Below are 122,542 nucleotides of genomic sequence, written 5' to 3' on the forward strand. Positions count from 1 at the left end.
AAAGAAATAGAAGAAACACAAAAAATGGAAAAATATTTCATGTTCATGGATTGGGATAATCAATATTATCAAATGTCCATGCTACCAAAAGCAATTTACAGATTCAGTACTATACCAATCAAAATACCAAGGACATTCTTCTCAGCTACAGGAAAAATGATGCTGAAATTCATATGGAAACACAAGAGACCCCAAACAGTTAAAGCAATCTTATAAAACACAAATAAAGCCAGAGGCAGCACAATGCCAGATTTCAAGATATACTACAGGGAAGTTGTAATCAAAACAGCCTGGTATTGATACAAAAACAGATGGATACACCAATGAAAGAGAATAGAAACAGCAGAAATCTACTCATGCATCTACAACCACCTTATTTTTGAACAGGAGCTAAAACCAATCCCTGGAGCAAGGACAGTCTCTTCAACAATGGGTGCTGGGAAAACTGGATCTTCACATGCAGAAGTATGAAGCAAGACTTCTATCTTACACCTTACACAAAAACCCACTCTAAATGTGTTAAAGACATAAATCTATGGCCCAACACCATGAAATTATTAGAGAATATTGGGGAAACCCTGGAAGACATTGGCACAGGCAAAAAGTTCTTGGAAAAGATCCAGAGGCACAGGCAATCAAAGTCTAAATGACAAATGGGATTACACCAAATTGAGAAGCTTCTACACTGCAAAAGAAACAACCAACCAAGTGAAGAGATAACTGACAAATTTGGAGAAATTATTTGCGAACTATGCAACTGATAAAGAATAACCAGAATGTATAAAGAGATCAAGAAACTCAACAACAACAAAACAAACAACCCAGTTAAGAAATGGGCAAAGGGGGTGGCGCTGTGGCGTACTGGGTAAAGCTGCCACCTGCAGTGCCAGCATCCTATATGGGTGCCGGTTCGAGTCCTGGCTGCTCCAACTTCTGATCCAGCTCTCTGCTGTGGCCTGGGAAAGCAGCAGCAGATGACCCGTCCTTGGGCCCCTGCACCCACGTGGAAGACCTGGAAGAAGCTCCTGGCTCCTGGCTTCGGATCGGCTCAGCTCCAGCTGTTGCAGCCATTGGGGAGTGAACCATCGGATGGAAGACCTCTCTTTCTTTCTCTCTCTCTCTCTCTCTCTGCCTTTCAAATAAATAAATACATCTTTTTTAAAAAAGGAAATGGGCAAAGGACATAAACAGGCATTTTTCTAAAGAGGAAACCCAATAGCCAAGACACATGAAAAAAATGCTCAGGATCATTAGTTGTCAGGAAAATGTAAATTGAAACCACAATGAGCTTTCACCTCACCCCAGTTAGAATGGCTTTCAGACAGAAATCAACAAACAACAAATGCTGGCAAGGATGTGGAGAAAAGGTACCCTAATGTAAATTGGTATAGCCACTGTGGAAGACAGTATGAAGATGCCTCAGAAATCTGAATACAGACTTACCATATGACCCAGCCATCCCACTCCTGGAAATTTACCCAAGGGAAATGAATCAGCATATGAAAGAGTTATCTGTACCCCCATGTTTATTACAGCTCAATTCACAATAGTTAAATTGTAGAATCAACCCAAATGCCTGTCAACTGAAGACTAGATAAAGAAATTATAGGATATGTACAACATAAAATACCACACAGCAGTAAAAAAAAAAAAAAGAAATCCTGTCATTTGCAACAAAATGAATGAAACTGGAAAACATCATACTTAGCGAAATAAGCTAGACCCAAAAAGATAAATACCATATGTTCTCCCTGATCTGTGATAACTAATAGAGCACCTAAAATATAATCTATAGAAGTGAAATTAATACTTCAAGAAGCAATGAATTTGAACAGTCATTGTTTCAACTGTTGAGGAACAGGGTTTTTTTCATACAATTTGTTGAACTCTTCACTTAGTATAGAGTTAATCATGTGTATAAAGTTAAAATTGAAAATAGATCTTAGTAAAAAATAAGAATGGGAGTAGGAGAGGGAGGGGGGAAGGCACAGTGGGAAGAATCACTATATGAAATGCATGAAGTTTGTATTTCTTAAATAAAAGATTTCTGGGGGGGACATATTTTCTCAGGTGTGTGTGTTTTTTTAAGAGGGTACATGTTCTTTATGTTGTGTTTTTTCTTTAATCCATGTGGAAAGTATTCTTCAAGTGACCTTAAAATGCATGGACAATACATGAAGGGTTCAAGGATTTTCATGAAGTAGATTGATACTTGACTCGTCATACACACATACGGACAAATCTGGACTAGTAACAACTGTGACCACACAAAAAGTAAAACAACAAATCTACAATAGGTACAAATTATATACATTTATTAATAATTTTAAATAACACTCTTGTATAAATTCTTTCATATATTCAAATCATACACAAATTTAGAAATGCATCATGAAGCCTAGTACAGCATATGTATGAGACATGTTTTTAACGTTTGTGTTAGAATTTTAGTGACATAAATACATGTTTAATGTTTCAGAAACATTCTCTAATTGCTTGGGCTGAAATTTAACTTATTACAGAGTGCTTGTGCCTAGCATTACAACTCGACTTTAAATCATTTAGCGTTTGGACTAACTTAGATCTGAAGCCCTGGGCTCACATTCTGGGGCTGCCGCCGCAGTTATTGCATATGCATACAAAATAAATAAGAAAGATTCCCAATTGCCTTTGAAAACACCGCACTTATCCACCAACACTTCGTGATCCACAACCATTGGGCCACGGGACATCATCTGGCTTCTGCAGATGAGCCTGTGTTCTTCCTGCCTTCCGCTTGGCGTAGTAGTCACTGGCTCAGGATAAAGAGAAAAATGTGCTAACCTTCCACCCCGCCCTCCCCCCCAACAACTCATTTTAGCTCCCAAACTCTTCACTAGCAAGATTATTAACAGACTAGAGGTTCTCTGAGTGCCTTTCTCACTCTAACAGGTTGTGCTGTTACCCCTCAGTTTTTACTTCTCTGAACTTTTTATCAGAGAGATTTCTTTGAGATGTGGAAATTCAACTCTTCTCCACATACATCAAAATATAAGAGCCGGAGAATTACAAGTGGTGTTTTTCATAAGTGGTGTAATGTTCACCAAGAGTCCTACAAAAGCACAGAATCAAGGCAAATGATCAAATAACCCAGATCCAATTGAAGCTGTCAAGAGAAGCACTGTTGGCTTAGCTCTGTTTCTAAAACAGCACAAGGAGTGAATATCCTGAAGGCACTCAGCTGACCAAAAGGGACTAGAAGGTCAGTGAGTATTGCTCTAATGGTCACTTTGCCTGGGCATACTGGGGCTAGACAGCAGCCATATAAGTTGAGGCTTCAACAAATCCTGTTCCAAAAAAATCTCTATTCTCCAATCCCATACCTGCTCTGTTCTCCTCTTTTAAAATCCAAGCATCCCTGGAAAAGCAATACATACTAGGTCATTTTTTCCTTTCTGTAATTGGAGAGGTCCCATTAGTAAAAGTCCTATTAGCGCAGCGAGTACAGGGAGGCAAGTAGAGGACAAAGACACCACCCCAAGCATCTGTGGGAAATGCATAGGGGCTGACCAAATGAGTTAAATGAAGATAAAAGTATTACTTAATAGCAGTATTTGTTATTTCTTGGTGCGATGCACATCAGTCTTATCTTCTTTAAAAATAAACACATTTCTAATCCTTAGACAAAAATATTTCCAGCGTCAGGCTTTGTAAGGACAGCTGGGACCCACTGCAGGACCCCACAGTTCACAGGGGCTGTGGCTTTAGAGGAATGAAGGCCGTGCAGGGCACTCCACCCTGGTTGCCTTGTCTGATTTCAGCGGCAGATCATTGCAAGATGGAGTTACAATTTACAGCAAAATTATTTCCTCAAGCAAAAGCCTGGGTCAACTAAAGAATACTCAAAGCAAATTTTAAGACCTTTATTTTTCTTCCATTGGGAAAAAATAAGAAAAAATAAGAACATGACCAGGAAAGTGTTACCCGGCATTTGAGGGTAAATGTTCTTTGTGATTCAGGTTTTGCAATGCCCTTTTAGTCTGTTTCGAGGAATCTTCACATGGTCAGAATGCTATTCGCCTTTGGTTCTCAGACTTCACCACACTCTTTATTGGGTCAGCTCCTTTCAGCAAATGTTTACCTCTCCCCATCCTCCATCCTGGCTTTTGGCGGGGGCGGAGAACGAGTATCAGGGAGGAAGGCGAGTCTGCCATTTTGTGCAGTCTATGCACAAAGATGTGGCGACTCTGGGGAAAGTAAGTTCCTCTCCTGGCCCTGCTTGGAGGGAGTAGTTCTCTTTAATGAAGCATAAACTGGCAGGTTTTTTATCTTTATTCACTGATACAGGCTCCAGATAGCACTCCTCTGTGTCTTTTCACAAAGTTCTTCGAACAGCTGTATGGCCCGGAAGCTGGTATTTAATTAAAAACCTAGAAACATCCACAAATGAGACTCCTCCTCCTAGCCGCCCTGTGTCCACAGCTGGGCAATTTATGTGTTAGCATACAGTTGAAAGGACATGTGAATCGGGGTCAGGAGTCCTGATCACTAGCCTACTTAGGACACAAATTTGTATACAGCCTTGAACAAGACATGTAGCCCCTCTGTGACTCAGTCTTCTCATTTATAAAATGGGAATGATAATTCTTTCCTCAGGGGACTACAGAAAGGAACAAAGGACACACATGGAAAAGTGCTTTGCAAACTACAAACAGGGATAGAAATATTAAATAATTGTAATGTAATGTAATGCAATCTCTTGTGAACAATGGCCAAATAAGCAGGACACCTTCAGGTCACACATCCTCCAGAATCATCATCTCGAAACCCTGAGAACAACTTAGTGGCCTCCCACAGAGGAAAGTCCAAATTCTAGGTTTTTCTCTGAGGAAGTTAAGCAAAGGGGTCAACTTAGATTTTCTAATTCTAAGCTAACAAGAAATCTTCACTTTTTTCTAACCACTTCACAGTTTGCTGTTCCTCTTAATAAATATCTCTATTGGTCTTCTGGCCACCTTTCCTGGCTTGGTTCACCCACAACCTGTCAGTATCATAGTAGATGAGAGTAACAGTAGCTGATCTCTAGGGGAAAAATGCATTTAAAAGCAAGGACCAACTGCACATACTCAACTATGGAGCTACCCTAGAGGGACAAGAAGATGGGAGAACTATGGGACTGCAGAGAGATGGCACACACATCATGGCAAGTGAATGATAAGCTGTACTCAAATAATAGATGTTTTAGCTTTGAGGTGAGATACAAAAATTTCATAAGAATCAAAACTAGGGATCCCAAGTGATAGGATGGCTTTTTTTTTTTTTTTTTTTTTTTTTTGGAACCGAAATATTTCCATCCTTTGGAAGACTATCTTTTACATTCAGGTAAAAATATTTTAATGAGAATATGTTTTTTGTCAACTGTGTAAAATACATAGAGTGGCTAATGTTTAATTAGGTGGGTATTTTTGAGAATGCAGCCTATGTCCCAGCTTAACAATTTTTTTTTACTTAAAAATCTATTGCTTGAATCTATAGTAAGACAAGGAGCATATAACTCTACTTATAGGCTGAGAAAAGAAAGATTAGAAACATTCAACCTCTTGTAAATTTCAACAATGTCCAAAGAGGGACTAAACATGAGTGATACTCACCAGAGTCCCAGCTCTAGCAATATTGCCATCTATTTTACAGTATTTTAACCAATCCCCATTTTCTTTTTACAATGCTATTAACTGCTGTACAAATAAATTCTAGATGATAAAATATGACATGATTTTTTTTACAAATAGATACAAATACAATGTTGACCAGATATGCTACATTCACTATATACATGTAATTCTAGAAGCAGGAATATTTCTTGTTTTCAGACAATTTGCTATTCACACTGAGACCCTGAGGAGGTCCGTCAGCTTCCTGCTCCCCAGTGCTGCCTCTGTTCTCCACCCTTAGAAGCTTATCCTGTGCTTTAATCTCATCACATTGAACAAGAATCCTGGGAGGAGAAATCAAGCCCTTCTAAAGATCTCCTTGGGACTTCTCTGCCACATTCCAGAATAATCAAGATTATGTATAGTGATACAACCTAGACACCAACTTTTCTTCAATGATGTCATTTTGTACAGCAAAATGAATATAATCCCTGATCCTCCTTTTAAAAAAAAAGTTTGGGAAAGGAGATGAAGTCTTCCAGCACTCTTTCCCCCTTCACATCCATCATCTTGTTACTATTGGTTTGGTGAACGATTCTCCAAGAGTCCACTTGGAGGTCAAAGTGGATTAGGGCTGCACAATATGATTCAGCCTTTCCAAATTCCCATGTGATTTGGTATAAAAATATACTTTGCTTCAAGTCCTTCATGATGATGAATGCTTCAAATTTCATGGGAAAATGAAGAGTAATGGATAAGCTAAGTGCATTATAGATTTGTATTGGAGAATTTCAGATCTGCCTTTGCCTTCTCAGGGAACTACCCAGGCATTGTCTGTTCCAGAGGCTGATGCAGTCTTAGTAAGCACTGTGGTGTGGTAATTCAGGAGGAGAGCTCCAGTTCCTTAGGCTTTGTAGTTATGTATGGGTGTCGTCAGGGTCAGTTGTCCATTGGGAGCCACTTCATTGCCATCATCTTCCAACAATCCCGACACATCTGCATTGGGAATGCTGTCATGGTAGCTGCTGAAACTGATATTGTCTTCTTTCAGCTCGATGGTCCAGAAGGGGGCGTTGAGTTTCCGGTTTTGGTACTCACGGTACATATACACTGCCCCCACAAATCCCATTAGCAGCACCACCACGATGATGATGACTGTCAAAATGATGATGTTAAATTGGGTCCATGATACATCAGCTAAAGCTGAAGTGCTGTTTTCAGAAGAGCTTACTGAAAAGATAGTCTGCAGGGTTGTGGGGGTAAATGTACTATTTGTAACAGGGGTGGGCACTGAAGTGGTCAAAGAGGCATTGGAAACCAAAATGGTAGAACCTCCCGGTGTTGGAACAATAACTTCTGAAAATAAAAACAGAGAATGAAATGTAAAAGACAAAATTATCCAGTTTTGAGAAACAATAAAAGAAATACACATGGGAGTGGAAGTTGATGTGAGATGTTGACATGATACTCTGCTTTAAGGTATGCATGTTAAAAATAATTTTTAAAGAAAGATAGTGATAAAGCTAGTTTATTGCACCCATGGATATTCTCCAATATGTGTAACACTTATATTAAAATCTTTGGGGCCGGGGCCACGGCTCAATAGGCTAATCTTCCGCCTGCGGCGCTGGCACACCCGGTTCTAGTCCTGGTCGGGGCGCCAGATTCTGTCCCGGTTGCCCCTCTTCCAGGCCAGCTCTCTGCTGTGGCCCGGGAGTGCAGTGGAGGATGGCCCGAGTACTTGGGCCCTGCACCCCATGGGAGACCAGGAGAAGCACCTGGCTCCTGCCTTCGGATCAGCGCGGTGCGCAGGCCGCAGTGTGCCGGCCGCAACGGCCATTGGAGGGTGAACCAACGGCAAAAGGAAGACCTTTCTCTCTGTCTCTTTCTCTCTCTCACTGTCCACTCTGCCTGTCAAAAAAAAAAATCTTTGGGAAGGAGCTGACAAGCCAAGGAAGGGCCTTGGATCACCTTTATAAAAGGGTGTAGGTCAAGTCCCTTGTTCAGATGTCCAGACACAGTCCAGTGGAAGGAAGCCAGCTGCATCTTGTACATTGACTGACCGAGAAGGTCAGAGAGTTCAAATATCTTTTTTCTCTAGGGCTGTTGGCCTGTCTTCCTTTGTATTACTTCCCCAACAAATAATAACCAGATAGAAACTTGCAAAAAAAATCTTTAGGAAAATTAAGTTTTCCATCCTTCTTTACTCATGGATATAGTCACAAAAATTCCTAAAAAAGCAGTAAGTATGACATTCCTGAGCTCTAAATTACATAATTACAAATGACAGGGCTAGATGTCAATCATTTCAACAAAAATAAATATAACATGTCTGAGGGTAATTGATAAAGGTAAAAAGTTCCTCAGAGGAGGTATAGGAAAAGCTGTGTTTCTAGTTACATCTGAAAAACACAATTAAAATGTACAAAGTTGATGTCAGCCAAGAGAGAAAACAGCTTTCCTTGAATTCCACATGTAGAAATTCTTCCTTTTTATATATTACAGCTATTTTATAATTTAGGTTCCATGCTTTGTAATTCCATGACAGCATACAGCTCAGTGGAAGGACTAAAGGCTTTGGAATCACTTAGAACTGTGTTGCTATAGATAAATCAATCTTTTTACACCTTAGTTCCTCATCTGTAAAATGAGAATAATGTCTACCTTGCAGAGTTCTTGGGAAGGATTAAATGAGATAATGTGCTATAAGGCATTATCACACTTAACGCTTATAGTGCTTGGCACATAGTAGCCAGTCAATAAAATCACTAATATCAACATTATAATTAATCAACACAAATAGCCACATCAATTTATCATAAAAAAGGGGTAAAATTTATATTACCTATTAACTAACAAGAAAAAGTGTACAAGAGTCCTGTGATCTGAGTATGGACAATGTATGCCTCTCAAATGAGAAAGAATTGAGTGATAGGGTTGCTAGGTAGTGACAGAGTTTACTTTGAGTCTTTTAGCCTTGATCATTACAGTATATGACAGAAGGTTACGACTGCCACAAGAAAATGGCAGACAGATTCCATTTGCCACAGACCTGGAATTCAGCATCTGTTAGAATATCAAAGAACTGTTTGTAAAACATAGTTTAATCTCTTTATGACCTAATAAACTGGAATACCCCTAACTTAACCAGAATTTATAATCATTACTTTTTTCTAATCCTTTCTGAAATTCCCTGAGGGAAATATTTTGTCATATGAATAATGTTTTCTTTTTAAAAATCAAAAATAATATTATTACTATTTCCTCCGTCACACATGCGGATACTTGGGCTCCAGCTTAGGAAATTTGCTAGAATGAACTCCACTTTATAAGCTGGAAATTCTAACCAGATTATAGGTCCCTCGTTGAAAGGATCTTTGATGATCACTGGAAGTGATGAGAATAAAGGAAGCAAAAAGATAAAAGAAATGATAGAACTTTTAAAATTATTAACATAAAAATAAAAATAGATGAAGGGAAAAATGAGAACACTTTGTCTCACTGTCACAGTGACTTTGTCTTGGTCCTCACATTTCTGGAGTTGGCTTTGGTGTATCAGGAGAGCAGCAGGAAAAGGAGGAGACCTTTTTAGGCAAATATCTATCAAAATCTATTCCAGAAACTCCTCTGGTGACAGCGGCAGGTTTTAAAAGCTAAAGGCAGCTGTTCTGAAAATTTCACTGTTAGGTTTAGATATTAAATTTACAACCTTAGGTGAAGGTTTACCTTTCTTGATGCAATTTCCCTCGAGGTCTTGAGTATAACCTTCTAGGCAGTTCTCACACCAAAACCCAGTGGTGTTATGGAGGCAGTTGATGCACTCACCACTCTTGGAATTACACATCTTTGGAGTTTTACTTGGGTCCACATGGCCATTACACTGGCATTTCACACAGATGCTGTCAGAATTGTAATAGCCATTTTCACATTGATTGCAGTTCTGGCCTGTGTAACCTTCTTTACACTGGCTACATTTAGGTTCTGATTCACCCAATTCTAAAAAAGAGAGAACACCAAAATAATTTCATAAAATAATGACTCAAAATGCAAATAGCTACTAGTCCTCAGGAAGATTTATAAAGGTTCCCTACTATCTCTTCATATGGAGGGGCTGCTGTATGAGGCAGCAAATAAAACTACCACCTGTGACACTGGCATCCAATATGGGCTTCAGTTCATTTCCCTGCGACCCTACTTCCCTTCCAGCTTCCTGTCAATGGCCTAGGAAAAGCAGTGGAAGATGGCCAAATGAGAAAGGAAGAAAGAAACAGAAAAAGAGAGAGATCTTCCATTTGGTTTACTCCCCAGATGGCCACAATGGCCAGGGCTAGGCTAGGCCGAAGCCGGGAGCCAGGAGCTTCATCCAGGTTTCCCACATGGGTGCAGGGACCAAAGCACTTGGGCCATCTTCTATTGTTTTCCCAGGCACAAAAGCAGGAAGCTGGATTAGAAGTGGAGCAGCTGGGTCTGGAATAGGCACCCATATGGGATGCCAGCACTGCAGGTGGCGGATTTATCCGCTATGCTACAATGCCAGCCTATTTCTAATGCTCTTTATGAAAAATAAAGCCCTTTTTCCTACTTTACTATTTCTTTTTAAAACAGCTTTATTTGAGCTATAATCCATACACTATACAGTTCAACCATTTAAAGTGTACAATTCAATGGTTTTTAGCCTTTTCATAGAGTTGTACAATTAATAAAGAATTTTAACTCATGATAATCCTGATGGGCAGTATGAACTCAAGTAAGTTACTGAACTCTGGGCCTCAGTTTCTCATATTTCAAATAAGGGTATTAAGCCAGAAATATTTAAATTGCTTTTAACAATAATAGGTATTCATTTAAAAAGTTTCATGGGAATTCATAACTCATGCAAACAATAATATGTACAAAAAAACAACAGAAAGATACATACTTCCTGTTCCCAAGGAACTTATAGCATACAATAGTCTCATATTTTATAGCATTTTTGCACTCTAATAACTATAGCAACAAAAATTAACATGAGAAATTTGTGGTGAAATAGACTAAAGGACTGAAATCGAAGTGTGTGAAAATCCTTCAAGTCTGTCATGTTGAGACCCACTGGGCCTGAAGACATGACATTCCAAAGCCCTGCTCATGCTCATTCCTCTCCCTGTACTTGGTTTCTGCCATATCCAAGCAGCTGTTTGATCAAAGCAGCTGTTTTCTTTGTTCATATTGATCTCTTTTTTTTTTTTTTTTTTTTTTGACAGGCAGAGTGGACAGTGAGAGAGAGAGACAGAGAGAAAGGTCTTCCTTTTGCCGTTGGTTCACCCTCCAATGGCCGCCGCGCTGCGGCCGGCGCATCGCGCTGATCCGATGGCAGGAGCCAGGAGCCAGGTGCTTTTCCTGGTCTCCCATGGGGTGCAGGGCCCAAGCACCTGGGCCATCCTCCACTGCACTCCCTGGCCACAGCAGAGGGCTGGCCTGGAAGAGGGGCAACCGGGACAGAATCCGGCGCCCCGACCGGGACTAGAACCCGGTGTGCCGGCACCGCTAGGCGGAGGATTAGCCTAGTGAGCCACGGCGCCGGCTTCATATTGATCTCTTTATCTAAAATGTCCTTCCTTCTCCTGCTACCTGCTAAATGTGGATGCTCATCACAAGACTCAGTTTTTGTTTTTGCTTTCTAAATCTATTTGAGAGGCAGGGAGACAGGCAGGCAGAGATAGTGAGCTCCCAGGTGCTGGTTCCCTCCCAAGATGTTCCCAAGGTTGGCCAGGCAAAAGCCAGTGGCTGGGAACTCAGTCAAGGTTCCCCTGTGGGTGGCAGGGTCTCAGTGACATGGGCCATCATTGCTGCCTCCAAGAGTCTGCCTTAGCAGGAAGCTGGAGTCTAGAGCCAGAGCCAGGTGTTGAAACCAGGTATTCTCATGTGGGATGTGGTCATATTAACCACTAAGCCAAATGCCTGCCCACAAGACTCATTTTATTACCACCTCTGAAGTCACTGCTGATCCTCCCCAACTTCAGGTCAGTGCTCCTTCTCAGTGCATTCGCTATACACATATTCATGATACTGCATTGCACTTACTTATATGTTAGTCTCTCCATGAGAAATAGGCAACTCTGAAAGCATCAGACCCCTAGCCTGCTCAGTGTTTTGGAACACAGACATATGTGCCAAATTGGATTGGTCAAGCCCCTATTCAGTCTTTGGTTTTGATCTCCCTTTCACCTCTACAAGGTATATTTCTAGATGTCCAAATCCTCACTCTTCAAAGCTTAGTTCAAGTGTTACCTACTTCGTGAAGACTTTTTCTACCCCCCAGTAGGAAACTATCCTTCCTTCCTGAACTCTCATGGTTCTAGTTTTGTACATCTGACTACTCTCTCCCCTGAGTTACGCTTAACTCTCTTTCTACTCAGGATGCATTATTATTGGCATTAATAATGCTAATTAAGCTACAAATGGAGACAGAATGGCTAAAAATATAGACAGAGTCTCTGCCTTAGAGAACCTATAATCCCTGGAAAAGTCAGACAAAAACAGAAGATTCAAGCACATTGTTTTTGTTGGGAATCATTTTTCTATAGAGAAAACTTCTAAATTTTTTTTTTTTTTTTTTTTTTTTTGACAGGCAGAGTGGACAGTGAGAGAGAGAGACAGAGAGAGAAAGGTCTTCCTTTTGCCGTTGGATCACCCTCCAATGGCCGCCGCTGCAGCCGGCGCACCGCGCTGATCCGATGGCAGGAGCCAGGATCCAGGTGCTTCTCCTGGTCTCCCATGGGGTGCAGGGCCCAAGCACCTGGGTCATCCTCCACTGCACTCCCTGGCCATAGCAGAGAGCTGGCCTGGAAGAGGGGCAACCGGGACAGAATCCGGCGCCCCAACCGGGACTAGAACCCGGTGTGCCGGCGCCGCAAGGTGGAGGATTAGCCTATTGAGCCACGGCGCCGGCCCCTAAATTTTAAATTTATCATATGCAAGTGGAATCAGTCAATTTTTCAACTATCATTTGTAAAGGAACTATTATTATAAGCCAAGTTCTTGATTTACAAGGGAAGATAGTTTAGATGTGCATAGGACTAATATAATTTCTTTTTTACAATTCCTAAAAAGCTATGAAATCATAAATTCTTTAACAATATAATCAAGATACTTATAAAAATAAGAAATCCTTTATAGAATTCTGATATCATGGAAGCAGATTTAGATGTTAATACATAATCTTTTCACATTTCTGACTCTAGATAGTACTCCTCCTTTATTATTCCTAAATGTTTAATATGGATTCACATTTATAGCAATAATTAATAAGGTGTATACCTCCAGGTGTCACCTTTTTTATGACTTATGTCCCAACATTCATTCTCACATACAATAGAATTCCCTTCCTTTGTGTCCCACTATATCCTATAAAAGCATTTGCTATGGTTAACGCTTTGTTTATGTGTTTTCCTTTCTCTACTAAACTACAAACTCCTTTAGAACAAGGATCACATTTTATGATCTTTGTATTCCTTGCCTAGCACAAAAACAAACATGTACTAGGTGCCCAATAAGTTTCTGTGGAAAAATGAAAGAATCTATCAGACTTCCCTCTGGTAAGAGGGATATATCAGTTTGTATTACAAAGTATGGTGGCCAGTTTTCAAGATGGCCCCTCATGACCCCTGCTCTCCTGGAATTCCCACTCTTGTATAGTGCCCTCCCATGGTTAATTGGGTAGACATGTATAACCCACAAAGTGTTTCAAAAGTGGCATTCTATGATTCCAGATACCAGGCTGCAAATGCATTACAACCTCAATCCCTCTCTTGTATCACTTACTGCTAGGGTAACAGTTACAGGGTTGCATTTTTTTTAAGTGGGGGAAGGTGACGAAAATGTTCTAAACGTGACTGTGATGACGGTTAAACGACATTATATATGTGTGCATGTGTGTATTAAGAAAAATTAACTGTACATTTTAAATAAATACATGGGATATGAATTATTTCTCAATAAGGCTGTTATTTAAAGGGTAATGAGAGAGATTGGCACTGTGGCGCAGCAGGTTAACACCCTGGCCTGAAGTGCTGGCATCCCATATGGGCACCAGTTCTAGTTCCCACTGCACCTCTTTCTATCCAGTTCTCTGCTATGGCCTGGGAAAGCAATAGAATATGGCTCAAGTCCTTGGGCCCCTGCACCCGTGTGGAACCTGGAAGAAGCTCCTGGCTCCTGGCTCCTGGCTCCTGGCTCCTGGCTTTGGATTGGCACAGCTCCGGCCATTGCGGCCAACTGGGGAGTGAACTATCAAATGGAAGACCTCTCTCTCTCTCTCTGCCTCTCCTCTTTTTGTGTAATTCTGACATTCAAATAAAATAAATCTTTTTTTTTTTTTTGACAGGCAGAGTGGACAGTGAGAGACAGAGAGAAAGGTCTTCCTTTGCCGTTGGTTCACCGTCCAATGGCTGCCGCGGCCGGCGCACTGCGGCCGGCGCACCGCGCTGATCCGATGGCAGGAGCCAGGAGCCAGGTGCTTTTCCTGGTCTCCCATGGGGTGCAGGGCCCAAGCACCTGGGCCATCCTCCACTGCACTCCCTGGCCACAGCAGAGAGCTGGCCTGGAAGAAGGGCAACCGGGACAGAATCCGGCGCCCCAACCGGGACTAGAACCCGGTGTGCCGGCGCCGCTAGGCGGAGGATTAGCCTAGTGAGCCGCGGCGCCGGCTAAAATAAATAAATCTTAAAAAAAAAAAAAAAAAAAAGAGTAATGAGAAAAAGAGGGAGGGGGAGAAGAATCCAAACCAGAACTCCCTAGGGAAGCAGAAACCATATGAAATAATAAGTGCTTATTGTCTTAAGTCACTAAATTTTAAGATACAGGTTGAGCATCCCTAATTCAAAAACCTGAATTGCTTCCAAATCCGAAATTTCCTGAGCACTGACATAGCACCTTAAGTGAAAATTCTACATCTGACCTCATGAAACAAGTTGCAGTTAAACACAGATATATTGAAAACATTGTATAAAAGTACTTTCATTCAGTAGATGAAATGCATAAATGAATTGTGTTTAGATTTAGGTCCCATTCCTGATTATCTTATATTTATGTAAATACTACAAAATCTAAAACATTCCTTGGTCCCAAGTATTTCAGATATTAGATACTCAACCTATAATTGGTTACATAGCAGTAGATAATAAGTGAGAATAACTGTATTTGTAAGATATATTTGTAGGGGCCAGCATTGTGGCATGGCAGGTAAAGCTGCTGCCTGAGATGCTGACATCCCATATGGGCATAGGTTCTCGTCCTGCCTCTTCCACTTCCAATCCAGGTCCCTGTTAATGGCCTGGGAAATGCAGTGGAAGATGGTCCAAGTGTTTGAGTTCCTGCTACTCATGTGGAAGACTGGATGAAGTTCCTGGCTCCTGGCTTCAATCTAGCCCAGCACTAGCCATTGTGGCCATTTGGGGAATGATCCAGCAGATGGAAGATGGACCTCTCTCTCTCTCTCTCTGTAATTCTGTCTCTCAAAATCAATCAATCAATCTTTATATACATATATATAATCTTTATACACACACGCACGCACATATATATATATATATATATATCTGTAGACACCATTACTAAGTACCCTGGAAGAATAATTAGTAAATGTTACCTTGAAATAGGTTAGCAAATATTGCTTGATTTTGAAGCTCTTGTGTTAACTCATTATGTTGCTTTTTTTTTTTAACTCATATGTCCCTTTTTTAAAATTCCACATATATTTTGTATTGTGAATTGCTAGAAAGGAATCCTTGTTTTGATAACTCTCTTCCACCTACAGCACCCAGAACTTTATTTATCAACATAATTTATACCTGTTGATAGTAACTGATTCACTGGTTCCCTCTCCCCCTTTAAAATGAAAATTTAGAGAGAGGCCTTACTTATGGTGCAAATTCCTGTAGATGTCACTGCTGAACAAGGGCAGAGAAGACATTCTTCAGTGGCATTAGGATTCTGATAAAATCCTCCTTTGCATTCTTCACAATGATCCCCTTGACTGTTTCCCTGGCAGTTTAAACATACACCTAAAAGAAGGAAATTATTTTAAAAAGTTAAAGATTTACTCTGAAACCACAGCAACTTTCAGAAATCATGCCAGCAACAAAAAGGCCGTAAGAGTCAACCAGAAAATAAAAAGTAACAGGGACTCAGTTCCTATCCCACCTTATTCCTACATTGGCCATGTCTAGGAGTTCTGGATTCCCTTCCAGACTAGGAACTCTTCAGGGAAAGGCTGGCTTCATGATTAGAGCTGCAATAGGCCTTTGTCAGTTGACTGACTACATACCCAAAGCAGACAAATTATGTGTAAAAAATAAATACAAACAATATAAATAACTATTAAGAGAGATAGATAAATCATGGCATTTTCATAGTGGTGATACTATAAGCAATCTAGAGTTAATTGCATGAACATACATAAATCTTAACATCATTGGTTGAAAAAGCAAATTACAGAATGGTTAGACATTTACTTTGCAAAAATTTTAAAACTGGGGTATTATGGTACAGTATGTTAAGCCTCTGGCCTGTGATGCCAGCATCCCATATGAGGAATGGTTTGAGTCCTGGTTGATCCACTTCCATGCTAATGGGCCTGGGAAAGCAGCAGCAGATAGCCCAAGTGCTCGGGCCTTGCCACTCATGCTTGGGAGACCCAGGTGGCATTCCAGGCAGCCATTTGGGGATTGAGCCAGTGGATGGAAGGTCTCACTCTCTCTCTGTAACTGTGCATTTCAAATAAATAAGTAAATAAATAAATCTTAAAAAAATAAATTACAATAAGTAATACTAGGCAAATTGATATATAATACAGCAACTGGAGGGATGCATACATATATGAGGGCATTTCAAAAAAATTAGTAGAAATTTGTAATTTAGATAAGTTTATCTTAGTATAAAAAAATTGAAGCCCATACATATAAGAGATCTTCAAAACATTTGTGAAAATGGAGAATATGATAAAGCTATGCAAGAATCTTTATTTTCACCAAAATTAGCTTATCATTTAATGCTACTTTCCAAGAACTTTTTGAAAAACATTAAAATGTGGACTGATAGAGTATAGGGGAATTTTATACTCTGCTTAGTTCTCTGGCAGGAGAAAGGTGGGACCAGGGAGAAAAACAAAGAAGTCCTTTATTTTTATCTGAAATTTTCTATTTCAAAAATTTAACTATAGGGGTGGGCTTTTGGCATGGCAGTTAAGACACTGTTTGGGGCACCCACATGGCATTTTAGAAGGCCTGGTTCTGAGTCCTGGCTCCTCTACTTCTGGTCCAGGTTCCTGCTAATGTATAACCTGGTGATGAGTCAAGTACTTGGGGTTCCTCACCTATGTGGGAGACCTGAATTGAGTTCTGGGTTCCTGACTTCTGCCTGGTCCAGCCCTAGCTGTTGCAGGCATTTGGGGATGAACCAGTGGATGGAAAATTTCTCTCTGTCCTGTCTCTCAGCCTTTCAAATAAAATGGAAGTAAATAAATAGGAAAGATGTATATGTTAATACATATATGTTAACATATGTACATATGTTAATATATACACACATATAAATTTCAAACAAAATACCAATATGTTGCTACTTATTATTTTGAACGTGAGTACATGGGTATTTTCATACTGTTTTTCACAGACTTTTATCTTTTAAATCCAAAATAAAAATAATTAATTAACAAAAAAATACAAAGGAAAGAGGCAAGCAAAGTTACGTGCATAGTAATAACACTGCTTGGGAATTTTATAGGAAGGAGTTCCACAGACACTGAAGCAATGTGGCACCTGCAAACAGGGAATGCGAAAGGCCAGTGTAATTCACATTCTTTATGGGCCAAAGACATATAATAGGACACTTAGAACTACTATTACCAAAGGAAGTGAATAAAGCTACACATACATCCAGAAGATGTGGAAATTGTAAAAGGTAAGTTAAATATAGATCACTGTTAACAATGTTCATAAGTAGGCTTATTTGATTTCTTTTCCTTACTTGTAAAATATTTACAAAAAAGAGGAGGGAGAACGAGGCTGTGAAATAAAATGCCTAACAGTGGAGCAAAATTTGAAAAACCAAAAGGATGAAAATATTATGAGCATACAGGTTAAATCCCAATTCTAAGTGACTACACAGAACTCTTGCCAGCTTTATGAATTTACTGGGAAAGGAAGCTTCAAAAGTTTATCATATGAACACTGAATATTCACTCACACGGTAATAAGCACTTCAGTTACTGATTTCTTTCAAGATCTTCTTATATCTTGATCCCGCTTTAACTATGTATCTTTGTGACAATAAAGATAACTGAAAACTATGTACTAGATACTGAATTTTGTGGGGCTGGTGCTGTGGCGTAGCAGGTAAAGCCACAGCCTGCAGTTCCGGCATCCCATATGGGTGCTGGTTCAAGTCCTGGCTGCTCTGCTTCCAATCCAGCTCTCTGCTATGGCCTGGGAAAGCAGTAGAGGATGGCCCAAGTCCTTGGACCCCTGCACCCACGTGGGAAGACCCGGAGGAAGCTCCTGGCTCCTGGCTTTGAATTGGCTCAGCTCTGGCCATTGCAGAAAACTGGAGAGTGAACCAATGGATGGAAGACCTCTCTCTCTCTGCCTCTCCTTCTCTCTTTGTGTAAGTCTTTCAAATAAATAAATAAACCCTTTAAAAAAAAAACCTGAATTTTGGCCGTAAACACAAAACAATTTTAAACAACACAGTACTGTAAAAATTAGAAAAGTCAAAATCTTCATTATCAGCAAAATTTCCCTACCTGCTCTCCCCCATTGAAAATATTTAATGAAAAGAATTTCTAGGAGAAAAAGGTTTCATAAAGTACTAAACTTTAATATAAAAGTACCTCAAAACAGCTAATAATTCAGTAGCAGAATCTGGATGTTTGGGGTAAGATGATGTCCAATAATAAGTCTTTTGTGTATGATACGACCAGAAAAGGTCATGCTCAGAGGACAGACATGGAAAGAATTTTTGCAATTCAGGAACATTCTGGTAAACAGTGAAGAGCCTGTTTACCTGCAAAGAAGAACCTAAAATGTGAGCTTACAAGAGAAGTATTAGAAGTGGTTCCTTAATACCCTCTCTGCTTGATGCCACCTTTAACAGCTTAAAGGTTAAAACTAATAAAAAGCAAGCCAGTGACTTTTCAAAAGAAAAAGACAAGGTCATGCTCCTACCCTTATTTTAAAAATACATACTTTTAACACTCGGCTCCTCCAGTGCCTTTGGTATACAAGTTTTATTATTTTGGGGCTTTGTTTTTTACTATTCTAGATAAGACCTGAAGCTCTTTGTGGCTATCACAATATATTTCACTCTCTTAAAATCACTTATATTTGACTATTTTAAGAGCTTTTTTTTTTTCTGGCAGAAGAATTTCTTATTTCAATTTGTTTTATGCTATACCTTGCAATGAAAAGTCAATGAGAAAAAATAACCCTACACAATAAATATACTATCTCAGAAGTAAAAATGGTGGCACAGCGGGTAAAATCACTGCCTTCGATGCTAGCATCCCATATGGACGCCGGTTTGTGTCCTGGTTGTTACATTTTTGATCCAGCTGTCTGTTAATGGCCTGGGAAAAGCAGCAGAAGATGGCCCAAGTGTTTGGGCCCCTGCCATCCATGTAGGAGACCTGGTTGAAGCTCGTGGCTCCTGGCCTCAGCCTGGCCATTTTGGCCCTTTGGAAAATGAACTGGCAGATGGAAAATCTCTTTCTCTAAGTCTTTCTTCCTCCCTCTGTAACTCTGACTTTCAAATAAATAAATAAATCTTCACCAAAAAAAAAAAAAAAAGCAAAAAGGAATACAATACAACAATAAAACCTGTATGTTCTTAAATACTCATCACTTTTCATAATGCTTTAAAGATAGCATTTACCTGTAGCAGTTATACAGAGGGAAAGTTAATAAATAAATTAACAAGTCAAAGACAAGCTAGTAGTAGTTACTACTATTGTGCACCAGGATGTTAATGATAGTAATAAGGGCAACAACCCTTTCAGTGCCCCCATCTGTCTAATTTTCAGACTGTCTCTGATATGCATGCAGCACTTTTATTTTTTATTATCTTGATTTTTTTATCATTATAAAATTAATACATTATAAAATATTAAGAGTTCAAGTAATTTAAACACATTTCATGTAAAAAATGATTTTTATAAAAAAACAAAGATCAGAACCTTTTATAGTCTGCCTATGGTAGGAGCCAAATAGCTTACAACTCCTCTCTGAGAGGCAACACAGCACAAGAAAAACGGTATGGGATTCAATGTGAGGTCTGAATGCCACTCCCCACTGATTCTCTCACCAGCTGTGAGACCTTCAACAAATAGCTTCTCTGAGTTTTACTTTTCTAATCTGCCAAATGGGAAAATAATTCTTTGGCTAATGATTTAATGTAATGCAAATACTTCAAGGGGTGAAATACTATTCCATGAAATATAATGTTTGTTCTTTATGCCTCTCCTAATTTATAAATTAATAAAACTGAACTAGATGAGATCTAAGCTTCCTTTAAATCTAGAATCTGAGGAACTTCTTTTATGATAAATTATATGTTGAAGTTAGCTGAAGTCTAATGTTGTTCATTATGCTGTCCATGCAACTGTGCGAAATATAACAACACTTCCTTAAAGTCCACCTTCTCTTGCTAAAACAAAGGGTAGTTCACCAAAAGAAAACAAAATGGAGGGAAAAATTTTTTTTAAACATGGAGGAAGAAGGACAATGAGTTCTTGCCCGAGCACCTAAAAAATCTGGCAAGGGTAACCAAGAAAATAACTGATCAAAGAAAGGAATAAGTGGCTCTTTTTCCAAACAAATTCAAAACTAAACTTTGAAAACATCAATATCACCTATTAAAAGCCTTTTTCTTATTTCCTAATTTGTTTTGTCACTTCATAGTTTATATGAAAACTTGTCAGAAACATATCAATGCACTTTGTTTTCAGAAGAAATGTGTGGTAGGCAAACTCTAATCTGTCAAACTGAAGGAAGGCCAGTATGGAGACTAAGTGAATAAGGGAGAGAGCAACAGGAGATAAAGTTAGAGAGAAAGGCAGGTGCCAAAAACATATAAATTCAAGTAGGCATAGAAAAAAATTTAAGTTGTATTCCGAGAGGGGTGGAGAACCACTGGAGAGCTTAAACATGGGAGTGACATGATCTGGTTTTACATTTTACATGGTAGCTATGTGGAGCCTGAACTGTGGTGAGGTGAGGGCTGGGGAGACAGGAGAGAAGGCAGAGAGGCCAGAAGAAAGAGTGATAGTGGCTTCAATAAGGATGCTGCAACAAAGGCCATGAACAGTGGTCAGAGTCAGGCTGGATTCTGAAGACAGGACTGATAGGTGGGTAGGATATTTGTAATAAGTAAAAGAAAGACTCCAAAATGACTGGAAGGCTCTGTGACTGAGCAACTGGGTAAACGATGCCAGTTACCAAAATGAACACCAGAGTTTGAGCAGGCTCAGCTTTCAGGGTAATATAAACAGATTATTTTGGATGTGTTAGCTTTATAATGCCAATTAAAGCATTCAAGTGAAGTTTTCTGTTGGATATTTAAATGTAGAAATCAGGGAGAAATGTAAATCTGATAAGAAGCACGAATATAGATGGCATTTAAGTTAAATCCAGCGGACTGAATGAGAAAGTATAAATGGAGAAGAGAAACTTGCCAAGCTCTGAGGCACTCTGGTGCTTATGGCAGAGTTGAGGAAGATCCAGCACAGCTGACTGGGAAGGAAAAACCAGTTACATAGGAACAAAACCAGGAATATATAAGATCCTGAGGTGAAGCAAGTCCTTGAAGCCAACTCAGTCAAACTGAAGAGGTCAAGTTACTCACCAGGGCACACTGCAACTACATGAAGGTGACTTAAATTCTTTTTTTTTTTTAAGTTTTGTTTATTTATTTGAAAGTCAGAGTTACACAGAGAAGGAAAAGCAGAGAAACAGGACTTCCATCTACTGGTTCACTCACCAAGTGGCTGCAACGGCAAGGGCTGCACTGATCCAAAGCCAGGAGCCAGGAGCTTCTTCCAGGTCTCCCACACGGGTGCAGGGGCCCAAGGACTGGGGCCATCTTCTACTGCTTTCCCAGGCCACAGCAGAGAGCTGGATCAGAAGTGGAGCAGCCAGGACTCAAACCGGCGACCATATGGGATGCCAGCACTGCAGGCAGCGGTTTTACCTGCTATGCCACAGTGCCAGCCCCGACTTAAATTTTTAAAATAAGTATACTGGGGCTGGCATTGTGGCACAGAAGGTTAAGCCATCGTCTGCCAGTGGTTTGTGTCCTGGCTGCTCCACTTCTAATACAACTCCCTGTTAATACACCTAGGAAAGCAGCAAAAGATGGTCCACATGCTTGGGTATCTGCTATGCATGAGGGAGATCCAAATGAAGCTCCTGGCTCCTGACTTTGGTCACCAGGCCATTAGTCATTTAGGGAATGAACCAATGGATAGAAGATCTCTCTCTGTCTCTCCCTTTCTCTCTCTGTAACTCTGCCTTTCAAATAAATAAACCAGGCCATAGCAGAGAGCGGGATCGGAAGTGGAGCAGCTGGGACTTGAACCGGCGCCCATATGGGATGCTGGCACTGCAGACCGAGGATGAGCCTACTGTACCACAGTGCTGGCCCCTTAATGATTCAACCGGGTCTTGAACCAGCACCCACATAGGATGCCAACACTTCAGGCCAGGACGTTAACCTGCTGCGCCACAGCGCCGGCCCCAAAGAAAGCCAAGACACTCTGGCAAAAAAAAAAAAAAAAAAAACTAAATGAAAGATCTCTGCTAGTGATCCCAGTGGAAAGAACGGGGCCATCAAAGAAGGAGGTACCTTTCTCTGAAGGGAGGAGAGAACTTCCACTTTGACTATGACCCTCTCTGAATAAGATCAAAGTCGGCGAACTCAAAAGGCTTCCATGGCCTTGGCAACTCATGACTAGAGCCTAGGGAGATTACTGACACCATAAACAACAGTGTCAATTTGTTAAGTCAACAACAGGAGTCACTGTGTACTTACTCCTCATGTGGGATCTGTCCTTAATGTGTTGTCCAATGTGAAGTAATGCTATAACTAGTACTGAGACAGTATTTTACACTTTGTGTTTCTGTGTGAGTGCAAACTGATGAAATCTTTATTTAATATATACTAAATCAATCTTCTGTATATAAAGAGAATTGAAAATGAATCTTGATGTGAATGGAATGGGAGAGGGAGCAGGAGATGGGAGGGGTGCGAGTGGGAGGGAAGTTATGGGGGTAGAAAGCCACTGTAATCCATAAACTGTACTTTGGAAATTTATATTTACTAAACAAAAGTTAAAAAAAATTAAAAAAAAAAACAAATAAATAAACCTTTTTTAAAAAAGTATACTATGTGAATGTAAAATTATAGTTTTTTAAAAAAGCATCTCTCCAATCTCCATTTTAAGGGAAACACATGATTAATTCAAAGAAATTCTTAGGGCCGGTGCTGTGGTGTAGTGGATAAAGTCTCTGCCTGTAGTGCCGGCATCCCATATGGGTACCAGTTTGAGACCCAGCTGCTCCACTTCCGATCCAGCTCTCTGCTACGGCCTGAGAAAGCAGTAGAAGATGGTCCAAGTCCTTGGGCCCCTGTACCCATGTGGGATACCTAAAGAAGCTCCTGGCTCCTGACTTTGGATCAGTGCAGCTCTGGCTGTTGCGGCCAACTGGGGAGTGAAACAGCAGACGGAAGACCTCTCTCTCTCTCTGCCTCTCCTTTTCTCTCTAACTCTGACTTTCAAATAAATAAATCTTTTTAAAAAATTAAAAGAAATTCTAGAAAAACATAGGAATAGAGAACAGGAAAAAATCACTCTAAGAAATCTCATAAAATATTGAATAATATCTATTCATTCTTTTCTTTCTAGAAGTTTGGATTTTCTTTTTAAAATAATAATTATATGAAGGCAATCTTATACCCTGCTTATTTTACTTTCTCATGTTGTTATATATAATGCTTTACAACATTTTAATGACAACATAATAATAATTACCATTTACTTAGTATGGTGAGTCAGACACTATTAGAAATGCTGTATTTAATCTTCATAACAATCCATTAAGCAGTTACTGTTATTATCTCAAATTCATAGATGAAACAGATTAAGTAACTCTCCCAGCGCAAAGTCATTTTGATTTTCTGTGCTCTTAACTATACATTGCCAAGGTAAAATTATTCACTTAATTATCTACTGTTAGAAATTGGGTTATCTACTTTTTCACTATTATAAGTGTCATTGTGGTGAGCATATTTGAACATAAAGATTTTCATAAATATAGAATTAGTGCTCGCTTCAGCAGCACATATACTAAAATGTAGAATCAATTTTTTCCTCAGAATAATTAGAAATAGAATTACTCAGAGGTATTTTTTTAAGACTTCTGATGCCTACTACAAATTCCTTTTCACAATGTTTATCCCAATATATTTAACCACAAAAAGAGTACTTTCAAAATCTGCTTAAATCTAAAACACAAAGCATAGAAAAAGACTACAAGGGGAAGAATTAAGGGCTGTGAAAACACAGTAAGTGGCCACCAGAGGGCAACCATATCACAGCATTAGTGAACAAAACCTCATTTGACATAAAAGGAAAAACTCGTTTTAAACATATTTATATTGCAATTTTAAATCATGTATTTGCACTCCTTCATATTGGATTCCACTTGTACTATATTTCCAAATGTAGAAATCATATATTTCTTTCATCATTAGCTGCTTTTGGAAACCATAAGCATGAACAGGATTTCTTTGCCTTAAATCATCTCCAGAGCAAGGGCAAGGAGGCATTTGCTTGATAGGAGAGAGAGCTGCCTCAGCACTACAAGGAAAACTGAGAGTGAGAGCCAGCAGTGTAGACTGCTTCCTGGTACTGTAGAGACCTAGGGAGCAAGTTAACCTAAGTAAGATGGAGATTTCCTTCTGTTACCCAGTATTGAAACTCATCTTTCCTCTGTATATTTTCCATTCATTTTGTTTCATTTATTCAACAAACATTTGGTGATACTTACCATGTGCTGAGTTCCACATCAGCAATTATGTACACACTGGTAAATAAACTGATATTGTTTCTGCCTTCCTGAAACTTCTTATGTAGTAAATCAGCCTTACCATAGTCACTTACGTGACTCATGACCATGGATAAATATATAAAACTGTGATACGGGCTATGAAAAAAATACAAGTGTATGTGAAAGCATGTAATAAGGGAAGTTTCATTTAGCCTGGAATGTCAGGAAATGCTTTCTAATGAAGTAGCCTTTAATTGAAGACCTGAAGAAAAAGCAAAGGGGACAGAGGTGGGAGAAGCAGGAGAAAGACCAGGTGTGAGAACGCAGGGACAAGGAAACATGGCTTGTTTTAGAAACAGAAGCCAGGGGGATGGGCTTTCAGACAAAAAAGAATAAGAACAGCATGAGACACAACTGGCAGGCAGGCAAGCAGGCAAGGATCAGACCACATAAAAGAAAAAATAACACAATTTCTTCTAAATTACTTTGCTTCACTATAAAGCATTAGAATGAAAAATAAGATTTCAACAGACTTTTCCAGGGTACTTCCAATTTCAAATATCCTGCCATTCTATTCTCATAAAAACATCTGTACTTGTCAGACTAAGATATCCTGATGTTTTTTGTTGGAGTGGCAAGAATTCCCAAGGAATCATCTCTAATCCATACATTTAGGAAAACTGAATATTGAGTTGTCTTTAGTTTTTAATAGTTTGATTAAATTTGCCCAAATGTCATCTTGTTTGTCTTCACACTTGGGGTTTACTGAGCTTTCTGAATCTGTGGGTTGGGGTCTTTCATGAGTTTGGAAAATTCTTGGTCATTATCTCTTCAGATGTTGCTCTGACTCAATACCTCTTTCGTTTCTTTCTCAGTCTTTAATTATATTTGTGTTACACCTTTCGGCTGTTCCCACATGTCTTTCTTGCTCTGTCTTTCCATTACCTCTTCTCTAAATGCTTTCAGTTCACTTCAGGTTTTTTAAATTCATTAATTTATTTGAAAGGTAAAGAGACAGAAAGAGAGGGAGAGGCAGACCAGAGAGGTCTTCCCTCTGCTGCTTCACCCCAAATGCCTACAACAGCTGGAGCTATGCCAAGGAGAAGCCAGAAACCAGAAAATTCAGTCCAGGTCTCCTACATGGATGACAGAGAGCCAAACATTGAGCCATCACCTGCTGTCTCCCAGGGTACACATTAACAGGAAGCTGCAATTGGCATCAGGGCTGTGACTGGAACACAGGCATTCTGATAAGAAATGTGGGTGTCCCAATGACATCCTAACTGCCACACCCATGTTGGCTTCAGTTTTCAATTGTGCTGCAATGGAGTCTATTAACCATGACTTCACTCTGTACAGTGTAAAATCTGCTAATAAACCCAGATGAGTTAAATTTTTCCTCCGTTTCCTTTTCTTTTTTTTTTTAAGATTATTTATTTATTTGAAGGGCAGAGCGACAGAGAGAGGAGAGACAGAGAAAGAGAGATATTTCAGCCACTGGTTCCTGGCCAGGAGCCAGAAACTCCAGCTAGGTGTCCCATATGGATGGCAGGGGCCCAAGCACTTGAGCCATCATCCATTGTCTGCTGCTTTCCCGGGTGTACTAGCAGGAAGCTGGATTGCAAGCAGAGCAGCTGGGACTTGAACTGGCACTCTGATATGGGGTACCAGTATTGCAAGTGGCAGTGCCTTTTCCCACTGCACCACAGTGCTGGACCCTCTTCCATTTTCATAAAATACTAATTTTAAAGTCTTGGTATGCTAAACCTAAACCTGGATCATCTATGGTTCTGCTTTCATTGCTTCTTTCTTCTGTTTATTATTTGTCATATTTTCTTGTCTTCCCATTGTATAGCATTTTTGACTGAATGACAGGCATGGTATATAAGAACCAGAGAGAGCTCTTCCTTTCCTCTGTTAGGTAGCTACCATGAGAGGATCACTTCAGTCCAATCAGTAATTGAGGTGGGTTTACGAAGCACTGCAATTTTAGTGTAAGTCAGTTCATCTCTGGTTCATCATTATTTCTTGGTCACAGCCCTCCATGGTTTTTGACTGAGAGCCTAGTGGGCCTGTATCTACACAGCCCTAAAAGCCTGAAATTCAGTACAGGCCTTTGGTTCAACCTAGGTTCCACTCCACGCACCTTCAGAGTTCAGCAACACCTTAAAAGAGAGATGGCTGGGGCTGTGGCATGGTGTGTTAAGCTGCTGCCTGCAGTGCCAGCATCCCATATGGGCTTGGTTCATGTCCAGGATGCTCTACTTTTGATCCAGCTCTCTGCTAATGCACATGGGAAAGCAGTGGAGGATGGCTCAAATCCTTGGACCACTGTACCCACATGGGAGACCCAGAAGCTCCTGGCTCCAGTCTGAACCAGCCCTGGCTTGTTGTGGCAATTTAGGGAGTGAACCAGCAGATGAAAGATTTCTCGGTTTCCCTCTCTCTCTCTCTCTGTAACTCTGACTTTCAAATAAAGGAAGGAAGGAAGGAAGGAAGGAAGGAAGGAAGGAAGGGAGGGAGGGAGGGAGGGAGGGAGAAAAGAGAGTTGTATGGTATAGAAGTTCTCTCTAAAGGAATTTTTGTCTCTTTGGCTCAAAACTGAGAGATTTCTTTCTACTTTTCTGGCCCAGTCCATCTTCTGCATGGTCAACTAAAACCCCATGGGAAAGCTAACCTTATATTTAAGGTTCTTCTACTTTGCAGCTATCATGCAAATCAAAAATAACCGCAAAAAGTTCTCTTTGTATCTTTCTTAAGAAAAAATAATTATTTTGCTTGGGCTAAGTCTGTTCCTTAGCTTTTATTAAGAATCAACAAATTGTGGGGAGCAACTGAGATTAGACTGTTACTGAAATTAAGACTTATTCTATGCATCTGCTCTCCCACAATATGGCGCTGGGAGAGGAGGAAACAGCTTCTACACAGCTGCCTCCAGTTCAACCAATAAACAGCAGGACCTGCTCCTGATTGGAGGAGAGCAGCGTACTCGGCGTGTGGGTAGCAGAGTTGGGATTGGTGGAAGAGGACTATAAAGGAGGAGAGAGACAACATGCACCAGGAACACCTGAGGAACATCTGAGCCGCCCCCGAGAGAGCCGGCTGGCAGTGTGCCGCTCCCCTGTGAAAGTGGGGAAAGTGGCAGGGGGCCCGCCCCTCCACGGAGGTGGAGGGACGGCAGCCAAGCCAGGAAGAACCAGCAGCAAACCCGGGGAGGGCCGAGCAGACAAAAGAACAGCGCAGGGTCCTGTGTCGTTCCTCCACGAAGAGGGGGAGCGACACAAATGTCCCCTGGAAGAAAATGGCTAGTGATCCTCAGTTTACCAGGAAGAGCTCCAGCTTCCCACCATTTCTGGAGTTGTAGTTAACGTAGTTCTCCTTGCTTCCATAGCTATCCAAATAGTATGACTTTAAATTTGTGCATTTTTTTCAAGTGGGTGAAACAGTAGTTTGGCTTGCTGTGATCTATTATATTCTACTGAGAAAAGAAAAGCCCTTACATACTATTGAGGAAGAATACACTGACAGCTGGAAGACTTTACAATGAAAAGTACAGTGGAAAAATTACACAACAAAATGAAGGAAAGCATGTACCTGTGAGGGCATTACAACTGACGGATCGGTTATTGCACTGGCAGGGCAAACAGCCATTCTTCGTGAAATTGTAATATCCATCCTGGCACTGGTCACATGTAGAGCCGGTGACACCCACTTTGCACTGGCAATTCCCAGAACTGCAAACAAAAGCAAAGACAAGGAACAAAAGTAAATTAGTTTGAAAGTTTTATTGCCTAACATTCCAATATAGATGATCTTTTTACAAAGTATTTATTTGAGAGGGAGGAAGAGAGGAGGGCGAGAGGGAGGGACAGAGGAGGCAGGGAGAGACAGAGAGAGAGAAATGCAAACTTTCATTTACTGATTCATTCTTTAAATGTCCACAAAGGCTGGGGCCAGGCCATGGTCAAAAGTGGTAATGCAATCCAGGTCCCCTACATGGGTAGCAGGAACATAATTAATTGAATCATCACTGCTCCCTTCTAATGCCTTAGCAGGAAGCTGGAGTTAGAAGCTAGAGCTGGGAATTACAAATCCAGGCACTCTGAAATGGCATCTTAACCACTAGACTAAACACCAATTCCTCCATTATAGATGACCTTAACATAGCAGAGTTTCAACTAGATTCTAGTTACTAGAAGTATTGAGTGATTTTTACTTTGAATTGTAAGTTGAAAAACTTCATGACTATATAATTTGGCTAACATGGTACTAATACTAATAATTTCGACAATTTAATCTTTTGAATTTGGGTAGTCTAAAACAAATAATAAAAGATTCATTGAGTTCCCAATGCTTAGAAATCTTTGTTTACTAAGCTGTGGGACACAAAACTTGCAGTGAAGTTATTTCATTGCTGGATTATCTTTCAGCTCCATTGACATCTCCCAGTCTGTAGAAAACAAGGAACACCCTCACCCTTCACCCATCCTAGCTTTTGGCTGCAGAATATAAAGACCAAGATCTTGGGGCCGGCGTTGTGGTATAGTGGGTTAAGCTGCTGCCTGTAATGCCGGCATCCCATATAGGCACAGGTTGGAGTCCTGGCTGCTCCACTTCCAATCCAGCTCCCCATTAATACACCTGGGGAAGCAGCGGACAACGGCCCAAGTGTGTGGGCCGCTGTACCCACGTGTGAGACTCAGAGGAAGCTCCTGCTCCTGGCTCAGTGTGGCTCAGCCTAGCTGTTGTGGCCATTTGAGGAATGAGTCATAGGATGGAAGATTCTCTCTCTCTCTCTAACTCTGTCTTTCAAATAAATAAAAATAAATGTTTTTTTCTTTAAAAAAAGATCAAGATCATAATGACTATGTTAGCTACCCATGACAATGCTAGAAGCTTAACAGAATTCTCTTCTTTGGGTCAAATGTATAATTAAACTATAGTTCTGGTAATTAATTAAGATAGAATTCATAATTAAGTAAATATACCTATAGTGGAGATTCCTATTGCTTTCTGGTCTAAATCCATATAAAAGTTCTAGATTCTAGCCCTTCCCAAATAAATACAGATTAAAATTCTAAAGTAAGAAAAATATTTTATTTAATAACCCATCTTTCCTATTTATACTTTTTCTTGGATATCCCTTGTATCAATTATACTATCTCTTTGTAATCTTTAATTTTAAACCTTTGATGTTATTTTCAATTTCTTTCACTCTATACTCCATGGTTGCATGATCATTCATTCATACTCAATAAATCACCAATTTCTGTCAAAATTTCTTTCAAGATACCTCTTGGTATTATTATCTCTCCTATAATCATTTCTATTATAAATGCCTTTTCTTCTGTTTATCTCCAAAAAATCTTTCCTGCTTTCAAGGCTCTTCTTTCTCTAACTGCTTCATAGAGATCTTCTGGCTTCCTAACTTCACATTTTCTGCATCAAACATTTTGATCCTAATTGTGATCTGCTCTGTATTCTTTCATGTTCATAAGTCTTGTTTTTAGGCCGGTGCTGCAGCTCACTTGGCTAATCCTCCGCCTGTGGCGCCGGCACCCCGGGTTCTAGTCCCGACTGGGGTGCTGGATTCTGTCCCAATTACTCCTCTTCCAGTCCAACTCTCTGCTGTGGCCCGGGAGTGCAGTGGAGGATGGCCCAAGTGCTTGGGCCCCTGCAAGGAGGAAGCACCTGGCTCTTGGCTTCAGATTGGCGCAGCGCCAGCTGTAGCAGCCATTTGGAGGGTGAATCAGTGGAAGGAAGACCTTTCTCTCTGTCTCTCTCTCTCACTGTTTAAATCTGCCTGTCAAAAAAAAAAAAAAAAAAAGTCTTGTTTTTATAGTTAGGTTATACAAGGCTTGAAACAAAGGCCATAGTAGGCAGCTTTATTCTCATGCTCAAGACCAAGCACAAGTATAGGAATCATATACTACAATGAATTGTTTCATGTGTTATACCTTACTATGGAAGTTTCCTGAGTCCACAGAGTCAGGCATAATGTCTGGCACTTAATAAATGCTGGATAAGTACTCAATCAATATAAAAACAATTTTAAAATTAAGATTAGGAAAGTTTTAAAAAAGTGAAAGATAACACTAATGACTATTATCAGAAAAGCTAGTGTACTTCTACTTTACATGCTCATTCTGGACCTCAAAATGTTAAATTTCACCATCTGAGTAGATTTTGGTACCATATTGGATGGGAGACAATTTAAGTTAGAACTGCTTATCAAAACAATGTTTTTGGAGATTCAGCTCCTAATTAGTCCCTGTGGGGTTGTTAATTTTAGTTTAAGAGTTCAAGCTAAAATTGTTAACAGTTACACACCTCTGTGCATACCAGCAAAAACAATCCCCTATCACTTCCCTTTACTTCTATTTCTGTAATAAAAATAGAAATTCTAAATTTGAGTGTTATTGGAACTCTGAACTGAATTTTGCAAAATGAAAGTAGAGCAACTTTCAACCATTTGAGTGCTACTTGTAGAATAAAAAACTAAGGATTTTTTTTTTTTTTTTTGACAGGCAGAGTGGACAGTGAGAGAGAGAGAGAGAGAAAGGTCTTCCTTTTACTATTGGTTCACCCTCCAATGGCTGCCGTGGCCGGAGCGCTGCGGCCAGAGCGTCGCACTGATCCGAAGCCAGGAGCCAGGTGCTTCTCCTGGTCTCCCATGCAGGTGCAGGGCCCAGGGACCTGGGCCATCCTCCACTGCACTCCCGGGCCACAGCAGAGAGCTGGCCTGGAAGAGGGGCAACTGGGACAGAATCGGGCGCCCCGACCGGGACTAGAACCCGGTGTGGCTGGCGCCGCTAGGTGGAGGATTAGCCTATTGAGCCCCGGCGCCGGCCAAGGATTATTCTTTTGACTTTGAGATATGCTTCTTTGTTCATCAGTCCCTGGGCTAAATAGTCGGAATTTTGCTCTCTGTCCCAAAAAAATCTATTTTGAGCAGTTAAAGCTGAAATCTACTTCTCTCTCCCACATATCTTGTTTCTCAGTAATATGTCAGGGGATATCAAAAAAGAGTAGAAAAACAGTTCTTCATGGAATATTCTTAGGACTTTCCTCAAATAAAACCAGTCCAGAAAGGAAAGGAGCCTAGGATCATGTAAATAATAATTACCATTTCTCAAACCCTTGTATGCTAAGAAATCACCTATCGGGCCAGCGCCGTGGCTCACTTGGTTAATCTTCCACCTGCAGCACCGGCATCCCATATGGGTGCCGGGTTCTAGTCCCAGTTGCTCCTCTTCCAGTCTTCCTGTTCTCCCATGGGGTGCAGGGCCCAAGCACTTGGGCCATCCTCCACTGCCCTCCCGGGCCACAGCAGAGAGCTGGCCTGGAAGAGGGGCAACCGGAACAGAATCCGGCGCCCCGACCGGGACTAGAACCCGGTGTGCCGGTGCCACAAGGTGGAGGATTAGCCTATTGTGCTGCGGCGCTGGCCTGAATTGAATTGTAGGCACCTAAAGACTGCTAGGAGATAGAAATGGGAGTTCTCTTTCTCTGCCTCTCTTTTCCTCTTTCTCTCTTTCTCTCTGGATATATCTCTCTGTGTCTGTCTGCCTCTCAAATAAAATAATAAAAAATCCAAGATTTTCAGAAATACAAGTTCTAAAATTCTGATGCATAGTTACAGCATAATTAAAAGTTATACTGTTCATAGTGTAGAAGGTGAGCATTTTTTTTAAAAAAATACAATGGAAACTCACACTATCAGCATATCTTTTAAATAACTTTTAAAAAAGAAAAGAAATGCCACACACACACACACACACACACACACAGAGTCTTATACAAGTATACACCAAGATACTTACTGATCTAGCAAAGTAAATCTGCGTTTATCACATATGAAATTCAGGAATATCTTATGACTCAACAAGAAGGAAGCAGTCATTTTAAGTCTATACTGTTAGAAAATTACAAAGGATATAAGATACCTTTTGAAGAATGGCTAATACTTCATTGGCCAATTTCTAAGTCTTTTGAAATATTAGTAGTCAAAACATGCTTTTTCCTCATTCCTCTAAAACATTAGATCATTCAGTATACAAAAGAATAAACAGTTACTTTTAATGATGGTGTCTGCCTAACCCCACCAATTGTAAGAGAAAGGTATTACCTTGGAATACATAAGCACTTAACGACATCTCATAACCATAACATAACCATGTTCCCAAAATAGATACTACTCCTACTTCATAATTCTGCTCTTGGCCCTCAAAATACTGATTTAAACAGGCATCTTTATCCCTGGAAAATCACTCCTTAATTGCTGATTTAAAAAATGTCATCTCCATAAGTTCTGATAAAGCAGATGAACTGAGTCCAGATTGCACTGTTTCACTTTTTCCTGGGTAGATTTTAAAACAACAGGAAAACAGGTTCTCGCCCTCCCTCCCTCCCTTCTTCCCTCTCTCTGTCTCTTTTTAAATATATAGAACAAGTGGGGAAATTTGGTTGTGGGGCTGCACTAGAAGTGCTTTTTCATCATGTTACTCATGGCTGATGGCCAATTTCTGCATGTAGAAGAATTAAATCACTCAGCGAATATAAAGCTTTGCCTGTGTGACTTCTTTTACAGAATAAAGCCTTTACAACACCCTCTTTCATGGTCTTTCCCTGTTAAAGACTGTTGAATACTTTCTGAAGCAAAGGTCAATGATATAAATGCAATAAAACAAAAAAAAAAAATTAAAGGCCTGTTAACAGACCACTTTGCTTACCCATAGATTTGAAATGAAAGAACCTAAAACCCATAGCTTCAAGTTTGCAGATAAGGGAACAGAACTAGAGACTGAATAGAAATCAGAAATCAATACTACTGAGATCAGACAACAAAGAAGTTAAGATCGAATTTGCTCAATTTGTGTCACTTCCAAAAGACATGAGTTGCTATTAAGGTACTATAATGTAGACAGTTATATCAGAAAGAAGAATATTGAATTATTCATAAAGAAAGCATAAGCATTGTGTACACTAAGTTTGACTAAGTATATCATATACTTTTCTTAAAGTATCTCAAATGGGGTTCTTTGGATTTCTTGTGCCATTAATGCTTATAAAATTTACACAGTCATGGATGTGAACAACTATTGCAAGGTTTTAACACTTAAATAAATTATTTCTTAGTGCAAATATAAACAAATAATGTATTTCCTACTATGAATACTTATTAACTTTTCAAAAGAAAATTCAATAATATATCATCTAAAGATACAGTACATACTTACATCAGACAAATGCTAGCCAAGTGTCTTTTTAAAGATTCTGTTCTAAGATGAATGGGTGGAGAATCTTTGGAATTTCCATTATTTTAGAATCACATTGATTAATCAGAAGGGTGGAATTCAAGAAGGGAAGTATCAGCATTTATGAGAAAAAAAACATAGTCTATACGGACAAAGAAACCTCAGTTCATACACCAGCCGTACTGGTGACTAGGTGGCACAAAGCATTTATCTCTTGTATCCTCTGTATGTCCATTAGTACAATGAAGACAGTTCTATCAACCTTTGTAGGGTTACTGTGAGAACGAATACTCAGGGTATGCAACATGGCGTCCGGCACACACTCCTTACTCAGAAACGAAAGCAATTGTTCAGATGATGACAGTGATTCTCGTCTTGATTTTTCTTTCTGAGAACTTTAAGAAGAGGAGTGAATTCCCAGTAGGTAAAGATAAAGAAGACTCTAAATCGTTTTCCTTTAAAACTCTGTTCAAAACCTTTTTTTAAATGATAAGGAATTAAGGGACGATTATTAGTTTGGAGCAAAAGTATGGTGAAGAAAAGAGAGCACATTATGAACACAGAGTTTTCAGAAAGAAAACTTTTTAATTGAGAAGGGAAAGGGTCTACAGAATCCTACATTAGGAGGAATCAAAGCCAGTTAGACCTTAAATGCTTTCACACCAACAGCTAATGATTGAATTTATCGCTAAATTGTCAGATATCATGTATGTTTTTGTTACAAAAAAGTCTCTTCCTGAGACTTACAAGATATAAATTATGTATATTTGTATAATTTTAGACATCATATTATTAACTGCAACTCAAGCACTACAGAACTAAAAAGATATAGCTCTTATTGGGGGACATTAATTCATGTGTGGTCATCCAGGGGCCTTGCTTTTCCTTCTCCCTTATTCTATTTTTTTTTTTTTTTTTTTGACAGGCAGAGTGGACAGTGAGAGAGAGAGACAGATAGAAAGGTCTTCCTTTGCCGTTGGTTCACCCTCCAATGGCCGCTGCGGCCAGCGCGCTGCGGCCGGCGCACCGCGCTGATCCGAAGGCAGGAGCCAGGTGCTTCTCCTGGTCTCCCATGCGGGTGCAGGGCCCAAGCACTTGCGCCATCCTCCACTGCACTCCCAGGCCACAGCAGAGAGCTGGCTTGGAAGAGGGCCAACCAGGACAGAATCCAGTGCCTGGACAGGGACTAGAACCCAGTGTGCTGGCGCCGCAGGTGGAGGATTAGCCTATTGAGCTGTGGCACCAGCCTCTCCCTAATTCTTCAGTCTACATTTTGGCATTGTGACATATACAAAACAAGAATCAAGAAAAAAAGTTATAAATTCATCAATTTTCTTCTTCCCATTCTTTTTTAGTAACTAAAAACAAATTAGTCTGGGAAGAGTTTTAAATTACTGTTAAAGAGGCCAGTGCTGTGGCACAGAGGGTTAACGCCCTGGCCTGAAGTGCCGACATCCCATATGGGCATCAGTTCGAGTCCTGGATGCTCCACTTCCGATCCAGCTCTCTGGTATGGCCTGGGATAGCAGTGGAAGATGGCCCAACTCCTTGTCCCCTGCACCCACGTAGGAGACCTGGAAGAAGCTCCTGGCTCCTGGCTTTGGATCAGCATAGCTCTGGCCATTGTGGCCATCTGGGGAGTGAACCAGTGGATAGAAGACCTCTCTCTCTCTCTTTCTCGCTCTCTCTCTCTGCTTCTCCTCTCTCTATGTAACTCTGACTTTCAAATAAATAAATAAATAAATACATCTTTTAAAAACATTACTGTTAAAACAGAGTCTGAAATCAAGAGAAAATGGTTGATCATAAGCCCTTTCAATATATTTTTAAAAATTCCAAAATGTATCTAGAGAAAGTTTTTCCAATTAGAAAGGTTTTACATGGGAAGATAAACAAAATGAAAAGCTATCAATAATTCTTAATTTCATATTTGGATGGTAGTTTTGTAAAAGTATGGAAAAAACAGCTTCTCCTTTTTTGTTATGAAAAAACTCAATGATTGGACGCTTTGGCAGAAGCCTGTCTGCGCTCAGTGTTGCTCTGTCTCTCTACAGTTACAGAAAAGACCATTATGCAATGACCAAAGCGCCTTTTCTAGAGGAAAAAAAGGAAAGCTTTCTTGTTGGAAACATTGGGCTATTATACTAAACATTCCTTGTATTTTTTAGGGCAAAGAGTCTAAAATATGTTCAGAGAAAATCCATATTCAGACAGAAATTCAAAATACTGAAAAAGAATATTGCCTAAGTACAAAAATATTTCTCACAGCTGAGTTTACCAAAATCAAATTTAAAAGCTATTCAAAAAGTCAAAGTAAAACTTAAAGGCAAAAACAAAACAAAACAAAATGTGTCTCATTTTCAGATGCATAACTTGGGAAGGTTAACAGTACAACTAAGAAAGTTATTCCTCACTTCCTTCACTTTTTTTTAACAGAAGAAATACAGCACTAAGAATTTTCAAGCACACACAATTATTCCATTATTTGATAGAAATTCTGTCATTTTGAAAGGAGGAAATGTAGAGACAAAACAATAGGTCCAGGTATCATCTTATGAAGAAGTTGCATCTCATCTGTGTTAATATTTGCATTTTTATAACTATTATATAAGATTTGCTTAATGAAACTAATTATTAACACCTGATCTGTACACATGCTATGTTCCAAAAATTAACTTGAAGTGCTTAGAACTTATAATTCATTTCTGCACAGAAATAACAGTGTAAGTGGTGACTTAGTTTCCAGATTAGCAAACAAAAATCTGCTTAACATGAAATGCTGGTACTGACAATGTTGAAGACTAAATCCTTTATACAGAACTTCTGAACCCTTTGAGGGGTAGAGTAGTCAGGAGGCAATATTAACATTTATTGAGTTTCTACTATGGGGTTACAAAAAACATAGCACATTTTATATCACAGGAAGTGACCAATGGTAGGCTGGTCACCAGCACAGAGTGAGCAGGGTTAGATTTACTGCACAGGCTATAAGATAACAACAGTCAGAGGCTAACTGCTACAACACAGACTATAACCCTTAGAGTCTGGGTGTGCTCTTCAATCCAATAGGTGTTCAGGTAATTGCCTGTCTGGGCGGAGCTGGGGGGGTTTGCCCCACCCTTAGCTAGGGACTTTCCCAGTGCCCCACAGTGACCCTCCACAATGCATTACTTAATATAATTTTTGAAGAATTCTATGATGTTCTTAAGTCTCAGCTTCATTACTTTTTAGCAGTTTGAGTATTGAACAAGCTTTCACATTGGAAAAATAAGAATAATCTCTGTTCCAAAATATTGTGATAACTAACTAGAATTATATATATTTGTATTTAAGTGCCTTCCAAATAGTAGGAGCTCTATATATAGTAAAATGTTAATACTTTTAACATCCCCAGTTGGTACCTGCTTCAGTAACATGAACTGACTCAATTTTTTTTAACTTTTATTTAGTAAATATAAATTTCCAAAGTACAGTTTATGGATTACAATGGCTTCCCCCCAATAATTTCCCTCCCACCCGCACCCCTCCCATCTTCCACTCCCTCTCCCATTCCATTCACATCAAGATTCATTTTCAATTATCTTTATATACAGAAGATCGATTTAGTATATATTAAGTAAAGATTTCATCAGTTTGCACCCACACAGAACATAAAGTGTAAAATACTGTTTCAGTACTAGTTATAGCATTAATTCACATTGAACAACACATTAAAGACAGAGATCCTACATGAGGAGTAAGTACACAGTGACTCCTGTTGTTGACTTAACAAATTGACACTGTTGTTTATGGCATCAGTAATCTCCCTAGGCTCTAGTCATGAGTTGCCAAGGCTATGGAAGCCTTTTGAGTTTGCTGACTTCGATCTTATTTAGAAAAGGTCATAGTCAAAGTGGAAGTTCTCTCCTCCCTTCAGAAAAAGGTACCTCCTTCTCTGATGGCCCGTTCTTTCCACTGGGATCTTACTCACAGAGATCTTTCATTTAGTTTTTTTGTTTTGTTTTGTTTTTTTGCCAGAGTGTTTTGGTTTTCCATGCCTAAAATACTCTCATGGGCTCTTCAGCCAGATCTGAATGCCTTCAGGGCTGATTCTGAGGCCAGAGTATTGTTTAGGACATCTGCCATTCTATGAGTCTGCTGTGTATCTCGCTTCCCATGTTGGATTGTTCTCTCCCTTTTTGATTCTATCAGTTAGTATTAGCAGACACTAGTCTTGTTTGTGTGATCCCTTTGACTCTTAGACCTATCAGTATGATCAACTGTGAACTGAAATTGATCACTTGGACTAGTGAGATGGCATTGGTACATGCAATCTTGATGGGATTGTATTGGAATCCCCTGGCACGTTTCTAACGCCACCATTTGGGGCAAGTCTGATTGAGCATGTCCCAAATTGTACATCTCCTCCCTCTCTTATTCCCACTCTTATATTTAACAGGGATCACTTTTCAGTTAAATTTAAAGACCTAAGAATAATTGTGTGTTAATTACAGAGTTCAACCAATAGTATTAACTAGAACAAAAAAAAATACTAAAAGGGATAAAGTGTTAAATTGTACATCAACAGTCAGGACAAGTGCTGATCAAGTCACTGTTTCTCATAGTGGCCATTTCACTTCAACAGGTTTCCTATTTGGTGCTTGGTTAGTTGTCGCTGATCAGGGAGAACATATGATATTTGTCCCTTTGGGACTGGCTTACTTCACTCAGCATGATGTATTCCAGATTCCTCCATTTTGTTGCAAATGACAAGATTTCATTGTTTTTGACTGCTGTATAGTATTCTATAGGGTACATGTCCCATAATTTCTTTATCCAGTCTACTGTTGATGGGCATTTGGGTTGGTTCCAGGTCTTAGCTATTGTGAATTGATTGACTGACTCAATTTTTAAAGTCTCACAGCCAACCTGGAGTCAGAATTAGAACCTAGTAAGCCAGTGTTTAGCCTAGTGGTTAAGACACCCTTGCCCCATATCAGAGTTCCTGAGTTAGATTCCTGACTCCACCTCCCTGCTAATGCAGACCTGGGAAGCACAGGTGATAGACAAGTAATTGGGCTGTTGCCAATGACACAGGAGACCTGGATTGAGCACCTAGCTCCCAGCTTTGGCCTCAGTCCAGCCCCAGCTGCTGTGGACATTTAGGGAGTGAACCAGCAGATGGGAGTGCTCTTTCAAACTGTGTGTGTGTATGTGTGTGTGTGTGTGTGTGTGTATTGTGTCTGCTTCTCAAGTAAAATAAAACAAAACAAAATTTAATTGGCAGAGAAATGAGATAATGCCTCTGTTATGTCTCAACACAATCCTAAAACTTGAGAGCTCTAATTTCCTAGCTATATCTAGCATTATTTGCAAATACTCCTATTTGAGCCAGTTTCCTTGCAAAGTTTTCTCTTTCTTTTCTCTAACAGCTTTATTGATAGTCATCATTTTTAAATTGTGAGATCAGCTATGTGAAACCAAGGATTTTTATGTATTTTTCTATTGTTATATTCCCAATGCCTAGCACAATGTCTGGCACATGATAGGTGCACAATTTTTTTTTAATGTCATGTATTTATTTTCATCTACTTAAAAGATAGAATAACAGAGACAGAGAGATGGAGGGGGGTTGATCTTCCCTCCTTTGGTTCATTTCCCAAATCCCTGCAATAGCCAGTGTTGGGTCAGGCCAAAGCCAGGAGCCCAGAACTTCAGCTGGGTCTCCCATGTGAGTGGCAGGGGCCCAAGCACATGGGGCATAATCTGCTGCCTCTCAGGCTGCATCAGAAGCAGAGTAGCCAGAACTTGAACTAGCACTCTGATATGGGATGCAGGTGTCCCAAGTGGTGGCTTAGCCTGCTGTGTCACAATGCCTGCCCTATGAAGTTTTTTAATGATTATATAATCTGGCTACGAAATCTATGTATATTTTCTTCATGTACTCATGATGACTTCCCAGCACAATATTTGTTTTCATTATAGTTCATTTACCTTTTCCATATACTTAATCTTTTAAAAAAATTTATTTATTTAAGAAATAGACAAAGAGCTCCCAACTGCTGATCCACTCCTCAAATGCCCACAATGGCAAAGGCTGAGCCAGGACAAAGCCAGAAACCAGAAACTCAGTCTAGGTCTCCCACATGACAGAACTTGAATCAGGCACTCCCACAACAGGATGTGGCCATTCCAAGTGGAGATTTAACTGTGCTGACCCAGTGCCCACCCCTGTACCAGAATTTTTGATTCAATAGGTCTGGGGTTTGGTCTGGGAATTTGCATTTCTTTTTTATTTTTAAAGATTTACTTATTTACTTGAAAGTCAGAGAGAGAGAAAGAGAGGTCTTCCATGTTGATTCACTCCCCAGTTGGCCACAATGGCTGGAGCTGCACCAATCCAAAGCCAGGAGCCAGGAGCTTCTCTGGGGTCTCCCACATGGGTGCAGGGGCCCAAGGACTTTCCCAGGCCATAGCAGAGAGCTGGATTGGAAGTGGAGCAGCTGGGACTCGAACTGGCACCCATATGGGAGGCCAGCACTGCAGGTGGAGGATTAACCTACTGTGCCGGGAAATTTGCATTTCTAACTAATTCCTCAGTGATACTGCTAGCGTGGAGACGATAATTGAAGAACCATTGTAGATTAACTAGAAAAAAAAATCACTATACTTACTTCATTCTACTTTTTTATTTTCTGAGCCCTGACTGGTGAAACTGCTTAATTTCCTCCACCTCTAGGCTTAGTGTTGAACACTTAATTTGGTATCAATCCTGACCTAAAAAAAGTATACTTAAGGCAATCAACTTCAGTGTTCTGTTAGCAAGTTCCATTTGCTACTGGTTCCTTTGACCTTAGTCCTTCATATTCTCAATGACTGAATTACACCCTGTCCCTAACAGCTTGATGTCTGGCTCCTGGTCCCAGTTGCCCTATTTCCCACTCCACTGTGTAGGTCCATGATGTCTACTTTCAGACCTTATAAATGTCAAATACCTGCCATTTAAACCCAAACAAGTTAGATGTTCTGACATCTCAAACCATGAACTCAGTTTCCATATTTATAATGTTCTAATTTCTGTCTTTTCCTCTCAAGCGATTCTCTATGTGTACTTAACATTATTTCATGCTGACTTCTATGCAATAATTATTTTCATTATAACCCAAATCTAATTTCTAGATGAGATTAATATCTCCTTGGACTAGTACCTAAGTTGATGACTCACGCTCACCCACACCTATCCCTACTCCTATGTTGAGACATACTGCCATATCTAATCTTGGCCATCTTATTTCAGGATACAGTGGGAACAGCTTCAGAGTCCATGGATCTGAGCTCAAATCTAAGTTCTACCATTTATTAGGTATGCTAGGTTGCTAAGTAATTCAGCCTCTAAGAGAAAGGTGGATGAGCTGTTCTGAGAAGTCAGAGAAGTTATATGTGTAAAGTGTCAAACATAAAGGTTTAATGGTGCCCTTTGCATGTTAATTTTCTTCTGTTCCTCCTGCTGCCTCTCCTGGGTTTTGCAGCTTCTTTAGATGAAACAAAGCTAATATATTATAATGCTATATATATTATATATACTATATTATAATGCTATAAAGCTAATATAATATAATGAAATATAAAAATTTTCCATCAAATATCTATAATATGTTTCACTAGACATTCTATTTAATTGTGAAACCCTTTAACATCGATTCAAGATCAGTAAAAGAAAAGGAATTAAAAGAAATAGTCATAGTGTATGTGTTGGGAATTGGCAAAAGAGAAGGAAGGGATTTTGTTACTGACAATATAAACCATGTTTTCATCACTGCTTCTCTCAACGTGAGAAACTTGCTTATACCCTTCTTGCATAATATTTAGAATGACATTTTTTAAAAGATTTATTTATTTACTTGAAAGTCAGAGCTACACAGAGAGAGAGAAGGAAAGGCAGAGGCAGAGGCAGAGGCAGAGAGAGAGAGAGAGAGAGAGAGGGGTCTTCCATCTGCTGGTTCACTCCCCAGTTGGCCGCAATGGCTGGAGCTGTGCTGATTTGAAGCCAGGAGCCAGGAGCTTCCTCCAGGTCTCCCACGCACCCTAAGGACTTGGGCCATCTTCTATTGCTTTTCCAGGCCATAGCAGAGAGCTGGATCAGAAATGGAGCAGCCGGTCTCGAATATGGGATGCCGGCACTGCAGGTGGCTTTACCCGCTATGCCACAGCATCAGCCCCTAGAATAAAATTTCTTAAACATGATGTTATCCCAGAACCAAATCCATCCAACGTTAAAGACTTTCTCCACAGAAAAATGCACATATTCAGCACTACATTTCATATGCTTCTCCTTCTTTGGCTAAGAACTTCTGAGCTAGAGCATAGAGTCATGGACCAACCCAGCACTGAATACTATGGAAGTTTAATGTAATAGAGCAAGGAACTATTTCCTGTCTGTAACTGGGAAGATAATCATCCTTACCTTGCTCTCAGAGTTGTTGTTAGGATCAAATGAGAAAATGAACAGGAGAAAAGAATTGTAAATAACTTTTCAGTTATTAGTAATTAGCATTTCCTAATTAACCTACTGAATTTGCAAACACAGGAGCAAACTTGAAAAATTCAAATTGTTGAAAAACATGGAATATATCATATCAGAAAATTCATTAAATCTACATAGAAACATAATAATGGAATTCATAATTTTTAGTTAGTCCTGTATCCACTGATTATGAAAATAATCATGGATGAATCAGTAAATGTCTAGAGACTCTTCAAATTCAAATACCTCTCTGGAATTGACAAACAAATTTAAGTAGAAATCATATGTAGGGAAGAAAGAAAGCTGAAAAGGCTCATACTTCTCTTTGCCCTCTAGGAAACATATTTCTTGCTATGAAAAGAAACCATCCAAGATGGAAAAAAAAAAAAATCATGCTGATTTAATTTTCTTTCAAGGGACATAGGAAGACAAGGGCTTCTCTGTGAGAACAAGAGTCTTTCTATTTAAGCCGAAGTCTACTAACATAAGTTTTAGAAGCTCTTCTTTCAAAACTTCAGAAAAAAAGGATATTAAAGCAGGCTATAAATTTGGATGTGTGTCCTAACCACAATGTCATAGATCTAAAATGGCAGGTCGTCATGCCATTCCTTATCTGAATTCCCCTCCTGGACTGAAGGCTCAGAATATCACTAGGACCAACTTTATAGACTAAGACAGGAATACAACCCATATTCCTTCGACTGACTGTTTCAAATAACAATTCTATTAACTTGATTCTGAAATAATATTAGACTTAAAGCAGAATTGTAACTATAGTACAAAGAGTTCTCTTCTACCATTCACCCAACTTTCCCTAGTGTTCAGTTTCTCATATAACCATGATGCATTTACCAAAACTGAGAAATTGACATTTGTATAATACTATAAACCATATACTTTATTCAGATTTCCTAACTATTCTTCTACTGTTTTTCCTGTTCTAAAATATAATCCAAGATATAACTTTACATTAGTCATCATGTCTCCTTAGCCTCTTCCAATCTGACGGTTTTTCAGTCTTTGCTCATCTCTTACAACCTCAAAGATTTTGAAGAGTGGTGGTCAGGTATTTTGTAAAATGTTCTTCATTTGGGCTTGTTTGATGTCTTATCAAAATTAGACTGAGGTTATATATTTTGAGCAAGAATATCACAGAAGGAACACAACTTTCTCATAAAGTCATATTAAGTGATATATGGTATCCACATGACTTATTACCAATAATGTCACCTTGATCACTTAAACGATAATTGTTAATGGTAGGAATCTATCTGAATGACAGCAAAACTTAAAGGATAGTTATCAGGCTTATTTAGAAAATAAGGAGAAGTTCAGCCACTCAATTAACAAACACTGAGTCTTACTAAAGGAGGGATAGTCAAATAATGTTAGTTTGAGACTGCTTCTGCCACTTACTAGTTATCTATTTGGGGACAAATTAATTCTCAATTTCTTCATCTGTAAAATGAGAATAATACCATTTCAAGTAATTATCCTATCCTTAAAAGATAGCATATGTATAAGACTTAGTCTGGGACACAGTAAACATTCAATGTTGATGCTGTTCATTCTAGAGCTGATGATGGTGATAACAATGTTAGTAGCATTTGCCAAGTTGTGTGGTATTTTTCTCTGAAAGGGAAGTCAAACTACAGACTAGAAAATACACTGGTTTAAAAATGCCCTAAAAGTGAGATGCTTAACTAGAGATTAAAATGTGGTTTCTTTCTTTAGCAAGGTTAAGTCTGCAATCGCTTTGTCATTTCAGCAGAGGTAGAAAATAATTTTCTTCACACCATGACTGTGTGAAGAAATCACTAGCTTTATAAGTATAGAATGAATGGGGTCCGTTGTCCTGAGAGAAGAGTTTAATAAGATTCTGTGTCTTGAGTAGCTAAAGAAAGGTGCCTCACCTTTAGGGTAAAGTGAAAAGATTCTGTAAGATGTCATCCATCAGTACTCTTGGGGCTGCCTTGCACACTGGAATGTAGCCGCATGTACAAACTGAAGGAGCTGGTTGTTAAGATCTACAACTTGGAAACCCCAAATTAAAGCACCCTTGAAAAAACTTGGCACTAATGGAGTGAGTTCACCCTTCTTAATAAATCACGGCTGCCTTTGCAAGGATCTGAATCAGCAGAAGCACCATCGTAATAGTGATCATCATCTGTCAGGTGGTTCAAGGACCAGGCTTCGACCCAGCAACTCCATGTAGCTGGGAGAAACAATCAATACTAGTGAACTGATTGGAATCATGTTCCTTTTATACCTAATATCACAGGAGGACTGACCCCCTAACTTATTGGACAATTAGGAATTAGCTGTTGGAGAAAAGATTATCTCAAAAGGAGAGTACTGCACTTTATGCTGCAGGGGCATATGAGGGTCAGAGCAATCAACTAGAAAAATAAAAAAGGTCCAACTATATTGAACCCCATTTGTGAAAAAGGCTGTCAATTAAGTAAGCTTTCAACTTCCCCATACCTATGAAATTTGCTACTGCCAAAGGCCTCCCTACAAAGGTGAACAGCTTTTAAAACTCCCAAAAGGCAAAGGATCCTTGGGTTTTTCTTCTGTAACACAGGAAGGATGTGGATATGGGGACACTCTTTGACAGCAGCAAGGCTTATGAGGAAATACACTCTGGGGGATGCAGTGTGGGGAGCACCTGCTGAAGCTTAGGAAAGAAAGCAGATTCGGTTCCTACAGCCAAGCAGGAACAGTAAGCACAGGGCAAGGGCACACACCTGAGAAGGAAGCCAGGCCTGTGTATTTCCACAAACTGACTTAGAAACACAAAGGACCTTTAGATCTGTAAGCATGAATGCAAAAATCACATTTCTAGAGAACTGTGCACAGAAACACGGCTATCATGGTGCATCACCATTCTCACTACACTCCATTCTCACTCTTAAGACCCTACTTTTGGTCCAAATTCAAAATGTTCGTCCCTTAAGACTTTCTGTGACCTGACCCAGCAAGACTTACCAGATCCAGCTCCTACTCCTACTTCTCTTTCACTTGATGTCCTAAGAAAGGAAATGTTTGAGACTTAACCTTGTTCTGTGGGGCCGGCACTGTGGCATAGTGGGTAAAGCTGCCGCCTGCAGTGCCAGTATCCCATGTGGGTGCTGGTTCGAGACCAAGCTGCTCCACTTCCGATACAGCTCTCTGCTATAGCCTGGGAAAGCAGAAGATGGCCCAAGTCCTTGGGTCCCTGGACCCCCATGGGAGACCCAGAGGAGGTTCCTGGCTTCGGATCGGCGCTCTCTCTCTCTCTCTCTCTCTGCCTCTCCTCTCTCTGTGTAACTCTGACTTTCAAAAAAATAAATAAATCTTTTTATTTTTTTGACAGGCAGAGTTAGAAAGTGAGAGAGAGAGACAGAGAGAAAGGTCTTCCTTTCCGTTGGTTCACCCCCCAAATGGCCAATATGGCCAGCGCGCTGCGCCAATCCGAAGCCAAGAGCCAGGTGCTTCCTCCTGGTTTCCCATGTGGGTGCAGGGCTCAAGCACTTGGGCCATCCTCCACTGCCTTCCTGGGCCACAGCAGAGAGCTGGACTGGAAGAGGAGTAATCAGGACAGAATCCGGCACCCCAACCGGGATTAGAACCTGGGGTGCCGGCACTGAGATGGAGAATTAGCCTAGTGAGCTGCGGTGCTGGCCAATAAATAAAAACAAAAAAACTTGTTCGTAAATTCTTGCCCTACCTTTTCCACTTCATGTGCCTAAATCCTCTCTTTCCTTTAAAACTGTGGTCAAAAGCTACCTCCTTAATGAAGTCAGCTCTGGTTTTTCCAGCTATAAGTGATGTCTCCCAGCTTCTTCTTCTTCTTCTTCTTTTTTTTTTTTTTTTCTTTTTTGACAGGCAGAGCAGACAGGGAGAGAGAGAGAGAAAGGTCTTCCTTTTCCGTTGGTTCACCCTCCAATGGCCGCTGTGGCCGGCGCGCTGCGGCCAGCGCACCGCGCTGATCCAAAGCCAGGAGCCAGGAGTTTCTCCTGGTCTCCCATGTGGGTGCAGGGCCCAAGCACTTGGGCCATCCTCCACTGCACTCCCGGGCCACAGCAGAAAGCTGGACTGGAAGAGGGGCAACTGGGACAGAATCTGGTGCCCTGACAGGGACTAGAACCTGGTGTGCTGGCGGCGCAGGTGGAGGATTAGCCTATTGAGCCATGGCGCCGGCCGTCTCCCAGCTTCTTAATCTCCTTAACATTTTGTCCTTATATTTTGTAATATAGGTCAATTTTTACATTGTATTATATAAATATGTTTGTGTGTGTGTGTGTATATATATATATATATATATAGTAAGGGCACCAATACATATATTGCCCTTACTAGACCAGAAACTCCCTAGGAATGAGACCCTTTGTCCTAATTACCTTTTCTCTCTCAGAAGGTTCATTAAAGTATCTGCACATAAATGCAGTATTTAGTATCAAGGTATTGATTTATTATACAAACCCTGCACATAATTTGTTGAATAAACACCTTAATACCAAATGCTAGTTATATGAAGTTTATTATTTATATTATTAGCATATATACATTTATAGCTTTATAGACTGTAGGGGGTTACTCTCAGAAGAAGCAAAAAAATGACCTTTCAATAGTATCAACAATAGAACTTAAAAAAAATTCTACATTAGCCTAGAAGTGAGACAAGAAGATGAGTCTGTAACATGGTTTTAGGGACATTAACATGTTTGCTCAATAGCAGTATCAACTCAATGATATCTGAATGTTCACAAAGGTCAGCAACAGCTAGGGGGAAAGATGCTGTAGTATTTTTTTTTTCATTTGACTGCAAGCTGGTATCTACTTAATAATTAAGACCAGATTATGCCCTGAGTTGAATGGAGGCTTTCAGATAGAAATATACTAAAAAACCCATAGAGCTTTCTAGACTGTACAATATATGCATTATTTACACTTAAATCTCAATGAATTCAGTGGATTTTCCTGAACAAACCCCTCTCCAATCACTTACTAACATTCAAATTTTTGCCTATGTTGTTTTACCATGAACATAACATGATAGTTGATGTAATGTGCTTAGAATACTTCTAAGCCATAAACTATATGGCACTACACAAACATTTATTGAAGCAAATGAATCACTATAAGATAAAAGATAAGGTCAATGACCTATTTCAACCAAGAGGGCTACCTTTAAAAATTCCAATTTCAAGGAAAAAAAATATTGAAGTGTACCAAAAAAGGTAATTTAAGCTGGAGATTGGTATAATTTCAGGGATAAAAATTGGGGTTTAGAATGAAGGGTTTTAAATAAAATTAAAGCTATGAAGGTTTGCTCTATTTTCATATCAAATGGTATAAAAATATGACAGAAGATATCTATCTTTGCCATACATTATATGTACAAGTATCTACCAGACATCTCTGCATACAAGTCCCCAGTCATTTCAAAATCAGATGTTTGAAACCTAACATCATCATCATCTCCCTTATTTACTTCTATTCCTTATCTAGTTAATGGACTACCTCTTCACTCACATGCCTGAACCACAAAGAAACATGGGAGTCATCTCATGCTTGCTCATGTTCTCACTCCCTTACTCCATATAAATAAGCAAATCTATAGTCCTGTGAAATTTATCTTCTAAATAGCTCTTAAATTGGCTCCTTCCTTTCTATACTATCATTGATGTCAATGTCAATACCTTAGAGATTAGGCATTTAACTTCTCTTGCTTTGATTATTACAATAGCCTTCTCTTTGATTTCCTGGACTGAATTCAATCTATCCACTAAACTTCTACCAGAGTGATTTTTCTGAAAAGCAAATCTGATATCACCTCTTATTCAATATTCTTCAATGAATAAATAAATTTGCAAGATACATCAAGCTGCTCATGGTTTGGGCCCTCTTTCACTCATTCTCTTTACTCATCAAATATTTACAGAGTGTCTACCATGCACAAAGCACTGTTCTAGGGGTTAGAGATACAACATTAGACCAAAAGACAAAAATTTCATCTCCCATCATTTCAACTCTCAGAATTCCTGCCCACCACTATCAAGCATTGCCTTAAAAAAGAAAAATGAATCACTTGTAATGGACTACAGATGCCTTTTTCTTTCATACAAATTTGCACTCATTCTTCAAATCTCAGTTCAAGCACTAATTGCCTTGTACACTTTGTGAATATTCATATTTTGTTTGCATGTCTACCTTTACTCTATCTAGTTATGTTCCTTAAGGAGGATAATGTATTTTGACATATAATTGCCAAACACAATTAAGTGAAAACAATGAGTTTCATTAAAATGACAAAGCTTTATTCAATTGTTAATTATTTCTAGTTATCAAATAACTTTTTTCTTGATCTTCTAAAACTATGAGCAAGCAGATAAACAAGAGTTGCACAAGTAGCTGTTACTCTTGAGATAACATTTAGGGCCAGTGTTGTGGCGTAGCAGATAAAGGCATCACCTGAAATGCAGGCATCCCAATATGGACACTGGTTAATGTCTCAGCTGTTCCACTTCCTTGCTAATGGTCTGGGAAATGCAGAGGAAGGTGGCCCAAGTGCTGGGGCTCCTGCCACCAATTGAGCTTCTGCCACCAAGAATCTCCTGGCTCCTAGCCTTGGCCTGGTCCAGACTTGGCTGTTGAGGCCACTTGGGGAGTGAACCAGCAGATGGAAGATCTCTCTCTGTCTCTCCCATATCTGTAACTCTGACTTTCAAATAAATAAATAATTTTTTTAAAAAAGATAATTTTCAGAGCCCCATATGAACATAAGCTCGGGTATTTTTTGATCTTTCCATTTGAAAGGTATTTTGGCATTGATTTACCTCCTAAGTAAAATTTTGCTTTTTATTCTAGGGCACATTCCTATCACTAAAAACACAAAGTAGTAAATATTTCAAAATATACTGTGTAGCAGCTATCACAGATGTTATGGAAAAGGATATTAAACCACACACTACTTCTTTATTCCCCTACTAAGACAGTCTAAAACAATGCACCTTGTGGATTAAGCTACCATGAATACTTTTAAAAAATCAAATAAGTATATAATTATCTACATATAAAACCAGTCCTGATGCTATCTTAAGAGTTATATGAAGAGATTCAGTTATATGAAGAGATTCAGGTTCTTACTAAGCATACTGCTTTTTAAGATAAAATCCTTTCTGATTTTACCATTTATTTAGTAAGCATATGTCCAAATATGGATCAGGAAAACATTAGAAATGTGTTCCAGAAGCAAAAATGAAAAGTTCAGTTATTATAAACCAACTCCTTCCAATTAAACAGGTTGGAACACCAGTGGTGATGTGAGGGGGTGGCCATCTGTCAGTATATAAAGGACTTTGTGTTTGCATACAAAGACATAGCTCAACCCACATCTGGTTCCTACAGCCAAAATCTACTCTCAAAGGGACAACTCCCACTGAAATTTATGGGCATAAAGAATAGGGAGATGAATTTTTTATAAGTCAGTTGTTCATTCCATAGACTTTCAATGCATTAAAGAATCAGAATAGAACTGAGTCCACTTTTCTATTCCTAATCATTTTTAAAAAGAGAAGAGGAAGGTCAAGACAAAAGAGAACTGGAGTAGGCGTTGGGAGATCAGATTTCGCATCTCATTGCAAGACCTTAGGAAATTTACTTGAATTTTCATGGTTCTTTCTCCTAATAAGGTCCTTTCTGCCTCTCTATCTTTAAGGCACATTTCAGTTCCTACCTCTAAAGCCTTTCCATATTACTTCAGCTTAACCTTGTTCATTTCCTACTCTTCTTACAAAATAAGCATGTATTTATAAACTAATTTGGAATGTGTTCTAATAGTATTGTGTTCTTTAGTCTTGCTTAGGTTATGTTTCTTGACAAGAACTAAAGCAATATTGTTTATACTCCAACATGTTTAATATGAAGAGAAAACAATACAATAGATATTGCAATTGACCCTTGCTCATCAAAGGGATGATCCTCTCATATTCTAATTTTCCACCAAGCCAAAACTGGTATTAGTCCATACCAAGAAAAGTTAGTTATTCATATATTAGGAACTGTATCATACCAGGGTCAAGGAATAACCAGAAAAAAATCCTAGGAAATATCAAAGAGTCTACACCACAGCATCAGAGTCTCTCATACTACTCACCCTCTTTGTTCAATAGGAACACATAGTTCAAAGGTATAAATAGTCTAGTGAATAGGAATACATAATCTAGATACAGATTATAAATATTTCCATCTAAGGTTTTTTACTTTATTGGCTATTACCTAATAAATTAAGCAAATTATATAAATTGCAAGGTTTTTCTCAAGTACAAATATGAATAATAATAATAGTAAGACCTACCTCATATGGTTACCATGAGCGTTAAATAAGCTAATTACTACAAGGGATTTAGAATAGTGCCTAGTGGGGCTGTTGTTATGATGTAGCAGGTAAAGTCACTGCCTGTAACACCAGCATCTCATATAGCCACAGGTTTGTGTCCTGGCTGCTCCACTTCCTAGCCAGCTCCCCATTAATGGCCTGGGAAAAGCAACAGAGGATATCCCAAGTGTTTGGGCCGCTGCTACCCAAGTGGGAGACCCAGATGAAGCTTCCTGGCTCCTAGCTTCTGCTTGGCTCAACCCTGGCTGTTGTGGCCATCTGGGAAGTGAACCAGCAAATAGAAGATCTCTCTCTCTTTTTCTCTCCCTCTCTCTGTAACTCTGACTTTCAAATAAATAAATAAATCTTTTTAAAAAATAGTGCCTAGCATGTGGTCAATTAATTTTAGCTTTTATTATTACCCTAAAATGTAAAATGTTCAACTTTAAAAGGTATACATGAGAGTGCTTCAAAAAGTTTATGGGAATGGAATTAAAAGATAAGTTTATTTTGGTATAAAATTTTGAAATCCATGCAGTTTTTTTATAATATGCATTTCTATGTACTTTTTGAAGGACCCTCACATGTTTTTTATGAAAATGGAAGAAAATATCTACTTTTTCTATTATAATGAACAATTTCTTCTTCAGCCTACCAACTAAAAACTTACTCATACCCAAGATGGATTTACTTAATCTTCTTTTGTGTGATGCTAATTCTATTCCTCAAACAGATTCAACTCCTAGTGAAGTATTAAGCTGAATCTATGTACAAGTTATAGTGTAAACAGGTACACACAATTTAATTCTCACAAAAAATTCTTCATGTTATAGATACTAATCCTATTTTACAGATGAAAACACTGTGGTTCAGAGAGGTCAAATAGCTTAAACAAGGTCATATAGTCAGCAACTGGCTAGACCAAGAATGTAAACCAAGCCTAGCCATTTTGGATTTCATCCCCTTTTGACTACACGTCACATCACTTGCCTATAATTTTCTTTTTCTCTTAGTCGATCCACATGTATTTTTAAGAGAGCAAAACATAGAGGTGTTTCCTCATATTTCAGCCATATAGTCTCACAAAGCAAGCAATCCTGCAACTTCCCATTTCTATTCTTCTAATCTCTTGTCAATTTAACTTCCTTTCTGATACTAAGAACTACAGTGTTTGGAGGTACGTAGATTTACAGCTCCTGTCTTTCTTGTAAAGATTTCTCTGAAGTTCAGTTTTCAAATTATCTTTTCTTTTCAAAGATTTATTTATTTATTTATTTATTTGAAAGGCAGAGTGATAGAGAGAAAGGGAGAGAGAAGGAGGGGGAGTTATGTTCCATCCACTGGTCACCTCAAATGGTCTCAATGGCTGGAGCTGTTACAGGTGAAAGCCAAGAGCCCAGAACTCAATCGAACTCCCATGGGGCAGCAGGAAGCCAACTACTTGGGCCATCTTCCATTGCTTTCCCAGGTACATTAGCAAGGAGCTAGATAGGAAGTGGAGCAGCCAGGACTCAAACCAGCACTCTGGATGTGGGCATCCAGATGTGTAGGCATCACAAGTTGTGGCTTAACCTGCTGTACCACAACACCAGCCTGTTTAAATGACCTTTGTGATACATTGCTTGTTCTAACAATTTGCTGACATTCTGAAATACTATTTTTAAAAAATTTTAAGCAAGTTTCCCATAGAAAAGAAATGCAGATTTTTAACCAAAATTTAATATTCCTATCCTGGGACCAAAACAAACAAGAAATAGGACAAATGAAAGAAATAAACATTGGAAAGAATACGAAAAAAAAATCTTGTTGGAAGAGAATTCAAGAAACTGAGAGGCCAAAGTATTGTTAGAATTTTCCATAGACTTTACAGTCATCCAGAATTATGACAGATGTGGTGTCAGAGAGAATAGTGAGCCATGAGTATGAAATAAGGGGTGGGATCCAGGAGGGGGAATAACAACAGGGAGATGTAATAGTATAGTCTGAAGTCATGAACTTCAAAGTTAGGGTTTTTAGGATCCAGACAGAAGAGTAGTCTGAGAGAGAAATTAGCCAGTGCTTGTATGAGCTGCAAGGGCAGTTATGCCCTTTCAGATTTGACATTATACAGATAATATAAAATCATGTGTTAATCTCATTAAAAAAAAATGCCTGCCAGGGATAACAGAAGATTTTAAATGAAAAAGAATTATAATTTACTACATGTCAACCCAAAAGAACTAACCAAGTTCCTGTTAAGTGTAACTAAAGCACTGTCAAGCACCTATATAAAAGTAACAAACTCCCATGATAGGATGTAAAATACTTAAAACATCACTTCCCAAATATTAACACAGACTTCCCAAACATTATTTTGTTAAAAATGTGGTAATGATTTTGCTGAGTTTCTGACACAAATACAATTTTTTCTTATATAATCATTAGCCAAAACACATTCATTTGAGGATAAGTAATTCTAGAATATTTGGATGTGAAACCCTAAGAGGCTTTCTACTGGGAAAAACATGAACTGTGAAGTCATTTTGTGGACTCTGTTTTGCATACTACATTTGTTCAACTAAATTGAATAGCAGCATCAGTGTATAAACTTAGGCAGTTAACTATGCCCTCTAAACACCAGAATTTTCATATTCACAGTGGGAAAATAATAGCTTTCTCCTCAAGGGAGTTTTTGCAATGACGATATTTTGTGAGGATTAAGTGAGATAATTCACAAAAAGCAGTTAACACAGTGCCCTAGCATATAGCATATGCTTAATAAATGGTTTCTGTGATTTATTATCTGTGTGGTAATTGCAGCTTACAAAGATTTATTCATATATCACCTTCCTTAATTCTTAAGACAAAACAATTCTATGCAGAAAAGATAGATTATTTCCACTTCACAAATAAAAAGACAAATGCTAAAAAGGAGCAAAGTAATGTCCCTAAAGTTCTATAGTTATTTAGCAATGCCTACCATGATTGGACTAGATCACACAACAGATCAGGAACTATATATATATTAAAATGGTTCTTAAAACATCAGAGAGTAAATGCCTTAGACTTCCCACAAACCACATGGTCTCTGTTCCATCTAGTCAACTCTACCACTATAGCACAAAAGCAGCCACAGACAATGCATGAACAAATAGGTGGAGTTGCATTCCATTAAAACTTTATTTACAGGCCGGCGCCGCGGCTCAATAGGCTAATCCTCCGCCTAGCGGCGCCGGCACACCGGGTTCTAGTCCCGGTCGGGGCGCCGGATTCTGTCCCGGTGGCCCCTCTTCCAGGCCAGCCCTCTGCTGTGGCCAGGGAGTGCAGTGGAGGATGGCCCAGGTGCTTGGGCCCTGCACCCCATGGGAGACCAGGAAAAGCACCTGGCTCCTGGCTCCTGCCATCGGATCAGCGCGGTGCGCCGGCCGCAGCGCGCCGGCCGTGGCGGCCGTTGGAGGGTGAACCAACGGCAAAGGAAGACCTTTCTCTCTGTCTCTCTCTCTCTCTCACTGTCCACTCTGCCTGTCAAAAAAAAAAAAAAAAAAAAAAAAAAAAAAAAAAACTTTATTTACAAAAGCTGGATTTGGCTCATGGATCATAGTGTGCAGTCCCCTGTACTAGACCTTTCAATTGTTGCTAGTCCAGTGTACATTTCTACTACTTTATGGTTACTATGTATTTTCAGGATAGTGCTTTAGCACTAAAGGTAATAGCATTAACTGTCAGGAAAAACATAAATCAGAAATAATTTGTAAAAGAATTATGACTTCAGTAAGTATTATTTTCCTCTTCTCTAGCTTCTAAAAATCTCTTTCAAACCTTTACTTCTTTCTCCTCTAACAAGGTTTTTAGCCTAGAACACACTTTTCTATTTCTCCAAAAGCACTCAAGGAAAATACAGTTAGGCCGGCACCGCGGCTCACTAGGCTAATCCTCCGCCTGCGGCGCCGGCACCCCAGGTTCTAGTCCCAGTAGGGGCTCCGGATTCTGTCCCGGTTGCTCCTCTTCCAGGCCAGCTCTCTGCTGTGGCTCAGGAAGGCAGTGGAGGATGGCCCAAGTGCTTGGGCCCTACACCCGCATGGGAGACCAGAAGGAAGCACCTGGCTCCTGGCTTCGGATCGGCACAGCGTGCCAGCCGTAATGGCTGTTTGGGGGGTGAACCAACAGAAGGAAGACCTTTCTCTCTGTCTCTCTCTCTCACTGTCTAACTCTGCCTGTCAGAAAATAAAATAAAGTAAAATAAAATAAGAAAATATATTTATAGAAACTTATTCTGAAAGATAAAGTAAACAATCTATGAAATGCCAGAATGAACAAACTTATTGGTATCTTGTCTTTTAAATGGTAAGGAATGTAGCACTTCTGAATATAACTTATAAAGGCATATTTTTTGGGAGTGAGTAAAGGGAGCAGTGGCAACCAACTATTATATTCTCAATCTTAAAGGATAGAGTATTTTTTTAAAAATACAAGTCATGTAATATGGTGGTAAAGGCACTGGACTTGGAATTGGAAGACATTACTAGGAACTCCTTCTCTGCCTCGTACTATCTTTGTGACATGGTAACTTACATGTAAGGATTTGCTGAGAGGACTAAGGAAAATCAAATAATTATTTTAAAATACTGAGCATGAGGTGAATGTGTTTGGTGTAGAACTTAAGATACTGCTTGGCAGGGCAGACGCTGTGGTACAGCAGGTTAGGCCACTGCTTGCAGTGCTGGCATCTCATATGGGCACAGGTTTGAATCCTGGCTGTTCTACTTTTGATGGAGCTTCCTGCTAATGCACCTGGAAAAGCAACAGAGGATGGCCCAAGCCCATGGGTCTCTGCAGCCATGAGAGAGACCAGGAAGCATCTCCTGGCTCTTGGCTTCAAGTCCCAGTTCCACTTCTCATTCCAGCTTGCCACTAATGCTCACTCTAGAAGGCAGCAGATGATGTCCCAAGTCCTTGAATCCTTGCTACCCACATGGGTGACCCAGATTGAGTTGTTGGCTCCAGGCTTCAGTTTGACATAGCCCCAACTGGCAATTGCCACCAGGCAATTGGGGAAGTGAAGCAGTGGGTAATGGAATTTTTCTCTCAATATCCTCTCCCCAACTCATTGAAAATAAATAAAAATTATTGATTAGTGTTGCATTTAAAATTACAAAATTATTAAGTTCATTTTATACTTTCAATAGAAAGTACAATATTATACAATAATATCATGATTTATAAGGCATCTAAAATATCTATTGCTAAAGATAAAATATAAAATACATTTTCTGCCAAGGAGATAAATATTCTTTTTTAAAAAAAAATGTATCTGAAAAGCAGAGAGAGAGAGAGAGAGAGAGAGAGGTCCTCCATCCACTGCTTCACTCCCCAAATGGCTGCAACAGTTGGAGCTGCACTGACCCAAAGCCAGGAGCCAGGAGCCTTCTCTGGGTCTCCCATGAAGGTGCTGGGGCCCAAGCATCTGAGCCATCCTCCACTGTTTTCCCAGGCCATAGCAGAGAGCTGGATTAAAAGTAGAGCAGCTGGGACTCCAACCGGCACCCATAGGGGATGCTGGCACTGCAGGCAGCAGCCTCACCCACTATTCCACTGCACAAGCCCCAAGGAGAGAAACATTCTTAAGAAAGATTACTGGGCCTGGCACTGTGGCATAATGGTTTAAGCTGCTGCCTGCAATGCTAGCATCTCGTACAGGTGCTGGTTCGCCTCCCAGCTGCTCCACCTCTAATCCAGCTCCTTGCTAATGTGCTTGGGAAAGCAGTGGAAGATGGCCCAAGTTCTTGGACCCCTGCATCTATGTGAGAGACCTGGAAGAAGCTCCTGGCTCCTGGCTCCGGCCCGACCCAGCCCTACCCATTGCAGCTATTTGGGGGAAATGAACCAGTAGATGGAAGATCTCTCTTTCTATCCCTATCTCTATCTCTCCATCTCTCTCTCTTTCTGTAACTTTGCTTTTCAAATAAATAAAATAAATATTTAAAACAGAAAGAAAGAAAAATTACTTTGCTTTTTTTTTAAATAACAAAAATGATTTATTTATTTGAAAGAGAAGGAACCCCCATCTGCTGCTTCCATCTTTTGCCACAGCCCAGGAGCCTGGAACTTCATCCAGGTCTCTCACTTGGATTGTAGGAACAGGAACCCAACTACTTGAGCTGTCTCCTCTGCCTCCCAGAGTCTGCACTAGTAGGTAGCTGGAGTCAGGAGCTGGAGCCTGGTATCAAACTAGGTACTCTAAGACGGGATACAGGCATCTAATCAGCTTAAATATTAGGCCAAAAACCTACTCTCCATTCCCTCATTTAAACCAACAATATTCCTTTGCAATTATAATGAACCAGAATTTATTGAGTGATGTGCACTAAATATTTTATATGCATCAACTCATACAACCTTGAAAAGAAAATGAGGCTCAGTGAAATGAAATGACTTGTTCAAGGTGCATAGCTCTTAAGTGGCAGCAGATTGTGGATTCACACTCAAGTTACACTAATTTTTTTTAAGATTTATTTATTTTTAAGGCAAAGTGACAGAGAAAGGGAGAGACAGATATAGAGAAAAAGAGCGTGTTCTTCCACCCGCTGGTTCACTTCTCAAATGGCAGCAATTTCCAAGGGTAGGCAAGGCTAAAGCCAGGAACCTGGAACTCTATCCTGATCTCCCACATAGGTGGAAGGGACCCAAGTACTTGACAATCTTTCACTGCACTCCTGGGCATATTAGCAGGTAGCTGGACCAGAAACAGAACAGCTGGGACTCAGTCTGGCACTCTGATATGTGATGCTGGCATGGCAAGCAGCAGCTTACCCCATTGCATCAGAACACTGGTCCTTCAAGTTAAACTAATTCTAAAGCTTGTGTTCTTTTCATTATGTAACATTGTGTTAGCTTTTTCACTTGTGGGTCCTCAAAAAGCCAAGTACTTCATACAAGGTCAAAGAATAATGACTTTCTGTATAACAAAAGGCAAACTCTCAGAAAACAAGTCATTAAGTCACCTCCAATTAAAAAATAAAGGTAATTCTAGTTTGATCTCAGAAATGTGATGGTAAATAGAATAAAACCAATATATTTATCCATAATTTTAAAAAAATGAATAACAGCAAATTTAAGCCTTAGATGTCCAAAGAAACAAATCCAGAATTTTGATAAGAAAAAAAAAGTTTCATCACAGTTCAATGATATGTTAATATACATAACAAGAACATTTCCCCAGGAAATGGCTGAAAGCAGATTCCTTAACTTCTTTCCATGAACTTTAGAGACATTAACACGGAGTAAACTTGGTGACTCAGGGGCTTTTGAAGAACTACATCAACAAATCAAAAGTTTTTAAATCCTGACATTAAATATAACACACAAAGTGAGAGAATCAAAGTATACAACACATTTTATAAGTCTAGGACTCTTTTCTTCCTTTATTAAACTAGACCTGTCCTTGAGAGCAGGAGCCCTTTTTTATTCTCAGTAAAACAAAATGAGCTTCGCCTCCAGCCTCGGCTGCTTACCTGTTGCAGAGTGTGCCTAGTGCTCCGTGTGGACTGCAGCGACATGGCAGGCAGAGCCCGGAGGTGTGATTCAGGTAGAAGCCCTCTTGGCAGGACTCACACTGAAGACCCTGATAACCTCGCTGACAAGCACACTGCCCTGTGGTCTGGTTGCAGAGATTCACATCCAGGCTTCCGATCCTGGAGCAGTTACACACATACTCTGAGAAGAAAAGGAAAGAAATGCTTCAACTAACATTTAATGCATTCTTAGTAAAACAAACTCTATTTTTCTTGATACAATATTCATGACAACTCTGTCAGGCTAGATACAATCAATACTAGTTCAAATTTACATTCTATCCTGTTTATTTAAATTGGGAAATATATAGGGTATATAAAATTATGTACAGTTCATAATTATACAACTAACATTCTCAGTTTCCTTTCTAGTACTCTTCACCTCCTATCCCTCTTGTGTTACACCCCAATCTGCTTGTGTGTTTGTAGATTATTAATTTTTCTGGATCAAAATCTTCCAAAGGCAGGCATATACTGGAAATGTTCAATAATAAATAAACCCATTGTATAGCAGCAGAAATCACCTTAGGCTCAAATTATTAACTCTGACAGTGTATACAAGGTCACACAAAATTGTGCTACAGCTGGAACCATGAACTATTATGTTCTTCCCAGGAAGAAATTAATGGAGAATTGAAACTTTATGATGAGGAAATGATGGGAAAAAAACCTGGAGATGAAAAAATCACAGGTTCTTTTTGATCAGTAAGCTAAAACCAATCAAAATTTGAGTCTTTTTCAAATTTAAAGGTTTAGAAAATAAACATTTCTATAGGGCAGGCATTTGACCCAGTAGTTAAGATGTCACTTGAAATGCTTGAATCCTATATTGAAGTGCCTGGGATTGAACCTCAGGTTTGCTTCTGATTCCAGCTTACTGCCAACATGCACCATGAGAAGCAGCAGGTAGTAAAGTGCTTGGGTTTCTGCAACCGCATGGGAGACCCAGATGCAGTTCTAGGCTCTTGGCTTCAGCCTGGCCCAGCCCCAGCCATTGTTGGCCGTTTGGGGAGTGAGCCAGCAGATGGGAGATTTCTTTCTCTATCTCTCCTTACATGTTGCTCTGCCTTTCAAATAAGTAAAATAAATCTTTTTTTTTTTTAATTTTTTTTTTTTTGACAGGCAGAGTGGACAGTGAGAGAGAGAGGTCTTCCTTTTTGCCATTGGTTCACCCTCCAATGGCCGCCGCGGCCAGCGTGCTGCAGCCGGTGCATTGCGCTGATCAGAAGCCAGGAGCCAGGTGCCTCTCCTGGTCTCCCATGCGGGTGCAGGGCCCAAGGACTTGGGCCATCCTCCACTGCACTCCCAGGCCATAGCAGAGGGCTGGCCTGGAAGAGGGGCAACCGGGACAGAATCTGGTACCCCGACTGGCACTAGAACCCGGTGTGCCAGAGCCGCAAGGCAGAGGATTAGCCTATTGAGCCGCGGCGCCAGCCCATAAAATAAATCTTAAAAAAAAAAAAAAATCAACTGCAGGGCCAACACTCTGGTGCAGCAGGTTGGGTTGCTGTCTGCAGTGCCAGCATTCCATATGGGTACCAGTTGGAGTCCCAGCTGCTCCATTTCTGATCCAGCTCCCTGATAGTGCACCTGGGAAAGCAAAGGAGGATGGCCTAAGTGCTTGGGCCCTGCCACCCACATGGGATACCCAGAAGAAGCTCCTAGCTCCTGGCTTTGGCCTGGCCCCTCCCTGGTCATTGAAGCCATCTAGGCAGTAAAGCACTGGATGGAAGATCTCTCTGTAACTCCGACTTTCAAATAAATAAATAAATCTTAAAAAAAAAAAAAAAAGACACCTACATTTTACATGGGAGTACCTGGTTTCACTATCTGGCTCTAGCTCCCCATTCTAACTTTCTTGCCCCATTACAAACACTGAGAGGCAGTGTTGTTGGCTCAAGTAATTATTTGAGTTCCTGTCACCCACATGGGGAACCTGGATTAAGTTCCTGGCTCCAGGACCCCAGATTTCCACTCCTGGCTCCCAATTTCAGCCCTTGTCCAGTTCTATCCATTAAGGACTTTTGGGAGGTGAACCAGCAAATGGGAATACTCTCTCTGACTCTTGAATAAGTAAGTAAATAATTTTTAAAAGTTATTGGATAACTAAAAGTTTGACACAGAAAATTTAAAAAGGATTTGTTTCTCTGTTCTAGAAAAGGAAACCAGGCTTCAAAATTTTTTATGTAATCAAAGCAGCTTACATACAAAATCAACACAAAAGATTCCACAAACACCAATTTGGCAAATTCTGTATCTCCTGTAACTTCTGTTCCTAACCTTTGATGTTAGTTTATTTCCCTGTTCTTCATACTTCTAATCTGTAAATATAACAAATTAATGAAAATATACTAGTGGATGATTTGTTTATTTTATGTATTTTTCAAATTTGGGTGGTGAATTAGTTACAAAACCCAAAGGAGAGTTCAGATTTCTTTCAGCCCCAAGCTTAGGGAGGGAACCGGTTTTCCATCACAATCAAGAATCTTTTTTCTAGGCTGTATAAACACGACATTTCTTTGACAGTTAAGTCTTTTCACATGATACTGACTTGCTGGGTATGTGTGTGTAGTGGTTTTTGGTAAATAACAAAGCCATGTTCAGTGGTCTTTTAAATAAAGCTTCCAACAACAATTTCATGGTAAGACTTTCATTCTACCCAAAATGACCAGAATCTTGAAATAACATTTTTCATCTGAAAACTGGCAGAAATTTAATATACATTTAACTCCTCCTGCTGGACCAATTTCATTGCAAGTTAAACTAATTTTGCTGGTGTGGGCAGAACCAGCTCAAGAAAACTGAAAAGACTAAAGAACTCTTTAATTAAGATTGAATTTTACTATATTATTTCCTTACTAATGCATTTCCATCTAAAAATTACATCAGTGTTCTAATGAATAAGATTAACTATTTTTTAAAAGAACCCAATTAATCTAAGAACTCCAAGACAAAAAACACTATTTTTTTTTTCAGTAAAACTCTAATGGATAAACTTTCTAACTCATTGGTTATTATTAGGGTCAATCCAATCTCTTCATTATTCTATGACATACTCTTGTTCATTCCATTTTTGAACTCTGGCTCATTCTGTGCAACTTGGAGCAATTTCTTTTCTCCACATAATCAAACCCATCCCCTATTTCAAGAGTCAGCTGAAGGGCCCGGCGCCATGGCTCACCTGGCTAATCCTCCACCTGTGGCGCCAGAATCCCATATGGGTGCCAGGTTCTAGTCCCAGTTGCTCCTCAAAAAAAAAAAAAAAAACCACCTCCTTCCTCCAGAAACTCTAACTATTTCCCTTACTGTGAATTCATAACATCTATGACCCACAATCTCATATGACAATAATTTGAAGAGGCCATAAGTGAACTAGCTATGAGCACAGACTTTAGAGGCAGACAAGTGAAGGTTTAAATTCCTGTTCTCTCACTAACTTGATAACCTTAGGCAAGTTAGTTAATCTCCCTTTGCTTCCATTTTCTCATCTATAACCAGGACATAATGATAGTTTCTATAACACTCAGCCCCTAAGACACAGTGGTTTGGAGTACTGCAATAATCAACACAACAGCTAGAAAAGAAGTGGAAAGAGATACCAGATAAAATAACATAGATTTTAGATTCCTAGGCCACAGTTTTGTCACACACTATGGATAAAATCTGAAAGCCCAGGAATGGGTTTATTGCCATGGCATCTTTTGAAAACAAGAAACAGAATTAGTGTCTTGCTATGTAGAAATCCAAGTTATAGGTCAACTTCAGAGAATAAGAAGACATCCTATACATACTGGGCTCCATACATTATCAATATTTATACCTACAAATGCAGTGATAAAAACAGAACGTTTAGAATATGATTTTAGAGGCGATTAAAAAATGAGCATTTATCAACTATGTGCCTTTGATATTAATCATACTAACCATAGCAGGGTGAATGGCAAATATGTCAGCAAGAGAGATCACCCTAGCAGTAGGAAGGGATCTACCAATTCAAGATGAAGATGTACTATCATGTTAATACTTCTCTCCAACTCAACCAGAGAAAAGGAAACAGCAGCAAAGCACACCAATTGCCAGATAGCATGTGCATCTATTTGGTTTGTAGCTCAGAGTCCAAAGCTCTACCCAGTGACTAACAGCAAATGAAATGGCCCAAGTCAAATGAATAGTATGAGCAACCGTAATAAATGTGAAACACTGTGCTCATTAGTTAAATTATGTCAAGACCATTTGTTAGCTTGTAAATAGAGTAAATCCTCAGGCCCTTCACAGTTCTGGACCTTCATGAAGAGTCAGATAGGAGTTAATGCAGAAATAATGCAATCTCTTTAGTAGAAGTTTGGTAATACAAAAAAAGGAGAAAGAAAGTTCAAGTGGCAGACGCAACAAAAAGGACCTATAAGCCAAAGACAAGCAAGGAAGTACTGACTTAATGAGGTGGAATCTTTTTTTTTTTTTTTTTTTTTTTTTTTTTTTTTTTTTTTTTTTGACAGGCAGAGTGGACAGTGAGAGAGAGACAGAGAGAGAAAGGTCTTCCTTTTGCCGCTGGTTCACCCTCCAATGGCCGCCGCTGCAGCCGGCGCACCGCGCTGATCCTGGCAGGAGCCAGGAGCCAGGTGCTTTTCCTGGTCTCCCATGGGGTGCAGGGCCCAAGCACCTGGGCCATCCTCCACTGCACTCCCTGGCCATAGCAGAGAGCTGGCCTGGAAGAGGGGCAACCGGGACAGAATCCGGCGCCCCAACCGGGACTAGAACCCGGTGTGCCGGCGCCGCAAGGTGGAGGATTAGCCTATTGAGCCACGGCGCCGGCTAGAGGTGGAATCTTAAGACACTAAGACAACCCAAAGGAGTCTGCAACATGATTAATGGTACTTTGCCAGTATGGATGTTAACGTGAATGAAACAATATGAAAAGGACACCAAAAGCTAATCACAAACAAGTGCAAATGAAATGCAAAAAAGCTCATTTGTTTGCCTGATAGCAAATACAGAATAAACTCTTTACCAAGTAAACATCAAATTTCCTTTAAAAACTCTAATTCTTTGGAAAGCTCTATAGCGAAATAATTAGAGAAGAATAATGTCAACGTTCACAGGAGACCACAACTTTGGCAGTTGTTTTTGTTGTAGTTGCTGTCTTTTTGTTGTATGGTTTCTGAAGAATAATGAAATATAGTTATCTGAATCCTGAAAAAGAATAGAAACTGAAATCTGGTGCCAAACTGCTCCAAGCATTTGGAAAAGGAAATACAAAGTCCCAGAGAAAGACAGTAAGTGGGAATTTTCCCCCCTCCCTGAGTTCTTAAACTTCTGGGATAAATTTGAGGTAAATGTATCCAAAGCAATCACTGTATCTAAATCAACTGATGCACTTTTTCAAATAGTCCTTACCAAGTGCCAAGAGATGGAATTTCTAGAACTTAAAAAAAGGAGCAATTTTGCTTACAAGTTCCCTAAGTCTCCTGTCTTTTGTACCTGGTGGACTTTTCTTGCCACTGAAGTTTTAACCACCTCATGTTCCTGCTCTGTGAGAAGTCCATTATATCTTCTTGAGAATTTTTAGTGTGTTCTGGTATCTCCAGTGACTTTGTACTAATGATGGAAGTTTTCTAAAAATATTAATTATATAGTCTTTCCTGATGAATATGTCCTCTCTGTGTGGGCCTGTTTTGAAGCCCTTTCTGAGTGCTGTAATGAACTGAAATGCCAGGAAGCTCATTTTGGCTCAATAGTATATTAGCCTTTTACAGGTAAAAATGAACTATAAAAGCCATAAATGAAAAATCAGAGTAAGAAAGGGAAAAAAATTTGTGTCCTCCATCAATTCATGATGAAAATTTCTCAGAACAAAAAATTGTTAACTTGATAACAGCACTACTGCTAAATTAAAGTGATTATAAAGTGTTAGGGCCGGTGCTGTGGCAGAGCAGGTAGATACCACCTCTGGCACTGGTATCCCATAGGAGCACCAGTTCAAGTCACAGGAGCTGTATTTCCGGTCCAGCTCCCTGTTAATGCACCTGGGAAAACAGCAAATGGCCCAAGTCCTCGGACCCCTGCACCCACATCAGAGACCCAGAAAAAGCTCCTGGCTACTGGCTTTGAACTGGCCCAGCTCTAGCCATTGCAGTCATCTAGGGAGTGAACCAGCAGATAGAAGATTCTCTTTTCTTTCTCTCTCTCTCTTTCTCCCCCCCCCCACCCCATCTCTGTCTCTCTCTTTCTGAAACTCTGGCTTTCAAATAAATAAGTAAATAAATCTTTAAACACACACACACACACACACACACACACACTTAAGAACAGATAATAAAAAAATTTTGTTACCAATATGGAGCACTCACAGGAATATGAAATTCTACTGACAGCTTTCTGCAAAATTTTGTAAACTCCTTTGAAAAACTCAATTTCAGATTCCTTTTCATTCGTTAATGACTTCACTCTTGCTTTTCAATTAAAGAATACAGAAACCTCAAAACTACTCTAGACTACTTCTGAACTTCCCATTCTTCCAGTATTGAGAAGACAAACAAAATGTATTATGGTATTAATGGCATCTTCTGTCCAATCTCAAATGACCAAAAACTAGAAGAAATGTATTTAAAATATAATAAGGCTCACTATTTGATATTGTAACCAAAATTAAAAATAAAAATATTTATTCAATTAGTAAATTTAAACACCTGAAAATATCTTAAGAACACTATCAATATAAACAATAAGTATTTCAAAATAAATGTTTTAATAAATAAGCTAATTAATATTGATAAAACATGTTTTTGAAAAACACTAGCAGTTTTTAATCCTTTTCAAATATTCCTTAAAATAAGGGAAGAATTTTCCTCTTGGGCTTCAAAATGTCTAGAAAATTGGGGGCACTGTGGTATAGTAGGTTAAGCCAATGCCTGCAGCACTGGCATCCCATACGGGTGCCAGTTCAAGTCCTGGCTGTTCCACTTCCAATCCAGCTCCCTACTAATGTGTCTGGGAAGACAGGAGAAGATGGCTCAAGTACTTGGGCCCCTGCACCTACGTGGAAGGCCCAGATAAAGCTCCTGGCTCCTGCCTTCAACATGGCCCAGCTCTGGCTGTTGTGGCCATTTGGGGAGTGAACTAGTGGATGGAAGACAGCTTTCCTTCCCTCTCTCTCTAACTCTGCCTTCCAAATAAATAAAATAAATATTTTTTAAAAAAACTCTAGAAACTTTATATCTGTATTTGAATATGCATGCTAATCTTTATCAGAAAACACTTTGTGAGCCAATTTCTAGAGTTCATCTATAATAATGGAGAGAATAAGTTTATTGGGCTTATTATTACATGGAACAAGCTGATTCCAGAAGTTAAAGCATCTGGAGAGGTTAGAGAACTGAGCTCATATAGTCGTGTCAGTTCTCACCACACTGGAATTATTGTTACCCTTCTTACATTGCATCCTAAGGTCTAAGAATAAACATATCTTCCCAACTTCCCAGGGAATAATCTCTTATTCCTCTACCTTCTCCCTGTTCCTTATTTTTTCTCTATTAACTGTGATCCAATGCTTGAAAATTAAACAAGGCAAAGAATACACAAAGCAAAATAGCTAACCAAGATAACATGAATGTTATCTTTAATATTTGAACACATATCATACTTTAGTATCTAATAAATAATATTTATTCATTTAGTATCTACAAGATTCTGGCCTTTCAAATTATATGTATGAAAGAAATAGCACAGTTATTATAAAGTTAGAACAAGTCAACTTGTAAAATAGCTGGAACTAATTCTATTCTCCAAACACACAATGCAAATATTATAAGAATATCCACTGAATGGAAGTCAAAGAACAAACTACAAAGGCAACAAGTAACAACTAAAACTGACAATACCAATCAAAAAACTGACGATACCAATTGCTGGCAAGGATGCAGAACAAGCAGGAGTTTCAATCTTGTTGTTCTAAGTACAAACTAGTACAGACACTTTGGAAAATAATTTGATGGATTTTTTTATAAAGTTTTTTTTTTAAATAAAGTTAAATATACAGTTATCATATAACACAGCAATTCCACTCCTAGGTATTTATCCAAGAGAAGTAAAAACGTACATTCACACAAAAAGTTGCATACAAATATTTATAGCAGCTATATTCGTAATCACTACAATCTGTAAACCACCCAAATGTCCTTCAATTGTAAATGGATAAGACTATGGAATACCACTCAATAATAAAGAATAACCATTAACATGCAAGAACATACATGAAACTCAAATGCATACACTCACAGAAAGAAACCAGGCTAAAAAACTATACATTGTTGCCAGGCTGACCAGGGGCCCAGAATTCCATCCATGTTTTCCATACAGATAGCAGGGGCCCAAGCACTGGAGCCATGATCTGCTGCCTCCCAGGATTTGCATTATCAGGAAGCTGGATTGGGAGCATAGTAGCCAGGACTCCAAACAGGTACTCCAATAGGGTATGCAGGCATTTCAAACAGTGACATACGCCAGTGCCGCGGCTCAATAGGCTAATCCTCTGCCTTGCGGCGCCGGCACACCAGGTTCTAGTTCTGGTCGGGGCACCGGATTCTATCCCGGTTGCCCCTCTTCCAGGCCAGCTCTCTGCCGTGGCCCGGGAGTGCAGTGGAGGATGGCCCAAGTGCTTGGGCCCTGCACCCGCATGGGAGACCAGGAGAAGCACCTGGCTACCGGCTTTGGATCAGCGCAGTGTGCCGGCCACAGCAGCCATTGGAGGGTGAACCAACGGTAAAGGAAGACCTCTCTCTCTCTCTCTCTCTCTCTCTCTTTCTCACTGTCCACTCTGCCTGTCAAAAATAAAAAAAATAAATAAATTATCTTGATTATGTATCAATGTAAACTAATACAACAGGAGCCAGCTCTGAGGCTCAGCAGGTTAAACCATCCTCTGTGATGCCAGCAGCCCATATGGTCACCAGTTCGAGTACCAGCTGCTCCACTTCCAATCCATCTCCTTGCTAATGTGTCTGGAAAAGCAGCAGAGGATGGCTCAAATGCTTGGGCGCCTGCACCCATGTGGGAGACCTGGAGGAAGCTCATGGCTCTTGATTTAGGCCTGGCCCAGCCCCAGCCATTGCAGCCATGAGGGAGGGGAGGTAAACGACTCTCTTTCTCTAACTCTGCCTTTCAAATAAATTAATAAAACTGAACATCAAATAGATAAATTTTATTGGACATAAATTTTAGAGGGAGTTGGCACCGTGGCTTATCAGGTAAAGCTGTCGCCTGGTATCCCATATGGGTATCGGTTTGAGTCCTGGCCGCTCTACTTCCAATCCAGCTCTCTGCTGTGGCCTGGGGAAGCAGTACAAGATGGCCCAAGTCCTTGGGCCTCTGCACCTGCATGGGAGACTTGGAAGAAGCTCTTGGCTCCTGGCTTCGGATCAGCTCAGCTCCAGCCATTGAGGCCATCTAGGGAGTAAACCAGGGGATGGAAAACCTCTCTCTCTCTCTCTCTCACTCTCTGCCTCTGTCTCTCTGTAACTCTGCCTTTCAAATAAATAAATAAATCTTTTTAAAAAATTAAAAAATAAGTTTTAGAATAAGCCAAAACTTTTCTTTAAAAAGTAAAAAGGTCTTACTAGGTAAGTTTCTTAAATTTGGCTGGAGGGATGTACTAGTGTGCCATAAACAACTACTTTAGCTGGGCTGTGGTACTAAAAACAACAGGGGACCTAAGTAATGACTCTGTTTTTCAAAGCAAACATTACAATTAAGACAACAGGAAGTGATTAATGCTTCTGCTGATTATTGCATAAGGAGTTGGGGGAACATTTAAGATTTAAAATGCTATTTAACTAAAAGTAGTAGAATCTTTTCTTTTACTCTTGGCTCTAACTTAAGTCTGTAATTGTGCCTATGCAGAATGTGGTAGAAACAGGACAAACTGAAAGACAACTATATATAGGATTGCCATCCTTTTTTCACATAAAATTGTTTATTTCCTTTTTGAGATTCATCATTAAAAACCTGTTTATACAAAGACCAGGAAAATGCATGTAAGTATAATAAGTTTGAGTGTATCCAATCTATCTAACATAGAACTTCACTCCTTCAAAAGTCTACATTAGGCTATATAACAAAGGTCTCTCCTGATTTTCCAAATTGAAAAGAGAAAAAAGAAAGTGTGTCTTAATTCAAACCTTTACTTGAATATCAAATTATTCTTAAAAGCCAACAAGCTGGGGCTAGTGCTGTGGCCTAGTGGAGAAAGATACCACCTGCAGTGCCGGCATCCCATAAGGGCTCTGGTTCGAGTCCTGGCTACTCCACTTCTGATCCAGCTCTCTACTATGGCTTGGGAAAGCAGTGCAAGATGGCTCAAGTTCTTGGGCCCCTGCACCTGCATGGGAGACCAAGAAGAAGCTACTGGCTCCTGGCTTCAGATTGGTGCAGCTCCGGCAATTGCAGCTAACAGGGGAGTGAACCAGCAGATGGAACACTCTCTCTCTCTCTCTCTCTCTCTCTTTCTCTCTCTCTCTGCCTCTCCTCTGTCTGTGTAACTCTGACTTTCAAATAAATAAATAAATCTTTAAAAAAAAAACCAACAAGCTATATTATCTCCACTGCCCTGATTATTTTAGATTATTTTACAGCCCCGATTTACTAAGTGTATGGTATATTACAAAATGTACTTTTTATGGGGACCATATTTCATCTTTGCAGGTTTAGAGAAAAGGAGTCTCAGAAAAGGAGCACTCTTTCTAGCGAAAAGAAATAATCAACACAGAGTTTTTATATTTATAAAAGGCCTTACTCTTTATAAAGGTTAACACTGGTACTCAAATTACGTGTCACATTTATGTTATGCCAGGGTAGGATCACAAATCTTTGAAAAGCTGTGAAACTTAATATTAAAGTTGATGAATTTCTTGAGTTAAACCAGACTGTAGAAATGCGGAAAGTTTTAAAGGTATCACTTTTAAAGAAAAGCTTTAAGCCTTACCTTTTGGAATTAAACTATATCCACTAAAACTCTCAATCACAACTTAGTATAGTAAAACATTTCTTATATTTTATGGTAGACATATGAAAAAATCGAGCAATATAACTGAGGTTTTGTTGAAATTTTTCTGTCTCACATTTAAGAGCTCTATTGTTAGAATTTGCCCCTGGCTTACTGCCAGTTTTCTGCAATTCAAAGACAATTCTTCTACTTAATGAGACAAGATGACAAGCTCTGGGAAGGGTAAAAGCCAGCTTTTACTACTAATAATAACAAAGATGATATTACCAGTCATTCAGCACGCTTGCATGTGTATCAGATATCACATAGAAACCATACACAGAAAGTTCTTCTTTAGTCTACCACAACCTGAGAGAAATCTGAATCTCAGAGAGACGAAACAAATTATTCAACTAATCCAAAATGGAGAAGGGACTGCAACTCAAACTAAGGAACTCCAAAGCCCATGTCTTCTCACAATGAGAAGCTTCTGCCTGTGAAAAGGAGTAGAAAAACCACCTGACAGATCCAGAACCCTGTCAAATCAAACTTTACTCTCTGACCTTCAGTAAGTCTAACTGCTGAGTTTCAGTGTCTCAGTCTATAAAATGTGGATAATTCTGTCATCCACCGTAAAAAATAATTAAAGGTCAAATTTTATATGGCCACATATACTATTTTTGGTTTATAAAAACTTGTTTTATAATCAAGCAATTGGTTGTATCTAGTAATCAAATCATATCTAGTAATCCTAACAAATATAAAGCAATTTTTCTTGAAAATTTTAAATGTGTGTACTATACTTAAAGGGAAAACTCGGGCTGGCGCTGTAGTGCAGCTGATTAAGCTGCTGCTTTGAATGCTGGATCCCATATTGGAGTCCCAGGTGTTCCTGACTTCCATCTGACCCAGCACCAGCTGTTGTGGCTATCTGGAGAGTGAACCAGAGGATGGGAAGACTGATTCTCTCTCTCTCTCTCTCTCTCTCTCTCTCTCTCTCTCTCTCTCTCTCTTCTGCTCTGCCTTTCATATAAGTAAATAAATCTTTTTTAAAAATAAAGAGAAAACTCATAGGTCTAACATTACTCATTGAGGGCAAATTTTTCTTATATTTCTTTACATTTATAGTGGCTTAGCATAGTAGGGATCAATACATATAGCTTTTGAGATCTAGGCTAGTCAATTTAAAAGACAACAATGTTCAGATTGAATTGAAACCCACAAAATCCAGCTACAAACAGATTAGAAAAGACACAAAACAAAAATTCTCAGAGGGGCTGAAGGTAGCTCGATAGAAAAAGATGAAGTAGGTAAATATTAATCAGAAGAAAATTAATATAGCTATATTAATGTAAGATACATGATGTCTAGGCAATAAAAAAGCATTATTGGGGACAAAGAGTCTAGTCACTACATAAGGATAAAATGCACAATTCATTAAGAAGATGCAGTTCTAAACTTGTATACATCTGATATTACAGTCTCTGATATTGAGGCCAGTGTTGCGGCAGAGCGGGTAGAGCTGCCACCTGCAATGCTGACCTCATATATGGGCACTAGTTCAAGTCTCAGCTGCTCCACTTCCAATCCAGCTCCCTGCTAACAGCTTAGGAAAAGCAGCAGAGGATAGCCCAAGTCCTTGGGCCCCTACCACTCACATGGGAGACCTGGAAGAAGCTCCTGGCTCTTGGCTTTGGCCAGGACTAGCCCTGGCTGATGTGGCCATCAGGGGAGTAAACCAACAGATGGAAGATTGTCTCTCTCCCTGTCTCTCCCTCTCTCTCTTTAACTCTGATTTTCAAGTAAATAAATAATTTTTTAAAAAAGAATACATGAGGTGATATGACAGCAAAGACACTTTTATTTCTGAGGATTGAATGAGATAGATGTTAAGAGACTTTCTACCTGAATAAAATATTCACCATTTTATCTCCCTAAATGTTTAACTTTTCTGGAAATTTGGAATTGTTCCAAGAAATTGGTATCAGAAATGGGATATGAAAATAAGTGCTCTAAAATGAAGTCGGAGGGTGACAGAAAATAAGAATTAGAACTGGTTAAATTACAGTTTTCTTCAATTTTTTAGCAGCGGAAACTATCTCTTAACCCAAAATTAGAATGATAATTCAAGTTTCCTAAAATCATGGAAAGGGTAGAAGAGAGAGATAACTGGACTAAAGTACATAAAAATATTTACTATAGATGATCAGTCACTGCAATACTTCTTCCATTGGCATTCTAAATCTCTTGTTCCTTGAAAGCTCTTTGTACTTCCCACTCTTTGTCCTCTATCATGTTACTAGCATATTCTTAGAGAAAGTCACAATGTGAAGACCTGGCTGGTTTTTTTTTTTTTATTTTTTAAGATTTATTTATTTATTTGAAAGGCAGAGAGAGAGAGAGAGAGAGAGAGAGGTCTTCCATCCACTAGTTCACTCCCCAAATGGCCACAAATGGCCAGAGCTGGGCCGATCCAAAGCCAGGAGACAGGAGCTTCCTTCGGGTCTCCCACTCAGGTGCAGGGGCCCAAGGACTTGGGCCATCTTCTACTGCTTCCCCAGGCCATAGCAGAGAGCTAGATCGGAAGTGGAGCAGCTAGGACTCAAACTGGCACCGATATGGGATGCTGGCACTGTAGGTGGTAGCTTTACCCGCAATGCCACAGCGCCAGCTCTGACCTGGCCTTTTAACAGTTTGACTTTCACCAAAGTTCTAGAACTGCTCCAAAATCCTTATTTTATCTTATTGTTTCCAAACCTACTGTCTGCATTGGATATTCTGTTTCTCTTCTCTTTAAGACTTCCACTGTATCTTAAGAGCAGGAGAAGATTGTATTTCCGACTTCATGGAAATTGGGACCTTCTTTCAATCTTCCTTTCTTTGCCCAGCCACTTAGCCTCCCCTCCAGTTTCAGGGTATCCGGCTCCTTCAACACGGAACAGTTGAGGGCTGGCATTGTGACGCAGTGGTGATACAGTTCCCTGCTAGTGGGCTAGGAGGGCAGCAGATGATGGTCCAAGTGCTTGGGCTCCTGCCACCATGTGGGAGACCCAGATAGAATTCCTGTCTCCTGGCCTCATCCTGGGCAAGCCCTAGCTATTGCAACAATTTGGGGAATGAACCAGTGGGTGAAAGATTGGAAGACTCTCTCTGTGTGTCTTTCCCTCTTGCTCCAACACTCTGCCTTTCAAATATATCTTTTTCAAAAAAAAAAAAAATCAGACTCAACAATCCTTCCAATTGTGTTCTTTTTCACCTCCTCTGCCCGCTATTTCCAGGACTCTACTCTGCCTACTCCACAGGCCCACTTCAGCCTTTTCAATCTTTCATTTTTTACAGGATCTACTTTCAAATACATATTGAGTCTTGTACAATCTAAACCATACTCTGTTTAAATCCTCTGCTCTGTTTAACTACTTCTTATCTTCTAAATAAAATTTTTTCAAATCAAAATACAGACTGCATCCTTTTCTTCACCACATGTTCCTTCCTTACTGCTCAGCACTGTTTCCCAAACTTTACTGAAAATGTTTTCTCAAATATAAAGCCTTCTAAGACCATATTCTTAAGCTTTAGCTTATCCTTTTAGTTTTTTTCAAACTCTTTCTTCCCTTGGTCTCCATGTCATTCAATAAAAAATTCTATGAGCATTTACTGAATTATATTTATACAACTCTTCATTATGGTCAAGTCCTATCCTTTCTCTTCCATTCTAACCATGGTAGATCACTGTAGTTACAGATCCCAAAGAATCCTGCCTCCCAGTGCCCATATCCCTTTGAATTGTGATGTTCCCAGTCAAATGAATTCTCAGCCTCCTAGGCTGGACTTCTAAACATGGCATAAATGACCTAATAGTTCCACAACCTAGGTATTGGAGAACCTTTCACCTTCTGCCTTCAATCATTTAGAATCCAGATGTAGAGAAGCCTGGGCCAGACAACTGAATGATATAAGACTCTATGGAGGCCGGCACCGCGGCTCACTAGGCTAATCCTCCTCCTGTGGCACCGGCACACCGGATTCTAGTCCCGGTTGGGGCGCCGGTTCTGTCCCGGTTGTTCCTCTTCCAGTCCAGCTCTCTGATATGGCCCGGGAGTGCAGTGGAGGATGGCCCAAGTGCTTGGGCCCTGCAATCGCATGGGAGACCAGGAGGAAGCACCTGGCTCCTGGCTTAGGATCGGCATAGCGCGCCAGCCGTAGCAGCCATTTGGGGGGGTGAACCAACAGAAGGAAGACCTTTCTCTCTGTCTTTCTCTCTGTCTAATCTGCCTGTCCAGAAAAAAAAAAAAAGAAAAGAAAAGAAAAAGAAAAAAAAAAAGACCCTATGGAGAGAAAAGTCTCTGCTATTCAGCTATCTGCATTAAGGCCCCAAACATATGAGTGGGACTACTTTGGACCCTCTAGTTCTAGCCAATTTGCCAATGCACCACATGAGTAAGCCCAGGAGATAAGCAGAACCACCTAGCACACACAGAATGAAAAATAGTCATTGTTACAGTTTTAAGACACTAAAGTTCATGGAGTTCTGTTACTTAGCAATAAACAGCTCATATGCCAGTGGCCCAACTCCAATGTTTTCAATTATAATGTCTTCTGAAAACCCCTTCTCATTATTTACCATGAGTTAGCTTTCATTATGTGAATTCTCAGAAAAGTCAGTGTTGTCTTTTTTTTTTTTTAAGATTTATTTATTGATTAGAAAGAGCTACAGAGAGAGAGACAGAGACAGAGACACAGAGATCCTCCATCCACTGGCCATAGTAGCCAGGGCTGGTCCAGGCCAAAGCCAAAAGCCAGGAGCTTCATCCTGGTTTCCCACTTGAGTGGCAGGGGCCCCAACACTTGGGCCATCTTCTACTGCTTTCCCAGGCCATAGCAGAGAGCTGCATTGGAAGTGGAGCAGCCATTACTCGAACCAGCACCCATATGAGATGCTGGCACTGCAGGCAGTGTCTTTACCTACTACACCACAGTGCCAGCCCCACATGCAGTGGTTTTTATCAACTACACCACAATGCCAGGCCCAGTGTCTTCTTATTATATTTTCTTTTTTAAAGATGTATTTATTTATTTGAAAGAGCTACACAGAGAGGAGAGGCAGAGAGAAAGAGAGAGAGAGAGATAGGTCTTCCATCCTCTGGTTCACTCCCAAATTGGCTACAATAGCCAGAGTTGTGCCGATCCAAAGCCAGGAGCCAGGAGCTTCTTCTGGGTCTCCCACACAGGTTCAGGGACCCAAGGACTTGGGCTGTCTTCTACTGCTCTCCCAGGCCATAGCAGAGAGCTGAATCGGAAGTGGAACAGGAGGGTCTTGACCTGGCGCCCATATGGGATGCCGCCACTTCAGGCCAGGGTGTTAACCCGCTGTGCCACAGTGCTGGCCCCATTCTTATTATATTTTCTTGGCTTGTCTTTGCTTTCTCAAGAACTCTTTGGAGGATATGTTAAATCAACTATTGTCCCTATTTTTTTTTAAAGATTTCATTTATTTTATTTGAGAGGTAGAGTTACAGACAGTAAGAGAGAGAGACAAAGAGAAAGGCCTTCCTTACAAATGGCCATAACGGCCGGAATTGCGCCCATCTGAAGCCAGGAGCCAGGAGCTTCTTCCGGGTCTCCCACGTGGGTGCAGGGGCCCAAGGACTTGGGCCATCTTCTACTGCTTCCCCAGGCCATAGCAGAGAGCTAGATTGGAAGTGGAGCAGCCGGGACTAGAACCAATGCCCATATGGGATGCTGGCGCTGCAGGTAGAGGATTAACCTACTGTGCCACGGTGCCAGCCCTGTCCCTATATTTTTATATAGGTTATTAAACTGAACCAGAGTGATAGTAATACTTAGTAACAATTTAAGTACAGATCAAATAGAAATTTGAATTATTTTCTGAAACAACCAGGTCTAAACATTTACACAAAGTTGCTAAATATATAACCAGGGAAAATATTACTGGATATCAGGGAATTTTTTTGAATAGATATACAACATAAAGTTGATCATTTTAATAATTTAAATATTCAATTCCATGGTATTAAGTACATTCACATTGCTGTACAATCACCAATAGCATCTCTATCTCTATCTTTTTTATATTTATTCACTTGTTATTGCATTATCAGAACATATATAGAGATGATAGCTAAAAAGTAGCTAAGTATCTATGAATTGATACTGATACAAATAAATAAGTAGAAGAGACAGTTCTTCCTTATAGCACCTTTTTTTTTTTTTTTTGACAGGCAGAGTGGACAGTAAGAGAGAGAGAGACAGAGAGAAAGGTCTTCCTTTTGCCATTGGTTCACCCTTCAATGGCCACTGCAGCTGGCGTGCTGTGACCGGCACACCGTGTTGATCTGAAGCCAGGAGCCAGGTGCTTCCTCCTGGTCTCGCATGCGGGTGTAGGGCCCAAGCACTTGGGCCATCCTCCACTGCACTCCCGGGCCACAGCAGAGAGCTGGACTGGAAGAGGAACAACCGGGACAGAATCTGGTGCCCCGACCAGGACTAGAACCTGGGGTGCCAGCACCACAGGCAGAGGATTAGCCTATTGAGCCGCGGCGCCGGCCTCTTATTATTCCTAATGAAGTCAGAAACTCAATCCAGGTCTCCCAAAAGGGTGGAAGGGACCCTATTAGTTGAGCCATCACCTGCTGCCTCCCAGGATACACATAAACAGGTAGCTGGAATTGGAAGCTGGAGCCAGAACTTCAATGCAAGCACTCCAGTAGGGAATGGAAATGTTCCAAGCAGTGTCTTAACTGCTAAACCAAATGTCTGCTCCTATTATTATTTATAATAATAAATATATATTATATATAATAAATATATTATTTATAATAATAAAAATAATCACCAGTTACCTACAGTTACCTACGATGTCCCAGTCTCTGTCAGGCATTTTATTTGTTGAAATTTAGCTTCACAACAATCTTGGCAGGATGGGGATTACAAGTCCAGTTTATTAACAGGAAAATTAAAATTTAGAGAAGCTAAATATTGCCTAAGACCACAGACTTAAGTGGTTGAGACAACATTCAAACTCAGATTTAGCTTACTTCAATTCCTTCCTCATTTCATTTCCCCACATGAGCTACCTCCTTCAAAAAGCAGAAGAGGGTCCAGTACTGTGGCGTAGCGGGTAAAGCCGCAGCCTGCAGTGCTGGCATCCCATAAGGGCGCTGGTTTGAGTCCCCACTCCTCCACTTCCGATACAGCTCTCTCTCTCCCTCCCTCCCTCTTCCTCTCCCTCTCCTTGCCTCTGCCTCTGCCATAACTCTGCCTTTCAAATAAATAAATAAATCTTAAAAAAAAAAAAGAAAAAAAAAGAAGAAGGCAGAAAAGCTAAGGCTGTGGCTTAGCAGGTTAAACCACTGTCACCAGTGCCAGAATCCCATATGGGTACCGGTTCAAATCCTGGCTGCTCTACTTGCCATCCAGTTTCCTGCTAATGCACCTAGGAAATCAGCCAAAGATGGCCCAAGTGCTTGGGCCCCTGTACCCATGTGGGAGACCTGGATGAAGCTCCTGGCTCCCAGCTTTGGTCTGGCCCAGTTCTCACCATTGTGGCCATTTGGGGAGTAAACCAACAGATGGAAGGTTCCTCTCTCTCTCTCTCTCTCTCTAGGTCCCCCCACCCTGCCTCTGTTTCTTCCCCATCTCTGATCTCTGTAACTTTGACTTTCAAATAAATAAATCTTAAAAAAAAAAAAAAAAGGAGAGAAGGGGCCAAAAGAGAGAGAGAGAGAGACAAAGAGAAAAGGAAGCAAGCAAGCAAGAAACAAATTCTACAACTAAACGTGTGTGTGTGTGTTTCAGTCTGCTTTCTTTGTGAGCAAGGGACATCACATCAAATGATTACTGAATAGTGTAGTGGAAAGAAATATTTGCTCACACTACAAAATTAAGTCTTTGACACAGAACTTGTATTTGCTTTAGTTTGGTGAGCCTTAGTGTACTCTTCAGAGTAAAAAACACACACTCATGATTAAATATTTGTCACATTTGTTTTACTTAAATATATTCTCACAGCAAAAATAGTACTTCTAATTGGTATTTCAAGTACCTCTGAAAGAAGTATACTAATTTAGGATCAAGAGTTTAGATATGGATTATGCTAAAGTGCCAAACCGCTACCTGATCCTAGCAAAACACTTAGTCTTCTATGTCATCATTTTTCCATTTGTATACATATTTTTAAGGCTTGTAAAACTAATTTTGTGATAGGCATTTAACCTAGCAGTTAAGATGCTGGTTAGAATACATGGGTTCAATTCTAGGCTCCAGCTCCTGACTCCTGGTCCTACTAATGCAGATCCTGGAAGCAGTGGGGATAGCTCAATTTATTGGATTCCTACTACTTAAATGGGAGCTCTTGATTGAGTTCCTGGCTCCAAGATTCAGCCTGGTCTAGCAGCAGCCATTTTGGGCACTTGGGGATTGAACCAATGGCTAGGAATCCTCTCTACCAACAATCTCTGTCTCTCTGAGTCTCAAATAGACAAATTTTGCCACTTAGTAAGAGTTCATTGATTATTCTTTTGAAGTGTATTTTAGTCTGTTAGGCCACTATCAAATTTAGAATGTACTAAAAGAAATCAATACTATCTATAGGCTTGAAAGAGTAAAAGAATAACTAGTCTATCTGAATTATTACTATGTAGCTTCAGAATTGCTTTTCTATCTTAGTAACTATTCCGAATTTATATGGGCTTTTTTTACTGACATAATTATCACAGAATCCCTGAATTTAAGGGGGTGCAGGAAAAGCAAATATAGGAACTGAATCTGACCAATCTGATATCAAGCTCCAGGTTACAGTAGAAACAGGTCAGTCTATGAGGTCAAGAGACCTGAGCGCAAACTTGAAACCATTGTTTTAACTCCATAATCTCAAATTTCATGCCCTCTCTGTAAAGGCTTTTCACTAAATTGGAACAATGATACCTAACTTATAAAAGTGTTTTAAGAATTAAAATAGAGAAGGAAAATAAACAAACAACAACAACAACAACAAAACCCTATGATAGTGTCCTCTCTCCACCTACATTTTATTATAAGCAATCTGTTAAGCAAAGCAGTATCCTTAGATGTTACTACAGTTTGCAAGAGTTGAGAACCAAAAGGGATCATCAGAGATCTCTGAGTATTTAAAATACACCAGATAGCTTCATCAATGCCTTAATCTTATAGTGAACAAAACAGAAAACATAAGGAAAAAAAAAAAAAAGAACTGCAAGTACTGTCAGTTGCTCCTGAGCTTGGGATTGGATTTGCCTTAGTGTCTCTGTTTATGGAGGACAGTAGAGTTAAAGGCTAGAACTATTTGCTCATTGTAATTCTGAAAAATTTTGTCAGAAAAACTAGGAGTACAAAGAGAGCAGAAAGAAAAGTAAATTAAAAAAAAAAAAATGCTGTCCTAAAGCTCTCAGTGATGTAACCTAAGAATCGTTTCTAAATTTTCAAAAAAAGGAAGGTTGGCCCAACAAACTGTAGTTTAATATTCATCCCCAACCAATTATACTATCAAATGGAAAGCCTGTGGATTACTAGGAATAAATATAAATTTAACCACAAGGTTACGCCACATAATCCCGAGAAAATACATGATGATACATGGGGAAGAATGAGTAAATAGAAAACACACTTGTATGGTTACAGCAATGACTGAGAGGAATAGAAGGAGAAAATACATCTTAGAAAGGTACAATTGGACCCTGAATTCCAGTCCAGAGTTTACATTTGATCTTATGTGAATTGAGTCCCCAAATAACGTCTAGCACTACCAGCTTCAAAATCATCTGGACCAGCCTAATAATAATCTGATTTCTAAATTCCGTCTTAAACCTACTAAACAGAAATCTCTGATGGGAACATTCAGGAGTATGCATTTTATAAGCTTCAAAATTGGTTCTGATGTACCCAAAAATTTACTATAAAGGAAGAATAAACACAAAAATTTCTTTTTTTAAAGATTTATTTTATTTATTTGAAAGGCAGAGTTACAGAAAGAAAGAGACAAATCTTCCATCTTTGGTTCACTCCCCAAATGGTGCAATGGCTCGGACTGGGCTAGCCCAAAGCCAGGAGCAAGAATTTCATCCACATCTCCCAAGAGAGTGCAGGGGCCCAAGTACAGGGAGCTGGATCAGAAGTAGAGCAGGGGCCGGTGCTGCGCTATGGTGTAGCAGGTAAAGCCGCTGCCAGTAGTGCTGGCATCCCATTTGGGTGCTGGCTCAAGTCCTGGCTGCTCCACTTCCAATCCAGCTCTCTGCTATGGCCTGGGGAAGCAGTAGAAGATGGCCCAGGTCCTTGGGCCCCTGTACCTACATGGGAGACCTGGAAGAAGCTCCTGGCTCCTGGCTTTGGATTGGCACAGCTCCGGCCGTTGCAGCCATCTAGGGAGTGAACCAGCAGATGGAAGACCTCTCTCTCTCTTTGTCTTTCTCTCTCTCTCTCTGCCTCTCTGTAAACTGCCTTTCAAAAAATAAATAAATATTAAAAAAAAAAAAAAAGAAGTGGAGAATCCAGGACTCAAACAGATGCCTAAGTGGGATGCCAGTGTCACAGGCAGTGGCTTAACCCACTGTGCTAAATGTTGGTCCTATTATGCAAAAAAAAAATTTTTTAAGATTTATTTATTTGAGAGGCAGAGTTACAGGCAGAGAGGGGTAGAGACAGACAGAAAGGTTTTTCATCCACTGGTTCACTCCCCAAATGGTCCCAAGGCCCAGAGCTGGGCCAATTCGAAGCCAGGAGCTAAGAGCTTCTTCCAGGTCTCCCAGGTGGATGCAGGGGCCCAAGCTCTTGAGCTATCTTCTGCTGCTTTCCCAGGCACATTCCAGGGAGCTGGAAGGGAAGTGGTGCATCCAGGAGCACCCATATGGAATGCAGTAGCTCTGTAGGCAGCTGTTAAACCCACTATGCCACAGCACCAGCCCCTGAGCAAAATTCTTGATCAGAGTAATGATGTGGCCGAAGTTGGACTTCAGAAGTAAAAACAAACAATAGAAATGAAAGTAGCATTAGAAATTCTAACTACCTCTACTACTATTCATCTCTCTCTTTTTCTTTCTTTCCTTATTTATTATATGCCAGGCACTTTATATGTTCTTTACATTCATTAACTTATTAAAAGCTTATAAGTAGAGTGGGCATTTGGGCTAGAAGTTAAGACGCCTACATCCCACATCAGAGTACCTGAGTTTGATCGCTAGATCCAGTAGCTTCCTGCTAATGTAGATCCTGAAAGCGGTGATGACTGCTAAGGTATTTTGGTTCCTGCCACCTGTGTGTGAGACCTGGCTCAAGTTCCTAGCTCCCAGCTCCTAGCATTGGCCCACTCTGGTCCCAGTTCTGGTAGGCAAATGGAGAGTGAACCAGCTGATGGAAGACTGCCTGCCCCCACCCCTTCTCTCAAATAACTTTACAAATAAAAAGGGGATGAGCATTTGGTGCAATGGTTAGCTCACCACTTGGGATGACCACATTCCATACTGCAGTATCTGGTTGGACTCCTAGCTACTCTGCTTCTGATCCACTTCCTGTTAATGCACACCCTGGGAGGCAGCAGATGATGACTCAAGCACTTGGATCCCTGCCACTGACGAGGGAAATCTGGATTGAATTACAGGCTCCTGGCTTTGGCCTGGCCCAGCCCTGGCAGTTGTGGGTATTTGGAAAGTGAACCAGTAGTTGGAAAATTTCTCTCTGTCTCTCCCTCTGCTCTCTATTTTCTGTTTCCCAGATTTTCAAATAAAATGAAGTTAAGTATGTAAAAATTTAAAAAGGGGCCGGCGCCGCGGCTCACTAGGCTAATCCTCCACCTTGCGGTGCCGGCACACCAGGTTCTAGCCCCACTCAGGGCGCTGGATTCTGTCCTGGTTGCCCCTCTTCCAGGCCAGCTCTCTGCTGTGGCCAGGGAGTGCAGTGGAGGATGGCCCAAGTGCTTGGGCCCTGCACCCCATGGGAGACCAGGATAAGTACCTGGCTCCTGCCATCAGATCAGCGCGGTGCGCCAGCCGCAGTGGCCATTGGAGGGTGAACCAACGGCAAAGGTAGACCTTTCTCTCTGTCTCTCTCTCTCTCTCTCACTGTCCACTCTGCCTGTCAAAAAAAAAATTTTTTTTTAAAAAGAGGGGGCAGGGGCCAGCGCTGCAGAGTAGGTAAGGCAGTCACCTGCAGTGTTGGCATCCCACATGGGCATCAGTTAGAGTCTCAGCTGTTTCACTTCCAATACAGCTCTCTGCTATGGCCTGGGAAAGCAGTAGAAGATGGCCCAAGTCCTTGGGCCCCTACACCTGCATGGGAGACCCAGAAGAAGCTCTTGGCTCCTGACTTCAGATAGCCTCATTTCCGGCCATTATGACCAATTTGGGAGTGAACCAGTGGATGGAAGACCTCTCTTTGTGCCTCTGCCTCTCTGTATCTCTGCCTTTCAAATAAATAAATAAATAAATATTTTTTTTAAAAAAAAAGAGGGGGCAGATATTTGGTGTAGCAGTAAATCATTACTTGGAATGTGTACAGTCCATACTTGAGTGCCTGGTTTGAGTACTGACTCCTCCACTTCCAATCTAGCTTTCTGCTGATTCGTACTCTGGGAGGCAGCAAGCGATGGCTCAAGTACTTGGGTCTCTGCCACCCACATGTGAGACCCTGATTAAGTTCCGGCCTCCTTGCTTTGGCTTAGCCTAGCCTCATTTTTTGCAAGCATTTGAGAAGTGAACCAATGGATGGAAGAGCTCTCTCTCTCTCTCTCCCCCTCCCTCCCTCCTTCCCTCCCTCCCTCTCTCCTTTTCTCCCTCTCTTTCTTTCAAATGTAAAAAAAAAAAATCTTTAAAAATATTTTTTAATTTTAAAAAAGGGGACAGGCATTTGGCACAGCAGATAAGTAACAACACATGGGGCACCCACATCCCATATCAGAGTGCCTCATTCAAGTCTTGGCTCTTCTGCTTCTGATCTAGCTTATAATAAATAATAAATAATGTTTTAAACTTATAAGGAACCTATAAGATAGGTAAAATCCTTATCACATAAAGAATGAGCAAATGGAGACACAAAGAAATTTAACCAATTTTACAAGGTCAGGTGGCCATAAAGACTCTGGTGGTGATTAATTACCTTTAATAGCAGCATAAATAGAGGGTTAGAGAAGGGAGCCTGGAGACAATGGATTTATTCGTAAATTATTATAGTAAATTCACAAGAGAATCTGAATTGAGGCACAGTCACTATCAAAGATTGCCTCTTTAAAAAAAAGAGTATTTCAAACATTTTATAGGAAAATGGAATGAACAGGTAGATTCAAAAATTTTGAAATCCATGCATATTTTTTCATAGAACACATTTTCCATGAAATTTTTGAAGACACCTTGTATGCATGGATTTCAAAAAACACTTATACCAAAATAAGCTTGTCTTATTTTTTAAATATTTATTTATTTATTTATTTATTTCAAAGTCAGAGTAACACAGAGAGAGGAGAGGCAGAGAGAGAGACAGAGAGAGAGAGGTCTTCCATCTGCTGGTTCACTCCCCAATTGGCTGCAACAGCCGGATCTGTGCCAATCCGAACCCAGGAGCCAGGAGCTTGTTCCAGGTTTCCCATGCAAGTGCAGGGGCTCAAGGACTTAGGCCATCTTGTACTGCTTTCCCAGGCCATAGCAGAGAGCTGGATTAGAAGTGGAACAGCCAGGTCTCGAACCGGCACCCATATGGGATGCCAGCACTTCAGGCCAGGGCATTAACCCACTGCACCACAGCACTGTCCCCTATAAGCTTATCTTTTAATTCCATTTTCCACGAATTTTGTGAAGGACTCTCATACAAATAGGTTTGGCACAGTAACTAGAACCTGTCCACATACCATACAATGAAATTAAGTTGCTGTTTTCCGAATAAATAAACACTGCAATGTAAAAAATATGATTGCTTGCAGTGCTAAAAGTTCAACAGATTTGGAGTTTAAGAGACACAGGTAAAACAGCTGGGCCTTGAGCCATTCCAAAGAACATTTAAGAAGAACCACTCTGGGGGCCGGCGTTGTAGTATAGTAGGTTAAGCAGCTGCTTACATTGCCGGCATCCCATATGGGTGTTATTTGAGTCCTGGCTGCTCCACTTCCAATCCGGCTCTCTGCTATGGCCTGGGAAAGCAGTAGAAGATGGTCCAAGTCCTTGGGCCCCTGCACCTACGTGGGAGACCCAGAAGAAGCTCCTGGCTCCTGGCTTCAGATCAGCCCAGCTCTGGCCATTGTGGCCTTTTGGGGAGTGAACCAGCAGATGGAAGACCTCTTTCTCTCTCTCTGCCTCTCCGTGTAACTCTGACTTTCAAATAAATAAATAAATCTTTTTAAAAAAAAATTTAAAATAAGAACCACCTCTGAAGCACTCTGAACCACTGTCAGTCCTCAGTGCTGCCTGATTCATGACCTTTGTTGCTCAGTTAAACTCTGTTAAATTTTAAAAAATAAGAACTACGTTTTCTTTCGGAACTAGATGAGGACTATCTTGCTTTGTATTTCCTATCTAACTCTCTTAATCCACAAAACTTGTTGACAAATTCTTCCCACTCTCCAGCCACACTTCTCTATTATCAAACACTTATACAGTATAAACACAATTCTACACTGCAAGCTGTGAAGTTCTTTGCTTTATCATCATGACTAAGCATTCGGGCATTCATATTCAAAAAGGGCACAATAGAGAAGAAACTCCACTTCCAGCTCCACCCATCACTCCTGCTCTTGCACACATCATTAGCAGAATCCAATCTCTCTCCACTAACACACACACACACACACACACACACTCAAGGATTCTCAAAAAAAAAAAACTAAGTCAGAAGTCACAATTCTAAAACAAAGATGGAAGATTTCTTTTGCTTCTTTATTAATGAGAATTTGGAAACTCCAAGATATTAAAAACCTTGTTCAAGGTTAAAACCTTGTTCATTGGGCCAGCATTGTGACATAACCCGTAAACTCACTGCCTGCGATACCAGTATCCCATATTAGCGCCAGTTTGGAAACTGGCTGCTGTACTTCTAATCCAGCTAAAACACAATTATCAGACTTCTCCTAAAAAGAGATAAGGTACTATTGGAAGCTAACAATTTCAAAAATTTTCAGGGACCAGGGATCAATAGTAAGTCAAAAAGAAATGATTTGGCTCCCTCCTCAACTCCTGATTTAACAGCCTTGGAGAATCTGGCAATATTAGCCAAAAATACATAAGAGAAATAAATTCTGGCTAAGTGAAATTTGCCTCTATGCTAGTGAATATGCTTCTATGTTATATATATACACACACACACAGAATGCAGGTTTTCAAAGAGAAATGTGCACAACCATGTTTATAGCACTATTTACAATAGCCCACAAACGTCTATTAATGGGTAAGTAGATAAAGAGAATGCGGCAAATATATACATATACATATACATATACACACACATACACAAGGGAATATCACTCAGTCTTAAAAACAAAGGAAATTCTGTTGCATGCTAACAAAACCTGAAGGTCATTATGTTAAATGAAATAAGCCACTCAGAAAAAGACAAACACTTTATGACTCACTTACGTGAGGTGTCTAAAGTAAATTTATAGGAACAGAAAGTAGAATGGTGGTTACATGTACAGGTCTGGGAGAGGGAAGAAAATAGAGTTGTTTAGTGGGCAGTTTCAAATTTGTCAGATGTAGAAGTTCTAGACATCTGTCTTAAAAAATTTTTAACATACTTAACACTACTGAACTGCACTCTTAAAAATGGTTAAAATGGCAAATTTTGCCTTTCAAATAATAAATTTTAAACTGAAGAAACTACATCATTTATCTTAAGTGCTAGAACTTAAAAGATCCACTTATCTATTCTATCACTACTCTCCTTACAGATAAGAATGGTACACTAATTTCACATATAAACCAGTTGTAGTAGTGAGCCTGTTTTCTCACTTGTACACCTGAAGGTATTAAAGGAAACAACATGGGACTGGTTCTATGGCACAGTTGGTTAAATTGAAATTGAAGATGATCCCCTAAAATCCATACAAAAATGTGGCACCTTAAAGTTCCCTAGAAGGGCAATCTGGGGTGCTGCATATGCTACTGGAATTTGGGGTGCCATACGATTTCACCATATGCTTACTAATAAATCCCCAATATTAATAAGCCCAAGAGGGTTCTTGCCTAATATTTAGAGAAGAATTCTAAATATTGGCACAGATAAACAAGGCAGCATGGTTCATTTTAAGCCTTTATTTAGTGAGAAAGATGCATAGGAGAGTGAGAGCTTTATTGAGAGAGGTAAATCAGTTCATAACAAGCACCAGGAACCAGCCACATGCAGGAGCATCTAGGCCAGGAAGCCTAGATGCTGCCTGCTTGCAGTGCTGGCATGCCATATGAGCACTGTTTTAAGTCCCAGTGGCTCCACTTTTGATCCAGCTCCCTGCTAATGTGCCCGGGAAAGCAGCAAAAGATGGTCCAACTGCTTGGGCCCCTGCATCCACATGGGAGACCTGGAGGGAACTCCTGGCTCCTGGTTCAGGTCCTGCCCAGGCCTGGCTATTGTAGTCATCTGAGAGTGAACCAGAAGATAGAAGATCTCTCTCTCTCTCTCTCTCTCTCTCTGTGACTGAACCTTTCAAATAAATAAATAAATATTTTAAAAGAAAAGAAATAAATTCATGCTCTAGCAGGGCAGAAAAATAAATAATTTTTTAAAAAAATGAAACAATGTAGCACAGTGCCTGGCACACAGTTCCTTTCCCTTTCAGCTCTCTGGGAAGGTTCCTTTTATAGCCTAAGTCTTCTTTGGGTTGAAGATGGTAAATGCAGGGACGATTTGAAGAGAAAAGACACAAGTGAATTTTTTACAAGTTTTTTACTGAGGAATGCTGAAATTAAGCTAACTATTCATTGATGTAATTTTGCTTTATTTTTCAATGTTTTCCCTCCAAAAAGGGAATCTAATTTTAAAGAGAAAAGGATTACAGATTAGTCATCTAAAAGAGGCTACTCCCAGAACAACCAAAATCTCATTCATCCCTAGTGGAAATAAAAATTTGTATAACCTCTTCAGATAACAATGTGGTGATAGCTGGAAAAATGACAACATCCATGTCCTCCAAGTGAGCAGTGCCTTGCAACTCCAAGTATGGCCCATGAGTTACATCATGGGGGGACTTGCGAGCAGTACAGATTCTCAGGACCATCAACCGAATAGGTAATATGTGAAGGGCTTTCCTAAGAGCAGCTGGGTAGCCATGAAAAATTTTCACATGTCAGACAATGATATGAACGGATCTTCATTTTGGAAACAATTCTGGCTGCAGTATGAAAATGGATTGAGAAAGAATGAAAGCAAAGACTCTTTAGCAGCTTGCTAAAGTAATCCAGTCAAGAGATGAAGACAGCCGGCAAAATAAATTCCAAAAGCATGTATAAGCTATTATGGTCACAGGAAATTTATCATTACCTGTGCTGGACTCATGTCCTAGAAACCCAGTTTTCCTGCTGTAGTGAAAACAAATAATACATATCAATGATTTACCAGTATCTCTTACCTAGGAATTAGGGAAATTACATAAAATCAAATACCCTAATAAAACTGGCCCATAAAAATTTTGTCAGAGTTGTGCTTTATAATCACCTAAATTCACTATGCTGTCCCATAAAACAGCACCTTCACTAGCATGTTGTCAATATCTGATAACAATTCTCATCCTTTCCCTCTCCCAAAACAACTTTTCTACCCATTTTAACAGCTTCTGAGCCTTGAGATTCATGCCTGGCTGTGTAAAAGGCAAGTACTGCTTTTCAGCTGAACAAACAAAGACAGACAATGAGGGTAATGTGGCAAATGGGTCTGCCCACTCAGATATTTTCCAAAGTAGGAGTTCATGCTGGGCTGCCTCAGTTGGAAAGCCCAAGGGAATAAACATTCCAGATAAAAAGCTGAACTCGTATCAAAGTCACACTTCATCAGCACTATCATTTCTCCTAATTGCTGAGTGGATAGTACACAGAACATTGGGGAAATCATGAGATTCGGGGGTTTAAAAATTAGAGAACGGTAATAAAGAAGGCAGGTACACTAAGTGCTTTGTTGACAATAACAGACCTGACACATTAAAACAATTTTACTTGCCCATAGGAAAGATGAAAGCAAGGAGCTTTTATCAATGTCCTCTAGCATCAGTCAGAGTGTGCATGTAGTAAGAGATGTGTGGCTATAGTCAAAGACAAAACCACTCAAAACTATTTGCGCATTAGGGTACACACTAAAACACTAATGTTATATCAACGATATACCAGATGTAGAACGTTTGGCTTGGGTAATACAATGTCTGAGACAGCTCCTCTATCCTTTTTTCTCTTTCAAAATGAACAGTACATTCCTAACCAGGTCTGTTCAGACACCCAGGGTGCAGGTGAACGGCCGTACAGACTCTTCAGTGACCAAGCAACCAATATCCTGGAATTTGAAAAGAGCTTTTTTCTAATGAAATGTTCCACTATCAATAGACCATTTGCCTCAGTTGCTTTCATAGCTGCAACTGACCCTCTGCTGGAGACCAAAATGTTCTCTGTATTAGCCCTAAAGTCACTCCACCAGCTAAAAATTAGGATGGGACAGAGGAAGAGAAAACTGCTTTAAATTCTAACATAATGAAAGACACAAAAAGTTATATGATCAAAGATAAGAATGTCCCTACTATTAAAATAATGCAGCCACAGACATTTAAAAATATACATAAATAGTAAGTATCTTAAACTTGGTAAATGTTTATGGAATGAGCATGGTTCAAATGACAGAGTACAGCACAAGTCCTTTACAGCTTATATAATCATTGAAGATCGTCTCTTTCCATTTCCTCAGATGTAAAAATTAAATAATAATCTACTCTATCCTACCCTACCCAAACAATCCAAGGAATTCTTACATTGTCAGTTTTCATACTCAGTTGGGTATTTAGCAATGCTACAAACAATAACAACAAAAAACTCAGCAATTTTCATTACTTCTTCCATAAAAAAGATCAATCAAGTATTTAGATTTGGCTTTAGCAAGGTAAATAATAGGGAGTAGAGATGAGACAGGATTGGCCATGGAGGACGGTGGTCCAGAAGGATGAGAGATCCGAGAAAGGTGACTGCCCTATACTGCTAATTATTGTGTTCTAAACCAAGTCTCTGGATAAATCTAAAAAAATCTTTCCTCTAACCATAAAGAAAACATTTCTCTTACCCCATATTTGGTGACATTAAGAAATTATTCATTTTTAAGTGTTATTTAAAAATAGAAGCCATATATTTAAAAAATATAATGAAATATAATTATAGATGAAATGCTATCTGGTATTTCTTTCAAAATGAAACAGGACAAGGTAAATGGATGGGAGTGATTTGAGGCAGGACTGGCCATGGATGATGGTTGTTCATATGGATGATAAGCATAAGTAAGGTCATTACTCTGTTAACTTTTGCATATGCACAGATAATTTCATAATAAAAATGCTTTAAAGTGTCTTTATGCTACTCTCACTGGCACATTTTCTTAGATTTTTGTTTATGTTAGCAAGGCCATTGATTTCCCTAAACAAGAAGTCAGATTTCAAATATGCATGTTAGCTCTTTACCAAGTTTAATTTGGATAAAACAGAATAGCCCAGACACATTTTATCAAAATTTCCTGAACGCTTGGAAAACATATGTGTGGCAATTCCAGTGATGATTTTAACAACCAACATTTATTGAATTCTTTCCTTCTCTCACTGTTTTAAGTGCTCTTATAACAGCAATCACTGTATGAAGTGGGCTGACACAGAGAGGAAGTGATATAGCTGTGATCTGAGTCCAGACAACCTGACTTTAGAACCTGTACTTTTTTTTTTTTTTTTTTTTTTTTTTTAATTTGAGAGGCAGAGACACAGAACCACCAATTACCTAATCCTTCAAGGCTCAATAACATGGATTTGACTGGGACTGGCACTGTGGTGCATTCAGTTAAGCTGCTGCCTACAACTCCAGCATCCCATGTGGGAGCCAGTTCAAGTTCTGGCTGCTCCACTTCCAATCTAGCTCCTTGCTAATATGCCTGGGAAAGCAGAAAATCCCCCAAGTACCTGGGCCCCTGCACCCACCTGACAGATCTGAATGGAGTTCTAAGCTCCTTGCTTTGGCTGGGGCTGTTGTGGCCATTTGAGGGAGTGAACCCATGGATGAGCTCACTTGCTCATTTGCTCTCTCTCTCTCTGCGTATGTGTGTGTTTGTGTCTTCTTCCCTCTCTCCCTCCCTGTCTTTAATATTATCTTTTAAAAAATAACATTGATGTGGGTAATGTAGAATTTAGAGAAGAAGGGAAGAAAACTGCTCAGATTTAAAAGTACATTGCCTTGTTAGAGGAAGCAGTCTAAAATGGTAGGGGGAAATGAAAAAAAAATGGAGTTAGGCAGACTTAATTGAATATTAAATTGTGGTTATTTACCATCCATTATTATATAACCTTGCATAAACTAAATACCTCTCCTCCTTGGCTTCCTCATTCATACTTTGTAGGTTTGAGGTATGGCTGGAAAGTGAAAAATGTATGTACTTAAGTATCCTACTTAAGCATCATACTTAAGTATCCTAGAGCAGCCCCATTTGTGTAGGAGCCCGTCCCTCTCCTGCAGTGAGAATGTTTAAGTCATTCACTACTCTTTCCTCAGCTCCTAGCTCAGTGTCTGTCACACACACAGGAGGCACTTACATGTATTCAACCTAGCACAGACGTATTAAGAGGTACAGCACCAATTGCTAGCTTTATTTGTCAAGTCTCTAATTTTAGTCATCTAAATCTGTGTTATATTAACAAGCAAAATGGGTTTCAAATGTTTCCATAATAAGAGAGGATAGGCTAATCCATGTCCGTCTCCATTATTACTTAATCTTCGCATGGATACCCTTTAATCCAAAATTAGTGCTGGAAAAGATTTAAAGACAGTCAGTGGCCTCTATTTTCTTTACTAGGGATCATTTACACACTGAGAAGTGCACTATAGTTTCTAGACTGATCTTTGTGAAATATTAACCTTACCATGTCATTTCCTGGCTTATACTGTACTTGCTTTTAGAATAAAATTATGAGCATGACATGAAAAGCATGACTTGATAACTACTGATGATTCCAGACTCAAATCTCACCGTTCCCTGGGCCGGTGTTGTGGCATGCAGTGGGTTAAGCCACCACCTGAGGCACTGGCATCCCATAAGGGCACCAGTTCATGTCCTGGCTGCTCCACTCTTACCCAGTCCCCTGTTAATGGCCTGGGAAAGCAGTGGAAGATAGCCTAAGTGCCTGGACCCTTTCTGCCCACGTCAGAAACCTGGGTAGAGTTCCAGGTTCCTGGCTTTGGTCTGGCCTAGCCCCAGCCGTGTGGCTCTCTGGGGAGTGAATCAGCAGATGGAAGATCTTCCCTCTTTCTCTCTCTGTGTCTCTTCTTCTCTCTGTAATGCTGTCTTTCAAATAAATAAATAAATCTTTAAAAAAAAAATCTCACCATTCCCTATTCTGCAGTCACATATCCTCCACTTCCCTACTCAAGCCACCCAGACTTCAGTTCCCTCAGCAGGACAGACACAAACCCTCCCACCTCTGTGGTTTCTCACTTGCTCCATTTTCCTAGTGTGTTCTCCCCTCCCCCACCTGGATAATCCCTACTTGCTCTCAAGATTCAGAGAAAACTTCTTCCAGATAATCTTCCCTGACCTCCTCCCTCACCCCCTAAAAGTCTTGTCATAAATAGTCCCCTCATTGCTCCTACAGTACCCTGTCCATACCACTATGATGGCGCCTATCATTCAATGTCAAATTCTCTATATCGTTCACTACAATCTCAAGGATAGGAACTATGTCTTATTTGCCTATCACCTATCTAGCCCAGCACTAGATGCACAATGGGTTAATTAACAAATATCTGATAAATGAATAAAATAACCTTATTTTGTTAATAACACTGGGAAAATAGTGTTAATTTATTGACAAAAGCACACCATTTTCCCTACAAAAAGTCAAGCTGAACCATCTTAGTGAAGCATAGTTGAAGACCAATTTGAGCATGACAAGAAAAAAAAATCAGGACCTGATATTCTGTCTGGTTAAAAACCAAAAAAAAAAAAAGGAAGATGGAAAGAAAAGAGGAAGAGGAAGATACCATTGCAAATTGGTGAAGTAATAAAGAAATAGAAAGTAATAACTTCCTGATGCATGTGGCATTAGCCCCTGGAGAGTATTTAATCACTGATTTTAAGTGTGTATTTCTAAATAAGTGCTCTATTACACAAGATTATCAACTAAAAGATATATAGCAAAGAGAAATGTTTAATTTCTGATAACTGCTAAAAAAATCTGTTATTTAGGAGAAATACCATATGCTAAGAAACGTAATTCTCTAAAATAGCAAGTGTAACTTTTTTTGGCAACAAATATTGAGACCATTTAGAACTTTAAAAGTTTTATTCACAAATTAAAAATAATTAACAAATACAAAAGTACTATTTGGTCACAAAGCTTTTGTAGCTTCATATTGTTACTCACTATTGTCTCTATTTCTAACCAACTTACATTAGTTACACCAACGTAAAAAGTCCCAAGTTTTTGGCCCATTATTTGCCTTTAAATGTCATGTTGGCTAATATATAAGCTTACTCATAACAGATATGTAAGTCTTCTTGCCAGGAAACCAAACCACCATACAAATCAATTAGGCTAATAAAAAAATGAAAGTGAAATTAAAATGGACAGAGTACTATGGGAGGACATACTTTTTGCTTTCAAGTAAAGTACATAGTTTCTATTATGTATCTAAAGAAAAAGGTGGAAAACTGTAAACAAATCCATAGTCTGGACAGAAAAATCATGACTACAAATCAGAAAACAGAAGCAAAGGTTACAGGTGGGAAAAGATACATTAAAACTAACAGTGATTAGAAGGATACAGTAGAGCACATTACATTCAATCTACTTTCAGCATGTTATTTTGCCATGACAGAAAGAATTTCAAATATAAGACAGATCTGGGTTTGAATCTCAGCCAATCAGCACTTCCCAGTCATGTAACTACTGAGCAAACAATTATGTCAAAGTCCAGGTTCCTCACTTGTGAAATGCAGTGACTTATTATTTATCGCAAGAATTCAAAGAACTTGAGGTAGTGAAGAATTAAAAGGACTGGAACAATGAAGGTAAATAGGTATTCAAAATAAAACAAGAAGAACAGCTAACATTCAAAGGTCAGTTATGCCAGGAATTCTAAGTGCTTTACGTTTGTTATTATTTTATCCTTATAATAAACCTGTGAGGCAAACAGAACTATTACGCCCATTTTATGGATGGGAAACTAAGGCATTACCCAAGTTAACATAATAAAAACAAATGATAGAATAATAATTCAAATTTAGAAAGGCATGTTCTAGAGACTATAGCTATCATTAATAATAGTAATTCTTCAGTTAGCTTGAACAAAAGCTCTCTTTCAGTTTGACTTAATATCCTTTTCTCATTAAAAAGCTGACCTCTGAAAGCCCCAGAACTCTGGTCTACAGTATATCTCTACTATTCCACTACCCTTATACCAATCATTTCATAATTATGGTGCTCCATTTCTTCATTTCTTCAAAGTAAGATGCTATGGACTTAGATTACTAAATTTTTTTAAGGTTTATTTATTTATCTGAAAGGCAGAGTTACAGAGAGAGAGGAAGAGAGAGAGATCTTCCGGTGGTTCACTTCCCAAATCGCCACAATGGCCAGGGCTGGGCCAGGCTAAAGCCAAGAGCCTGGAACCTCATCCAGGTCTCACATGAGTGACAGGAACCCAAGAACTTGGACCATCTTTCTATTGCTTTCCCAGGCACATCAGCAGGAAACTGTATCAGAAGCAGAGCATCCAGGAGTCAACCTGGTACTCATACAGGATGCCAGCATTGCAGGAAGCAGCTTAAACTGCTGTGCCACAACATTGGACCCAGGTTACTAAACTTTTAAAACACACAAACAAGACAGTTTGCCCAACTTCTTCCCAGAATGGATATAATCTAAGGATATAGTTGGTTATGAAAAAAATAACAAGTGTGGCACTTTAGTCCATGTTTACGGCTAGTGACTGTTGTGATAGGTCTAGAAAAACATTCCAATTTGCCCTATCCCAGTTATGCTTCTGGAGAGTGAAAGAGGTAGTGAAAGATAAATAAAGCCTTTCTGTCCTCTTATTGTTTTGGTCCAGTTAAAATAATACGGAACTCTAGTCCCGGTCGGGGCGCCGGATTCTGTCCCGGTTGCCCCTCTTCCAGGCCAGCTCTCTGCTGTGGCCAGGGAGTGCAGTGGAGGATGGCCCAGGTGCCTGGGCCCTGCACCCCATGGGAGACCAGGAGAAGTACCTGGCTACCGGCTTTGGATCAGCACAGGGCGCCGGCCGCAGGGCACCGGCCACAGCGTGCCGGCCGCGGCGGCCATTGAAGGGTGAACCAACGGCAAAGGAAGACCTTTCTCTCTCTCTCTCTCTCTCACTGTCCACTCTGCCTGTCAAAAAAAAAAAAAAAAAATCTCTTAAAAAAAAAAAAAGAAAAAAATAATACGGAACTCTGACGTTGCCGTTCACATTCAAATCTTTCTGATAATATCATTCCTACAGGTAAATTACTTACAATTTAGGAACACTCACTTTGTAGATACTTACTGAAGACTTGCCACATGACAGGAATTAATCTAGGCGCTAGGGATATAATGTTTAAAAAGAGAGAGGAGAAAGAAAGAGCAAAGACAAAAATCCCTGCCGGAGTTGGTGCTGTGGTGCAGCAGGATCAGCTGCTGCTTGAGGCACCAGCAGCCCACATGGGAGAGTCAGTTCCGGTTTTGGCTGTGAAACAGCTCTCTGTTAATGTGCCTCGGAAAGCAGCAGAAGATGGCCCAAGTACCTGGGTCCCTGCCACCCACATGGGAGAAGCAGAGTTCAGGGGTCTTGACTTCAGCCTGGCCCAGCTCAGACCTTTGTGGCCATTTGGTGAGTGAACCATCAAATGGAAGATCTCTCACTCTCTCCTTCTCTGTCACTCTGTCTTTCCGATAAATAAAATAACTAATTTAAAAAAAAATCCCTGCATTTACGGAATCCAGTGGTGGTGAGTTTGGCAGATTTATGCTTCAATGCAGTTCAGCTATCTATTGAATATTTACTGTGTGCTGAATGCTATCACTGGTAGATGTTATGAAGTGCAAACATCAATAAGACATAACTATATAACTATATTTAAATCAAGCAATAAAGGAGTCAATTACATAAACAAGTAATACTTAAAACAGGAGTCCTTAAAAAGCAAGTAATCATGGCCAGTGTCATGGCAGCACAGGTTAAGCCACAATCTGCAAAGCTGGCATCCAACATAGGTGCAAATTCAAGTTCCAGCTGCTCTACTTCCAATCCAGCTCTCTGCTAATGTGCCTGTGAAAGCAGTAGAAGATGACCTAAGTGCTTAGTGCTTGGGCCCCTGCACCCACATGGAAGACCGGATGAAGCTCCTGCCTTCTGGATTTGGTCTGATCCAGACCCAGACATTGTGGGCATTTGGGGAGTGAACAAGTGATGGAAGATATTTCTGTTTCTCTCTTCTTCTCTTTCTAACTCTGCCTTTCAAATAAATAAAATAAATCTTAAAAAAAAGCAAATTGTTGGGGCTGGCACCGTGATACAGTGGGTTAATCCTCTGCCTGCGCCACTGGCATCTCATATGGGCACTGGTTCTAGTCCCGGCTGCTCCTCTTCCAAACCAGCTCTTTGCTGTGGCCTGGGAAAGCAGTAAAGGATGGCTCAAGTGCTTGGGCCCCTACACCCATGTGGGAGACCAGGAGGAAGCACCTGGCTCCTGGCTTCGGATTGGCACCGCTCCTGCCATTGCAGCCATCTGGGGAGTGAACCAGTGGAGGGAAGACCTTTCTCTCTGTCTCTTCCTCTCACTGTCTGTAACTCTCTCTCTCAAACAAATAAATAAAATTTTAAAAAGTAGTCAAAAATATGTACAGTAATGTTAGAATGTATAAGGTAGAACAAGTAGGAGGCAGGATGAATATTTTTCATGAACAAATAAGTTTGTCAGATGGTCAATAAAAGGGGTGTGGTAGACATCTGTCATTCTCTTGGCAGCCTAGTATCAGCACAATTCCCCACTATCTTAGAATTGGTTCCTATTCAAGAAACTTCTGCTTATTTTAAACCTTGATACCCCAACACAGATGTTCATAATGTCAGATTCTTGTTTTCCTGGCCTCCCCTCAAGCCAATACATAGACAAGTAATTGAGGCTCCAACAATCAGATGCCTCATCACCTGGCTTGGAATTAGAAACCAATGATTCAAAGAAATGAGCATGAGTTATCTCTGGTGGTAGAGGGGACATGGATGCAATACGACAAATGGAATAGTACTTGCTATGGCAACCAGTACCCAGGGTTAGCAGTGTTGATGGTGGGGTGGGGACCTTTGGTTCTGCCAAGTACCATCTGGATATTTATAACAACATTCACGGGTTGTACAAAATTGTCAACTTAAAAATTAGCCTGCTATGGATTTATTGAATTTCCAGTCCCACCTGCAGTTGCCTTGGCAGGGCCTGACCAAATGATTTGTCAGGCCTTGTAGAGCCCACTGGCTGGACATTCCCCACCCCTGGACTGTAAACTGTAGCAGCTAATGTTGGTTGGCAGTTGTCAGAGACAAATTCAGTCGGTGTGACTGCAGATCACCTCTATCTTCATGGCCTCAATTTGGTTCTCCTGGAGATTCTGGTTTGAGTCCCCTGAACTCTTCAGTATCTTTTTAGTAACTCCATGTCTGATTAAATCCACATTGATTTCTGTTGCTTGCGATTATGACCCTATTTAAACTCAAGATAAAGGCATTCCAAGCAGAAGGGATGGCATTTACAAAGTGAGGAGAGCCCAGTCAGTTCAGTGGTGAAGAGGAGACTGAGCAACGTATGTGAATTTGAATCAAGGTTCCACATTTTACCAGTTATAGAAAGCATTTTTCAATTTATTTAACTCTCAAAACCTCATATTTCTTATAAGGTTCCTTTGAGAATTAAATGAGATTATGACAATTCATTTAAAGCTCTTAGTATCTGACAAAGAGTTAAGACCTTAGCAATAAAGATGATTGCTTTATTATCATCTTTATAATCAATGATAATGATGATAGGTATTATGCATAGAGGAAAATTCAAAAAGTTCATGAAAAAGTACATATTAAGAAGAAACTATTCAGGGATTTCAATTTTTATGCCAAAATTATCTTCTATTAAATTTAGAAGTCCCCTCAAATACAAAATTTGATTCTGCTAGATTTTAAAACACAAGGAAAGGAGTGTAGGAAATAAGAATGGAGAAAGTTCAGAGAAACTTTAAGTCATATTAATGAACTTGAACTTTATGGGATAGGATTACTTCAATGATAAGAAATAGGAGGATTATATTGAAACATAAATATTATATAAAATTAGCTAGAATGGTATGATTAGGTTCTGCATTGTCTGTGCATTCTTCACACCTCCCCACTGTACTTGTGTACTTGCAGGATACAATACTTGTTATTTTTGAATACTGATGCCATACAAACTGAAGCTATTCTAATAAACACAAATCCTACAAAATTTTACATATTAATTGCCAATATGTTTTGCAATTGGATAAGATGGGGCTGAGTGTATCCTTGAAATAATTGTATAACTATTCCTTTGCCTGACCTGAGACAAGCAAACCCTGAGTGAGGAGGGAAGTTTATAAAAAGGAGTAAGGGAAATAAATCCTGAAGTGACTGGCAGAAGTGAAAATCTTGTTTGCAAGTCTGATGTTCTTTTATGATTTTTATATGGCCAACTATCACCTGGTTTTTTTTTACAGCATATTGTCATGCATCAGCATCTTAATCTAGAGTCCGTAGTAAGTTAGAGATGAGAGGTTTTATTGTCATTTACCATGCGGTAGTACTTGCCAAATGCTAGTAAGAATTACATTGTCTCTACTGGCACCCACCCTCCAGTACTGATTAGACAATCGCATGCACAGCGTCATTCAGTTCTGCTTTACATGAACCATGCTTTTCTACCTTATTTCCACCACTATCTCCTCCCTCCACCCCCACTCCACACCCCGATCTGCTTTGAGAAGCATGCTTTGATCCAATTTTTATTTTCACAGTAGCTAATCAAGTAAACCTTGATCACTGTCTATAACTCAGAACCGTACTGAGAGAAAAAGCTGGAATTTGGTAGGGGAGGTAATAAAAACAGAAACCAAAATGTGTTCTGCTTCCACTGACTGCTTTATTTCATTTTCTGCTACTTCCATCTGCTTTGGTAATGCAGCCCACTTTAGCAAAGGGGAATAAAGTACACAGACTTCTGAGTCAGAGTCAGGTCTGAATTCTAGTTCCAATACTCAAGAACCCTATTAGGTAGGTGCTATAAACTTATGTTTCAGGGGATGGTATTGAAGCCCAGGGACATAATAGGACTTGGACTTGCATGTGAATTTTGTATTTGACATGCTTTCAAAACTACCAGTGTTGTTACATATATATAATTGAGTGGCTTTGTCTTTCCACAGGCCCAATCTTATTTTCACTTTACTAGGTCATCTGTGGCTAAGGCTTGACACCTACCAAAAATCCAGAATATACACCTGTCAAAACAAGACAATGGCTGTTTCAAGGCTGTTTGTAGTGTCCTATCTTTGCATTTATTTTTTGAAAATAGCTTCCAGTAGTCCAGTGCTGAGCAGTAGCTTCACTGCTCTATCTGGCAACATGACACATGCTAATTCCTGCCTGACCTGGGCCACTCTTGAAGGACAAAAAGGAGCCTTTGCCTCAAACATATGGTCCCATCTTGTACCTTAAAACCACTTATAAAGCAAGGTTCATCTTGACAACGTGTAACTCTTCTTGATTAGCAATGTGTTAACAGTCTCCAGACTGTGTAAAGGAAGCTGTTAAGTTTATTCATCTAGAATTAACAAAGTTCTCCCTACTATTTTTCAAATACACTGAATAGATAATAAAATGGTATTAATAATGATAGCTTTCAGTGGATGTTTACTATGCTGATTATTAGTTTATATGGCAATCATTAAATATTGAGTTCTATACATATTAATTTAATAATCATTCAATAACAGTATGCTTCATATGGCTTTGATTTCCCAGTTCAAAATTCAGAGAACAGAGATCATTATGTAAGGTAGACAGCAGTTTCCTGAAGGCCAGAGCCATCCTTTGGCATATCCTTTTAGCATAGCACCTAGGCTTTTTGGCAATGGATAAGCCAGGCAGATGGGCACCTTGACTTCTCTCACCACAGGACTAAAAATACCAAATGCCTGGCTCGGTTCCAGACTCTTTTGGGCTTTCAGGGGCCATTTGAATTCAAGAAAAAATCATACTTGGCTGGAACAAACAAAAGAAAAATAAGTCACTGGTTTGGTTCTGCCAGAGAGTACCAAGTCTCAACTAAAGCATTGTACAAAGTTTTAGATCACTATCCAAAATAGATTTATATTCTTTTTGATGACATGGAAAATAATGCAATTGTGGTGAATTTTTTTTTCCCATTTTGGTCTGTCACATATTTGACTTTTCCAGAAGAGTGCTAAATCCAATTCACATTTCCGTTTTCATAACAAATAAGTGACCTCATTTATTGCTGTGAGAGGTGGAGCAATATATGCGGTAATAAAAAGTTTCATGGGATAGCTTTTTTTCTGTAACTATTAGGAGGCACCTAATATGGTAATTTGAATATAGCAAAGACCCAAAGTTTCATAATTTACATTATTAGTGATAGCAAAACAGTACTACTTTCAAACTAATTTAGATTTCTCATTTCCAAAACATTAAAATATTTGAAATTTAAAATTAATATATCCATACACAATAATTTCCTTTTTTTAAGATTTTTTTTTTAATTTATTTGTTTGAGAGGTGGTGTTACAGACAGAGAGAGGGAAAGAGAGAGAGAAAGGTGACAGAGAGACAAAGAGAAATGGCCATAACAGCCAGAGCTGGGCCTATCCGAAGCCAGGAGCCAGGAACTTCTTCCAGGTCTCCCATGCAGGTGCAGGGGCCCAAGTATTTGGGCCATCTTCCACTGTTTTCCCAGGCCATAAACAGAAATCTAAATCAGAAGTGTAGTAACCAGGACATGAACAGGCGCTCCATATGGGATACCATGCCACAGCAGAGGCTTAACCCACTATGCCACAGTGCCAGCCTTATAATGCTTTCAATGGCAGAGAGGAGGATAAAATAAATGTTGATGTAAAAAAATTCTGTGGTTACCACAAAGTGTTAACTTTAGTTATTTATTGGTTCATTTTTATCTTTATATTGCTTATATTTTCTAAAATGAACATATTAAAGATTTACAAAACACAACTTATTCATGTTGTGAGTTCAATATGACATAAGAATTATTTTCTCAGGCTATAATGGGAAGAAAAGTAATACTAAAAGATCTCAAAGCTTTGGAAAATACAACATAATTACCTATAAATTATACATAAACTATAAAATACAAAAAATGTATTTTATATAAAGTAGGTATGTAAATTCATGTTTATTTTTTGTTGTGTTTAATCAAAATTATTTTATTCCCATTATATTATAAACTCATACAAACCACATATTCTGGAAAGAATACCAAAAAAAATAGCTTTAATTATATAAAGCCTTTGTGTTTAAGGAAAGCTCAAGGTAATTTACATGTGCTACTTCTCAAAGGCCATGAGACACTGGAAGTAATAGTTTTCATTTTAGGGAAACTAAATCACAAAGTCATTTTTTAAAAATGTGTTAAATAGCTCACAAAGTAAATGAAAAGAAAGACTATAATTTAGTTCCTACTGCCATTCCACCGATTAGCTGGACTACTCAGACCTGCCTCTATGGACAAGTTGAAACAACAAACTAACTTAAAAATTAAAACAAGTTGAACAGGATAAGTTTGCAAGCAATATACCAGTGATTCAGTATAATAATACCCAACAGCTAGATTGCTTTGTGTTGTTGGTACAGTGTATAACTATTCATTAACCCATGCTGCATCAATGATGGAACCATCCTTTTAATATTGATCATACAGAACTGATCATTCAAAAACACTATACAAGTATAATGAATACAGAGTCAAATAAAAAACCTATAGTCAAAAATGTTCAATGCCTTCCTCCAATCAAGCCTCAATAAAAAAAAAAAAAAAAAAAAAAAAAAAAAACAGGATAAATATGTTGGAATGCCAAGCATTGCCATTCTTCCCTCATTATTTTCAGTAACCCTTTTTTTTAATTTTATTTAGGTTATACAAGTTTCACATATTTCATGATACTTCCCCCCAACCCTCCCTCCCATCCAAGCTTCTTCCTCCTCCCTCTCACATTCCCACTCTCAATTTTTACAAAGATCTATTTTTAGCTTACTTAATGATCATATAGTTAACCCTACACCAAGTAAAAGAATTCAACAAATAGTATGAAGAAAAAAAAAAAAAACACTGTTCCTCAACAGAACAGACAAGGGCTATAAACAATCATTGAATCTCAAAATGTCCATTTCATTTCTAAACATTACATTTTAGGTACCTCAGATCAGCGAAAACATGATATCTGTCTTTTTGGGACTGTTTATTTCACCAAGCATAATGGGTTCCAGTTACATCCATCTTGTTGCAAAAGACAGGATTTCTTTTTTTTTTAACAGCTGAGTGGTACTCCATAATGTACGTATACCATAATTTCTTTATCCAGTCAACATTGATGGACATCTAGGTTGCCTCCATATCTTAGTATTGTGATGCAATGAAAATGGGGGTACAGATAACTCTTTCAGATGCTGATTTCTTTTGGCAGTAATCCTTCTTAAGGTACCATTACATCCCTGTAAGTAACTGACAGGACTGAAGAGATCCTAAAAAACTATTCAGTTTGGGGCCACAGCTGTTGCATAGCAGGTAAAGCCACTGCCTGCAGTGTTGGCATCCCATACAGGCACCGGTTCCTGTCCCAACGGCTCCACTTCCGATCCAGCTCTCTGCTATGGTGTGGGAAAGCAGTAGAGGATGGCCCAAGTCTTTGGGCCCCTCCACCTTCATGGGAGACCCAGAGGAAACTCCTGACTCCTGGCTTTGGATCAGCGTAGCTCCAGCCATTGCGGCCAGTTGGGGAGTGAGCCAGTGGATGAAATTCCTCTCTCTCTCCCTCTCTCTCTCTCTCTGCCTCTCCTTCTCTCTGTGTGTAACTCTTACTTTCAAATAAATGAATAAAGCTTTAAAAAAGAAAAAACACTATTCAGTTCATCCAATTTCCTTTAGAGTAGATAGCATCTAAACTTAGCCTAAACTACTTTTTTCTTAGCTTTTTCATTTTATTTGAAGGGCAGAGAGGCAGAGACTGACATACAGATATGGAGAGAGATCTTCCATCCACTGGTCCACTCCCCAAATGTCACAACTACTGAGCTGGGCTCTGCCAAAGCCAGGAGCCTGGAACTCAATCCAGGTCTCTCATGTGGGTAGCAGGAACACAACTACTTTAGCCATCATCTGGTGCCTCTCAGAGTGCATATTAGTAGGAACCTGGAATTGGAAGCAGAGCCAAGACTAAAACTCAGGCACTCTGATATGACATGCCCTGAGTGGCATTTTAACAACTGTATCGATGCCTACTCCCATAAAATATATTTAAAGAAATTTTATCTTTAAAGATCAATTCCAAAATTAAAAAGAACTAGGGAATATAATGTTCTTTTTACAATCAACAATGTTACTCTCTTCTCTTTGCTCATATACATAAAAGCACTAGATTTAAAATAATAATAATAAATCAAACATGATCCCCTGTAATATGCCAGTTTCTAGGAAGCACAAAAGAATGAATAAGTTTCCAAAATAAGTTATCTAAAGAGTCTAAAATTTATTAAATAAAAGTCATTCAGGGGGGAATGGTGCTATGGCCTAGTGGGTAAAGCCACCACCTACAGTGCCAGCATTCTATATAGGCACCGGTTGGAGTCCTGGCTGTTCCACTTGCATCCAACTCCCTGCTAATGCATCTGGGAAAGCAGTGGAAGATGACCCGAGTCCTGAGCCCCTGCATCCATGTGGGACACCCGGAGGAAGCTCCTGGCTCCTGATCAGCCCAGCGCCAGCCTCTGTAGCCATTTGGGGAATGAACCAGCAGATGGAAGATAGATCTGTGTGTGTGTGTTCACACGTGTGTGTGTATGTGTCTGTGTGCCTGTAACTCATCCTTTCAAATAAATAAATCTTTAAAAAATAATCATTTAGGGGTGGGCATTTGGCCTAGCAGTTAACCACTTGGGATGTCCATATCTCACATCAGAGTGCCTGAGTTTGACTCTCAACTCTGCTCCTGATTCCAATATGTACCCTGGAAGGCAGCAAGTGATGGCTCAAGTAGTTGAGTCCTTGCCACCAACATGAGAGACTTGGATTGAGTTCCCAGAAACTGGTTTCAACCTGGCCCAGCCCCAGTCATTGAAGACATTTGAGGAGTGAACCAGTGAATGAGAGTTCTGTGTCTGTCTGTCTGTCTGTCTCTCTCTCTCTCTCTCTGTACCTCTCAAACCAAAAACATTATGTAGGGGCCAGCACTGTGGTGTAGAAGGTTATGCCTCTGCCTGCAGTGCTGGCATCCCATATGGATGCTGGTTCCTGAGTCCCGGCTGCCCACTTCCAATCCAGTTACCTGCTAATGTGCCTGGGAAAGCAGCAGAAGATGGTCCAAGTACTCGGGCCCCTGCACTCATGTGGGAGACCTGGAAGAAGCTCCTGGCTCCTGGCTTCAGCCTGGCCCAGCCCCGGCTACTGTGGCCTTCTGAAGAGTGAACCAGTAGATGGAAAATATCCTCTCTCTCTCTCTCTCTCTCTCTCTCTCTCTCTCTGCCTTTCAAATAAATAAATAAATCTTAAAAAGAAAAAAAAAATTATTTAACATTTCTCAGCCAGGTTCAAGATATTCCTACTCCTTATTGTTTACCCTGTGACTAGGCAGAACACATTCCTTTTTCCAAATGAATAAATCACCTCTTCTCTTGGAGCTTAGCTTTCTCCCTGGCAAGGTATCACATAGGACAGCTGTTATATTGCCAGTGTAAAAGCAAGCCCATCTGATCTAATTACAAAACATATGGACAGTCTGGAACCACACTTTTTGAGACTCCATATCTGTAAAGAAGGAAACAGTAAAAAAATCCTTTATTGGTAAAAGCTGTGAACAATGCCATGAATGCAAATTTTGCACAATTTAAACAAGATCTATTTCAACAAGCCACCTTTAACTAACTTTAAAGTGCATGTTTTATATTCCCAAGACAGAATGAAATGGAGAAAGAACCAGTTCTCTCTAACCTCTGGTGAAGAAATCAGTTAAATCTTCCCTAAAAGGACCAAATCTTAAATATGTCATCCTTATCCTATATCTAAGACTTGTCAGGCCTCAGGAATAGTCTCCCTTCTTGAAAATTATCATTCACTGAGACTAAGCAAGTATCTCTGATGTAGATCAAACTTGCTGGGTCAGCAACAGAAATTACCATTAAATGGCCCTGGGTAAAATCTGATTTGATCTCAAATAAGTAAAGGCTTACCAAGCTTACCATAACTTTGTATACATTTTTCCTCCCTTTATTTTTATGACTATAAAATTAAAATTAGATATAGCCAAAAAACTTTAAAAATTCAGAAAAACACAAATAAGGTAATTAAAATTGCCTATAACCCCATTACTTGGTCTTAGCCAATTATTTTGGCATGTCTTTCCTGTGTTACATTACTAATTATAATATAAGCATTTTAATGGCCACATAATAGTTCAGAGAGTGCCATAATTTCTTTATCATAGGATTTCAGTGTAGAATTTCTATTTCAAAAATTGTTACTGAAAGAATAAACCCAATATAAAAATCAGAAGAGAATAGAGTTGATTATAGAGTCTGGATGGTGATATGAGTGTAAGAGGTTGAGTGTTAGGTATGGAAGGTATACAAGAAGGTTTACTTAGCCTCTCCAGTCTCTACACTAGCTCCCAAATCTGTCTGAAAAACAAACAAACAAACAAACAAAAAATCAGGGCTGGCCTTGTGGTGTAGCCAGTAAAGCTGTTGCCTGTGATGCAGGCATTCCATTTAGGTGCCTGTTCATGTCCTGGCTGTTCCACTTCCAATCCAGCTCCCTGCTAATGGCCTGGGAAAACAGCAGAAGATGTCCCAAGTACTTGGGTCCCTGAACCCATATGGGAGACCCAGGAGTTCCTGGCTCCTGGCTTCAGTCTTGTTCAACCCTGGCCATTGTGACAACTCAGGGAGTGAACCAGTGGATAGAAGACCTTTGTTCCTCCCCATCTCTCTGTAACTCTTTTAAGTAAATAAATCTTAAAATACATACACACACACACACACACACTTCTAATCTCTCATTTTATAGATGAAAATTAATTGCCCAAGATTATCAACCTAGTAAAAACTTTGGATCTCATATCTTACTGACATGTGTTCAACTTTTCCAACTTAGCTACTCTTTCTACAAAAGTCAACAGCTGTTCATTTGTCTATTGTTGCTCTTTTTTTAATTAAAAAAAGTAGAAAGGACAAAGTAATATAGCAAAAAATAAAATGAATACATGCAATATACTATATCTCAAAGAGTTCCATTTTCCCTAAGTAGGTTCCAACATTACTATGTGCAAAGGAGTAAAAAAGGAAAAACATTCATTTCTAAACTAAAAGGAAAAAACCCTATGATTGCATTATTTTTCTCAAGAACATTCTGTATGTCTAGCGTAACTACAAATCATTTCTTCTTCACTTACTGAATCACTGTTGAGAATCTATTTTGGACCAGACAGGAGGAAACAAAAGAAACAGATGCATCTGCCTTCATGGAGTCTGTAAGCTTGATAGGCTTGGGCAAACTAATACTTTTAACTTTACGAATTCTAGTATTTGCCATGGGTAAGACAGGGATAATAATATTTAACTACTGCGTTGTCTAAGAATTAACTAACTCAGTGTATATAAAAACAAAATCCTCGGCTAGGTAATCAGGTATACAGTAATATTAGTTAATGTTAATTACCTTCTTTGCCAAAGTGTTAAAATAACAGACTGGAAATGAGAGATGGGAAAGTACTAAGTCTCTTAGAAAATACTAAGCATGCTAAATTGAGACAATAAAAGGTGAAGTAGCAACTTTAGATAATTCCAAAAGATTCCTACACCAAGAAAGGAGAATAGTTCAACATGAAGATATGAAATTTACGATAGCCCTCTCAGTAAGTTTCATGGTTCACTTTATCTCTGTCACAATTTACTTTCAATTACTACTGGGCTCTTTCTAAAATATTCAACTCAGTGTAGTGCTTAGGACAGAAAATATTTTTTTAATCCTCTTCTCCAAATACCATTTTTCCATCCTTTAAATATGGGCAACCAAATCAGTCAAAGATTCACACTCCACCAAATAAGCTTAAAGGACAACAGTTGGAAACGCAAAATATCAAATGTGAAACACATCAAAATTTTGTAAAGATTTGGTCAATATTCTCCAAGAGAAGTACAGGGGACAGAAGCTAAGCCTTTTTTCCACTCATGTAATACCCAGAAATCCACAAAGTATGGAAGGTAAAGTCTTCAGATTTTTAAGAGCAGTTTGTGAACTCTAACGCAATGCACAATTGTTAATTATTAGAAGCACTCTGCTCATTATTAACCATAATTATATTTCTACAGGGGAATGCTGTCATTCAAAAGATCAAACATTTGTTTCTCAACCAAATTAAGCCTTTTATATTGGTAAGCATCCCAAATCCACCTACCAACAGAAACAACTCATAATTTTCATACATAGAAAAAGAAATCTGACACTTATTCAAAATACTTGATTTTTTAAGAGGCAGTTTTTCCCCTTGTTTTTTCTCAGGAGAAGAAAAAATAAAAAGCTGGGCAATATAAAGCAGTCTCCTCAGAGCAAAAAGAATTTTTTTTTTTCAAAAAGAGAAAATTAATACCATGTTCTGAATATTGTGTACATGATGACATCTTCTTAAAATTGGGCATAATTATCTAAATTAAATAAGACTAAAAGCAAGTCAATAGGAAAGAAATTGGAGTCACAGAGAAAGACAAGTTTTGTTCTGAGTGCAAAGTGTTCAACCCTGTGCACCCTGATACCAGGACATCTTCAAGGGCTTTTTGTTCCTCAAGAAAGACTTCTTGGAAGAATTGGGCTTTGAGGAGCCACTGAAGGGGGACAAAGTGGTAAATTGTTAAATAGAGAGAGCAATTTGGTTCCTTAAAGAACGTGGAAAGGATGGATAGGGTAAGAATTAGAAACAAGAGAGGGACATATAGAGGAATTTAAATTGAAAAAAATGAGCAAGCAGAATGGAGAAAAGATTTTCTTATTTCGAAGAAAAAGCAATAGGGAAAGATTTCTTCTGACAATAACTAACTGTGGAACAGTGGCATTACTAACAGCCATTATTTTGACATAAATTTATCACATGTACTTAGATATACCTAAAAGAATAGTTATTTCGAGTAAATCTTTACTGTAATTCAAACACATATGTATCCAGACATAACCTTTTTTGTCACAGTTTTTTAAAAACATCTCCCTTTAAACTTCCTAATTCAGTTAGGGTAGTTGTCTATAGTGAAAAACATATAAATCAAAATGTATCCTTGTAAAAAGACTAAGTGATCACAATAGAGGTACCTGTAATATAATATCAACATTAGTAACAAATATTTTCATAGCATACCTACAGAAAACAAAAATCAAGATCAAAGCAGAGAAGTATGAATTAAAGCTATTTACAACTAAAAATATCATCTAACATTGTCTTTCAGCTCAACAAGATCTTCTGTTTTATTCTCTTCTGATCTGTTAATGCTTTAGAGCAGTAATCTCAGTACCCATAATTTACTCATCAGTAAAAACAGCACTGTGATACTTTTCTTCCATTCTTTTTATAAGGGTGCCAGGACGTCTGGAAGTTAATGTATACATGTTTAGAAATGCTGAGATGAAAAGTAATGCACACTTTAATTTTATGGTTCTTTAAAAGACTCAAGATAAAAAGACCTAGTCAAATTATTTCAATGTGTAAATTTTCAACTAGCCAGAAGGCTTTCCGGCAGTCATAATTTAGAAGATTTGAAACTAATGTTCTGGAGTTGAACTATGCTGTTTCAAAAACTAATCAGACTAAGAAATTTCTATGGAAAGCTAGGCACTTGGGCCAGGAATAAGATACAGTAAATTTGAGAAATCCCTGGGCCAGGCCTTTAAAAGAATACAGACAAATTGCTCCATCACAAGCCAGAACAGAATCTAATTAATAGAAGAATAAGAGCTATAATTTAATGTCACCATTGCAAAACATGGTAAAACAAAAAATTTGAGGAGGTGGGTGAATGAATAGCATATAATGAAATGAAATGCCAAAAACAAAGAAATTTTCTCACGTTAACATACAAAAACTCATATTTTTGCAAAATTGCTTCCTACTCTTCTATTTTAGGCAAGTATTTTCTTTTTTTTTCCCCCTTTCAGAGACTCCTCATTTGAAAAAAAAAAATTATTTATTTGAAAGGCAAAGAGACAGACACACACACTGACAGACAGACCTCCCACCTACTCAATGGTTCATTCCCCAGATGCCCAGAACAACCAGTGCTGGGCCAGGCCAAACCCAGAAGCTGTGAAGTCAATCCAGTTCTCCCACTTGAGTGGCAAAGACCCAATCACTGCAGCCATCACATGTTAACTTTCAGGATGCACGTTAGCAGGGAGCTGGAATTGGGAGCAGAGCTGGGACTGAAACACAGACAGTGATATAAGACACAGGCTTCCCCAGAAGTGTCTTAATCCCTAAACCAAATGCCCAGCCCAAGCAATTATTTCTTTAAATGCTAATAATACAGATTCTGGAGCCAGAATGATTAGGCTCTACCACAGCTTGGCTTCTCTGGGCCTGGGTTTCCTTATAAAGTCTATAAAACAAGGGGTAATAATAGTACCAAACTGCTCCGATGATTAAATGAGTTACTATACTTAAGACAACTTAGAATAGCACCAGAAACATAGCAAGCGTGTTTGCAGTATTCCAGTGGTCCACAGTCCATCAAATCCGATGTTAAAAGTCAGAATCTCCAAAACCAAACATTTTTCTGTAACTCATTTGTTTCATATACCTACCCTGCCCTATATACACCCGGAATCAAAATCTGACCTGATCAAATGCTACTTATAATCTCTATTTATCCCACTCAATATGCATTTTGCTGCAAAAATCTTAACGTGTTTGATTACAGTATGCTGTATCAGCTTCACTGGAATGTATCTGTTAACATTTTAAAATCTGGAAAATTTTCAAGTCTAAAATACATCCTACATCAAAGGTTTTGGATAAAAGACTGTAGACCTGTATTATCTCTGCAGCTTGTGCAGTTTCGGTTCCTTTACAGTATGTGACACCTTAAAAAACCACAAGTAATAAGACCCTGAACCTAGTAGTAAACAATGTTAGGATGAAAAAAAAATTTTCCCAATACAGCTAGGAGGACCCTATATTCCCAGAATGTTCCTTTCAAATAGAATGCATTTATAAGATTTTATTTACATGTTGGAGTAATCGAGCGTTTTCAAACTTTAAATTCTAGGGTTTGCTTAAACAAAATCTACTCTCATAATTTAGATCTAAAATAAATAATTAAAGCTCTTTGGAGAACAAAATGTATGTTGAACATGCATAGCAAATCACAAAACTTTAGAGCTGAAAGAAATCTTTGGGAACTAAATTATTCTCTGTCCCTTTCCAAACTGGTTTATCATCCATAACTCTCCGAAAACTCTCCGATATGAGACAATAATAGCATGCTCTAACTAATCCTTAAATTCTGTCCATAGGATCACCCTATAGGGAAATGTGAGTAAATTGGGAGGAGTACACTGACAGATTGGGATCTACAAAGAATTACTTAAATCTAACACAATCAACCTAAGTTTGGTAAATGTCTCTGGTTATACTTTAGAAAATTACAAGAATTTCCAAGTTGAGAAAAAAGGAAGGACCGTGCAGCACATATTTAGAAGACAAGGAAAAAAAAAAAAAGACTCAGCTATCTTAATGGGCTCAGTGAGTCAACAACGGAATGTGGCTGCTGAAAAAGCTACTGTGACAGGGACTAACTACATCGACAGCACTATCACCTCCAGAAAGAACACTCTGGCTCAGCATCTGGAGCATTAGGTTCAGCTTTGCTCCACGTTTTGGAAGAGACACAGAAAGACTGAAAAAGCCCAGAAGAGAGGTGACCAGGATGGTAAGGGAATTTGAAACCACGTCACATAAAGACTAGCTGAAGGAGCTGACTTGAGGGAGTATGATCACTGTCCCAAAATCCCTGAAGAACTGTCACCGCACAGAGAAAGCTGACCTGGTCTGCATGGCCCCAAAGGGTAGCACCAGACCGATCAGTGTAACTACAGGGGAAAATATCTCCACTAAGCCCATGGAAGGACTAAGGGCCCATCTAACCTTAAAGGTCCATAATTAAAAAAAAATCAAACATTTATATCAGTATCTTACTAATTATCATGACTCTCTAGTATCATAATATCTTCCTTCACTCTTCTTAAAATGTCCCATCCAGTCAACCAATCAGCAGAACGTTTTGCCAGGTTTGGGAAAAGAAAGTGCCTTCTTGCTGTGCAATTAGTTTCAGCTTGCAGATCAATGTCCCTGTAAACAAAAGAAGGCCCTCATTGAGGGGCAGGCAAGAACTCTCAGTTAGATCTCCAGGAAAGAAATTCTTATTAATTTAAAAAGCAGTTATAAGATTTCTCGAGCTGAATAGTATATTAGCAATAGTACTCTGTCTTTACAGGAACATTGAAACTAACAAATTCCCTACAGCCACCCCCAAATGCCAGGGAATTCAACTTTGCAAGCCAAACTTGCTCTCAAATTGAAATGGAAGCTTTCCCTCTGTTGTCAAAAAGAAATGTTTACTCTGTAAAGTCCAACAGAGCCCTGAGCTCAGGCAGAAAGTCTATACTTGACCATATCATTGGAAAGCCAAGACTGGGCTTACCTACGGCTGTCAATAAGCCTCCAAAATCAGTTCAGCTTCAGGGACCTAGGCACAGGCAACCCAGAGTTTCTTATTCACAGAAAAGACAAACTATAGAATATTTAAAACACAGGAGAGCTTCTGAAGTTGGACAACCTTCTAAAACTTCTGTCGCCCGAAGACCACCACAAACCAAATTTTATGTTAGTCCATAGAAGTTACTAAAAGCCTTGAACAACAGTTCAGATGACAAATATTAACAAATACAGCTTTATTTTAAATCAATTTGGATTCTAAAAAACTTGAGTCAAAGTTTTAGAGACTACAATGAATACATGATGGACTTAACAAGAACACATTCTTCTCTGTTTTTTAAAATGAATCCTAGAAGCAAGCTAAGTGTTCATAACTAGAGGATTGTTAAATAAATTAGGATACATTCTTACTATGGAAAGTGCAAATATTAAAAATAGGAAGACCAGACACCAACCACTGACATTAAAAAAGTCCACAATATCTAGTTAAGTGAATACAGCAAGTTGCAAAACAATATGCATAGAATCATTCATTTTTATTTAAAAAAAAACTATTCAAACTGTTATGTACATGCTTACATATATCCAGAAAAAAAATGTTTGAAAAAAGATCCAACGAACTGACAGTAGTAACTCAGGGACTGACTGGAACTAGCAGGCAGTGAAGGAGTGACTTTCACTTTTTCCTTTGTGGACTTCTGATTGTTCGTATTTTTGAAAGAAAAGGTTATTTTTGCAGTTTAAAAAAAAACAATACAAAAATAATGAAAGTTAAATAACATCAGTTAAACAGATTTACTTATGAGCTATTAACCAAAATAAGTAATACTGCTGCTTAAATGCTACAGTGTCCTGAAGCGCCAGAAAAACCTAATTCATTCTTTTTCTATTATATTTTACTAAAACAAACAGAAATAACCACAAGTCCCTACTAGGTTTCTCAAACACTTTTCAAGCCACACAAACACAGCCCTTCAGAAGCGTAGCTAACATACAGATGGTGCTTCCTCTGTACCAGGAGCTGTTCTAAGCACTATAAATGTGTAAGCTTAGTTAATCGTTACAGCACTCCTATGCGGTATTATTACCTCCATTTCACAGTTGAAGAAACTAAGGCCAGAGAAGTTAAATGACCCGCCCCCAAGCTTACGTAGCTCATAAAGGACAGAGGTAGGATGCAAACCTAAGAATGAACCCGAGTCCACATTCTTCAACCACTATGTTCCTGTCTCCCGAGTGACATGTCAGTCTCTGTAAGAAAGTCAAAACGGGTACAGGTAAAACCTTGCTAGCTACTAGACTCCTTGAAACTAGAAGAGATGCAAACTTGGCCCTCCGTGGGTGAATAATTCACATTCCTGCTTATGTCACTGCTAGGCTCCAACCCAAGGTGCAAGACTGTAGTGAGGCTCATAACCATGTGGGAAAATTCTCTACAAACTCAATTATAGTCTATACCTGACTCCCAGTAAATCACTGAGCCCAAGAATTAGGTCAGAGATCCAGCTAGACAACTGGCTTGGACTAATCTGCTCTCTAACTCAAAGCAGAACTCAGAGACTCCGGCTGAAAATGTTGTGACAGGTGAGTCTTATTTGTTTAGTTCCAGGCCCATCCTAGACATAAAGGAGGAAAGAAATGGAGTTGTCTCTAACTTCTCTTTGACTTCAACCAGCAGAAGGAAGAATCCCAAAAACTGGCATTTCTCAGCATTCGTAAAATTGAGCACACCACTGTAAGGGGACAAAAATGGCCACCTTGCTTAACTTGTGTTTTTGTGCAAACACACTGACCCTGGGAGTGACAAGAGAAAAAACAGGGTGCATGGAAGGGATTTAACCTAATTTATAAACCAGCTCAACCCAGATACACACCTGTCCCAACTGACCTGCCGAATCCTCCCGTTGGCATGGCAACCATGGTTTACAAAGCCTTTGTTATTTTTTTTATTTGGGGCCTCAAACGGTCTGTGCTACTGTTTGTAAACAAACCCTCCCCCCCCCCATATCTCTTCTACTTGTCACACACACCCTTGAATGTACATACACAAGAAGAGATGCACTAGGAAACTGGGGCTTTGGGAGGAACCCCTGATTCTCCGTTTTTGACCTCTGGGTTGACGGAGGTGCAGTGCTGGCTTCCAAACTTCCCCTAATAACCCAGGCGGGGAGGCTGCGTGAGTGAACGGAACCCAAAAGTTTGCGCCCATCCCAGGTCTCTGACCAAGGCCAGAGAGCCCTGCGGGAAAGAGATGCGACGCCTTTCACTCAGCAGCCGTCCCCTCCCGAAGGAGCCAGCCCAGGGGGGACAAAGCGTTTCCATATTGGGGTGGCGGGGGGGGGGAGGCTAGGTGGAGCTTGGACCTCCCATTGGGAGCCCGATTCTGGGGAGCCTTGGGGGGCGGGGGAGGAACGAGAAACAATCGATTCCAGCCAAGCGCCTGATCCAGATGCCGGGAGCGGGGTGAGGACCGGCAGCGGCCGGGGAGTGTCCGGCCAGTGAAGCAGGAGGCGGTGGGACTCACCTGGGGGAGGCGGAGAGGGGGCCTCGGTGGCAGGTGGGGTGGGTGGGACGCCGCCGCCGCCGCTGCTGCTGGGGAGAATGGGGGTTGGGGTCCCGGGAGTGGTCGGCGCCAGAACGGTGGTCGCTACGGGGGTGGTCGGCACCCGACCAGTAGTCGCAGACAGGGTGGTGGGCGCTGGTCTGGTCGGCGCCTGAGGGATGGTCGGAGTGCGTTCCCCCGCCCAGGGGGTGGTCGGCGAGGGGCCGACGGGCGCCTGGAAGGTGGTGGGAGCGGGTCCGGCCGTCGTCTGAAGAGGGGTGGTCTCCGGAGACTGGGCTGAGGAGGTCGCAGCCTGGGGACTGCGGGGAGATCCGGTCGTCGGGGCCTGTGCCTTAGAGAAGGGCTGGCTGGGCTCGCCTCGCAGCCCCGGGCCCGGCGACGCGTCCACCTGCCCCTCGGCCCCGCCGCCACCGGTGACATTCCCCACCGAGGCTGCTGAGGCGGCGGCGCAGCACAGCAGGGCGAGGCCGCACAGGCTCGGCAGGCTCCTCATGGCGCGCTCGACTCCGCCATTCATTCATTCAGCCAGTCGGTTGGTCAGTCATCTTCTCCCTGCAATTCGAACGAGAAAGCCGCCGCAGGCGCCGCCGCCACCGGGCGCACCATCGCCACCTCCCTCTGACAGGCGGCCGGCCCCGCGGGCGGGCCCCAGCGCGGAGGGAGCGACCGGGCCGATCGCTGACAGCCCGCCCTCCTCGATTGGCAGCAGCGCCCCACCAATGAGAGGCCACGCCAGCTCACGTGACCCAGCCTCTTTGTAGCCTCGCGGACCAATCAGAGAACGCCGAAGGGAGGGGGCGGGAAGTAGGGCGGGAGGAGGGTGGCGCGAGTCCCGCTCCAGCCGGCCGGGCTCGCTGCGGCCGCGGCTTTGTCTGCCCAAAGAGCGGGGCGAGGGCCTCGGGCACCGGGCGCAGCGGAGCAGACAAAGGACGTGCCCTGCGAGGCAGACGCCGAGCCAAGTCGTCTGCTCCATTAGGCTGCGAGCGCGACCTGGGGCGGGGAACCCGCTGGAGGGGGCGTCCCCGCCCTCCTGAACAATGGGGCGCCGGCGCCGCACCCCAGCTCAGGCTCGGGCTCGGGCGGGGACAGGACTGGAGCCCGGCGATGGGCGAGGACGACAGCAGCGAGGGTGGAAAGGCCAGAGTTCCACTTCTCTGACCGAAAGAGCCTGGCCTCGGCCCCGCGAGGTCTGACGTGCTGTTCCCATTTCAAGGATGGGGAAACTGAGGTCCCTACTGGGACCAAGACCCATACCCTGCCCAGGCACCTGCTGCGCCAGGCTGGACTTTGAGGTCTGGAGACCCTCCAGCAGCCTGGAGGAAACAGACTCCCATGCACGCTTGACCCTAAACCCCGGGAAGGTTAGGGTCAGAGGTGACCGGACCTCAGCTTCGTGTCTCTCGCTGAGTGCTTTTGCGGCCTGAGCGCAGTTTTCTGCAAGGACACCCCCTCCCCCACTGAGCTGTTGTAAGAATTAAGTAATGTACGCAAAGGGTTTAACCCAGTGCCTGCCCACGGTGGCAAGCCCTCATTAGAGCTAACTACTCTCAGTGGACTGTGTCGGGACAAGCCTAGGGTTAGAAAGCAGCCCCAGGCCACAGCCCTGCTGGATCCCCAGAGTCTCCTGCCTGCTGCTACGATCCAGGTGGGGCTGATCGAAGAGCTTGACCCTGTGACACTGAACCCGGGACGAAGCTGGAAATCGGGCGCGCAGCCTCCTCGCACCATCCGCCGGGGACCCAGAGCTGGGTCAGGCGCTGCAGCCCTGCAGGGCGGATTTGACATCTGACGGGGCTTAATCGCAGCCCCACCGCCAGCCCAGCCCTGGCTTCCCCCTGAGATGGTTGTTTTCCATTAGTCACTGGTCTCTAACCAGACCGGCAGGATGAGATTTGTGTGTGAACCTGTGCAGTTCATGAAAGCATGCATTTATTTGCTTGCGTGAGTAGTGGGTGGGGGAGGGTATGTATGTGCTTGTGCGTAAAAGCACAAACATGTTGGTGAGGCTGTGTGTCTGAGTGGGAGCTTCTAACTCCTTTAAATATTTTGTTCTTAATAATCTGGGCGTGTGTCCTGGTGTGTGTTTTCTGTGGTTTGTGCATGTGTGGTTATCTATGGGTGTATCTTGACAGGTCTGTCTGAGGATGTAAGGGGAGGGGTGTGCGGGTGTTCTGGTTGCTAGGCCAATGTTTAGCAACGATCAACCAAGATTCTGTTTTTACTTTTCTGAGAAGGGGAGCGGGGTGGCCAGATCATGCCCTCTCCCCATATCCTTTTGCTCATTCCTCCTGACCCTTCACACCCCAACCCAAATGCCACATCCTCCGAGAGCTATTCTGGGATTGCAGAATGGGAACTAGTCTCTCCTTCCCCGATTCCTTGTTGCCCTCTGCTTATTCATTGAGTGCAGCCCTGATCCATCAATCCACCTCTTCCCTGCCTCTTCCTAAAAGGATTAAAGATGGCTTTCGGAAGTACAATGGGATACACTGATCTGCCGGCTTCTCACAGGCTTGCATCAGCCTCCTACTAGAACTTGTGACTGATACATCTGTCTGACCCATCAGGCTGTCTCTCTGTTCTGAGCACTCATCCATGCTGGTTAAAATGAATTGAGTTGAAAAGAGATCCTGTGGAACCCATGGGAAAAACCAATGTCATTGGAGTCAGACAGAGCTGGGTGGTGACTGTCAACCACGTGACCTTGGAGGAAATCTTTCACCTCTCTGAGCCTCAGTTTCCTTGCCCATGAAATCCGGCCAATACATGCACTTTCATTCCACTGGGGACGGAAGAGAGCATCCTAAAAGAGCTAGCCAGTGTTCGATCTGTGTAGGCTGCCATTTCTATTATGCCATTCTTGTTGGCTCTAGGGTCAGAGCAGAAACCTCTGTCCCATAACTTCCCTGTCAGGTGACGTGGGCTGAGAGTTGCCCTACCTGATATTTCCAGACGATATCTGAAAAATGCTGGGTCGGCCTGACGCTGTGCTGTATCAGAGATTGCCTGGCAGTAGAGAAGAAAAGCTGACACAGCTCCTCTGCCAGGAGAATCCCAGAGCAAAGAACACCAAGACCATGCTGAGGGATCCGGGCTGGCCCTCTGCCTCCGGTGAGCATCACCCAAGCCGGGGCTTCTACGGGGGGATGATGAGTCCATACTGTGTACAGGGAATGTTGAATAATTTTGCAAGCTACCTTAGGTGTATTAACGCTGATGCATTTCAACACTGAGTTCTTAAATTCATTGCTCTGCCTTCATCTTTCAACAGCAAGATGATTTTTAAAAATTTCTTAGGAATAACATGTTACTTTGAGTTTAAAAATTGGCAACTCCTTAAGTAGCCAGTATCACAGAAAGGTAGCATATCTGTTTGATTTGATCATATGAAGTCATTGTGAAGGAGGCAACAGAGACAGTATGGCAAATATTACTAGCAGATAACTGAGGTCTTACTATGTGCTGTGCACTATATGTGCCAAGAGCTACACACGGGTTGTTTTGTTTAATCCTAAGAACAATTCCATAAGTTAGGTACTATTATACCTTACTTAGTCTGCCAGGCTGCGTAACAAAGTACCATAGGCTGGTTGGCTTAGAAGTAACAGAAATTTATTTCTTACAGTCCTGGGTGTGGAGAAGATCAAAATCAAGGCACTGGTAGATTTAGTTTCTGGTTAGGGGCCACTTTCTGGTTCACAGAAGGCTGCCTTTCCCCTACATCTTCAAATAGCAGAAAGGTCTCTTTTAGAAGGACCCTAATCCTGGTTATCTGGACACTGTCCTCATGAGCTAATCGCCTACCAAAAGCCCCACTTCCTCATCCATCACATGTGGAGTTGGATTTCATCAAAGGAGTTTTGGGGGACACATTCACTCTATAGCATATTATTATCCATGTTTTACTGATAAAGAAAGTAGGGTAGAGAGAGGTTAAACAGCTTGTGTCCAAGGTCACTTAGTAAGTGATAGAGCCAGAAATCAAACTAAGGCAAGCTGGTTCAGGCAGGCACCCTTAATTGTAAAGGGAAAATGCTTATTATATAATGTTAGGAGGAAAAAGAAAATAAACATAACAGCTGTGAAGGTCTGGGTATCAGAATGTTGACTGGCAGTCTTCCTATTGCCCCAAACGGCAGCTAAGGCCAGGAATCCAAAGACAGCTGTCCACCCACCCATTATACCTGGAGCCATTGGGCTTAATGAGGGGGTACAGAAGAGGAGGCCTAGTTGGAGCAGACAAGAAGCCTGGCCTTTCTCCTGCAGGCAACAGAGATGATGTAAAGGGCCCAGCCTGATTCTTCTTTGTATACTCATCACCTAGCCCAGAGTCAAACACGCAGAAGTGGCTCAGGAATTGGTTATTCTGCTAAAAGAAGTCTTCTGATGTGACATTCACGTTCCAGGAATTTTTTTCTTCTTAAAGCATTTATTCTCAAAAGCAGGGCTATCCCATTAGACAAGAAAAAGAAATCAAAGGGATACGGATTGGGAAGGAGGAAGTCAAACAATCCCTATTTGCAGATGACATGATTCTATATTTAGGGGATCCAAAAGGCTCCACTAAAAGACTACTGGAACTCATAAAAGAGTTTGATAAAGTGGCAGGATATAAAACAACACACAAAAATCAATAGCCTTTGTATACACAAACAATGCCATGGCTGAGAAAGAACTTCTAAAATCAATCCTATTCACAATAGCTACAAAAAAATCAAATACCATGGAATAAATTTAGCCAAGGATGTAAAAGATCTCTCCAATGAGAATTACAAAGCATTAAAGAAAGAAATAGAAGAAGACACAAAAAAATGGAAAAATATTCCATGTTCATGGATGGGAAGAATCAGTATCATCTAAATGTCCATACTACCAAAAGCAATTTACAGATTCAATGTGATACCAATCAAAATACCAAGGATATTCTTCTCAGATATAGAAAAAATGATGCTGAAATTCATATAGAAACACAGGAGACCCAGAATAGCTAAAGCAATCTTATATAACAAAAAAACAAAGCCAAGGGCATCACAATACCAGATTTCAAAACATACTACAGGGCAGTTATAATCAAAACAGCATGGTACTGGCACAAAAACAGATGGATAGACCAATGGAACTGAATAGAAATGCCAGAAATCAACCCACACATCTACAACCAACTTATCTTTGACAAAGGAGCTAAAATCAATCCCTGCAGCAAGGACAGTCTCTTTAACAAATGGTACTGGGAAAACTGGATCTCCACAAGCAGAAGTATGAAACAAGACCCCTACCTTGCACCTTACACAAAAATCAACTCAAAATAGATCAAAGACCTAAATCTACAACCTGATACCATGAAATTATCAGAGAACATTGGGGAAACCCTGCAAGACATTGGCATAGGTAAAGAGTTCTTGGGAAAAAACCCCAGAGGCACAGGCAATCGAAGCCAAAATTGACAAGTGAGATTACGGCAACTTGAGAAGCTTCTACACTACAAAAGAAGTACTCAGCAAAGTAAAGAGGCAACCAACAGAATGAGAGAAATTATTTACAAACTATGCAACTGATAAGGGATTAATAACCAGAATTTATAAAGAGATCAAAAAACTCAACAACAACAAAACATCCAAGTTAAGAAATGGGCAAAGGACTTAAACAGGCATATTTCAAAAGAAGAAATCCAAATGACCAACAGACACATGAAAAAATGCTCAGGATCACTAGCTGTCAGGGAAACGCAAATCAAAAACACAAAGAGGTTTCACCTCACCCCCATTAGAATGGCTTTCAGACGGAAATCAACAAACAACCAATGCTGGTGAGCGTCTGGGGAAAATGGTTCCTTAACATAAACTGGTGTAGCCACTGTGGAAGGCAGTATGGAGATGCCTCAGACATCTGAATGCAGACTTACGATTTGACCCAGCCATCCCACTCCTGGGAATTTACCCAAGGGAAATGAATCAGCATGTGAAAGTTACCTGCCCGCCCCATGTTTATTGCAGCTCAATTCATAATAGCTAAGATATGGAATCAACCCAAATGTCCATCAGCTGATAAGAAGATTATAGGATATGTACACTACGGAATACTACACAGCAGTTAAAAAAAACTTGCTGTTTGCAACAAAATGGATGAAACTGGAAAAAAAAATCATATATAGTGAAATAAACCCTTCCCAAAAGGGCAAATACTACCTGTTCTCCCTGATCTGTGATAACTAGTAGAGCTCCTAAAAAGTAATCTATAGAAGTGATATTGAAACTCTGAGATGCAATGACTTTGAACAGCCCTTGTCTCAACTATTGAGAAAGTTCTTTTTTTAAGATTTATTTATTTATTTATTTGAAAGTCAGAGTTACACAGAGAGAGGAGAGGCAGAGAGAGAGAAAGAGGTCCTCCATCCGCTGGTTCACTCCCCAATTGGAAGCAACAGCCGGAGCCAGGAGCCAGGTGCTTCTTCCCGGTCTACCATGTGGGTACAGGGGCCCAAGGACCTGGACCATCTTCCACTGCTTTCCCAGGCCACAGCAGAGAGCCAGATTGGAAGAGGGGCAGCCGGGACTAGAACAAGCACCCACATGGGATGCCGATGCCACAGGCAGAGGATTAACCTGCTGAGCCACGGCACCAGCCCCAAGAAAGTTTTTTCATACAATTTGTTGAACTCTTTACTTAGTATAAAGTTAATCATATGTTGTATAAAGTTAATTGAAAATAGGTCTTAGTAACAAATAAGAATGGGAATGGGGAGGGAGCGGTTGGGGGCGGGGGAGGGCAGGTACAATGAGAAGAATCACTATGTTCCTAAAGCTGTACTTAAGAAATGCATGAGCTTTGTATTCCTTAAATAAAAGGTTTCCTGGGGGTGGGGGGAAAACAAAAAAAGAAAACAACATAAAACAAAAAACCAGGGCTATCACCCACACTTGAAAGAAGACACAGCCTCCAAGAGGTTAAGTAACTTGCCCAAGATCTGCCCGACGCCAAAGCTCAGGCTCTTGTCTGTGATCACAGTCTACCAACACGGCCACCATGCATTGCATGTAGTAAGATGTGAATCAACTCATACTGAAAGAAAGGATGCACACACACACCCCAAATTTACCCCTCCTGCTAGAGCAGCTTTTAAGGAAAGAGAAAAGGAGACACAATAATACGATAGTCATGGTTTGGCAAAAATAACTTCATCTCCCAGATTCTAGTACTTGGAAAACATGGAAACTTTCCCCCGTCTGATTTCATTGAAATAGTAATGCTGACATGGACTATTTCTAATCCTGCTGGGCCCTGGCCTCCTATCAGATGTGGCTAAATGCAAGGTTTGGCATCTTCTGCAAACAACTATAGGATTATTGGGGCCTCTATTCACAGAGTCTGCCCAGCAAAGGACAGTTACAGACAACTCACAGAAAGGGAAAAACAAATGACTAAGAAACATGAAGTGCTGCAGATGCAACACAAATTACCATAGAGCTGCAAACGGAGAATGAATTGCCATTCTTTAACCTTTGTTTGAGCAGAATCAGAGCTTTCAAAACTGGTAATACTTGTTATTGGGGAGGGAATGTCTCTCACTGTTTACAAAAACGCAAAGGGATACAACCTATTTGTGAAGCCTTTGAGAGTTTATACCTTTTGACTCATTATTTCACTTTTAAGAATCCACCCAAGGGGAAAAATATATGTAAATATGTACAAAAGTGTTCATCGGGCCAGTGCTATGGCGCAGCAGGTTAACACCCTGGCCTGAAGCGCTGGCATCCCCTAAGGGTGCCGATTCAAGACCCAGCTGCTCCACTTCCAATCCAGCTCTCTCTATGGCCTGGGAAAGCAGTAGAAGATGGCTCAAGTCCTTAGGCCCCTTCCCCCTGTGGGAGACCCGGAAGAAGCTCCTGGCTCCTGGCTTTGGATCGGCACAGCTCCGGCCATTGCGGCCAGCTGGGGAGTGAACCATCGGATGGAAGACCTCTCTCTCTCTCTGCCTCTCCTCCCTCTGTGTAACTCTGAATTTCAAATAAATAAATAAATAAATCTTTAAAAAAATTTAAAAAGTGTACATCAGAATGTTATATATAATAATGAAAACTAGAAAAATCAATACAGATAACAATAAGGGATTGGTTTAAGTTCTTTGTACTCTATAAAATCTCTACATTGCAATATTATTCCTCTATTTAAAAAATGATATGCAGAAAGAAAATTTTTGTTATAAAACATTTTGAAAAAGTAGTTTATGGAGCCGGCGCCGTGGCACAGTAGGTTAATCCTCCGTCTGCGGTGCCGGCATCCCATATGGGCACCAGTTCTAGTCCAGCTGCTCCACTTCCAGTCCAGCTCTCTGCTATGGCCTGAGAAAGCAGCTGAGGATGGCCCAAGTTCTTGGGCCCCTGCACCCACATGGGAGACCTGGAAGAAGGTCCTGGCTCCTGGTTCAGATTAGCACAGCTCCGGCCGTAGTGGCCATTTTGGGGGTGAACCAATGGAAGGAAGACCTTTCTCTCTGTCTCTCCCTCTCACTGTCTGTAACTCTCTCAAATAAAACAAACAAAATCTTTTTAAAAAAAAGAAAAAGTAGTTTATAAGACTTTGCTATGTGATCATAGTGCTGTAAAATGATAATATGTGCACAGAATTAAAGATCAAAAGGAAAGGGCCAGCGCTGTGGTACAGTAGGTTAATCTTCCACCCGTGGCGCCGGCATCCCATATGGGTGCTGGTTATAGTCCCGGCTGCTCCTCTTCAAACCAGCTCTCTGCTATGGCCTGGAAAAGCAGTACAATATGGCCCAAGTGCTTGGGCCCCTGCGCCCGCATGGGAGACCAGGTGGAAGCACCTGACTCCTGGCTTCGGATCGGCGTAGCTTCGGCCGTAGCGGCAATTTGGGAGGCTGAACCAATGGAAGGAAGACCTTTCTCTCTGTCTCTCTCTCTCACTGTCTAATACTGCCTGTCAAAAAAAAAAAAAAAGGAAAAACACCAAAGCATTAACATTCTTTGTCTCTGAGTGACTACATTATGAGTATTGAAAATGTTTTCTGCTTCATATTTTTCTGCATTTTTCAAATTTTTTAAATAACAAGTAAGCATTGCTCTCAAAATCAGTAATAACCGACAACGGAACTTCTTTGGACCTAGAGATATGTCTACCAACCACATCCTTGACCTACTCCCATGGCTCCTGGCTCCTGTCTTCTTACAACGAAGGGAAGAAAGAAATTGTAAATCCACAGTCGTTGCAAAGCACTGTCCCCAAATGACAAAGCTAAATGTTCAAACCTTGTTTCAAAGTCCCTCTGATGCTAAAATAAGCCCAGAAAAGCATTTGCTGCAGTTCTTGGAGCTCTATTGAAGGACGTCATTCGCAGTGGGCACCAAGTCAAACCCTGGCTCGTCATCAATGTTGGCTGCAAAGCAA

At 40.2% G+C, this 122,542-nt stretch overlaps 1 protein-coding gene across 1 annotated transcript; it reads right to left on the reverse strand.

Annotated features, from left to right (window-relative positions):
- Nucleotides 1-2,293: 2,293 nt before the first annotated feature.
- MEGF9 (multiple EGF like domains 9) lies at nt 2,294-113,829 on the reverse strand. Its single transcript, XM_002720506.6, has 6 exons — nt 113,099-113,829; nt 58,319-58,520; nt 28,301-28,440; nt 15,527-15,670; nt 9,357-9,626; nt 2,294-6,986 (listed from the first exon to the last, which is right to left on the reverse strand). The coding sequence occupies exons 1-6, from the start codon at nt 113,652-113,654 to the stop codon at nt 6,535-6,537; spliced, it is 1,764 nt and encodes a 587-aa protein (XP_002720552.1). The 5' UTR covers nt 113,655-113,829; the 3' UTR covers nt 2,294-6,534.
- Between the last annotated feature and the right edge of the window lie 8,713 nt (nt 113,830-122,542).

This window comes from Oryctolagus cuniculus, chromosome 1, assembly GCF_051225735.1.
Source record: "Oryctolagus cuniculus isolate XC-2025 breed Fujian yellow rabbit chromosome 1, ASM5122573v1, whole genome shotgun sequence".
Taxonomy (NCBI): domain Eukaryota; kingdom Metazoa; phylum Chordata; class Mammalia; order Lagomorpha; family Leporidae; genus Oryctolagus; species Oryctolagus cuniculus.

Bases quoted from the DNA above. Each gene is read 5' to 3' on its own strand.
- MEGF9 (XM_002720506.6), bottom strand. From the start codon at position 113,654: ATGAATGGCGGAGTCGAGCGCGCCATGAGGAGCCTGCCGAGCCTGTGC. The intron at 58,521-113,098 runs GTGAGTCCCACC...TTTTCTTCTCAG, and splicing joins CCCCTCTCCGCCTCCCCCAG to AGTATGTGTGTAACTGCTCC. The intron at 15,671-28,300 runs GTACATGCTTTC...TCCTTCTTTTAG, and splicing joins CAGTTGTAATGCCCTCACAG to GTGTATGTTTAAACTGCCAG.